At 46.4% G+C, this 144,179-nt stretch overlaps 1 protein-coding gene and 1 long non-coding RNA gene across 3 annotated transcripts; one reads left to right on the forward strand and one right to left on the reverse strand.

Annotated features, from left to right (window-relative positions):
* Positions 1–30,557: 30,557 nt before the first annotated feature.
* HIPK2 (homeodomain interacting protein kinase 2) lies at positions 30,558–119,247 on the reverse strand. Of its 2 annotated transcripts, none has more exons than XM_014937389.1 (14): positions 118,150–119,247; positions 65,848–65,971; positions 63,585–63,704; positions 62,786–62,872; positions 61,352–61,536; positions 57,382–57,544; positions 54,237–54,363; positions 52,551–52,672; positions 47,850–47,992; positions 47,129–47,311; positions 44,435–44,716; positions 34,168–34,415; positions 32,996–33,156; positions 30,558–31,212 (listed from the first exon to the last, which is right to left on the reverse strand). In XM_014937389.1, the coding sequence occupies exons 1-14, from the start codon at positions 119,244–119,246 to the stop codon at positions 30,745–30,747; spliced, it is 3,510 nt and encodes a 1,169-aa protein (XP_014792875.1). In that variant the 5' UTR covers position 119,247; the 3' UTR covers positions 30,558–30,744. The 2 variants fall into 2 exon arrangements, with proteins under 2 accessions (XP_014792875.1, XP_014792874.1); XM_014937388.1 differs by having other exon boundaries at positions 54,237–54,456.
* LOC106885308 lies at positions 84,660–89,201 on the forward strand. The gene is made up of 3 exons (XR_001411420.1): positions 84,660–84,864; positions 84,971–85,113; positions 89,089–89,201. It is a non-coding gene; the product is annotated as an uncharacterized LOC106885308 (long non-coding RNA).
* Positions 119,248–144,179: the final 24,932 nt, after the last annotated feature.

Consider the following 144,179-nt stretch of genomic DNA (forward strand, 5'->3'; position numbering starts at 1 on the left):
TCTCTGAAAGCTGTGTGCTATGGAAAGTCACATCGTATGTGACATAAAACAGACTCAAACCATTTACAGATCAATACAGCCCAGTCTTATTGTGCGCTTCCATTCTGTTTCTGAACTCTCATACTTTACATCCAAACTTGTGCTCTACGTTACTTCTGCCCTGCCCCTTTTGACTAGCTGATCAAGTACAGTAGCAACAGCTGCTGGCACCAGAAGAGAAGAGTCAACTTAGAAGGCCAGATTAACAAAACAGATCAGTTTTGTTCTAGAAAGTACAAGGAAGGTACTAGAAGGTATGCTTTCTAGGTTAAGAAGTGAAAGAGAAAATCCAAACTTCATTAGGGTACAGATTTTTGTACTCATGTAGTAAGATAAGACAGTTCTGTGTGGTCTCATGTTGTAACCGTGTGAAACACAACGTTGGGAACTGGCACCAGGAATGCCCACATGAATACCAGATTGTTCCCATCTAAAAAAGGAAGAAGGCAAGAGATGCATGTATGCTCTATTTTCAAGTCTGAGCTTCCAAGCTGGAAAAATATACAGAGGTAACACAAAGAAATAGTCTTTTATAAAAAGAGTAGAGGTGTCTAATAAATTGCTTTCTTCCACGTTTTCCATTACAGATTTCATTGAGGCATTAGAGAGACTGGCCAAGCACATCTGTATTTTGCTGAAAGGCTTGTCATCTTTTTGCAAATACCTCGGGCTGTTTGTTTAATCCAGTTCCTGGACTTCTGGCATTGGGTCTGCAACAAATTTCTCTGCTATACAGCTTCATACTACTCTTCCTAAGAATGGTTACTGTGATTGCCTCCTCTGACTCCTTCACTTTCACCACCTGCCGAAACCTTTTACCTCAAATTCCCATCTCTTCAATTTTTCTGAGGCAACATAGAATAAATGGGCTTAATGTTGTTCCTCCAATGGAGAGGTATGTAGCTCTCTGAACTGATGGTCTTTTTTCCTTCATATCTGCAACCAATCTTGACCTTAACTATCCCATTTTGTTTATAAAATATCGTTTTATAACACATAGACATACCATATTCAGAAATTATTGCACCAGAGACATATTTTGCTCTATCAAACTATCTTTCATCCTTATACACTGAGCAACTGAAAATAATTCCATCTATACTAAGCTAACTTACCACATTAAAAAATAATGTTTCAAGCTACTATAGCATTGATTATGACAGTAATTAGATTGTTTCTCTGTGTTATAGAATGACACACAAGAAACAAGCAGACCAGATCTTGTCTTGTAGTTTGGGAACTTAAGAGAATTAAATTTTGAGTACAGTGAATTTAGTATAAAATATCCTTGGTAATCCCATCTTAAACAGAGCAGTCACTGAAAAGGTCACTTACACATACATCCATTAAACTCCTCCCACAAAACAAAATTAACAAACCTTCCTGCCACTTTATGCAATGTCAATAAATACTTCCAAAAAATATCCAGACCTTGCAAAATCCTCCCCCACATCTGTTTCCAATCATCACTTCATAATTCAGGGTACATCTCCCATTCCGGAAACCATTTGGACTTCATATAAAAAGATAAGGCTTCCTCCTGTCTGGCCCAGATATAGTTTATACCAAAGATTAATCAAACGCTATCCGAATTTATATAATGAACAAGGCAGATCAGTAGGTTTTGCAGACTCAAGAATCAGCTTTTTTTTGGAAAGTAAGAATAACTAAATCAGGCAATCAGTAGATGCTTTGCCAGATTTTACTAGAAGCAGCTGGAACGAACACTTTCAAAATCCTGCCCATGATATTCACCTCTAGTGAGCTTTTGCTCCTGCTGACAGATGATTGTACCTTGATCTTCCTGAAAGAAATGTTTTAACAGCCCTTTTCCCTTCCCTCAAATCTACTTTGGTTTCCTACTGCTAATGGTTTCTGGTCCCTCTAGAAGTTCCAGCCCCAGGCTCTATCTTATTCAATACCTGTCACAAAATACCTACACTTCTGCTCTCTACTCTTTTTCCTTCGTTCGCATTTGTCTTCCCACAGTCTTCCTGCCTCTGTGTCTCCACAAAGACTTTTTCTCCCCCTGTTGCATCCCCAGCTCTCAGTGAAAGGCTTTACAGAGATCTGGATGGTGACGAAAAGCGCACTTTATGTGACTCTACTTCAGGCCAAAATTGCATGATTCCTAAAACGTGTTTCACATTATTTTCTTCAACCAGCATTGCCCCCACCCAACACCCTTGTTTAGCACTGGACACTGCAGTCTAGTCTAACTTCTTACTGCTTTCCTTACTTTTCTTCTTCTCTGAAAGTAAAGCTTATAAACCCTGCCTGCAAACCAGGACCCTGTTGTACCAAACTCAACAGACACAGGACAAGGCAAGCCAGAAAAGATGGTCCTTGTCTCTCTCCAGTAAATAGCCAAAGTAAAAAATCCCAGTTTTGGAGCCATCTCATTCAGCTTTGCCTCAGGGATGTTTGCACCGTGGTGTGTCACGGTGCAGCTGTGCCCTAAGTAAACTTTAAAAGACCATTGGACAGACTTGTGACAGGGAGACATAAAAAAGACACGTAAAAGCCTTGAAAAGCCTTGATTGTCAAGAAAAAGAAGAGGTTGTTAAGGGCAACATTTGAAAGAGAAATAATTTAATCCAAAAAAGGCAAACCTGAGTCAGAACCTCCGGATAAAATTTCTGGCAGTGGGATACACCGTCAAGGGAATCGCTCTTCAAGGAGGGCAACAAACCCCTCCTCATTCAGAGTTTTAAGGGTCACGTAGACTAAGCAAAGAGCAGAATCCAGGGAACAGCATTAGATGCCATGAAAGGCTTGCTCTGCTGCTAAATTCGGTGACAGAGAAATGAGCTGAAAGCTCTGGTGTTACTAAGGTACCTCTTATTCACAGCTCAACTGTCTTTTACGTTTATATTCCTTACAGGATGCTGACGTGGTGTCATCTTCTGATATGGATTTTAGCTGAAAAACACTAGTAAAGAGATTGAATTACTGACACAGATACATTATTTGGTTATTTGATATTATCATATTATATGTTCATCACAGAAATAATTAAAATTATTTCCCTTCCTTCCAAAATGGGAGAGAAGAGGCAGGCAAATTGGAAATTGCCTCTGAACCCCACAGAGACATGACACAGACATTCACCTCAGCAGTCCAGCTAGTCACACGGCTGGCACATGGTCCTGAGCAGCCAAGTCTTCAATAAAGATAAAAACATGACTAATTGCAATCTTCCTTCTCAGGTGCCACGGCAGTAGGCATTAGCCAGACTGAGCTCAAAGCACTGGAATAATTAGCCTAAGTCACTGGTGGGCCAGCATTTGTCTGCTGTGATGACTTGACTTGGCTGGAGCTGCCTGGTCAAAAGCTGCCTCTAAAACTGTCCTCTAGAGATGCACATTCTGAATTCTGAGGTTGAGCCCCACCGGCAAATGCAGGGTAAAAACTCAAGACCAAGAAGTTAAAGGAGGATTTGGGACATCTCTCCTGATGATAACCTTTTTTGCTGAGAACCCGGGAACCACAGGACAGAATAATCCTATCCCACAGCAGAAGTTAAAAAGGCACAAGCTGCAGCCACTGCTGATCTTCTGTCAGGAGAGCTACTGGAGCGAGCAGCTGCAATTTGAGACGAAACTCTTTCCTTCTCCAGTTCTTTTTGGTGATATTTTATGCAACGTTAAATTAAGGTCAGATAAAGGACACGTTAGTAATGTCCCTGCCAGTGAAAACCACAAGTTAACTATTAAATTATATTTATTTACTTAGTTTTATAAGAAGAGTTTCCCTTTGAAAGCCCATTTGAGGAACCTGTGAGACCGAGAACAATATTTGGACGCAGCTCTGAATAGTTAATGGAAGTTCTCTGTGCTATGTCTGAAACCAGTTGCGGTTCCCTTTTAGCACATTAGTTGAATGTATACACTGGGAATATTTTACTTTGTTTTATGTTATTGCAATTTGCAAAAATTACGCTAATAGCCCAATTTCATGCAATTATCTGAATGCAAAACATTGTTCGGTTGAATTCCCATAGCCTAATCCTACTAGTTCCCTTGGCTGTCTCATTTTCAATTATGAACCAAGGTCTGCACATCAGATGAAATGCTGCTATTGTAAAAATGGATCCTTTATTTAAAAGTTATTTTCAGTGGTCTTCTGCCATACAGGCTGTTTTTATTGTTTGCAACCAAAGGCACTTTAAGGAAATCTGATTTTAACATCACAGGCCTGCAATACATATACTTTAGCTAGAGCGGTTTGTTGTGTTATTGCGGTAATAACCCAGTTATATTTGCACCATAATTGTACCTCTCAATGTCTCTTGAGCTGCACATATGGGGCAAAGCGTGGCTTTACAAATACACAGGGGAAAGGGAAAAAAAGAGGAAGGCCATACAAAGAATTACATCCTTTTTTCCTTCCGCGTGCAGCACAGCTAACACAGTTTTGGAAGGCAGGCAATGGATGATGTTAACACTACATTAATGCCAACTTGGCGGTCAAGTCTCAGTATTCAGAAATCATGAGGCTGGCTAGGGGATCATACATGTCTGGTTTCATATTTGCTTTTCCTTTTTTGGAGCCTTTACAGTTCACATCGTCAAGCTCTATTCCACAATCTAGGAAAAAAAAACCTTGAGCATTTTTTCTTATTAAGTAAAGTCCAAGTTTTTATTCAATCACATGAGTCCAGGATCTAGGACTTGAATTAAAATACCATAGAAGTTGAGACTTCTAAGAGTCAGTGACAATGTGCTAAGTTCCCCAAATCAAGCTAAGGAATTAGCTTAGCCAACTGACCTGCCTCTCTGGAAGGAAGCACATTTTGCACATCTAGAAAAAAGTGGATAAATGTGACACTCGCAAGGCTTGACTCCTGTTCTAATACATCTCCCTCTCTTTCTGTTCCCCTGAAATACCTATCCTGCATTTCCTCATCTGTGCTCAATCTACTGCATCCTTGATTGCTTATAGACCTCTCCTTTTTTGTAGGAGGAAACCATTCTTTCATCCACTTTGGAAAGAACTTGCATTCCTTGACTCAACCAGGACAAATGTAATAGATCCTTTTTAACTGAGGTTACATGCACACATTTCTTTGAAACTCAGTCTCTAAGCTCCATTCCTTCGTAGTGAATGGAAAGAAATAATGTGTATTTCATGATAAGATAGGGCAGACATCAGCCTCTGGCCTTGTCTGGCTCTCTCTTTTGTCTATAGAGGAAGATTTCGATAACTAAGTCTTTTCTTGTAGATGGATAATGTTAGATTAAATGAATCCTAAATTTGATGTCACGTTTTGGGTACCCATGAATCAAAATAATAAAATTAAATTTCTTTTTCATTTTCACTGCCTGAAATATCTTCTATCTTTTTTTTTGCCCTAAAGGAACAGCAGCCTCTCCAGGCAGTGAAACTTCTGTTCCTTATAAAAGTTACACATTTATCTGACATCATTATTCAGGTGTCCAAGTGACCTTCATCAAAGAAAAGGAACTGGAGACATGATATTTTGGATATTAAAGGGTGAAAAATAAGCAGAAAAAGAGGGGGAAAACCCCCTAATATTTTAAACAGGAGAGTGATGAAGAACAAAGTCACCATTTTTAGCTTTGCATTTCACCATTTACATACTAATTATATAGTCACACATATAGATACCCCATTGCTAATTACCTTTAAGGAGTACTTCAGACAATATGGCAGGATTCTCCCATCTCATTTTGGCTGGTATGCTTTCTAGCAGCCCCTTCCCATTGCACCTGCAAACACGGCCATTCTGGCACTTTACTTACATGTTATTTTGTTCGGGAATATTAGTGCTGGCCCAGAAGAAAGTCTTGGGGAACACAAATTTCATTTTGTGCTATATGCCAGCTGTCTCCATCACAGACACCGAAGAGTGAAAAAATACATTTCAGCTCCCCTAAGGTTCCTTTCATTTTCTTCGCCTGCTTTGTCAGAGCCTCCACAGTGGCTCGCTCCTCGCGGAGGATCAGACAGACCCGTGTAACATCTCTACTCACTCGTACAGAGAATCACTCACAAGGCTGGTTTCCTGTCATTAAGCTTCTTGGAGAAACCACCGATAGCGATGCAGGCCTCGGCAATTATTTAACTTCATGAACAGCCAGAAATAAGTGGACCAGCTGCCTTGATGCTGCACTTCTTGTTCCCATGACCGTCTGGAAATTCTGCTGCCCTGAATCTCTGGTTTCTAGGGAATGCATAGGAACGTACCAGCCTCTTCCTATCTTACTTGGGGATGCCCTTCACAGGCATGGCACGGTATATTACGCTCTCCAGCATTTATGCGTTCCATGCACTGCTGACACAAAAGTTTAGATTGGTTATTAATTACAATTCTGATTTAACCTTCCTATGTCTTTTATTTCTTTGCAACACCTGTGGTTATATATATACATACATATATATATGCACGCACATATACATTTATAAATACACAAGCATTTGATGCTCTATTTTTGGAGCAGAAATCAATACTGGCTGCCCACTGCCAAGTGGCTCCCCAGAATACGTGGCCATGAAATTCTGCATTAACGAACACTGGTACAAGGGACATGGAGGAGAAGAAAAATGTTCAAATGAAGGCATATTTCCATTTCACATTTGCAAAGCAATGCATAAATGGAAAATTAGAAGGGATCAAAATCCACATCCTTAGTGCTCTTAAAGTTGTGTATCACATATTGTGTTTCATTATACATTTTTTAAAAGGCTCCACCTACTCTCTGGCACTAGAAATCTTTTAATAGCATGAAGTTAGTCAATCTTTCTTTCATTAATATTCATATATATGCCCCAGTTCTTACATTTAAATCTGCTAATGAAGATTCACTGCTGCTGCAGCCAAAGACTGTGCAGGACCAGGGCCCTTTTGTGCCAGCAGCCCCCATGGAGCACTGAATTGCACAGTGGGAAAAGGGCATTCATTAAATAACAGCTGCTTCACCTGCTTTCTGCTCCTTTAGCCCTTCTGCTAATTCCTTAAACAGCTTCAGCGCACTTTTAATTGAGGGGGGATGTGTTCCCGTTGCAGTGATGAGGGTGACAAGCAGGGACTTGTAACATGCCTGTCCTCTGTGTTGAATAACTTGGCAAAGATTATTAAAAACGTCTTTTACAATCTTTTCCTCTTCTGTATTATAATATGTTCCCCATTTTATGTAATGGAGACAATAGTGCTTCTCTTCTTCCCCAGTATTTCTTACAACTATACAGCTTCTGGTTTCCATTTAGCCCTAACTCGATCTCTTTATGCAGCACCACACTGTGATGTGTAAACTTAGCCTGAAACAGAGTCTGAAGGCAGAAGAGACCATTATGATCATCTAGGCTGGCTTCCTCTAGGATTTTTCTCAGGGATTCCTGCATGAGGCTCCACGGTTTCAGTTGCCAAGGAAACAATTCTCAGTCTTTTTCATCCCTCACCATCCCTATCCCTCCTTCCCATTTTGTCATTTCTTGCTACAATAAAAAAAATAATCTTGTCCAATGTCCTAGTCCTTAGCTCTAGCATCCTCACCTCCACCCCAAAGCAGGAATGGGAAATGACGGTGAGGACCCTTGGCTGGGAGTTCAGCCCGGAGCTTACCTTTTATCCTTGGGTTCTGCGCTGCAGGTGGATGACCCTTCGAAAATGATTCTCTCAGCTGCAGATAGCTTATCAAATGCTGTATTGTTTGGCTAACACAAGACATATTATTTTTTAAATCACCCAGCAGTGTACTGCTTGATATATTTTTGGTGTCTTTCATTTCACCGCAGCTTTAGCTCCACTACAGCCTCATGCAGAAATGCTTTGGAAAAAACACACTTTATTGTAACATGCAGCTGAAGAGCAAAAGCAATAATGAGGAAAAGAAAGGAAGATGCAAAGAGATGGAAAACTGTGTAGGAGGAAGATAGAAGGCAAAACCTCTGCATCGACTAGAGAATAAATTAGATGTAGTCAGAGTCAGAGATAAACTTTTGTAGACTCATGAGGTTAAACTTCGGCACCTTCAGGCAAGTTACAAGAGATTTGCATGGTCCCTAGGGCCTAATGAGTGCCACGTGTATAATTCATAGCTTCTGACAGTTGTACTGATTTTATGCCCTTAAATACAATTCTGATCAGGGTGACTGTTTGAAGGACAGAAGGGTGTCTCACCAATGTGATTTGAAAGGTAATCCCCTCAAATTCAATGGAATTATATCAGCGTAATCGGTTCTTCAGTGTGCACAGGAGGGAGGATGAAGACACCAACTGCCGGGAGGGAAAGAGGAGCCAAGGACTCACAAAAGGCTTATGGGGAAGAGGCTGCCATTCGGCAGGCTTTGATAACTCACCACTTAGGGTAATTGTCCCCCTTTCATAAGGAACCTAACAATAGCTCACATGAAGGCAAGCAGACTTACCTTGCGAACCTCAGGAATATCAGATGATCAAAGAAAAGTCAGAAACTGAAACATTCCTTAGGGGAAGCTCCTGGGGAGAGAGAAACAAGGTAGACGACATTAATAAGTCAATCCCTGTTCACAGTTAGAGAGTGATGCTTCAGCCCTTCCTCTTCTGGACACTCATTTTTGGAGCTTGCTGAGGTTTTTTTTTTTTTTCCTCTGTGTGCAAGATCTAACAGGATGGTTCTGAAGATGGCCAAACCATGCATGTATGCACAGAAGATGTTATGTCACGCATACACCACCATGGAAACAGCACATGTCCAGTAGATCTGGCACCAGAGCCACTGTGTCCCTGCTGGGACCTCCATGGGCTCACGCCTCAGGACAGGCAGGGGGCATTGCTTATGATAAGCCTGGGAAATCTGGATATTTTGGCCATTTGGGTCCATTTGTTTAAGAAAATGCATCTAAATGTAACCCAGCAGGATGGACAGATACTGAAAACCCTGATGCTTTTTCTGCAGAAATCACTTGCTGATGGTTTAGGGTGGTTGTAACAGAAGAAGTGAGATAAATCTATGTGTGAAAAACAATGGAGAAAAGAAGTTATTTTTATGAATGACAACAAAATCTCAGTTTTTCTGTTGGTTACTTTCCTGCCAGGCTCTACAAAAGAATGTTAGAGGGAAGCAAAATGAAGAGAACAGCAACAATGTACCACCACCATTTCAAATATCACAGAGCTGTTAAAGAGGTATATGGGGAATATCTACCCACAGACCTTCAGGCAGGAAAGTGTTAATTTCTCCTAAGTCCAGGGAGAATAAAGAATATACTGAACTGCTGAGAACCACAGCTAGACAAAGAGGAATGGATGAACACAGTGTCGAGATGAGTCACAAAACACCAGCCTTTAAGAGAGAGTTGGGTTTGGCACTTGACCTCAGACAGGTGTGTTTATGCTCAGTGGAAGCTGTTGAAACAACTGTGTTTTCTGGTAAGATTTATGTACAAATGCTCTTTTTTTGTTTCATCTCATGTTTCATCTTCTAATTTTCTTCCTTTGGCTGAAGAAACATCTTTTGTTTCAAAAAAAAAAAAAAAAAAGATATTCTTGAGCCCCCTGGATCAGCTGCAGGCCCAAAATGTTTTGGATCGGTGCGGTGCAGAGCAGGGGCTGCTGGCTTCTCTATTCACATGTTGAGTGCTGGACTCAGCTCCCCTGGAGAAGACTATGTGGAGGAAAAGCCCCCTGGATCAGCTGCAGGCCCAAAATGTTTTGGATCGGTGCGGTGCAGAGCAGGGGCTGCTGGCTTCTCTATTCACATGTTGAGTGCTGGACTCAGCTCCCCTGGAGAAGACTATGTGGAGGAAAAAAACCATCCCTGGGTAGCAGTTACATGAGATGATGATTTATTGCACCTGCTGCCTCACAAGCCTGTGCCTCCTCCCCTCAGCAGGAGCACACAGGTGGGAAAACTCATTATTCCCAGATAAGAAAAGCAGCAACAACTCCATAACATAACAAACCAAACCCAAAACCAAACAAAAAAGAACCCGGCACCAAAACCACACCCAACAAGCAGGTAAACCTGAGAAGGGCACTGTCACTTGACCCTACTGTTTCTCCCACCTGCGTAGTTCCCAGGCAACCGCTTCCCGGCTGCTGCCTGCCCCTGCCAGGCTGATGGTGGGGAAGAAGGTATCAGTTTGCAGAGAAAGAGTGATCCTACTCCACGCAGGAAGGGCAAACTCTTCCCTTATGGCCAACCCAAGCACATTAATCAAGCAAATGGCACCAGGAGGCAGAAGCCGAAAGTTCTCTCCTTTGCTGTCCATGTGGCCTTGAACTACTCAACTCACACTCACACTATAAGGTGGCTGGCAGTGGGGTGCAGCAGTGGTGTCTTCTCCACAGCCTTGGCTGGAGACATACTGGGGAGGAAAAGGCTCTCCATGGCTCAGGAAGCCTGAGGGTAAGTCAGGAAGGGCTCTGGTCGTGGAGTCTTGTGTCCTGGAAAGCCTTTGCTGCTTGCTTCTGGATCCAAGTCAGACCCTTTATGCCCTCAGAATCAAAAATAGCTCATTTTGCCAAATCTCCTCCAAGATCCTGGATGTTTCAGACTTGTCAATGCCATCCGTTAAGCTAAAAATCCCAATCTACTCCTATTCACAGCTTCTACCTTTCCAAGACTAATAGCCCTTTGTTATCAGAGCGTGCTGGAGCACTCTGCATGACTATCTTCATCACTGTCTTCTGTCCTGCTAGTCATCGCCAGCCCCTGCTGTTGTCAATGGTGATTTCATATTCGTTTAGATCACAGATTAAATTGTTACATTAATGGATTAAGCAGCTTCCAGCATTGCCCTAATCTCCGTGAGCCTCTCCTGGACTCCTCGCTGGCTCTTTGAGGTCTGTCAGTTGGCCTCCTCTCGGTGCTGTTCACACAAGCTGTATTGATATTGCACCGTGTTCATTTTTAGACTCAAAATGCAGCCCGCTAATGACTCATATGGCCAACACAGTTTCACATACATTATCACTATGCAATTACCTTTGTCAACCAAATATATAGTCTCAGCAAAGAACAAAAAATCAGGTTTGTTTGACAAGTTTGCTTATAGTTACCATAAAACTATATCGTGGTGTTAATCATATTCTTCCCCTTAATTATTTCTCCACTTATTCCCATACGAGCTTTCCTTTATTTTCCCTGGAACTGAGCTGAGGCTAGCCAGCCTGCAATTACTGGGCTCATTCTTTGGGGCAAAATTAATGCTAGTCTTTTGCTCTGCAGTAGAACTGCATTTCTTGTGTCCTGACCCCACTTTTCTCTGATTGTCTCTGCCCTGACCTCCTTCACAGAAAGACACATCCTCTTTTGCTCCTGTAGAGGCTTAGGGGAAGGGCTTGAGGCTTCATCCCCTCCCTTGCAGAGCACTGTAGAGATACTGCATGTAAGAAACTCTGGGTTCCAGAAGGATAGAGGGCAAGAGAGAGGGCTGTGAGGATCTGCATGCCCAGGGCACCACCTCCATACCTCCACCATGTGCTAGTCTGTCCCCTGGTCACAAGAGAGGCCAGACTACCCAAGAAATGAGGGATAAGTGAGGAGGGCAAAGCTGAAGAGTTGTCCTGCCCCTGCCTTACGCTTCTCCTTGCCTTTGTCCAACAGGTTTAACTGTACTGCCATGATTGGTGATACCATAATATCCTCCTTTTGGTTGTTATCAGCAGCAAGGTTCAAACGATATAATTTCTTCTTACCTGCAGGTCTACTCTAAAGCCTGCTGGAGTCTTTTCATTAGCATCAATTAGCATCAGATCAGCATTTGTGATTGCATTTCCCTGAAGGTATAAAAGATGCGTCATGCTCATTCTCTTTCTTTTTGGGATACTCAGCATGATCAGAGGGTCTCCTCTGCAGGAGAGCAGTAGCAGTAGCATTTGGCTCTCCAGAGGTGTTACTGGGCTTTTCTCCACTCGCCAGGCCCCTTTCATGCAGTGTGCAGTTTCGGGGCCATTGGTGGGACTCCTGCCCACCAAGCCAGATTCTCTGATTGCAGGATTCCCCAGAGAATTAAAATAATTTTTTTTCCCCCATAAGTCCTTAAGGAAACCAGGAAACTCACTAGGAAACAGATTCAAGATTACACAGCTGTTTTGCCAGGGCAATCTGTCGTATAAAGCCTGTATGAAGACCCTATGTCAGGCCACAGAGAGCACAGGAAAAAAACCACATTGCACTGTACGGAGGGTTGATGCAACAGAATCAGTTTCAGATAGAATCATAGAATCATTTAGGTTGGAAAAGACCTTTAAGATCATAAAGTCCAACTGTTAGCCTAACACCGGCAGGTCCACCACTAAACCACGTCCCTCAGCACCACATCTACATGTCTTTTAAACATCTCCAGGGATGGTGATTCAACCACTTCCCTGTGCAGCCTGTTCCAGTGCTTCACAACTCTTTTGGTGAAGAAATTTTTCCTAATATCCAATCTAAAGATGATCATTATTTCTTTCAGCAACGTACTTCAAGTGCCCTTTGCTGAGGAGGCCTATTAGTAAAGGGAGACAGATGCCCTAATAAACTAAAGAACAACTGCTTCCCAGTTCAGACAGCGAATACGGTGCCCTGAGCAAGCAGGTGAGATGGCTCAGTGACAGAGAGCTCAGCACAGACCAGTTAGGACCACTGATAACTCAGCTTATCACAAAGAGGAAAATCAGGATGATGGGAGAAAATAAAGAAAAAAAGTAAGAAGAAAAATGAGAGAGAAGGCAGACATAGAAAGCTGAGCTTTATAGTAAGTGTGTGAATTGCCCTGTGACCATGCCTGCCTATAGTTAGAGGGCAAGGAGCCACATAGCCTATTACAAATATCTTATAAAACCAGATCCTTTCTCTGCAACCTCCATTTGTAGTGAAGTAAGGTCATAAATGACAAAACTGGTTCAGGAAGATTTTCTCAAAGTTTTCATTGAACATAAGGAGCAATAAAACATTATGAAAGGAACTCAAGCACTGTTTCTGTTGTAAACTGCAGGCAGTTTACTTCTCAGAGATTGCTTATCGGTTATTCTTTTTCTGCAAAGCACATCATTGGTTTCTCAACTGTCTGCACATAGCTCAAAACCTGGGAGTATTTCTTGGTGAAAGCCCTGTCTCCTTTGAAAACTCTGAAAGTGGTAATGAGGAAAGACAAAGCAGACACCCCTTTCTGCTTAGTTCTCTTCTAATGGGGCTGAAATCAGGCTACTGCCTTTGCAGCTGAGATGAAATAGCGGGGGGGGGGGGGGGGGGGGGGGGGAAAAAAACCCCAAAAAAACCCAACCAAAAACCTGACAAGCACAGGTGCTGCTAGAAGCAGAGGTAGGAGGGATGTCCATCCTGCAGAGGAGGGATGGTGTGGTGGCAGACTCTGGCTGAGATGCAACTCTTAGGGTGCAGCTTTTTGCAATGGGATGCTGGGCAAAGAAGAACATCCAGATATTTCTCTGGACAAGTGTGTGTCTCCCTGTTTTTTCTGCCACACTTGCTTTCTTTACCTATTGTCTCTTAACCTAGCAGCCCCTCACCTTCCTGAGAAGTGATATTCTTCATCTTCATTGCTGTAGCAAGGGGCCTCTGGAGAGCAATGGATTTAAGAAGCCAGAGGACTCCCATTTTTGTTCAAAGGAAGGGCAACTGAGATGGATGAATGGGCCCCAATGACCTCTCACCATCCAGATTTGGCGTTCAAGTAGTTCCATCAATTTGCTGGGAATCTCAAACCAGTGGTTCCAGCACTGGATGTGTCGGAGCTGTTAACATTTGATATCCAACTGAGGCATTATAAAATCCTCTGCGCAGGCACAGCGCTGTTCCCTGTGATCAAAGGCAAGCCCTGCGATCAAAGGTATGTGTTTGAGGATCTTTGACTCCTAGAGAAAAGCACTGGTGATATCCTTACTTAAGTGCTGAATGAATATTCTGCTTACTTTTGCTTTGCCTCCAGTACCAGTTGTTTTTTTTTAACTGAAATCTTTGAGTACTGTTTTGTAACAGTCTCTATGTTCTCCAAATTCTTCAGCTCCCTCTGTTTCAAAGCATCTGAACTACAATGTCTCTCGCCAGGTTTTCCCAGGTCTACCAGGTCTGGTTGGGATGGAGTTAACTTTCTTCACAGCAGCCCGTACAGTGCTGTGTTTTGGATTTGTATCCAAAACAGTGCTGATAAGGCACCGCTGTTTTAGCTATTGCTGAGCAGTGATTGCACAGGGTCAAGGCTTTCCCTGTTTCCCACTGCCCCCCCCCCGCCTCAGTGAGTAGGCAGGGGGTGGGCAAGAGGCTGGGGTGGGACAACTGACCCAAACTGATCAAAAGGATATTCCAGGTGGTGAGGCACTGGAACAGGTTGCCCAGGGAGGTCGTGGATGCCCCATCACTGGAGGTGTTCAAGGCCAGGCTGGATGGCTATTTAAGCAACCTGGTCTAGTGGGAGGTGTCCCTGCCCATGGCAGGGGGGTTGGAACTAGATGATCTTTAAGGTCCCTTCCAACCCAAACCATTCTATGATTCTATGATTCTATATAACGTCATATTCCTTGATAAAAGCTGAGGGGAAGGAGATTCCAAAGGTGCTGTTGCTCAGGGACTGGCTGAGCATTGGTCTGCTGGTGGGAGGCGGTGAGTGACTACCCTTGCGTCACACGTGGGTTTTCTTCTTCACTTATTAAGCGGTCTTAATCTCAACCCAGCCTTCTTTTACCCCAATATTTTGGATCTCCAAGGTCATTGAACCTGAATATATTGGAATATTCCTACCCAGCTCACCACGGAGAAACAGTGAGGCGGCTCGCCGGGCGGGGATGTCGGGCCCCTCGTACACCGCAGCGGCCAGGGCTAACTTCTCGGTCCCACCGAATTGCCGTTAAACAGCGGGAAGGAGGCAGGGTCTTTACATCCCTTCGCTTCTCGGTGCTCACCGTACCGCCCCCCCCACCCGGGGGAGCCGAGCGGAGGCTGCGGGCGCCCTCTGCCGGCCGGCGGGTGGCGGGGACCCCGCTCACCGCTCGGCGCTTAGGGCCGGGAGGAAACACATTCCCTGGTGGCACCCCAGTCAGTGCGCACCCCGCTTTGGGGATCCCACCGCCCCAGCGGCTGGATGGAGAAATCCGGTTGAGAGAGGACCTGATGTGCTGCAAGGGGGTGAGCACCCCCACCCAGTCTGCTGTATTTTTGTTAAAAGCCATAGAAACTTATTGCTGCTGAAAATCCCTTCTTTTCTCTCTCCCATCTACACAGCTATTTCCTCCTTCTCCTCTTCCACCCACTGTCTCTTTTCCACTCAGCTCTCTCTCATTTCCTTCTGTGTCTGGTCTCAGAGCATTTCATCCCCTTTATCACTTTTCCCAGTAATAACCAGACCCTCTCCCATCTTGTGGTCCCCTCCCCCTGCTTCACATGCTCTTTTTTTACCTCCTTTGTTTTATCTGCCCACGTTGTACACCTCCATTTCCATATTTTCGTGGGCAGCCTAAGGGGTAGGGGGTGGAGAGAATGACAGATTGGGACAAGCGAGGCACCAGGGGGGACTGCAGGGACATGGGGAAAGGATTCTCAGCCCCTTTGCTTCTTCCCTGCCAGCTTTTTAACTCCAACGGGGCACACGAACCTGAAGGGTTCAAACAAAAATGCTGAGAAAGGGGTGCTTATCACAAGGCTGAACGGTGAGCCATCACCATCAAGGTCTCCAGGCCTTGCCTCCATGCAAACACAGCCATTCCTGGTATTATTTTAAAGCCTTAGCTGTCCCCTCCTCCCTCCCCAGCCTAATGTTCCTGTCACCCTCCATGACACACCGTCCCCTCACAGGCTGCCCCAGCCCACCCCACACCCCTCAGCTTTCACCCACCTTGCAAAATTATGCACACACATGCCGGGGTCAAACCAATATGGAGACAAAATACAGGAGGTGAGGGGAGAGGTGAGGAAATGGGATCATGCAGGACAAGAGTCATTATAAAAAAAAAATTAAAAAAAAAAAAGAGTAGGGGGTATTCTGAGCCTGGGGAAGGCAGGGGTTAAGTGATGTGACGAGCAAAGGAGCCCTAACTCACTGTCACAGAGAGAGCAGAGCTCTGACATCTGGGGAACCCCACAGCACGTAACGTTTTTAAGAGCAGGGTAAACAAATACCTGGCGTGTGCAGGTGAAGCGTGGTTGAACCTTCATTGATGCCTCCTGCAGTCTCCTTCCAGACCTGCCTTTATTATTCCTAGCACTCCTGTTCCATAAACTCCTGAGGAGGTCTGTTGCTGACTGAAGGAGAGAGGCAGATCAAGGATACTTGAATGTGGAAGAAACCCTCAGAGATCTGAAGCGAGTTTTTCCTCCAGCAGTGCTGTGATGGAGCTATGTATGACCCAAACCCCCATCTGTGGGGGAGCAATTCAGTAGCAGCCTCACTCTTCATTTGTTTGTGTATTAAACCCTCTGTGGTTTTCAGACTGACCCTGAGTGTATGGAGGGGATGGGAATTTCTGTCTCAGGGTCCAATCACAGCATTGTGAACTCCAGCAAGTCCTTCTGTTTAATCATACTTCTCCCTCCCCCCACCCCTTTTTTTTTTTTCTGTGACATTACTAGAAATTTTAATTTATTTTTTTTTTTACGAGCTTGGAATAAAAAGGGAGCTAAAGTGACTTTTTTACATTTAACGAGCTCACACACCAGAAGCAATATGCTTGTCCAAGTACAAATGGGAAGCGTTCCAGATGCCTGCTGGACTTGTGGCCTCCTGCACCTCAACACCACTTGTCCAGATGTGTCCAGAAAGGACTGTGCCCAAATACAGCCTGGAGTTAAGTGTGCTTAAGCTACCTGGTGTGCACTTTCGTTGGACCTCGTGATGGGGTTAAGACGGGGGTGATGAGCCCCCATGGGGATGGAGTGCTGCTCCCTGGGCTGTGCTGTGTCCCCAGGGCTGGTGTGGTGGTGGCAGCGCTGCCTGTCCCAGCCTGCTGCCTCCACAGATGGGTTACACCATGGATCAAGGTCTACATATCGAAGATGCTTCCCTGGCTGCTTCCCTTGGAGCAAAAGCCCCCAACAGCAGAGCCTTTGATACACAGCACAGGGACCCTTAAATAACAGCCTTTGCTGCTCGTTATTTGCACAGCCGCCTCACAGGAGAAAACGTAAAGGGAAAGCCCGTTGCAGGAAACACTGAGGCAGGCACTGCCCTGGCCTGGAGGATGTAGTAAGAAAGAGAAGAGAGGTCCACAGCTCCAGCTGTGGAGATCTGACACACCTGCACAGGTGACTAAAGGGCAAAGGGTCCACATTTCACAAAGCAGGTCCATTCCCCTCCCTCTCCCAGACCCCCTTTGCCAGTTTCATTTGTGGAGAGTAGCAACTAGGAGGGCAGAAAGGCATTAAAAGTCAGACAAGCTCTCCTCATATGGAGTTTAGGTGCCAAACTTTGGATGCCAAAGAACTAAAACATAGCTACTGCCTTGGAAAGCACAACAAAGATATGCCAGGAACAGCTGCACTGCTCTGTGTGTGCATTCCCCCACCCTCCCAATTTTAAGTAAGAGTTATACCCACCTTGAAATAACAGTTTTGCCAAGACAAAAGCTCTCAGAGGAGCAGCAGAGATTCCTTCTGGCCCAGAAAGAGCTGGCTTAGCCCACACTTTGTGGTGGTAATTTATACCAGCTGCTCAAGCTCATGCTTTCCAGGTGCCAAGGTTACTGCAGCTCCGGTAGGTTTGTGCCACAGGGAGAGAGATGCAGCTGCCTTCAGCTCCACAGTGGCCTGGGCTCTCCAAGCCTTGCTGGGTGGTTTAAACCCCGTCCAAGTTGCGCTTAGTATCTTTTGAGTGAGCTCAGAGTAACATGGGATGAGTTCCTCACGCCAGCCATGCCAGCAGAAGACACACAGACAATCCTGGTCTCCTGCTGGTCAGTCAGAGCTCCCTTGAGTTTTGGTAAAATGCCTACCCAGTTAGACTGAACTGAACTCAGGAGTATGTACAAGTGGATATGCAGACAAATGACCAGTCCCAAGAGAAACCCTGGAAATGGCTGCACTTGCAGACCATTCCTTGGTGATGGGCAGTCTGGAGGTCAGGCTTGGGCCACCGATGGTGTTGGATTCTCTCATCCTTTCTTCTGGTGGCTGAAAAGCCTCCCCGTTTTATCTCACAAGGCATCACAGGTTCCATTAGAAGCAGCCCTGCTTAAATTGAGGAACTATTTTCCCTTCCTGGGAAAAAAAGGTCAGAAGGTACATTCTCCCAACTGCAATCCATTTTTAATCTGTTTTGGTCTTGGACAACAGAATGACAAATATTTTTTACAGTTTTATAGGTAAGTTTTACAAAACAAAGAAACAAAAAAAGACAACACTCTAACACGATACAAACGTGGAGAGACTCTGCGCCAGTTGATCTAGCTCTTCTGGATATACAGCTCTTTCTGAGATCAGATCCTTCACTAATGTCTCTTCCCCACATCATGACCCAGTAAACTCCCCATTTCCAGTACAGCCCCTAACCCTGCCATTAACTATTAGCGTACGTTTAAAAAGCTTGATTTTAAATTAAACACAGACTTAACTGGCTTGCTGAATGGGCACAGGCATTACAGCAGTAATTGCTTTAGCTACGTTGGGGTCTCAGCAGTTTAAGGCAGGTAGGGGAAAGGCCCCATGACCTCGTGCTACCAAAAGTTTTGGTATCTACCTCAAAATTCATAGCACCAGTTTCCCCAACACTTGCTGCTTGTTCCAGGGATTCCTGTGACAGAAAGGTGGAAAATGAGAAAAAACTACTTCACAGTGAGGGTGACAGAGCCCTGGAACAGGCTGCCCAGGGAGGTCGTGGAGTCCCCTTCTTTGGAGATTTTCAAGACCCGCCTGGATGCCGTCCTGAGTACCATGCTCTAGCTCTAGGCAATCCTGCTTCAGCAGGGGAGTTGGACTAGATGATCTCTATGGTCCCTTCCAACTCTAAAAATTCAGTGAAAACCATCCCTGTGGGAAGGGGCCTTTGCCTCACTGCCAGCACTCACTGGCAAAACAAGGTTCCTGCTCTACCTGTTTGTGCCCTGGTGTGAGCCCATCGCCTGGCAGCGCTGGCCAGGGCCATCAGGCAGCTAGCCCACCTTTGCAGATGCCATTTGTCAGACACCTAACACAAAATGTGGCCCCGCACTGCAGGCAGCCTGGTATCATCCACTGAATGTCCCTCTGGCCATCCCCAGGAACGGAGATGGGCTGAACTAATGAGATGGATCCCACAGGTGACGTAAGTCACTATGCTGGGAAAGGTCAGCAACAAAACCAAGTAGGTCTTACTGTCCCTCCGTGAAGAGGAGTTGTTGAGGAGCCATTTGCCTCCTCAGCAACAGGTGGTGGCTGCAGCATTTTAATGTCTACATAAACCTTTCAAGGGTCAGCTGGGACTCGGCAAAGAAATGAAAGGGAGCAAATGAAATGAGGGCTCGGGTATAATGAAAAGAAAACCCCGGCTGCTGGTTGCAGCCGACCCCCACACGTCAATGGGCACGGCGGGACGGAGCAGGGGGATCATGGTGGAGCCAAACACGGCAGCTCTGAGCAGCCTTCTGTGCTCCAGGGAAGCCCAGATCCGAACATCTCAACGCAGATGCTCTTCTGCCCTGGGAAAAAAAAAAATTACATCTCACGAAACTAAACCTGTCACCTCAAAGGGAAAACTATTTATTATTAATGATGCTATTACTGCTGTTTTTGCGATAGACTGAGGAGAAACTGAAAACTAACCAAATGTTCAGAACAAACTTCAACTAGCGAGAAGACATACAGACACACAAACTTTGCAGTGACTTAAAACAGTTTAATGTAATTCCAAGACAAAGTGTGATTACATTTCTACACATATACAATATGCATATGTGAGTTTACAAATTCTGATTAATAACTCGTTTCACCTCAGAGACCGAAAAAATGATCAAAAAGAAACCGTGAATAACAAGCTATAACATAGTTCACCACAACGGGACCTCCTTTCTCACCCTACAGTTAGTAATATTACAATTAAAATAACTATATTCTTCTATAATGTATTTTCTGTTAAAATCATCTCATAAATTTACAATGCTATTATTAGTTTCCAAGACTAATATAAATTCACTCCATTTTTCTACAACGAAAATGATTATTAATTAGAAGCACACAACGTCATGATGAAAAACACAAGCATTTTTTTTTTTAGTAGCAAGAACTTGATTGGTTAAGAATTAGTTTTCTTGTAAAACATTCTAAAGCCAAGTAAAATATCCATTCTTATAACATACCTATAATATGAGACTAAGGAATAGGTTACATATAGGTCTACAACACATCAGTTTGTTTTTGTTTTTTCTCTTAAAAGAAGAAAGACATATTTACCAAAAGAAAAAAAAAAGAAAAAGAAAAAAAGAAAGGGAAAAAAACCCAAAAAAGAAAAAAGAAAGGGACAATTCACATAGGAAAAAAAGCAGTACACAAGAAAATACTGTTGCACACAATAATTTTCACAAAGATTAACATGGATTAACACTCTTATTACAGAAACCGTACAGTGAAGGAACACAACGGCTCAGGGCTTTCGTGGGGTTACTGGGCTGAGATGACACTGTAGAGAAAGAACCACTCGAGATCCAGAGCTGGGGCAGGGGCATCTTTTCCCTTGCGATTGTGACAGCATTTCACAGCTTTTTTCCCCCGCCTCTCTTCCCCTTCATAATTTTGGTGCAGTGTATATTAACTTCCACTTTCCATCCAGAGTATGCTGGGCTTGTGGGCAGTCGAAAGGCATAACACATTCCTTCCATTTCCCCCCTCCTGTCTTTAAAAGGATTTTACAGCTCATTTAAAAAAAAATAAAAAATGTTTCACCCGTTGGTTCGTTTTTAACTACCCGAAGTCTAGACTCTTCACCTTCCGAGATGCCCCTCTTTCTTCTCTCCTTCTCGCTCCCTCTCTTACTCTCTCTCTCTCTCTCACACACTCCTTTAATAAAGCTATTAATGACACTTCCTCTCCTTTCAGAAATTTGATTTGGTATGAAAGATACAGGCTACATTCTGGTTCTGCCCAAGTAGAATATGGTATACCCAAAACGCCTTGATTGCTCTGTTGGTGAAACATGGAATGAGGAGATCCTTTTTTATACCTGAAATGGTTGTGCCCTGGAATATCTGTGGAAGTTTTGTTTTGAGAAGAATTCAGAGCAAAACAATATAGAAGAAAATGAAAAAAAAAAATCAAACACACAAGGGATAAAGGGGAGGGGGGGGAAGAAAAGCCAGAAGTGTTGTACGTAACCATGTGGGGTGGAAGCATTGCAGAAGCACTTTATTTCCTTGCTGAGGGCAGAGGTGCTATATGTAACCATCCAGATCCTACGGGATGTGCGTCACCGGTGTCGGAAACCCCTTCTTGCCTACCAAGCTGCAAGCCAAAGTATTCAACAAGACTCTGTGGCTCCTTCATTTGAGTGTGCTGGTATTCGTGGCTCTGATTCCCCCCAGGAGAACAGAAGACCAGGAAGGCACCAGCAAAGCCTGTTGGTTGGGTGGCCGTGCCCGGTGAGAAAGGGTGGACATTTTCCAGTTGGCCCGAGTGCTGCTGGCAGCCCTGGCTTGCCGTGTGATACGTTATCGCTTCAGTAACGTGGATGCTGGAATGATGCTGAGGGAGGAGGAGGAGGCGAGTTGCACTCCCCCGGCCCCACCACCGCTGATTGTACTGGCAGCAGCACCGGTGCCCAACTGCAAAGCATCTCCCCATCACTCCTTTTCACTCCCTCTGCTCCAAGCTGACTGATACAGCCCCGTCAGGCATGATGGAAACACGTCAGGAGCCCTCCCGGGAGGACCCGAGCTCCAGGACCGAAGCTTGGTTCTTCAGATGAACACATACATATTTTTGAATGCCAGTTCCCATACTTTCATGACCTAGAAGTACCATTCTGCCCAGCAGACATTTATACCATGTTCATTCATTACCCAAGTGAAAGAACACAACAGACCAAACTAGACAGCTAAGCAAGAGCCGGGAGGGGTGGGAATGTGATACATGAAAATGCAAAGCACAGGGTAGCAGCAGGGGGAAACAGCACGGATGGGAACTGGCATGGGCTGAGAAAACAGAGCTGACAAGGAGATGGTCAGTGAACTTTGTATTTTGTTTACTGGTTCAAAACATTTCTGTGGTGGTAAGCATCGTTTGTAAGAAAGGGGTGAACAGATGAACGCCAAATTACAGCATTGCCTCTGAGTGGCTGTCACACACACACACACACAACCCTCCCCAACCCCCCAATTCCCAAAAAATAAAAACAGGCATTCACTAACTCAGGAATTAATCATTTGGCTAATGATTTATCAACAGTACAGTATGATCCTTCCTTTGAATATCCTTCATTCTCCTGATGCGGGTATCTTCATCCAGATGAGGATTCTACATAGAACAGTGAATTTAGTATCGCGCTCCCTGCTTCAACCCAAGGAGCCTCATAAAGCACATTATTAAAACAAGAGAACAAACAAATAGCTTATCTGTTGGAATAAATCTTCAAAGTGGGTGGAGTGTTTTTTTGACCAAACTTTGGAATACATTGGATTACTTGATCTCTGGACTGACTTTCCAACACTATGTTATATCTCAAAACAGAATATACATATTAAAGACACACTTTTCCATTTTTAACGGGCGAAATTAAAAAGAGGCAGCTGTATTGAGTTTTTGAAGGTGTCACTTATAAACACAAGATTTCCCTTAAAAAGTACCAGTTTAAATGTAAACTATAAAACACTGTAATAACTATAAAATGTAGCCAGAAAACTGTTTAAGTAGCCACAGTCTATTATTCAGTTCATATTGGTTTAAAATGTGACTCATTAAATATCTTCTAGAAGGCCAAAGCATTTTACAGTAGCTATAAACATATATACTTACATGTGCATTTTAACATCACAATTGATTAAAATACATAAAAGAGTAATCTATTCCTTGGTTTAATTTTTTTTTCTTTTTAAAGATTCACTGTCTTCAGAATTCACTCAAGCAACAATGACCAGGGTGGGCATTTATCGCTATTCCGCCCCTACGGAGTTCAGAGTCTTTGAATCAAAGTTCAAGCTGGCTACATGTTTTCAAAAAGGCTAAAACCAGGATGAATGCCCACATTTGAGGTAATTATTGCCATTAGGTCACAGTTTGCGTAATATAAGTGTATCTAAATCCTTCTTTAAAAAAAACGAAGGTATCCCGCGGTACTGGGGGATACCCTTTGTAGCAATCAGAATCCAGAATCCTGATCAGTGGGTTTGCTTCCAAAGGAGCCGGCAGTCCTGGAGCACCAAGTGCCCCTGGGACAGTCACCGACCAGCCTAGAGCTCAGGCGAGCAAGCCTGCAACAAGCCATTTTGAAATTTTTTTTTATATTTTTTTTTTAAGAAAAAGAAAGCAAAAGAAAAAAATCAGAGATGCCGTAAAACAGATGGGTAACATTTCTGATCAGAATTCCAGATTGAAGCTTTTCTATCTATCTGTCTTATTCCTTTCCAAACAGTTTGCTGAAAAAAAATATCATAATAAAGTCAAAACACATCGGCATTAAATATTAACTCTATGCCAGCACTGCAGAAACTCCTTGGCTATGTTCTGAAAGTGGGATAAGCTTTGCTTTTGCTCTGAGCATTGTTGCCCCATTGCTTTCTGTTTCAAAGAGGAAACCTTGTTCAAAAGAAAGAAAGAAGGAAAGAGGGAAGGAAGGAGTAAAGAAAGAAAGAAAGAAAGGAAGGAAGGAAGGAAGAAAAAGAGGGAAAGAAGGAAAGAAAGAAGGAAGGAGAGAAAGAAGGAAAGAAGGAAAGAAGGAAAGAAAGAAGGAAAGGAAGAAAAAGCCAGAAAGAAAGAAAAAGACAGAAAGACAGAAAGAAAGAAAGAAAGAAAGAAAGAAAGAAAGAGAAAGAAAGGAAGGAAGAAAGAAAATAAATCCCTGGCTGTCAGAATTACACGCAAGTATTTACAAGGTTTGTGTGAATCTGCACACAGTTCCCCTCACAGCGAAAGAGTTAAGAACAGAGATGTCACAATATTTATCAGTGCAGTAAAAAATATCATTTTTGGAAAAAAATATACCTTTAGTATTGCCTTTCTTAGATTAACTATGATAAGCAAAAGATTAAAAACAAAAACTTTATCTTCAAACACACATGAATAGTCTGTTATAGCAGCACTGCTAAAACTGGAAGGACAAAACTAACCCGTAAATGAGAAACAGGAGTTTCAAACCATAAATGCCGAACGCAAAGCCTCCTAGTACGCTTCCTAAGACTTCTGAAGAACCAAGCCAATCTACCATTCAAATTTCACTCTTGACACATGCAAATACTCTAAAATGTGTCCTCCCACTGAAAGCATTTGACACGCGCAGAGCTCAGCCCGCTTTACCTCCAGTCCAGTTCTCACACCTCCACCTGCACCAGCAGCTCTCCACAGGTAACGACCGCCACGGGGGTCACTCCCAGCAACTACGCTTGTCATGGGAGGGGAAAAAGACACCTTCAGCGTGGAGCCCTGGGTTAGTGGTGCTCCTCTACACGCTGCCCGGCCTCACTGCAAGGGGCCACCCCTCTGGTGGGTTCCGCTGCGTGCCTGGGGTGGGAGGTGAGCACAGCGGCATCATGGCACCACTCACAGGGAGCGAGTTCCCAGGTGGTGGGAAGGATGGACTGTGGAGATGTGGACCAGCCCGGTGAGCCCAGTGCCTCCCATCCACCGCAGTACTCCAGCAAGGAGCCGACACACAGACACTCACAACAGGACTGCCACCGCAGCGTCGAGCACCGTTGTAAAATGCTGTACCTCACTCGGTGGCTGCAGCCCAGGGTGAAGTTCTCACCACCATCAGAGGCAGCTTTGCTGGAGTACGGCAGTGGGGGAACCCCAGCAGCGCAGACCCATCTTCTCCTCTCCGAGTACGGAGGGAGCAAAATGATTTCCAGGCACAGGAGAGGGCCACAAGAAGTAAGTCGGGGACTCCACATACTTTGGACACAGGCTCTCCTCAGAGGAGCACCAGCGAGACTCGGGGACAGAGAGGGGGTGACATAGATGAGTGTCCAGGACCGCAGATCCACTGCTCTGAAGCTCCCATGGGAAATGGGATGACAGCAGCGACCACTCTGTCAAGTAGAAGGGGGAAATCATTCCTTTCCCACACTTCTCCCTTCTGCGTTGCCTACCCTCAACAAACATTATTTCTGCAGACCTTGAGTACACGTATGCAGGATTTGGCCCACAGGTAGCACTGCAGATCTCTGATGGGCTGATTGCCATGCCATGGAAAAACACACGCCTAAGTCCAACACCCTTGCCCAGCTGCGTGGAGATTTGACCACGGCAGCACTGTGTGGGGTCTGACCCACGGAACAAAACCAGCATCCTAAATCCAGAGAAGGAGATGCTACAGAAGCATGCAGAGCATCCAGAAGCTTGCCCCCACTACGCAGCTCAACATTTCCACACTGCAGTGTCACCACTGAAACACTTTAATCGATGTGAACAGCAATGAGAGAAGAATAAAGTTTTCAGGATCCCCTACAGTTTAGGGTAGCAGCAATATTTAGTGTGAATTTCTCTGCTTGTCAAGCTAGCTACTCAAAATGATGACAGAAACTTGAGAGAGAAAAAGAAGAGAAAGGAAAGATGGAGTTCCACAGCTTATCCCCATTGCCTGGCGGTCATAACTCATGGCTTCATTTCATTTCTGGAGTGGGTGAAGGTCTCTTTCTCTCTCTCTTGGAAAAAAAAAAAAGAAAAGTATCTTTGGTTAAAGAAAAAAACCAGGTTTATCGCCCTTCAATTTGCTAATGGTATTGCCTTCAAACAAAATTACAAGACAGAATCCATTGAAAGTATAAAAAAGGAAAAATGTAACAGCAAGAAGTGTCCATTTTTTTGGAATGTTCTATGTATTATGATAAAACTACTAGAGAGAGAGTGAGAGAAAGAGACCTGCCAAAGCCCAATTTGTTGGGTGCAAGCAGGTAAAACTCTGCCAAGGAAGATGTAATTGTATTTGACCTCTCAAACGACTGGATTTGGCCCAGTCTGCAGTGAGAAGTGCTTCCATTTAGGTTTTCCATTCTGCTCATGTTAGCAGTTCTCTCCACTCCCTCCTGCATTCTGATTTCATCACAAGAATTTGAACATCCACCACTGAGGAGAGGCAACATCCATCCTTCCTTCTGCTTCTCACATAAGAAAGCAAGATGAGATGATAGGGAAAGGGAACACTTTTTCACTATACCAGCCATAAGCTACCCATAAAACTTCCAGTATCTAAGCATTCACCTCCTCTCTCAAGTTTCCATGCCGTTCACCCCGTGCACACGAAGGACACCAACCCAACTCAACCACGCCAACCCCATTTCTTCTCCAAAGAACTCTGTGAGCAAACCAAGCTGGCTGTTATTACGTATGTGGCACCGACAGCATGCAAAGCTTTTGCTTGCTCTGCTAATATGACTGGGTTTCCCCCGTGACTAACTGCACCACACTTTTTTCCATACTATGTCTTTATACAGGTGTGAGGGAGGAGGTGTTGCTCAGCTCCCCCATAACCCACCAGAAAACACGCAGTGTTGCACCATCAAGGAAATTTGATGGCTCTGCTGTGCGTCTCTTGCAATCACAGCGTCCCATCACCTCGATCATCTGACTGCCTACAGCTGGCAGGTCAGCGACTCCAGCACGGACAACGTGAAAGGTGGCTCCTCCAGCATGCACCGCACCCCTTCTCACTGCCAGCATCTACCATTCTAATAGCTCTGCGGCCAAACACCCCCAAAACCAGATTCGAGCCTGTGTGGGAGAGCAGGTCAGATGGGTACACAGGGAAAATGCAATTAATGCAAGTAAAACATTACTGTGATTGAGACTGCAACCTTCCACGCTTCGCCAGTCCTAGGCCAGAAGAGCGCATAAACAAGTAATTAACTTGAAGGGTTTAAGTCTGTTCTTTAGCAAAGCACTCAAGTGCATGATTAACTCTAAGTCTCTGCTGAAGTCCTATCATTTTTTTATGGAGTCTGAATTCAGTCATTGCTTCCCCCCATTCCAACAGAGCAGGCAATGCAAATGAAAACATAAATACCTCAACCGTAGCAACCAGTATAGCTTAATAAAATTCCACATCAAATAATTACAAAGGAAAGGAAAATCTACACCAGAGACAAAAAAAAAATATGCAAGCCAAGCATCCTGGCCGTGCGGACATCTGACCAGCCTTCAGTGAGAGCGGAAGACCAGGCAAGGAACCCTGCCCCGTCTGTGGCCATGCTTTACCCAGCTAACACAGTCCATACGTGCCAGTGTCCTTTATCCAGTGACGGGACTGAGAGCCGTGCTCACACCTCCACTGCTGCTCCTCCAATAGCCCTGTTTCTGGAGAGCCATCTATCTGCTTCCTCCTCTAGGAAAACCAAACCTTTAACATGTAGCATGACCTTGAGTTCATTGAAAGGACCCAATGATCACAGCCTGGAGCACAAATTGGTCTTGATCTCATATAAATGTCCTATAAAACAAGGTGATGGTGGGCTGGATCCTCGGGCACCAAGGTCCTTACCTGCCCTTGATCCAGCTCTCTTCACAGATCATTACGTTAGCTGCTGTTCGGTTTTGGCCTCTGAATGAATGTTTCTGGACTGATTCTGAAATGCAGATGTGACCCAGAGGACAACTCCGGTCCCTCAAGGCTGTAACTGCTTCTCAGAGAGCAGCCCCACTCCCCCTAGGCTACAGGCAGAGTTTTCATCCATGGGACAATCTAGTTTCCCCTTCCTCCTGCAGTTTTCACAAACACAGCAACCCTTCTGATGCCACTGATGAAGAGAAATAAAATAAACAACAGTAACAACAATACTACGAGAAAAAAAAACCAACACAAAGATTAAGGAATGCGTGTGCAATTAAAACCCAGAGTAAAATATAATAATAATAAAATAATAATCATAATCATAACAACCATACAATAAAATAACATTATCTTTCCTTTTCGTGACACAAGCAGCACGACGCTCTCGCTCCCGAACTGGTGGGAGAGGAGAGGAATGCAACAGAGAGAGCAGGGCTTTATTTTCCTGCCTCAGATGAAAGGGGACGTGTTGTCTTTCCAAGGGGAGGGGGGGAAAAGGTGCATAGGCTGCTGGGAGATCACATCCTCACCTACAGTGTATTGAGCTGGAATGAAGGACAGGCAGGAGAAGAAAACTGTGCCAGGATAGCCCAGGAACCAGAGCTGGCAACCAGGGAGGTAATTTGGTGGTTTGCCAGAAGACAACAGCCGCGTTGAACCGTCTATGCATAACGGGATCCCATCTTCTTCCAGGCCAGCCAAGCACTTACCGCCAGACAATGCATTTGTCCTTGTCTTTCTGTCAACTTTTCCCACCTGAGAGAGCCTCCTTCCTCACTGCCACCCAGGGAAACCATCCCTCGCCACCCTGCCGACAAACCTGCTATTTTCCAGCATCTCGTGAAACACCTGAATACTTCATGCTTTTAGTTACAGGGAAATGTAGAGTGGAACCGAGCAGCCACGTAGACTTCAGCTTACATGGAAACGTGGAAACGTTCTGTCAAACTCTCTTCTCTCCCTCCTCCCCAGGCCATCCACAGACATGGGTACCCTAGAGACATTTCCAAACATTGATGCATCACTGCAACTGCTGTTACCAGCAAAACTCCCCTCCGACCCAAACCCAACTGTGGAAGAGGCTCTCTTTAGAAACCTGCCAGAAGACAAGAGGACCACGTAGTGTTCCTCAGCATGGAGGACCCACAGGACCACTGTGCCCTCTGGTTTGAGGGTCGCTCTGCTGCTGCAGGCAATCTTTTGGGGTGCAGGTGAGAAGGGAGGAGGGGAGGCGCACACGGTCACAGCTACGTTAGAGTGGGTAAGGCCTGATGTATTACAATACTCTTTTTACTTAAGAAACCTGAGTTTGACTCTCTCAACTGGATTTTCTCATGCTTGCTTTGGGACTCCAGCACTTTCCTGACTCCCTCCGATCAACAGACGTAGTGAGAAATGTTGGCAACACCTGGCGTTTCCCCCTTTCACAGGCTAAAGTCTTGTTCTCATTTCAGACACGCAACCAGAACAACCCGACCACTTGGGAGGATGCTGCCCTCCCGCTCCACCAAGAACATCAGCAAACAGCAGAATGAGAGTTCAGTTTCCGGGGAGGAAACCTGCAATTTCAACGGGATAGAAACGGACCAGTGCACAGACGAATCCCCAGACCCTCTGGCAGTCACCCTGGGTCACACAACTGACCTGGTCACTTCCAGCCCATCCAGTGCTCGACAAAACACCCAGCTATACACACTTCCAACCCCGACGAGCCTCCCCAACACCTCGCCAAGTGAGCTAAGATAGACAACGTGGGAAAAAAAAAACCCAACACCACCAGCAGAAGAAGAAAATCTGCAGTTAACACCCCCCACCCCCCGCAAAAAAAAAAAAAAAGAAAAAAAAGAAAAAAAGAAAAAAAGAAAAAAAAGAGCTGAGAGTAAATTCCGACTAGCCTCAGTCAGTTTCTAGGAGTACCAGTGGAAGTAAACCCTTAAACCGCGTCTGTAGTTCGGTAAGGCACTACGAGGGAATGATGTAAAACTAAGACTGTGACAGTTGTAATGGCTGTGCCGAGGAACACACCACAGAGAGAAGGCAGCATCTGCACGCACACACACGCACGCACACGCACGCACACGCACGCACACACGTACAAACCTGGACAATCACATTTTGTTACATGCCTATGTTATATCACTTTTCTTTGTGCAATCACATTGAGGAATAGTCTATTGGTATCGTCGAAGTTCAACACAAAATAGTAAAAAGGGCATATGACCTGGATAGTGCTACATTCTACCGGGGGCGGGGGGGCAGCTAAAATGTCTCCTCCTATACTAAAACGCCTAGGGATTCAAAAGGAAAATTTCCAAATAAAATAAAATGAAACGCAACTGAAATCCAACATACAGTATTAGAGATCTCATTTAGGAATAGCATTTCTCAGGGATTTATCCAGTGTGTTCAAGGAAAGGGAAAACCATCCCCTTTGCTTCTCTTCTCGACCAGTGCTGCGTGGCCTGTTTTGCCCACGCGTGTTTAAGCATAGCAGAGCTAGAGCCGAATTTAGAGCACTGGGACAATGTTTTCTCCTCCTCCCTCAGCCTCCCTTACCCACTTTCTGTTTCCAGAAAAAATCCCAAAACTTTATGTATGCTTTGGGATACAGAGACCACTGCAAAGATGGGGCATCAACCCTTTGAAATGCTGGATAAATCCCTAATCCATATACCTAATGGATTAAAAACCTAATGGATTTCATTTTAGGTGTTCTGGACAACAAATTTCTAAATGTAGCTCACTATTGGATGAAAATAACCTTTAAAAGTCTATTGGTGAAGTTCTCCAAAAGACAGGACCCGCTGGAGGGTCCTTCTGCTTCTCTCTCTCTCTCTAGTTTGGTGCAGAATGGTTGGGTTTTTTGTGGTTTTATTTTTTTTTTCTGTTCTTTTTTTCCATTTTCTTTTTTTTTTTTTTTAAATAAAAAGTGTAGAATTGGTTCTCCCCTTTCTTTCCTCCTTCTTGTTTCTTCCTTAAAGTCTCCTTCGTTCAAGTTTCACGCGAGCCTCCCATTGCATTGTTAAGTTTGCCATGTTCTTCAGTACAAAAGCGGCCGCCTCGCTCCCCCGGGACGGGTGCGTCTCTCGCTCCTTATTCCAGTGTTTAGATGTAAGGGTACTGGTTGACCTTGGTGGGGCTCAGTGGGTATCCAGTGTAGACTGTGGAGGCTGGAGAAGCACTGATATAGGTCTGGTGGGCAAACTGAGCCTGGTACTGACTCGGGTGGATGGTGGGTGAGGGCAGAACCCGCGGGCCCATGCTGACAGGGACCTGGTGGACGATGCTGGCGGGGTAGGTGGTGTGCTGCACGGCGTGCCGCGCCGACCCTTGGGAGGCCACCAGGTGCGCGACGGTGCCCGTGGAGCCCAGGGCGGCCGGGGCGGTGTATGTGTAGAGGTGGGGTTGGGTGGGCAGGTGAGCAGCGGCAGCCGCGGCCAAGTGAGGATGAACTGTACCGTGGCTGGGGCTATTGTGCGGGAAAGAGTACGGGGCCTGAGCTATCGTTGGAGTGATGTAGGCTTGCTGTCTCCGGTGACTCCCTGTGCGATCGGTCGTGATGTGCTGCTGGGCCTGGATAAAGACAGCAACAGTGATAAGGGGTTACAACACAGGAGATGGCTCTTTACCTCCTCAGTGGTGCCCGGGAGCCTCCCTACGGCACCAGGATGGCCTCAGAAAAGTCCCTTGCGCTCCTCCTGACACCCTCAGCACCACCACAGTCTTCCCTTGGACACGGGTGGTGGCAAAGGGTCCCTCCCAAGCCTAGAAAGACCCTGTAGTTTCATACATTCACCAAAATGGCCCCCAAAAGGACAACGGAATCTCCCACTTTGAGCGATGACCTGCTGGCACAGCTACCATGAAGACCCAACCTTGGACGCCTGGCTCCTAAGAACATCTTCCACAAGTTCAGTCTCTCGCACAACACTCAGCTTTTGTTAGTGCACTCTCTGCTGACAAAACGTGGCGTGCCGATAGCTCAGGGGAATGAAGTTGCTTAACTATGCCTGGAACAGGCAATTTATTTTTGCTCAGTTAGGGTCTTTGCGGTTGTCACTTCCTCGGTTAGTAAAATAACTACTTTATTTTTTAAAGATAAAACCCTCAGCTCGATCAGATCCTGTAGCAGCCCAGTAGCCTCATGTAATCAGCTATAATTACTTGAGTACAGACAATTTTTTGCACCGGGACAGAAGCAATGTACTTTTTCAGGGATTTTTCTGAGTTCTTTTTTTCCATTGCACAATAACATCAAGTTTTCCCAGTCATTTGTAGTCACAGTATTAAATAACCAATAAAGTAGGAATTAATTAGAAGGCAAGAAGGGCAACGCTCCATGTTATTTCCTTCTAGTCTTCCAAGCCTTCTCATCCTCTTTGTATGCACTCCCTGTGCTGTCATTGTGGTCTAAAATGAGGCAGCCACACTCCTCCCCCACTCTTGGAAACAGCATCTCACCCACTTCCTCCATTTTCACTCACTTTTATTTCAAGTTCGTTCAAATTTTTAAATTTCAACTACATTTTGAGGGGGAGAGGACATTCTTTTTATTTTCCTTTTTTTTTTTTAAAAACAAAAACCAAACCCAACAGTTCTGCTTATATCCCAATCTGGATGTAAACCAGCGCTGTCCTCTGAGCTCTCCAAACTTTTTCCTCTTGAAACGCTGGTAACTGCGCTGTAATTTCTCTACTCTCATTACCTCACCTCAGGGTAGAGAGAGGTCCCAGGTGCAGTATGTGAAAAGGGCATTATTTACTGAAGCTCTTGGTGAGCCCTGGGTGTTTTGATCACAGACTATGAAACATCTTGAGAAATGCACGCTGCTAAGCGATGGGATTTGCCCAGATCTCAGCCCAGGTTTATCATGGGATGGATCAAATTCATTACATGAGGTCATATAGATGCACAGAGGCTCTGCTTTGCCTTGTCACCTCTGATGGGACCTTCTCTCCCAATCCCACAGCCACGCTGATGCACTCCTTTCACTTGGAAGATACTCTCCCCTTGGTTACCTATAGCTGAGGAGAATTCAGTCCTTCCAACATGGTCCTGCTCTACTTCTTTGTGCCTAAACCATTGCGCCTTCTCTCTCACATTATTCCCACTTACAGTTAGATCATCTGCCTTCAAAACACACCATAAAAGTACTGCCAGCCCAGTCGGGAGCGGAACCTGCACTACCTCCCCTGCCTGAGCTGGAAGATCAAAGTCTGCAGTGAAGTTGAAACAAGTTGATCATACTCAACACGGGGCCCAACTATCATTAGATCTGAACAGGACAGCCCATGCTGGAGGAGTGGTAGGTTACAGCTGGATGACGCACCACCAAAATTTGTCTCAGTTGACTTACCTGACTTAGATTAAGAGGCTGTTGCTGCTGGAAATGTGCTCCTGGTCGCTGCTGCCTATAGGCAACGGCTCCAGACGAGCTCCCTGAAGAGTGACCGCTGGTGGAGGTCACGGTGCTGGAGGACTTGGACTTGTAGGAGGATGAGTGGTGACTGGTGGTGACTGTGCCAGGAAAGGAAACACATTTGTAGCTTACATCACATTCTTTAATTGCTCACCCTACCTTTTCCTCACTGAATCTCCTCCAGAGTGGCTTTTGGGAGGAGACATACAACAGAAGCAGGATAAGAAAATGGTTTCTCTTAATTAACAGAATACCTCAGCAGTGCTTCATATACACAGCCAGCCTGTTATTCTAGAGGCAGACAAGCAGACCCAATACCTGGACCCAAACCGGGCCTGGAGAAGGCTTTATAGATCCTTCAGAAGTGTGAGAAACTGTTCTGCCAGCAGAACTGTACGATGCAGGTACAAATCCCAAGGAGAGGAAGGAAAGTACAGTGTGCACAGCACAAAAAAGCCCTGGCTTGGCTGACCTCAGGTTGAGTAGGAAGGGAGGAAGAAGGAGCTGGTGGGGAGCTCACCCTCTGAGCCTTTGTGTTCACCAGCAGTGCGTCAAAAGAAAAGACTGCCAAGTAGCTCAAAGCCAATTGCTTCAGGCCAGACTTCCACCATAAGCCCCTTTTCAACACATCGTACTACCTAGCATTGCGGAGGCTCTGGATGAGCAAACCTCATCAGTCCATAATGAAGATCGTGGGGAAATGTTCTTCCCAGAAACGTCAACAAGTTTGGATGAAAATGCACACGTGTTTTCAACCTCTTACCCGTTTTAAAGTAAACCTATGGAAAGGCAAGGCAGCAAAGGTTCACACTTGCGTTTGGGAGCCTTTCATGTCAAATGTTGAGCTAAAGGCTGCATTCTGTTCTTGGGTTTGTACAGAAGTAACTGGGAACGACACTTGCCCCCATGAACTCCTGAGTGTACCAGGGCACATAAATAATGCAATACGGCTCCCAAGAACAGAGGTGTCACTTGAGAGAAGGGCAGGAGCACAGTTTCTTTGGAAAACAAAACAAACAAACAAACAAAATGAAACCGAACAATGAGATTCTTCCAAGATAAATCATTTATTTCTTACTAATTTTCTTGACGGAAGAGGTGCAATTTACCTGGTGCCAGGCTATCGCACTCTACCAACACCTCACTGGCCTGGGTTTTCAGTGGTGGCACGATGATCGTTCGGGGGTTCCCACTGCAGTGAGTCTCTGGAACCCCTTTGGTGTCGTAGGTGTTCCCGTTATTCTGCCCTGTGCGATGCTGCACGGCGTAAGGGCTGTTGTTGCTGGAGGAATCGGAGTAAGGAGAGTCATGCACAGTGACACAGCTGATGACGTTCTTCCTTTGCTTGGACAAGGTGCTGAAACACAAGCACACAAGTGGAAAGAGTGAATGGGCAACGATCGACTTGGAAGCCACCAGAAAACTCTGCCCACGGCAGACAAGCTCCGCAAAGGCAAAGCACACTCTTCAGTCCTCTGTCAGAGAGAGGCTGCTTAAGCCAAATCCCAGGATTCGAAACTCACTCGTTGCTATTCCAGGAAAACCTTCATGGAGGTCAAGGAGTGAGTAAGACATTGTGGATAGATCTTATATTCACACTGCTTAGAATAGCACTGAACCAGACTGCCAGCTTTATTTTCAGACTGCTTTTTATATATATGTGTGCAGTAGAAGCCCAGCAGTTATACTATGCTTTGTTGCAAGTCTCACCGCCCACACAAAAACGCGGCGGTTTCTCCCAGCCTTCCAGCAATGATTTAATAATAGATGCTATGACTTTTCATGATTAAATCCCATGGATCCACAAAATACACTCGGTTCTATTTACTAATATGGTACAATAGGCATATATTCTCAATAAGTATTTGAAACTGAGGAAGGAATGAATCAAAAATGAGCAAAGTATGCAAAGCTTTTGGTTTTCTCTTCTTTCTCTGAATAAGCACTGGGTCTCCTGACTCTGGAGTGGATTATCAAGGTCCTGCTGCAGCTAATCTATCTATGACATCAAAAAAGTGATTAAAAAGGAACATCAACACTTCCAAGATTAGTGCTAGAAGTTCATTAGACTAGACTGCATGAGTACGATTGGGATTTGCTCTGCTATTGTGTCTAATTATTCCTGATGGTTTCTCCTTCCTGTTATGAGCTTGTTTGGGGAGAAAAAGAGAGAGCGAGAAAGAGGAGGGAGGAAGGGGGATGGTGAAGATTTGCTTAAATGGCTCACATCCTTGACAGTGCACAGACCTTGACTACAGAAAATAGCTGCTATGTTTCACTGATTGCATTATGTTGTTATGGCAACTGAAGTTTTTAAAATGATGAAAAGAAATGGATAGCACATAAAAAGCTAAGTAATTAGGCTTAATGGTGGAAACAGCCCCAACAGGAACAGAAACGCCATGGAGAAAAAGGAATCCATCTCTTAACTTCTTGAGCGTGCACTTTAGAAAAAGGGAGAACCCTTTGCCTCCTCTCTGTGCTCTCACTCTGGCCGGCGCAGTCCAGGGAAGAGCTGATTAATCCAGTCTTAGTCTGTGATGGAGCCGTTTGCTCCCTTGTCTCAGCATTGCTTCTTACCCAGGGAAGGGTGGAGTGGATACTGAGAACAGTTTCCTTCCACAGACATTGTTTGCCTTATTTATTTTTCACAGTGCACTGGTCCACAGCAGCACTGGTGGGTTCCCTTCACCTTGTCTGTCCCAAAGCCCCTCTGCCAGCACTCACAAGCTGCAAACTCAGCACCTCGCTACCAAGACTTGTCACTGAAAAGCCATCATCTCTTCCCTAAAGAACGCCTTGGGGTGCTGCATTCACCAACAAGGTACCATCACACAGGCTTTCCCTGGGCTATCATCACAGGATCCTGGCATGCCCCAATGTGGATAGAAGACCACATTGTTCTACACACAGTGAAAAATACATCTTGAGAGGCCCCTGCTAAAGCACTGACACCTGACACAGGGCAGATGACAGAGAAGGAGGGGAAGCAATTGCATCGCAACCTGGAAGCTGAAAACAATCCTTGCAGGGGCAGGGATCTTTTCAACAGGGAAGATGTACGACAGCGAACCCTCGTATCCCAGCTTTCCACAAGGAGCTGGAGAGCACTGGTTTAGAAATAGGAAAGAGCAACAGTGTATCTTAGGTGGACAATACTGTATGTGAAGAAAGATGTAGCAGTTTGAATATGGTGCTAAGAAAGAAGAATATTAACCTAATAAAAAAGATGAATATTGCATCAATATTCCTCTCTCCTTCAGCAGAAAAGCCTGTAATCACACATTTATGAGTATCCAAACTGCTTGCCCTTTGCAGCTACCCTTGGCTGCCAGTTGGGAAGAGTTATATACTTTCTACCCCTGACAGTTATTACATTTTATAAAGAAAAATCAAGTCACTAAAGAGTTTTCTGACAACTGATAAGGTCTAGCTATTCTTTTACAGTCCCTTCCTTACATAAGTGGCTGAGCTGCTGAACTGGAAATACTTGCTCTCGGCTGACACTTGACATGGGAAGGCTGAGCAGCAGAACTGGAAAGGTATTTTTCTCTGTAATCTGTGCTATTTATTGTTTTAGAATGGGCGTATTTTTTAGCAATTTGATTGAGGGCTTGTCAAAGCAGGGACCATGAGAAGTCTCCTTCCAAGTGTTATAGCTCCTTGGTTACAATAAGAAAACCAAGTAGATCTGTTTGGTTAAACAAATCAGTGACCCCAGACCCAAACCCTTCCAGAGAAAGGGACCGTAGCAAGATATTAAACTCATTTCATGGATGAGAAACTGAAAAAGACCAGAGTGATGGTCCTGCCAGGCCTTACGCAAGTGCTCAGCACTACTAATACGTGTCATCCACCAGAGTCAGCTGGACTATTCCAGTAACAGAGCTAAAGCACATGGGTAAATATTTGCGGGATTAGAGCCCAAGTGATTAGGCTCTCGATTCAGCAGGCTGCATCATTTCCAGCGCACGAGGAGTCCCATCGAAAGCAGATGGATTTTTGTCTTTAGGAAAGGTAACGACTGCCTGCAGTTAATGTCCGAGCAGGCAGAGAAGTCATCAGGACTATTCATGCCCCCAGAGCTGGGCACCTGCTGTACCACAGCCCGCCCGACACACTAAGGGTGGGAATTTCAAAAGCATGAAAGGTCCAGCCCATGCTGAAAATCAGTTGATTCACAGTCTTAGAGATACATATTGAGCCAAAATAGGGGCTTTTGAAAATTCAATCCAGAAGAGTGAGTGCTCCCCCTTTTCAAAGCCTTCTCATTAGCCAGCAACTGTCCTCCTTCCAGCTCCCTCCGAGGACTCAGCTGCTCTCCCCAACTTGCAGTAATGCAGGAATCATCTGTGTGAGGTCCAGGCTGATGTATCGCCCTCCCTGCTCACAAATATCAGGGCTGAGAGCTCTTACCTGTTGACACAGCACTTGCCTACTCAGCAAGCTTACTGTATTCCTATAACTCAGCCACAGCTTTTGGGGATGTTTGTGCTTACACAGAAAAATACTATTAAAAGTCTTGCCCCCTTCCTATTAAGCTGACTCCAAGCCTGGTAATTGCTTTCCCTCCCGCAAGCACAGCAGCAGCAGCTTACGTGATTTAGTAGCGTTGAGAGTCTGCATGTGTTCCTGGTCAGGTTGTGTGCCTGCCTGCATTATGTGGGTAGGTGTATTTTAATTCTCCAGAGAAGGAAGGGGGGGAAGATTACCAAAAAAGTGGCATCTACACAGTCTGAAAAGCAATAAGCTAGGAAGGCTTTTTAACCCTTATTGGGTTAAAAGTAAAAAAAAAAAACTAGAGCTGCATCCTCTCTTTTGGAACATCAGTTTGAAAAATATGCATTACTTTCTAAGTTTATTATTAATTTATGAGTGGTAGCCCATTCCCACCTGGTTTTGAAGAGCTTGTTCTCAAACTTGAACACAAAACAATTCAAATCTGTACAACATGCAGACATGAGACAGAGTACAACCGTGCCTTCGAACATGCCGAAGGAGTTCTTGGAGTCAGCTCTCTAACATACACCACACACATGAGTGCACAGCGAGAGACAGAAGTGTGTCTCTCTTCCTCACAGCAAGGAAAGATCTCAAGGAAAAGTCTGATGGGGGAAAGAAGAAGATAGTCTGTGCACAGGCACAGGGCAAGGAACTAAGGTGGGCATCTCAGATACTTTCAATGGAAAGGTGCCAAAGCCAGATGTTGAGAATGAAAAACGAGAAGAAATTAAAGGAAAGAAACTTCTGAATTAGGTGTTAAAATCTACATTGTTTTGAACCATCTAAATAGCCAAGGACAAGGACAGGACAATAGCAAGTAACAGTGCAACTTGAGATGATTTGTACTTGCTGAAGGCCCAGCTGAAAAGCTCATGTGATAGCATTGCGTGATCAGGATCTTTTTTCCCTGAATATCTCAAGTTACACCAGAATCCCAGAAAAATCAAATGGAGTCTAGCAGGGGCAATTCTTCAGAATTCGGCTCACCCACAGAGATAGAAACCTTCCAGTGTGGTTGACACTATAGCAACAGAGGCTTTCAGCTCTCAAGGTCACCAAGATGGCCTTCTAGTTTGGGGGAAGAAGGCACCCACCCCACAACTGTACCTTTGAAGTGGTGTGCATGTATACTGTGGCACATTAGCTTTACGTCACATCACAACAATTCTCTTCCAGGTATCTGAAAACTTCATGACATGCAACCTTTTCAGTTTGCTGCTTTGGAATAATCCACCTATTCTCGGAAAGTATGGAGTCAGCCAACAAAAACTTACACTACAACTGCAATCGCTCTCTTCACATTGAAATCTTACGCCATGCATAGCTCAGTGCTGAGAACATGCCCCTCTCTCTTCAGCTCAGCCTCCATCCCGACCTGTTAATCTGCTCTCACCTTCTTTGTGAATTTGTGATGGTAAGAAATATTTACCAAGTACTACACTGAGGCCATTTTATTAGGCTACACAGCACGTGCTGGAGCTATATAAGTCATATACACTGAATTGCTTAGCAGGTTGTAAAGGTGCTGCTGCTATAGGTTTGATCAGAGAGCTACTGTCTATCTCTGTTATTTTAAGTATTAGTTGCATGTCGGTGTGTCTTCTGGAGATGGAAGGCAGCAATCTTTTTACCAGATGACTGTGGTTAGTCAACGTATTGCTATGCAGAGTCAGTTCATTACTATGCACAGCATAACACAGCCACAATAGGCTAGATGTCCAAAGAGAATTTCAAATGATATTTTGACCCTCACACGCACACATCAGCAAGTTGGCAAAAACACCTGGTTTGTGCCTGCCCAGTGATTTCTGTGCGTAAGAAGAATGAAAGTCCCCTGAAGTAGCCTCCATCACCATTGCACTTCAATGTGAATAAGGTGAAATAACAACTTGAATCAGCTCACGCTCAGTTATAAAGGTGAGACTCACACAGAGACTTCACTGTATAGTTTACTACCTTAAGAAAAAGGGAAAAACACAAACCCTGCAAGAATTTTGTGCCGGTGAAGATGGCCAGTGAGGCAGTTACTCAGTATGCCCACATGACAGCTGTGGTCAGTCTTTTTTGTGCAGGGAGACAGTGATTACTGTGAGGATCCCAGCCAAGCTGGAGAGGTGTTACTTATGACACCAATGCAAACGGAGCAGACAGTGGGGAACTGAGGGCCTCTCCTGCCTCTTTGGGGTGGAAGCACCCTCAAAACCACCCACCTCAAGGCCATGATTGTATTGTTGCAAGAAAACAGTCAGGTCTTCCTTGGCTGCTGCACTCATTGCTTGGATGAGAAGCCATCTAGACACATCACAACGGCCACTTCCACTGCCTTTCCTTCCACCCCTTCCTCCTGCCAAGCTCTCCAGTGCAGCCCTTGGCAGGACGTGGAAACACCCCTCGCTACACCTCCAGCGCAGCCCGGGGTGTCCCTCCTGCACTTGCCCCTCTACCTTCTGCATTTAGGTTGTCGCTTTATTTTTCTCCACTTCTAAGCTTCAGAAATATTCAGTCAAGGGAGGATTTACATTTAAACCACTGCTGTATAAAGTTGCATACTGGGAGCACTTAGCCCCTACCACTTGCTGAGCGTGTGCTCTGATTGCTGCGACTGCAGTTGCACTGTTGGTCTGACTGTCTGTCTGCTTGACTTCCTTGCTGGAGCAAGTAGAGCAACTTAAGAGGAATAAATGTATAAGAAAAATATCAAGTCTGTGCTCTCTTTTCACTCTCTTCAGTGCTTTACAGGTAATAGTTAGACCTAAATTCTTCTTTCCAGAGTAAGTAACAATCAGGGTATTATCTTACATCACAGCGCTAAACATCTCCTTGGCCTATAAAGTCTCTTTGTAAAGGATGCTCAACTGAGAGTCTACAAATTCACTGATGATAAATTGACAGGTTCACAAAATTATTTCCTGTTCATATAATGCTTTTTATATACAAATTCCTTTTCTGCTGTTCTACGGGACGAAACATCACATGCAAAACTTTGTAGTCATGTGTTTTTACTAGGTAAAACCAAATTAATTCAGTAAAAATGTTCCCTTTTTATTTTGAACATTTAAATATTTTTCCTATTATTTGCTTACATTTTGAAAGAAAAAAATCCCCTCCACTCAACCAGAAAAGAGAAGTCTTCCCCTTAATTGGTTAATCCCCTAACCCTTTCTCCCTCTTAAATAGATTTAAGTCAAAGCTTTTTGCAGTTTTGAAGCTTCCCCAGATTTCACTGTGTCAGGGATATTACCAGAAAAATCTCAATATAGCCTGCAAAAAGCCTTAGTTTTGACAAATTGACTTTTAAAATCAGGAATTTGCCCCCTGAAAATCTCTGACCATTTCTCTGAGGACTGTCCCTGCTGAACTGTACCTGAGGTCCCTCCTCTGTGATTTTGCCCCAGGCATGGGGCTGGGGCCCAGTAGATGGCCCCCTTTGACAAGGCTCCTTCGAGCAGATCCTCCAGAGCCTACCTTGCACCACGTCCCCAGCACCTTTACCCAACAGGAGCCCAACATTTTCAGATGACTATTGATTTTAAAAAGATTACACCAAGCTACACTCATCAACAGTGCAAAAAACACGTGAGCAAAGAACGAGGAACGTGCTGGCCTGCCTGCCTGGTCAGCTGGTATTTCATAAACATCCTACTTGAACATCTGTGCTTTTCATTAGGAAAAGGAAAATTCTGCCTGTATCACACCAAATTCTTCAGATTTTTCTTTCACCAATAAAAAATTTGCATCCCCTGTATGAGAAAAGCTCTCTCTGCTGCTCTGGCATTACAGAGAGGCTTTTCCGTTGGAGTAAATCCGAGCTGTAGGGCTCCGTTACTGCATCAGCAGTATCATATTTTATCAGCAGTCCTTCTTAAACTGAGACTTACAAACTCTTACATCGTTGAAGGATCCACTACTTCTCACAACCACAGGTAGCTCTAATCTCTCTTCTCCAAGCAATCAATAAAATAAACATTTTTAGTCTCAGGGGTCAAAGAGAAATTTCTAACCCCACAGGAAATAAGAAAAGGAAGTGCTGTAGCAAATTCAGGAGCTGATCCAAGGCCAGTGAAGTTAATGCAAAATACCACTGCTATCATTAAGATGGGATCAGGCAATTAACTTTGATCTGTCAAGTGCCATACGATTTCTGTATTCTAATCTAGAAGAAGCCAAGCTATTGTTAGGATGTGACCAATAGCATGTTTCAAGTCATTCCTTATTTTTCACCCCCACACCACAGCTATTGCCCAATAGGGTAATATTTGCATAAATAAGGGTGACACAATGAATTCTTTGCATGGCTTCGTTTTTGACTCAGATCTTGAACCTTTGGGCACTGATTATATTAAAGCACATATTTCACAACTCCCATTTTTCTTGGAGCCAAAAAAAATAGTCAAGTAAGAAAATTTGGAGGTACTTTCCCAAGTGTGATGCGATTTCAGTGAAAAACCTCAACCTTGGCAGGGGCAGAGTTCATCAGCATTAAATGCTGATGAAGTTTCCTTGACTGGAAGCTGCATTCTTACTCCAGCTGAGAATCTGGTCTTAGACATGCCCAGGTTGAGAGGCACTGAGCGAGTTGATTTCACTCTCCCGGAAACTTTAACCAAAAATTCTCATTCTGGACATGCTGTTTTCCATCTGTGCCTCTGCCCCTAATTCTCCACTTGCTCTGGTTACATCTGCATCGGCAATTTAACTCACTCTGGAATTCCAAAAGGTGCCCAAGAACAACCCGTGTCCATGCGAAATGTCTCTACATGGCTCAGAAATTAAATCTAGCTCTTAAGCTTTGGCCTTCCAGGAATGCTGTTGCCCTGGCACTCTGTATAGATATGCCATATGGATACAAAAAGTAGCCAGGGATCTGATCCCAGGCAGGAACGTGTCCGGAATATGCTCTAGTCATATCAAAGCCAGTTTGTTTATGTAAGTCTGGCTCCTGGGACTACTTTCCTAACCCTTCGGCAGACCTTGCCTGAATATTTAAATACCCCAAACTCCCAACTCGATTTCCAGACATTTTCCAGAACTTTGTTCTGTCTCCCTGGAGAGGTGCCACGTGAAGAAACTGGTCAGATAGCAGCAAAGTTGAAGCGGAGGAGACAACCTCTACTGAGGCAGGTGAAGTGGCTGCAGGTTCCCAGCTCTTTCCTCCACCTCGCTCTGGACTCAAGATGATGCCCAGGTGGTAAGTATAAGTATTTGCACATAATTTCCCAAAGCCTGGGATCAGCACCATGGGTAAACATGCTTGCAAATAGCTCCTAAGACCCTTGAGATACCTGTCCTCTTCATGCTGCCCAACCTCACAGTCTTAGCGTTTAGCATCTCTTTTGTCTTGCCCTTCCTTTCACATAAGAGCCCTGGAAGTGGGAGCTCCTTATTTATAGTCCACCTGACTTCCACCCTGACCTTCAGCTCTGTCTGGAAACACGCTTTCTTCTCCTGACCAACCTAAGGAATACTGTAGCAATTTTTTTTTGCTTTTTTAAAAAGTGAAATATGTTACTCTGTCCTGTGATCAATTCCCCAACGATAACCACTGGATTCACGACAAGCCCGAATGTGAGCGGCACTGAGCTCCCACCGCCCGGTGGAGTTCAGGGGTGGGGAGAAGGGGAACAGGAATCGGTGGCAACTGGCAGGAGGCAGGCTGAAATTGCAGCCCTAGATGCCTGATTCGTGTGGCTCCTCTTTACAGATTTTTAGCTCCTTGAGGCCAAATGCATCTCATCTGTTCTGTGCACATTTGCAGTGCTCTACTTATCGGCGCAGTGCAGAGATGCAAAGAAAGAGAGAGAGAGATAGACAGATAGATAGATAGATAGATATCTCCAGTGATTAAAGGAAAATCCGCCATGGAGCATGTCCTAAATAAATAAAGAAATTAATTCTCTCTTGACAATACTGGAGGGATAAGGTAAAAAAAATCCTAGCTCAGTTACCAACATAAAGATGGTATAATTATTCAGCTGTTTGCAAGGCTACTTCTCTGCAATTTATAAAGCAGTGTGATGTCTTGTGACTGGCATCAGATGGGAAACCTAGAGTGCTTGCATGTGATGAAAGGTGCTGAAAACACAGTCCTGGAAAATTAAGTCCTCTTTCATTCACGTTAGATGATCAGCCGAGGCAGCAGTCCTGGGCTGCACTGTTCACTCGGGTGAGTTAATTTTTTGAGTATCAAGCTCAGTCACCACGGTCTTTACAGCCTCATCTATGCCTCGCTGCAGACCCAGGCAAAAGCCATCAGTTTCTGCCACTTCAGACAAAAGTTCAGGGATGTGTTGGCAACACAATCAGAACTGAGCAAACCTCTTGCAATATATTTGCCGTTACTGAGAGTTTATGAAACAACCACTAACTGTTTTTCAGGACCTTTTTATGGAAAATTGCACATATGGAAGGTGTCATGTAATGCTCTTTACAGATGCCTGGACCGCTTAGAAAAAGAAAAGGGAATTTTAAGCTACCTTCCTTCCAAGCCCCTCTTTTTGTCTTTGTTATAGAAAACTATCTGACTTAAAGACGCGCATCGCCACAGGATCTCTACAGTTTCCTTTCAACAGTCCTGTGAGACAGACAAAAAATATTATTTCTTCTACCAGATGAAAGACTACGGCACGGAGAGACTACTACACTTTTCCAAGGTCGCACAGAAAACGTACAGCGTGGTAGGGAACATCACCTATGTCTACAGAGTCCTTAGCTAGTATTTTAGCCTCCCCATCACCTTTCCTCTCAAATGAAAGACGACCTGGGTGCTGAGACCCAACTGTTGCCCCTGGGACCCTACAGATACTTCTGGGACGCTCCAGCACTTCTCTGCCTCTGTCTCCTGCAGACAGAGACGAGCAGGGAGCCGCTGCTCACCTGGTGGGTGCATGTTTCTGCTCCTCTTCTTCATCTGTGTCGCTGCTGATAGTGATGACACTCACTGCGGGGCTAGGGGTGTCGGGAATGATTATCGTCTGCCGCTGCCGCTCCCGCGTGGTGCTGGTGGCCACTTCTCCCCAGCCGCAGGTGACGGAGGTGCTGCAGGCAGGGCTGGTGTGCACCATGGCACAGCGGGGAGGCGTGTTTTCCTTCACTCGTTTCGACCGCTGAGGCGAGCTGATGGATTGAGAGGATGAAACTTCGTAGGTGGATGCATTTCTGGAAATGGGAAAGCTCGTTAGTTGCTTAAAACTCAAGTTTGCTTAAGTTGCCTGTCACCCTGGCTTTTGATTCCTGGTCTCTGATTCAGTGGCACTGATTTATGGAGTCTAGGAAAACTGCAAAATTGGCACAGTCGCCTCTTGAAAGGACAGAGTGCCTCACATGACTTATTCATGTAATTGGCTGAAAAGTAGTTTCTCTTAGTAAAAAATTAAATTTTGTTTTCCCTAGAAATTTCCAAATGAGCAATGCTGCTTCCCAGGAGCTAGTGCTGGGAGACAGAGGCTAGTCACACAGCCCAGACATACAAAGCACAAGCAGGCACACAGTATGGCTGTCGCAGAAGGAAGAACAACCCAAATGATAAACCCCTTCTCCTCTATCCTTCATGGATGCATCATGACCAGATATTTTTTTGGCCAGAAAAACCTAGGGGTAAAATTAGAATTTGTTGCGGAAAACAACAATAATTTATCAGGAAAACTGCTTATCTTAGCTGAAAATTTAATTTTCCATTTAAGAATCTTTTCAATGAACATTTCCAGCCCAGTGCTTCATCTTCCAGGACAGTGGAATCCCATGGATGAGAGCACGCAGATGGGAGGACATATACTCAGCTTCATTTCATTCCCACATGAGGCAGCAGATACAGCATATATAAATAAGAAAGAAAAGAACAAGCTTTTTATTATGCATTAGAAAAATGTTCTCAAGTCCTGTTTTTTTCCCAGTCTTTGTACTTTGACTTCCCTGCCTGACAGCTGGAAAGGGCCCACTTGGATCAGGGATGTGAGCAGAGTCTGTCCACCAAACAGGGCAGCACAGGTCTGCAGATATTTACCAAAGCACACCAAAGCTCATTTCACTAATTTCCCACGTTTGCTCATGTTTTCTTTCTTCCCCCCCCCTTTTTTTTTTTTTTTAAACATGTAATTCTTTTGCCTATTGCAGAACATTTGCAGATTCAAAAAGGAAGCAAACAAAGTTCTGGTTTTGTTCTACAGTGGGGCCTAAGCTGCATGTTCGGCTTGGCCCGAAAGCTAACAAAAGGAATAGGTGGCATCCATCAAAAGGAAGTCATTATGGACGTATCGCACTATATCAACTTACACAGGCTCTTTTGCATAACAAATGGCTGCACAGTAGCATTTGCAGTGCTTTTTGAATACCAATGAGCAGCATGGAGTACCCTCCTCTCCAGAGGAGCACGTTCCTCATTTGGCTACAAAAGCATCACAATTAATGAAGCTGTAAAAACCCATTGCTCCGAAAGTGTCCAATTCCTCCTGGACACTGTCACCCTGCTCCTGGAGAGGGAAGGGAGAGGGGAGGCCCTGGGCAGAGCACACTGGTTGCAAAGGGCTCTCTCTGTTGCTGGCTTGCTGGGGACGGAGCTGCCTCTGCTCTACATTACGAATGGACTAAGACAGCTGGAGCCCACCCAAAGTAAATGCAGCATTAGAGAGCAGATAAATGGGAAGGATTTAAATAGTGGCCTCTTAACTAGAGTCAAATCGGTTGTGAACTCAGAGCTCCTCTGGCCTTAGTCCAGTCACCCAGGAAAACCACAAGCTCCTCTGTTTTTGCCACTGCACAAGCAGTGACCCATTTTGGTTCTCTCCCCTGCGCTGTTTTGTTTTGGATTTTTTTTTTTTTTAAAGAAATGTGCTAGTTTTACAGCCTAGAGGACTTTCCCCAAAACAGCTGCACATACATCTTAAACAGGCTTGTCCTCTAGGCAAGATCACAGGGGCTGTGACAGGCACTGTTTGAGTTGTGGCACATAGCATGGTATGAACCAAACCTCACATAGCCAAACGGTCCTACTGAGAGCTGACAGATTCAGATGTCTAGGGACACCCTGTATGAGATATCCTTACAAAGAGCTCCCTGTTTCAAGCTGCCATTATTATAGAAAGGCCAGTGTGGCTATCTGTTGCTGGTGTGTACTGTTGAAGACAGGGGGCCAATCACCTATGTTATGGTGAGCTTGAGGATGGCCTAAAGCCACCTAGAGAGCTTGAGGGTGGCCTGAAGCCACCCCAGTCCTCCGCTCTGTATGGCATTAAAGCTCAGAAGGTGGTAGGTCATCACCCCATTGCTTTTGAAAGGGCAGATGTTGAGTACACACATCAGGCACATGCACCTGACGATGCGGTCCCCTGGAGGTGCAGACACAGACACCTCAAGAGTGCTTCTTCCAGATGATGTGGGAAGAAACGGTGTGGCAACTGGGCACCGTGCCACGCTGAGCTGGGAATACAGTTACATTTTTAATTATGGTGACTACGGGGCCTCAGGTAATAACAAGGGCATAACGAGCTGAACAGGGTCCAAGTCTCCCATCCTGCATCCACCCTGGTCAGGGCTGCATCCCGAAGACCCTGCCTGACTGGTGGCCACACTCACCGGGGCGCCGACTGGTGCTGCTTACTCTTCCTGGCGGAGGTGGTGGTGGCGGCGGGCGGCTGGCGCATGACGTGGGCAACCCCCACGTTGACGGGCTGTGCTGCGGGGAGAGTCACGTGGCTCGCTAACAGCGCGGGCTGCTGCATGATGGGGTTATAATGGCTGCCGTGGGCGTGGGTGTTTCTGCAAAACGGGGAGACAGGCACACGTTGAAAATGCGACCGGCGGCTCCCCAGGGGGCAGGTGCTGTCAACGGGGTCCCACCGCCTCCAACGAGGCACCCTCCTCTGGGGTTCACATTGGGCTCCCAGTCCCCCCCCCCACCCAGGAAGGAGTGTTTCCCCCAGGGAATGGGCCAACATTGGGCCACAATGGGCACGGCACCCTGCTTCAAGGACCGGGAACGGAGAAGCCGCCCATAGCTCTCATGGAATTGTCAGAGTTGGAAGGGACCTCTAGAGATCATCTAGTCCAACTCCCCTGCTAAAGCAGGGTTGCCCAGAGCACATTGCTCAGGACTGCATCAAGTTGGGTCTTGAAGGTCTCCAGAGAAGGGGACAGGGCAGACAGGCTCAGACAGGGCAGTCACAGGCTGCAGCCTCCTGCCCTTATAGTCCCGATCTGCAGCCTTGCCAGACCCCAACCCTCCCACCCTGCTCTCCTCATGCCTCCTCCAGCACCAGTGGGTACTTCGGGGAGCATCCCGGCATCTCCAGTTTACCTCCAGTCAGCCAGGGGTTGGGTGCCCGCCATGGACTCCGGGATGACGGTCGCGTGCTGGACAGAAGTGTGGGTGGCCACCCCAGTCAGCTGCTGCCAGGCAGGAGGGAGCAGGATCTGCTGAGTGCCACTGGGCCATGCTTGCTGTCAGACAGAGGGAAAACGACTTCTTAACAAGAGGCATCCTACCCCCGGTGTGGTGGTGGTGGCAGTCCATGCTCAGCTGGGGCTCCCAATAACGATCATGGCCATACTACCTAGCTCTTACTACTTATCAGTCATACATGACAAATACTTTTAGGAAACCACACTAAAAGCAGTAAAAATTATGAATATAGAGAGTGCAAAGGAGGGGGAATAAAAATCCCCACCATCCAAAGCAGCAGCTGTATTTCAGGTTAAACTGGGAATGCGGGGGGGGATCAAAACTGATCAGCATTTCAACCCATCAAAACATCAAACTCTTCAGCATCTTTTAATTTTGACTCTCTAGATCAGTTGGGCGCTATGGTCCCATTGCTATTTTCCCCCTCCTACAAACAGCTTTCCTTCCCACCCCAAGAGGATCTAAAGGACTTCAGGAACTTAAAGGAACTTAAAAGGAGAACTGACTTTTCAATGATCAGGAAAGAGAACAGGGGGCCGTGAGACTTTTGTGAGGAGTTAAAAAAAGGGGAATTTGGGGATACCAAAAGGGAGTGAGTGTTGGTCGCTGAGTGCTTCTCAGGAAGAATATCTTGCTGCACGGGCCAAGGAGCCCAGTTGCCTGCTTCCAGCTGACCAGGAGCCCCCCGGCCAAAGCAGAGCAGCCATGCATAGCTACACATCGCGTGCCTCTCCCCTCCATGTGCTCTCTGGCTTTTTCTGAGCCAGTCCCCCCCATGCAGGGGTGGAAATCTCTGCCCTGCGAGTTGAGCCATTGCTCTGCTATGCAACCATCCCTCCAGCTGCGCTGCCACAGGCATGACTCAGGTCGTCCTGCTCCAGTGACTCCACACTACGGGTCAGATGATTGGTTTTTTGACTTGTGAAACTTTCTTTGCTACGTGCTGCCTGAAGGCAACTGTGGCAGCTTCTCACAGCCTGGGCTAGGGAATTACAGGGTACTGACTACAGCCTGTCTTAGTCCCAAACAGCACCCCTATATTGGACCCATGTTGTGTTACCTTGCGGCTCTAAGGAGGCTAAATTTCAAAGAGGAGAGGCTTCTTTCAGGCATGCATTTGTCCCCATCCTCACAAGAATCCTGTTAATTATCCCATAATACCCTCCTATCCCCCAGTAAAAAACCAGCATCACCACACCACCCCTCAAAAAATCAGCTCTGATCCAAAGTTTGACTGTCTTGTAATTTTCCGTGTTGCGGAGTTAGATGAAAAGGCTGCTATGGTGAGGTCTCTCAGCACCATCTGCAAAGGATGGACAGTCACAGGGCTCCTGAGAGCTCTTCATCTAATGAGCCACAACCACGGACTGGTGCTGTTGGGAGCAGGTAGGAGGAGGAGGCAAAGACGCAAAAAGATCAGGGAAGAAAATAGCTTTTTCTTTTTGGTTTTTTTTTTTCTTCCCCTTTTTTTCCCAGCTTTGATTTAAAAGACGAGACTAAACTACTGTTGCAGTCAGTCCCAGGGGACTACCTGGATTTACTTGCAGAGACAACTGCTTCCTCCCTTTTCAGGAAGAGAACTGAACAAATTCTAAGCTCCTTTCCCAACTGCAGTGCATAAATTTAGATGCAGTGTCAGGGTCCAGGCACAAATTCCTCACTTATTAGGTAAGGACCAGTGAATCATTTAATCTGCAGATAAGACTTGTCTAGGCTGATCCACTAGCAGAGTGTGCCGTGCTCGCACACGGGAGCTGCAGCCTGTTCTTGGTTATTGCTTTACTGGGAGGTTGTGTCCCTGTGCTCAGGAGGTGGTGGGGTGTCCCCCCCGTGGGACAGAGCTCCTGCATCGTCGGACGTAGAGCAAGAATGACTAACAGCACAAGCCTCTTTGTTCTGAAAGCCGGTGGCAGGACCTCCGTGGGAAGAAGTGGTGTTGGGAAGGAGTTAAAAGGAGAGGAACATCAAGAATTCAGGGCGTTACTCAAGGACAGGGGACAGTCCTGGGTCGTGTCATGGAAGCCTGCCAGAAAACCATACAGCTTTGTCTCTTCCGAGATCTGAAGCTGCAGAGAGCTATTCGTAAAGACAGGGTCAGTCTCCTTTCACTGGTCTCTCTGCACAGGGTATGTGAACCACACTTGCTGAAAAGGGTGAAAATAGACCCAGAGAAGATACAAATAAGTTACTTTCACCAGTGGCTCTGCATCTTGCAGGCTGCTTGCTCTGTCTAGCTCCACGCCACAGGCTGCGGACATGCAGAGATGATGCTACAAAACTGTCACTGCCTCTGCCCTGGGTTCCTCCAGCTCCTGGAACTCCTTCCCCGGTCCCTCCTCTGGGACTGCTGGCCTCATACAAAATGCACAGGGAGAGCTGGATGCTGGCAGCCCTGGCATGGATGCAGTAAGGCTTTGCCAGCCACAGCCATCCTGATGCGGGTGAGCACAGCGACCTGCGCCCTGTGCTGGACAGGGGAGAAAGCCCGTTGGTACCACACAGCGCTGGGAGCACAAGGAGCAGCATCGTGCCTGATCAGGGGGACAAATAAGGCAGGTGGAAAGATAGAAATGGGCTCCGGAGGCGCTACGCTCTCTGCTGGGGACAGTCCCTCTAGGAGCTGGAGCAATCGCAGAGTCTGGTCTGAAGAGCATTAGATAAGCAGCTGTGCATGAGAGGAATATCTCTCTGCTGAGAGAGAGACACGCAGCCGCCCGGAGATCAGATGTGACTACAATGCATTACAAAGAAGCTGTGTTTTTCCATTCAGGAAACTGGAATTGGGTACAGATTTGTTTATCAGACCAGCTGCTCAGCCCGAACCGAGCGAGGCCCGCGGACACCAGATGCCACCGGCATCAATCAGAGCGCCTTGCCATCAGAGAGGCAGCTAGCATTTCTCGTTGCGTGAGACAGACAGATAGATCAACAGGCAGACTGCCTCTCTTTTATTAAATCAAAAATTAAAAATCTATGCAAGCGAGGAGTGTTTCTCAGAAACAGCTTCACTTCCCTTGTGGAAGTGATGGTGAATAAAATGTTCGGTAGAAAGTACGAGAGGGGCAGCCCCTGAAATAGGAGTTCACGTAGCAGGGGCAGCACAGAAATTGGTAACAAAGCTCCTCCTGAACACTCCTTCCCTCCCACACAGTGTGGTGATCCCAACAAGGCCACCATGAGAAGAAATGAGGAGATGGAGCTCCCAAAATGTCTCAGGATCCTGCTTCCTTTGGGATGCTTCAGACCCAACCCTCACCCCTTCAAGCCCCATATGACAGCACACCTCAGGATGGTGCAGAATGGTGGGGATTTGCAAAGCTCGGTCACCTCCTTCACCCCTTGCCTTGGCTGACTGCACCTGGTGCCTGCAAGGGTGCCTGCACAGACTGCTTCTTGCATTGCCACTATTTTTGTTTCCACTGCCTCTCAGGCCCTCCTTTCCAACCAAACAAGAGAGGTGGCCACATAGGTTGTTATGACAGGCTACAACAGAGGTGGGTTGATGTTTCAGACAGCCCTCTCACAAAGACTCTGCTACTAGGAAGGGTCAGGGGACATTAGCTAATGGAAATCACACAGGCTGCAAGTTGTGTTTCCATCTGTCTTCACCAGGTAAGTGTGGCCAGCAGCTGGCAAAGGAAGGCAATTTGCACCAATGTCTTATCCCAGCAATGCGACACACAGGCATAAACCTTGAGGCCTGCTGGTACCTGTGTATGAAGGCACTGGCACTAATGAAGGTATGGTAGATCAACCAATCCTAAGTCAGAGGCATGCATTTTTGACTTGCAGCTCATGTTTTCCAGTCTTCAGAACTTCATACTAAGTATACTAGGTGCCTTTTTTTTTTTTTGTCTGCCAGAAACATGCCTGACACTGGTGGAGGTACCATGGCACCAGCTGAAAACTGGTAGGGGCAGATTCACTGAAGCCAGCACAAGGAGGAATGAACTACTCCTCCTTTTTGAGGAGCTGGAGTTCCCCTTGAGGATGTGCATGTGATTGGTGGTACCCACTCCCGTTCGGGGTTTTTCTGGGAGGAACCATGCTTTTCCTGTGAGGGTATTTTGGACAATTGTGCCAATAAGTGCTGCTGACAAGAGAGCTCCTTTGCTGCGGGGCCCTTGCCTCTGCCCCTTACACCTCTCTCATAACCTAAGACCAGCTCATAAAACAGAAGGGTGCAAACTTAAAGCGTGAAAGATATTTATCAGCAGCATGCAACTCACCAGTGCAACTCCTGGCCACAAACTACCACTGAAACCCCAAGTTCAGGAGGTTGCAAGAAGGTTATTACTGGTTCCTCCTCAGCAGAGGCTTGACACAGCTTCCCCTGAAGGTTCCCACTGATTCCAGTGGAGAAGCAAAAGGAAGTTCTTTCCAGAGGTTTTTGCAACTCTGACATAGTCTTTGAGCTGAACAATGAACTGGGGGAGCTTTAGGCGTTTTGGAGAAAGCTGGAGACCATTACGTGGCTGCCCAAGTCTCCGAACTGCACCATAGAAGGATCTCTGAGAAAGCTACTCTCATGAGCTTCCAAGAGCTAAACAATACAAAAAAATACCTGCCGAGCTGAGTGTGTTCAGAGCTCCTTACCTGTGCGAGGAGTCCAGGCTGGATCTGAAGAGGCTGGGCCCCAGGAGCCTGAGTGACAATGGGAACGGCGTTCTCCATCCGAACGGAATACCCAGCATGCTTCGAAGGGGAAGCTTGTAACCCTGTTCCACCAGCACAGAAGGTACAGCATTAGCCATCAACAGCACTGCTAAGAACAGAGGTCTGTTTTTCAGAGGTGCCTAAGAGCACTTGCTGATGTCCGCTTCAATTGCAGTCTTCAATCCCTCCAAAAAAATCAGGCTTTTCAAGTCTCACATATTCCACCCCAGCCCAAAGATGGTCATCAAATGTTGATAAACACGATACATCCAAAAGGGTGCAGCAAAGATATTTACAAAGACTTTGAGGGATTAACTGAGTTCATATTTTTAGGGTACCTCAAATCCGTGGGAAACATCTCAATACAATGTGTACAGAGAAAAAAGGAAGAAAGAGAATGGTTTCTCTTCCCCCATGTTCTCTGGTTTGACAACAGAAAATGGTCCTTGCCAGCCAAAAAACACTGCTATGTGAGAATGCTCTCTTGTGACCCAAGTGGGACCGTGGGATGGGAATCCAGAACTGTGCACTCAGCCTTGACGGCAATAGGTGATTTTCTCTTGCACAGCTTCTCAGGACTCATGTTTAAAAGGCTCTTATTTGACTGTGTAATCTAGCACACCCCAAACTCCAACCATTGCTGGCTCAGCCACACATTAGCCTAACTGAGCTGGAGGAAACTTCCCTCTTGACCACTTCAGTGTGTGGCACAGCCTATGCTACCTCCTCTGCTTTAGAGCTTTCTCAAGACAGCAAGCAGAAGAGGTTAGCTTACATATTCTAGCAATCCATTTCTGAAGTTAAACCCTTGAGATGCATTTTAACTATGTAGAAGAGGTCTAGCAAAACTCCCCTAGTTCAAAAGAGCTTTGATAATCTTGCAGAACATGTAACAAGTGCCTAGAGACTGGTCCACAGACAGGCTTGTAGAAATGAAGAGCAGAAGTTGCACCAGCTGAACCAAGGTCTATTTAGACCACTTCCTGCAGACACCTGGCTAATTTTTCCAAATTGCTACAGTATGTAAAGTCAGGAGAAGGACAAGTGGTTGAATCCAGACATCACCCAAGTTGTCTGATACACAGGCAGAGCTGTTTGCAGAAGGGCTGGAGCTGAAGGAATGGTACTGATAAATGCTCACGAGTATCTGTCACAGAGGCAAACTCTCATCTTTACCAGCACCACAGACGCTGCTGCATTAACTTCCTGAGCCCCTCTTTCAACCACTGAATCCCTGAGAAGTGATGAACCCGTTGTTTATGTACTGATTTATCATTGTGTGTGGGGGGGAAGTTTTCAAGTTTACCAAAGGGAGGGAGAAGAGCCTCAAACTCTGTTCAGGGCAAAGGATGGAAAATATGACATATTCTCCCCCAACCTCTGCTCATGCCTGCCCCACTGTTTTAGACCATTCACCTCCAACTCATGATTTTGGAGGTGCCTGCGAGATCCTCCATTGTTGCAAACATTTCCATCTGCAAAAACCTCACTGCTCTGATTTCCTAGGCCAACAATTTTTCTACCATGTGATCTGCACTAAGGAAGCTTGTTTCCAACCAGAGCTAGACGCAGCAGCAATGGGGAGGGAGCAGCGACCCCCAAGACCTGGTGGGGGCTGTTACTTACCTTGGAAGCCTGGTGGGCAGACGATGAGAGCTTGCTGGAAGGGGTCGGGCCGGGCACAGATCTGCGCTGTTCCTGTCTGCAGGGGCATGCTCCGCTGGGCCACCGCAGCCATGGACGCCGCTGAGGGCTGGTAGAGTGCAGATTGGTAATTTAGTATGGAGACCTCGGGGTTGGCTAAGGAAATAGTGGCACTGGAGGAGGTGGGAGCCAGGTTGGTGGTCTAAAGGAATGACGGGAATTAAACAAAAACAAACAAAAAAATGAGGGAGATGGGTACGTTGGAAGGAGCAAAATCAAAAAAAACCAAAATAAAAAAGTAAAATAGAATAAGATAAGGTAAAAAAAAAAAAATAAAAACCAGGAAACCAAAACCAAAGAAGGGGTAGAACAGGACACGGAGGAGCACAGAGGCAAGGGCAGTGATGGGAAAAGGAGCATGATCTGCCTGAGGAACTGCAGCTGTACCATGCCACGGGACCTCCGGCCACGCAGCACTGCTGTACACTGCTTGGAGACACAGTGCCTTCTCCAAAGCAGAACTTAGTCCCATTTATTGCCTGACTGGCTCTGATTTGCAGCATATAGAAGATGGGTTCACAAAATGCTACTATCCCCAAATCATGTTGTTGTCTCATCACGCACATAACTCCAGAAGAAACTCACATTTCTTAGGTAAAAGAAACTCAGTACCTCCATGCCCTGTGGAGCCTCATCCTGAGAGGGCAGACTCATTCCAGCCTTTCCTCTACTAGCTAAGACAGCACATGCCCCTTGAAATATGCTTTGAATTTGAAGGAATCAGAAGGCATAAGAGTAGGTCATGCTTTCAAAGTCCAAACTTCCTTTGGCTTAACTTTAAAACCTCTCAGACAGAAACTCCAGCAGGGGATGTTGCAAAGCCACACAAATCAACCCAGTGTTCTGCAAAACATCTAGAAATCTTAAGGTGATTTGCTTTTCCTTTGAACTGAGTCTGTAACAGTTGCAGCAGACAAACAACCCCCAAACACCTCTGCCACTGCTCTATAAAAATATGCCCTTAGTGTTCCTGTCTAGGCAACTAGGCTCTACCACACCAGAGCACACCTTTCCCCTCCATCCAAATGTACCAGCACCACTGATGGAGACAGGTGAGACAGCACTTTCTCATGGTGAACATAGGGACCCAGGATGAGGCTTTGATCAAGGCTGCAGGAGGCAGCAGGCAGGCTCAGCATTTCGCCCTGCCCTGGTTGCCAGTGGGCCTAAAAATGGTACCCCATGCTACACTGCCACAGCCACAGCCACGAGGGATGCGACGGTGAAACATTTCATCCTCCTCCTCTCTCTGTGCAGAGGCAGAGAAGGGCAATCTGTTCCCCTGTGCAACACACCAAGCAGCCACCACGACAGCTCCCACACTCCTAACCTCAGGAGCCGTAACTTGAAGGAGGCAATCCCCAGATATTTTGCCAAGAAAGGGAGCACCAGCGAGCCAAGATGAGTGCTATGTTGAAGAGAACGGTGAAGGGTTTAGAGCTTGTTCAAATTAAAACACCTTCCTGGAAACGTTTCTGCCACTTCTAGAAACACTGGAGATACCGGTTCTGCTCATAACACACACCCCTTATGAGAACTCAGAGATTACCACGGACCTTCCCCAGCCAGCAACCAATATTAACATCAAGTGAGTTGTGAGGAAACGAAAGCAAACCTGCATTTCCTACCAACAGTTGTGGTACAAATGGTATCTCGCAGCTGGGGCCTAGGGGAGTGTGTAGCACACACTTCTTTAATCAGCATCTCAGAAACAGCCAAGAAAGGGAACTGGTGTTTGTAACTAATACCCTATCACACCAAGCCATGACCTATCTCTGTCTGCATCTGCTTAATGAATTGTTCCAGAAGACCTTCTGTGATCACATGTATCGAGAACTGAGTCATGAAGTCTGGTTTTCTGAGTGACACAGGAACACCCAGTACATTTACACAGAATCCTTTAGCTTCCTTGCTTTTCCAAGCACCATTTCCGCAACGCCACCTGCAATCTCTAGAGTGAATCTTGAGCAGCCTGTTCCCAAAAGGCTTAAAAGACAGTAGCTATTTCTTGAGCTTCAGTACCTTAGAGTGCTGTCCCTGGAGAGTTTCCTTTCACTGTTGTAATACAGTACTGCAGTAAACAACTTAGCCTGCTAGTCACATAAAATTTGTCAGCCCAGCACCCCCCAATGCTGGGGCACGTAAAACTAATGCAAGACTCCAAAGCAGGATTACAAAGCCAGAGTGCAATTTAGCTGGAGTGGGGGTACGAGCACAGGGTTTCCACGTCAACTGTGGCACCTGGAGTAAAACCAATGAGAGATAAGAATAAACATTGCCACTAAACTTTTCTTTCCTGTTGATCAGTTACAGTGCCGTGTCTGTTACAGAAAGCTTTAAATTCTTTTGACTTCAATGCCAATTTGAATCACAGAATCGTCTAGGTTGGAAGGAACCTTTCAGATCATTGAGTCCAACCATCAACCTAACACTGCCAAACCCACTGCTAAACCACATCCCTAAGGACCACGTTTGCCTGATGTTTAAATACCTCCAGGGATGGTGACTCAACCACTTCACTGGGCAGCCTGTTCCAATGTTTGATAAGAAAATTTTCCTAATATCCATCCTAAGCCTCCTGGGGCACAACTTGAGGCCATTTCTTCTTGTCCTATTGCTTATTACTTGGGAGAAGAGACCAACACCCACCTCACTACAATCTCTTTTCAGGTAGTGGTAGAGAGGAATAAGGTCTCCCCTCAGCCCCTAAGTCTGAATAAAAAGGTGCTGAAGAAGTGCTGTAAGATCACAAGTACTTCTGCCTGACCCAGGCTTGCTGCATTAAAGGACTAATGAGCTTTTCCCCATAGCAACTTCCCAAGTAAGCAGGATTTATCACTCCCAACAACAACATAAACAATGAGGGCAGCATTTCACCATCGCACAAAATGTCAGAAGATTACTGCTTGCCTGAAGAAAAAAGAATGAGGAAGAGTGGAGGAAGGACAGTAAAAAAGTACCGTCTTTTTGCAGGCATGTTAAATGGGATGCTACTTTGCTTTTCATCTTCTAGACCCTCCTGACATCAATGTTTCAAGCACTGGCTGCTTCTGATCGATGCCCTTACCTGGTTGTGGACTGTGTTCAGCTGGTTGTTAAAAGTCATGGTCAAGTTGGTCGATGTGCTTGGGGCTACATGGGTGATGAATGGTGTCTTGCTCTGGTTCACTGTGTCATACATATTCACCCGTCGCTTGCAAATCTCCATGTTCTGGAAGCAGGACTTGACACTGGGTAAAGGGGGGACAGGGAACAGACAGAAAATCAACCAACTGACCAACACAGGCAACAGTTCATCACAGTGGCCCTGCATTAGGTCTCCATGGCACGCTTGGCACTTTCTAGGCTCTTAAAGCCCTTTGCAATTTTATGCAGGTGTCTCTTAACCACTGAGTCAGATTAACCCTGTACTGAAGAGGGTCAAATGGGTGTCAAGATGAGTGTGCCTGCCCTAGGACACCTGGGTGCCCCCATGGGTCTGAGCTCTGCAATGTAAGTAACAGGTAACAAGAAAATCTGTTGGTCTTCGGGTGGCAGGGCAAGAAATACATAGTGGCTATTTTAAGAGAGTGAAAGAGACTGAAAGCAAGAAAGAAAAATACTGTTTTTTCTGAGGATTGAGCCTAAGAGGAAGAGACAACTCATGCTTTCTGCCTCAGTGTAAGCCTAAAGGTAGTTTTACAAGTCTTTTGCAAGGACGAATTTTACTATTCTTGGTCACTGACATCCCTGAAAAATCTTACTCATTCCTTTTAAAAAGTAGTTCACTGCGAGCTGAGTCCACTCAGGCAGTTAAAGCATTGCCTCGTCTGCCTAAACACTTCCGTAGATGCTTATCTTAAAGCACATGAGCTGTCCTCTTGCAGTCAACGGGACGATTCATATCGCAAAAGGTTATGCCAAATCAGATTCATCAACATCCTGAGGGAATCAGGTTCTGAGGTTATCTCAGACTGAGAACTGGATCTCTGGGGAGGGATATACTACAGCTTCTTTCTCTACATAGACTTTCCTTTAAATGTTATTGATATAGCAATGGAAATTTTGAGAAGTATCATATTCTGTATCTCCAGTAAAGGAGATTAAATTCTCTCTGCATTGCTAGAGCACTCTAGGTGTCTGGTACATGAAACTGCCGATATTTCATTTTTATAATTGGGATACCAAAGCATACAGAGTTTTAAGGGAGAACAGCATAGCAATCTTGAGCAAAATGGTATTTTTCATAAAATCTCATTTTTCCAAGGACTAAAAACCAACACGGGTTTTCCACAATTCTTCCATAATAATTATTTTTACAAATGTGGCTTCAGAGTCTGAAACTCAACCCAAACAAGTATGAAGGCATTTATTTTATTTCCATTATCCCAACCCAGAAAAATAGAAAATCCAAGCAGTGAAAATCAGCTGTAGCTGTAAAAAATCAGCTGTATGCATAATTTCTTTTGTAACAATCTAAGCTGTTAGAGGTAAGAGAGGTAAACACATCCTCACATAATTTTTAAGAAATAAAATGTCCCTTCCAAAGGAACACATTCATATGATCCCTAAGGTTGGTCAGGAAGAGGACCTAATCTTTTTATCCCTATCTTGCCTCTTACTCACATGGTCCTCTTTCTTCTCTTACAGCCAAAATCTTGGTAACCGGATCTGTGCCATAAAGACCTGCAGACAAGACAGGCTCAGGACACTGTGCATAGCTGTGCATTATGTGCATTCATTTAAAGAACTATAAAATACCTGTAGGTCACAGAAGATTCAGAAAAATCAAGCACTTATCAAATAAATATAGAAGACTACTGAATTGCATTTTTCCAGATTATTATGAATATATTTCTCCCTCCAAAAAGGAGAAAACACTGGAAAGAGTATATATTCTGTACATGGTAAACTGTGTGTGTAAACAAATAGTTTTATCTAACAAGGTATAATCTCTACTAATGTAACTCTGTGTTCTCTGTCTTTTAAAAAAGGGAGAAAAAAGAAGGCAGGGACAGAAAGACTGAGGAGTACCCAACAATTTAAGAGCCAGGCAGTTAAATATGTGAAACGGGGAGCTTAACTCGCTTTGCTATTTGCTTGGGAGGAAGCAGAACAGCCCCTCTCGTGCTGCTCAAACTTGCAGCCCCTCTGAAGCATGCCACAGCAGAGATTCCTTCCAGAAGCCACATCTTCCATATATTCTCACTTTCTCTGCTGCCTGATTTACTTTCAAGAGAGATTACAACTCCCTGCATCTCTCGAGGCTTTGAAGTTTCTATTCACAAAACCACAGGCAATCACAGACAAAATTTCCATCAACTCGCCGTGCTGGTTACAGCTCATTGCTCTCCTTCCCAATCACCGCTCCCAACGTGGAGGGGCTGTGCCGGGTTACACACCCAGGCTGGCACAGCATTGAGTATTCAGAGATCTGATGCTGAGTTTTTTTATTCGGGTAAAATTCTCACTGCTATTGGCCCCAATGATATTTTCAACCTTTCCGGGGCTTTGTCTGAGCAGCCACAAGTGAGCACTTCAAAAATGAAGATGCGATTACGGTCTGCTGCGTTAGCGGAAAGATTTCTGAAGGCAATGCATTATGCCACAAGCCTCTCCTATCTCCCACAATCAGTTGTTGCACTGTAAGGAGGACTGTCGCAAATTAAAAGACTTCTGTATATGATGCTAACACTGTTAGAAAATACTGTCATTTTTTTGTTTATGAATGTTTTTATATGAAACTTACTTTCTCCCTGTTTAGCACAACAATCTCCCATCTTGTTTTCATTACATTTATCACTTACTATCTACTTATAGATAACAACGCTCAGAGATGTCTGCGCAGGGTAAGCCTGGGTGTATACAGACCGTGCACCCACTACCTTCTGGTAAGCAGCTGCTCTTATCTCGAGACAAATATAACAGAAAGGCTCTTCAGAGAGATTCTTCACAGAGGGAAGACTACCTTAGATGAACTTGAAATGGCGCAGGTAAAAGCACACGTATGGGTGGGAGAGGTGACTGACACCCAGTAACCTGTTGCTCTGCAGCACCCACGCATACTCTACGGCTTTTTAAGCAGTCCCCTTTAATTTCATACCTGAGCAACTCACATCCTTTAAACACCCATGCACATGGCACCCAATGAACTATGGTGCTGTGCCAGTAACTGTTCTCCTGACGAAGTGAGGAGAACAGGGACAGCCTGCAAAAGCCCCTTGAACTGCAGAGCTGGATGTAGAGCAGGGTATTCCAAGCTAGGTGTCCCGAAGGCTTTGGAAAACTCCCACTACCATGTCTGCCTTCACTTGCACCTGAGAAGCCTGGCCCTATGTGAACTGCCCAGGGGACAAGAGCAATGTCCTGCACACGGGTTTCCTGCATTTCAGGCTGCTGTGCTCTGTGACACACCCTTAGGAGAAAGTGGAGTCAGGTTTGAAGGCAGGACACTTCTTCACATCTCCATTGGGCAGTGGAGTCCATCTCCATTCCACAAATGTGTCAGCTGAGGTCAGAGCATGGCATTTAAGGTCCCATAGACAGGCAATAGCAAAGCTGAAAACTGAACTCCTTGTCCTGTTGCCTGTGCCTGTAAACCAGCCTGCTGCAGAAAAACCTCTTCCCTTAAAAAGCAAACAGCCCCAAATTGAGCCCTGCAAGATGGGAAGGTTCTGGGAAAAAGGGTCGGCTCCCCACTGCAGATAAGGTTGATTACTGCAGTAACAATCAGGACTATATTACTTGGAGATATACTGATACTTTCAGCACTAATTGCATAATTTCTTCTGCATTTTAATGCAAACATATGTAATTATTGAATATTTACATAATGAATGTAGCACACTCTGCAGTGTTTTAAATGCCAAGCACCTACAACACAATTCTTGCAACCTTAAGAACTGGTAATCCTCTTTTTTTTTTTTTAACCAGAAAAAGATTAAAACTTAGGACTTAAGCATCTCAATAATGCCCCTCAGATACATTTGGTCTCCAGCACAACCAGTTCTCCTCTTCATCCCTCAATTCAAAACCCAAGGGAAATGAAAGCCACGTACTGTGTGCTGTGAGGGAAATCGAGCAAGTGCGTCATGGTGACAAAAGGGTGGTTCAGAGTTTCAATGGGTGTTATCCTCTTGTCTGCGTCTATCGTCAGCATCTTCTTTAACAGATCTATAAACTCCCGCCGGTCCGCCTTTTCCACCAACATATCACTTCCTTCCAAATCTGTTGCCATGTTCACCTAAAGGAGAAAGGACAAGGGTGAGCGCTAAAGGTAAGGAGCAAATGGTCAGGTCTCCAGCAAACTGTGTTTACTCCTCATTGGAGCACATGCCCTGCAAGCCTCCCTGTCTAAAGGGGTAGTTGCCGAAGTCACACGGCAGACTCCGTGGTGGCTAGTCATCTGGCTTGTGCATGTCACATCTCCAGACAGACTGTTAAGTGTTCAGCTCGCTTGGGTCAATGGCTAATGAAACACTTAGTCACCCTCCACTGAAGATGAACAGCTTCCATGTGGTAGCAGGCAAGCTCTGATAATCAGTATATTTATCATATAAAGGACTGTGGTATCAGACACTTAACTATGTGTTCCGTGAGCAAAAAAGACATATAAAATAAATAAAAATTGTCAGTAGCTTTGTTGCAAACATCCCATTCATGTATCAGGTACCAGGAAAAAAAAACCAACCACTTTTTGTTATTTCATCCACTTGTACAGTCATAGAATCATACAATAGTTAGAGTTGGAAAACCCAACCACTTTTTGTTATTTCATCCATTTGTACAGTCATAGAATCATAGAATGGTTAGAATTGGAAGAGACCTTAAAGACCATCAAGTTCCAACCCCCCTGCCATGGGCAGGGACATCTCCCAGTCCTCCTTTTCTGCATGATTGCTTGTGAATGCTACAACACCTAGACTTTGCTAGCACAAATTCCAGTTCTGTGCTAGTGCTGTGCCAGTTTTGCACGCTAGTTTGTTTGTTAGCACAAGCTCCAGTCGCAGGAGTGGTTATGCTGGAACTAACTTTCACAACCACACGGAATTGACACAACCAATTAGTACTCCCTGTTCCCCCAGATAGCCACATCTTAAAGAGAGCATGCTCTTCTGTGGCCACAGTAATTATTTCCAATGTCACTTTTTTATGAATGGAAATATTAAAGCATGCAAAATCAAGTGACTTGCCAGTGGTTGCACAGAGGAGCACTGGAGAGACAAGAGAAAACACAGGACTTTAACAGTCAGAGATGTGACTTGGCTGTTTTCACAGGCTGCTTTACTACAGCACATTGAGCCCACACGCCCCTATGTGGAGTCTTCCATATAAAGCAGCGGATAAGGAGTTGATTTGGTAGGTATAATTTTAGTATTTCTCAGGAGCTGGCACAGGAATAGGATCCACAGAGAATCCATGTAGTTCCCCTTTGTTAGCGTTCCCCAAAGGCAAGCAAAGCAGTCTTGCTGGTTACTCACCAATGCTCTTACCTGTGCCATATCATCCAAACAGTTGAAAATATACTTTCTTGCTTCCTTCGACTTAATCCCCGTCTCTGCCTCATGATCTTCCGGTGTCTGCTCAAAACAGGAGACAGGCATTGACCAGAACTGCCCTGCAATCAGCTGTGGGCTATGTGCCACTTCCAGCTTCTGCCCTTCTGCCTTATCCTGCCCTAATCAGAGACCCTCTGTGTCTCTTTTGCCTGACCAGGTAACACTTACACTATCTCCCCTACAGTTATATGACAGCTTCAGTGTCACAAGGTGATTCATCTCTTCTTTTTCACTTCAGAGGATCCTCCCCCCAACTACGGCATGAGTCCCAAAGGTCTCTTACACCCAACCCCAGCATGATGAACAGCATTCCATCCTTACAGCCCACTGGCCTCCTCTTTGGGGACTGACTGCAGTCAAACACGCTGGCACAAGTGACTTGGGGCTCACCTGAATTACTAGTCTCTGTTTTTTTGTTTTCTTCTTTTAATTTTTAAATTTTTTTCCAAAGTCTGCCCAGGGCTTTTTTCATTTAAACCACACATTAATTCATTGACTACTTAGAGGGAGATTTCCAGGTCAAATCCGGACTCAAATTTCCCACAAAGCAGTGCCAAGCAGTGGGCTAAGGGCTGTGGACTTTGGGGATGGCAGTATTACCTTGAGCTATACCCACCCCGACGTCTGTGCTGCACTGCAAAAACCAGAGACATAGGCTCTGAGCTGACCTGAATGTCCCCTCGCTTCCAACCAACAACTGCAAGGGAAAAGAAACAAGGGAACGTCTTCCTACCTTCAGCCTCCACAAAGGATATGGTGAGTCTGTATCCCTGTTGAAAAACCTCGTAGTCTTTGTCCCTGCACTTAACAAATACTCTGCTGGTAAGCCCTGCGTCTGTGAAATATAGCGAATCTGGAAGAGAAGGATGAGAGGTCAGTGTTCATCCTGTGAAGATCTCTGGAGGTCTTCCTTGAAGGAAGGCAGGAGGCATTTAAAACAATAGAACAAAGAAAGAGGAATTGTAGCACATACTTAGACTTCACCAAAAAAACCCCTGCAAGGGGTGCAAGGAATGAGAGGAAAGAGAATTCCCATACGGCATCCCTCCATTTATCATGTACATCATTGGAAACTCACCCTTACCGTACACTACCACAAAGCCTTTGGATAAAGGGAGGGAAGTCCCTAGGTTTTAGAGGTCAAAGTGGAAGACCCACATGGAGATTTCAATGGGGTGTTTCACCGCTTTGCACCTTTTTATGTCACGCTGTCCTCTCCAGGAGCTAATTTCAACAATTTGATATTTGCACTCTAACTTTTGCTGTTTTTTCCCCCCCCGCTGAGTGCACAGCCATAACTAGGAGCAGTTTGAAGTGAAAAAGGGAGGACTATGAAGTGACTATCTTTGAACTTAGATGAAATATACACTCAAACCAACTGACACCCTCATAGTATGTAAAGTACTTCATCTCTACTGCCTACATGACTTCATTTGTTATTTGGGTTACTTCCACGAGCATGACCTCGCTGTCACTCACACAGCTAAAAGATGCTACACATGTGTTTCTAGGATCTCAGACTTTTATTTATTTATTCAAAGGAGAAAAGGTCTGTGATTACACAATTAGAAACTGATCTCACACATGCCTGGGGTGCCACACGAAACCTTAACTTTGGCATCTCCTGACTCCTGAATGTTTTACTCTGCAAAATTGCTGCAAACTCAGCAAAACGACTGAAAATAGTCATCGACTCTAGAAAATTCTAGGTAAGAATGGGAAGGGTTTTTGAGAGAAGAGGCAGAGAGAGGTAAAACAAACAAATAAATAAATAAAGGCAGGTATAGAAAGCAGCCACGGTTTCAAAGACTTCCAAGCACTCGGGACCTGGTTCACTGAGCATGGCTTGCTTGGCTCTGCAGCTCCTTAGGTCCATCGGAGCTCTTGCACCTGAGACACACCAGGATCCTGCCTGCAGCCCAGTGCCAATGCTGCAGGGCAACTTGGATGGCAGCGAAGAGCTAGGATCAGCCCTTACCCCTTTCCCAGCTCCCCAGGAGCCCTCACTGTACTTCACTGGAGGAAGCTTTGTGCTGGGCAGTTAAGCTGGGCAGGTAGGTATGGTGATTTCTTTTTCAGCTGTGTGTTTTATGGCTTTTGGTGTGGAGCAGGGAGGAGACAGAAATCTACTCTTCATGCTTGGTCTGTGATTTTCAAATGCTTTTAAGTTTTTCAGCTACTTGTGATTTCCTTTGGAGTCACTAATGGCCCTGCTCTTCACTGGGGGTTATCTACCCTACCAAGTTTCAGCTTTACAGCTCTGACTAAAAAAATACTAGTTACAAAAGAAAAGTTAAAGAAATATTTTCATATATGAAAGATGTATTTATTACCCTGCTCTCTTTTAAAATTTTCTAAAAGAAAAAAGACCCTTTCCAGGCTGCATTTACAGACAGCTGCTATCACCCTGAAGAAGACTACGGGAATGAACGTGTTCTGCAGCCCTGGCTCTAGCAGCCGCTGCGCTATCACTTTTAGAACTACAAAAGAAGCACAAAAGCCTATAGGGAGAGAAGTACGACAGCTTATATTAACTGGTAACCTACACCACTGTGAACGTTCTCCTTCTTGTCATTGCTTTTAATATGCACCCTCATAAAAGGGGTTATGAAACGCAGCAGAGTTTTGCGCAGTTTCTTCTAACAAATAAACCTTTATTCAACACTTGCTGTTACAGCAGAGAAAGGGTGCCTGCTCTGCTCAGTGAGGAGAGACAAGTACAGAGCTCTCCAGTCAACAGCAGTGTTGGCTCTTGATTGAGATTTCACTTAGGCAGTCAGCTCTTAAAAGCCAGCAATGGGTCACCTAAAGTAAATACCCCAGGTGGAGAATGAAAAAGTTGACTTGGGGGGTGAGTGGGTGTAAGAATCACATATCCCCTATTAGCAAAGCAGAAAAACTAGGGATCTGTTCCCGCTGACAAAATATGGGAAAAAAATCTCCAACCCATGAACATCTGTGCTCTTACCAGCACCCAGGGCAATGCCCATACCCACCTGATCATACTCCGAAGCTCCCGGGTACAACGGCCAGCCCAAGAACAGCTCTGCAATGACACATCCCAACGACCACATATCGATTGCTTCGCAAAACGGTAAACCGAGGATGATTTCAGGGGCCCTGCGAAGGAAGAGGTTAGAGAACATCAGCAATGGGAGCAGACCCCCTCGGCTGGCGGAGGGGACACAGAGCGCGATGCTCACGGAGCTGCCTGCTGCCAGCAAGCATCACTGCTCCTACAGAGGTGAGGGTCCCACTGGCCACCAGCAAAGTGTCTGCTAACCAAGCACTAGCCAGTGAATATTTATCCTTGCAGAAGAGTCCTCTGCTAGCATTTCGCCCAGACACAGTCCTACGTTTCACAGCAGTTTGCAAAGGAGAGAACTACCATTTTTTTCATTTGGCGGGTGGGAAAATGAAGCACAAAGGAAACGTTTTGCGTTCAAAGCCACCCAATTAAGGCCCCCACTCTTGCCGGCCTGTGGAGGAACCGTGTGGACTCACTGTGGTGAAGCATCCTCCCTTCGTGCAGCTCGGTGGGCTTCACAAACAGCCAGACATTAAATAATCATTACAGGACTGGTATAAAAGGATTACTGACTTTTTAAACAAATGGATGTAACCATGAAACGGAGGAATAAGATAATTAGATCTATTAGACCTAAGCCTTTTCCTCAGGAAGAAGTAGCCAAGAAGCCTTCACTTCCCAGTCTGTCCCAGGCTCCTGATTAGATTTCCTCTTCTCTTCCAGCCCAAACAGACAAAATGCAGCAGCACTCCTGCTATGTGTTTACTGCTGGCTTCAGGAGACGGCCACTGAGGCAACTCTGCTCATTAAGTTTTGGTGTTAGCCCTGCTGAGCAAGGAGAGGACAAGGTAAAAAAAGCTTTGCTTCAGCTCTCCAGGAGGATCCCCAGTCAGGGCGTGGAGGAGATGCCCAAATAATTATGAAAGACCAGTCTCAGCTCAGATTTCCACAGGACCTTAAGGTGAGGGCCATTTCACCTTTCAGCTGGGTAGAAGCTGGTGCTAAATCTTAGCCAGGTACTGTGCAGTCCATGGAGAGAGACATACCACCCTCCTCGAGGGGGATTTGTCCCACTGCTATGGGATAGTTTGAGTCTTTCTTCACTGAGGCTACACAAGCTCCCTAAACTCCAGTGACCAAGGTGAGTCAAGACGAATCCCACCCTTAGAGCCACAAATGCTTTGCGTTTCAAAAGTGACTTCTGTGTGGAGAATCAAAAGTATCTTACAAATACTGAAAACCTTGTACAAAACCCACCTCCACATACAAACACCTTCCTCTCTTTCCCCACCTCAGCCCAGACTTCCACATGCAGTTAAGTGCCATAGTTCCTATGTTTTACACAGGGATCACCTTAGGCTTCTCTCCTGCTCTTCTTGCAGATCTTGCTACGCTTTCTTTTAAAGCCCCAGCTTTTAGTGTCAGGTGATGTACAACAGAAAGAAAAACTTACTTTCCCATACTCCTTTACCTATTACATAAAAAAAAGGCAAAAAAAAAAAAAAAGGCAGAAGACAGATAAAAGAGACAAACATGCATTGCTTTAAAACTTTCATCATTTTAAAAACAGCCTTGGGATTTCTTGGGCCATAATGCATATTTTGGGAATGCCTGGGGTTGACTATTGAGCAAATCAAGTGCCACCATCCAGAGTGGGAAATAGAGCGCATGGTTCCCAGTTTCCCATCTGTCATCAGGATAAGATCTGACACCAGTGAGATCATACTAAGGATTACCAACTGCAGTGGAAAATATTATGTTTTAATCACGCCATTACATAGTCATGTGAAGACAAGTCTTTAGCCAAGAAACCAAGCAAAATGGGTAATTTTTTCCAAGGAAATCTTCAGTCAACAAACTTCCCCAATTTTGGGTTGACCAGTAATGACAAAAGCCCCAACCTATCTGTTCTCAAACCAGCAATGCAGACATAAAAATTAAGGGAATTTCTGGGATTTTAAGGCTAGGATGCTTTCTGCCATTCACAGAGAAAACACGCCAGAAACTTATAAAGCAGCTATCCTTAGCCCTTTTAGTTTCATCTGTGCTTGTTGTTCCCGTACCTCACTATTCTTTAGCCTATCGTGACAAACTTTTTATACTAACACCAATCTCTCCTTAGGAACAAGGGGTTAATTTTCCTCCTTTCTTCCCCATTCCGTCATCCCTGCACGCTACTCAACACCTAGACAAAATGCAGAGAGAAAAAGACAGCTATGGTGACCTGAATCTCATTACTATGTAAATCCTGCATTCAAAGCCATCTGCCTCTCCCTGTCTGCCTTCCACACTGTGAACGAAATGTCCCTGGTCACTAATGAGAGCTCAGCCACGCATCGCCTCAACTTCAAATCCCTCCCACTAACTTAAGCAGAGGGGTGGACTATCGGTGGGATATTCCCAACGTGACTTTGTGGTGAAACCTCCCTGTTCATAAAAATCACTTACTCTGCTGTCATATGCAGCACACACCTCCTCCCCTCCCTCTCCACACTTATGCTGCCAACACCTCCAGACCCCTGCAAAAAGGGATGACCTAGAATTTGAGGTTCCAAAATTTCTGATTTTTTTTCTTCTCAGGAGTCTTCGGCTGTCCAGTGGGTTTTCCTTAACAACTCCAGCTTCTGGAGTGCAGCAATTAAAGACAGAATTTCTTTTTCACATACAAAAGAAGTTTTGCAGCTCCACTGTTGGGAATAAAACACAAAGCCAGTGTCTGTACCACTTAAAACATAAAAGGCAACTAAACATAATGCCCTGCATTATATTAAAATCCTTGTAGGGAGGGGAGGTGGTAAGATAGTTTTATTTTATTTTAACTTTTTGAAAGCTGGTATTTGCATTACTCAGTCAAGCCTGAACATTAGTTGCAATCTTTGCCTGTTCAGCCCCAAAGAGATGGTAATTGTGGAACAGCACTGAGAATCCCTGATAGAGTGGGGCCAGCCCGAAGTGATACGGTGCCCTATGTACACCACAGCCAGCGGTCGCTGTGGCTTTCTCCCAGCCCTGCCTTTTCAGCGTGACTGCAATTTTTTCATGGGGAGGGAGTGGCCCTAAGACAAAAAGATATTGTTAACTTAATTAAGCAATCATTTGGACATCAAAAGAACGACAGGTATCGGACACCACACAGGCTTCCAGATTTTCAGCTAGCAGACACGTCCCGTTCACCATGTGAAAGAGAGAACTGGAGTCACCCCTGAAGTGGTCTGCCTGCTGCTAATGGCCAACGCCAAGCATTCTGGTGGAGGATGTAAAGGAACAACTTGCCCACTGATAAATTGCCTTCTGAACCTCATCGGGTGGAAATTGCTCTATATGCTCAGTTATGGATGCATAGATCCTTCTGCACATAGACCTTTATCTAACTCGTGGAACTCTTTCTTAACATAAACATGTCAATTTTTTGTGACAGGGTGAGATCTTGACTTCAATCACACACTGTGGCACGGAATTCCACAGGCAACCTTCTGCTTTCAATAGCATCTTAACTCAGTTGTTTAAAGCCTGATTTTCCTTCATCAGGTTTAAATTTGTCACCTCTCACTTCATGTTCACATGGATTGGCCTAGAGGTGAAGACAGAAGCGCATGAACCACCTTTCTTTTAGCACAAGCTATTTTTGTATCTCTGCCCTGTTCTCCCTTGTTTGCAGCAGCTTCTGGCTTCTCAGTGGTCCATCCCATGGATGTTTCAATCAGCTTCCACCGCCTGGCCCTACAACTCCTCTCCCTGACATGACTGCTTGGAGATAGGTTGAGCAGACGTATAAACGGTTAAACCCAAGGATATTCCCCAGACTTATTTTACACTATTTGCAGAATGCTTTCACTTTCCAGTCTTCCCTGAGCTTAATATTTTGTTTGCTTTTGGAGTGACACGAGGCATTTCAGCAGATGTTTTATCTGGGAGATCCTCTGAGACACACAGTCCTTTCTCCAGAGGAGCTGCAGTTAATTTAGGACATAGAATTATGTATAGTTCAGTTTTCCTCTTCCAATGTTTACTGTCTTTCAGTACTGCACTGATCTGGCATAATGTTGTTTGTAATCCAGATCGAGACCCTTAAATGTTCTTCTTTTCTGCAGCCTAACCTAAGCAAGTCTGTGTGCTATCTGCACACTTAAGCACTTCATTGCTGGTCCACCACTTTTTACAGATAATTAATATATTAAATAACTCTGATCCTAAAATGTGCACGCAGGCCACTCCATAATTGACCCTTTTGTTCCTAAAAGCACTCAGATTTAGCTCAGCTGCTCTAAGAATGGTGTAATTCTCTTTTCCAAAGAGAAAGAAAACATTTCCATGTCTTAGCCAGTTCTTATGTGGAATTTCTGCATTCTGCAGCTGGTAACACTATGTAACAGGGGAAAATACCCCATTAAAGTCTGCACATCAGAGTATTGTAATTATAAATCAGAAGAACTATTCACAAGGCGGCAGGTCCTCCCAGAACAGCACTGAGATCTTCAGCAGATCTCTCCATGGCTGCACAGGGAACTGTTTTCCGTCCCCATAACCCTGCTTGTTTTAACACAGACTCACCAAAGCTTTCCATGGTGGTTTGGTGACCACAATCGTAGTGTCGACTGAGAGAGTCTCTCCAGGAGAGAAGCAGTCAGCCCATGCTGGCTCCACACATCTCCTACTCCTTTCCCAGACTAAATTACTCCCCTGGCCAGCCAAGAGTGACCTGCTGCTCCTCAGCTCAGCACTGGGTCCGGCAAGTCCCCCATCACAGAATCATCTAGGCTAGAAGAGACCCTTGGGATCATCGAGTCCAACCATCTACCCTACTCTAAAGTTCTCCCCTACACCATATCCCCCAACACCACATCTACATGGTTCTTAAACACAGCCAGGGATGGTGACTCAACCACCTCCCTGGGCAGCCTATTCCAATGCCCGACCACTCTCTCTGTGAAGAATTGTTTCCTAAAACACCTAAATCACCTTGGAGCACAGCTTCGATGTGCCTGTGTGTACCAGAGAGCTGCCAGCGCTGGACGGCAGGGACACAGGACACGGGGATCTCCATGCTGCCAGCACCCAGAGAGGTCCCCAGAGGCAGAAGTGCCATCTCACCATTTGCTTGCACCTCACATCTGGCCCCTTCCTGCTCTCAGGCCTGCCGCTGGCAGAGTATTTACTTTAGCAACCCTGCTTTGTGGCAGGGTAATTTCATTGTCTGGTGTTTCTGTCAGGAAAATTAATTACCAGTCTAGCTCACTGGCTTTTTCACCCACACATCACAGGACATTAAAAACAAACGCCAAAAAAAAATATTCATTTCCACAGAGCTGGGCTCTTTCTGAATTTTAAAACCACCCTGCAAACTGCCCTCCTTGGGGATAATTTACCACCTCTGGTAGAGTCCCGTGGAAGAGCATGATTGTCTCAGCAGAGTCCTTCATGGACAAGTATACATATCAGACAAAAATATAACTCAAAACTTGATACTTGCTGGCACCTTGGGCCGAGAGCGTGCCTGCTCCTCGCCTTCGGGGTGACCCTTCCAGAAGAAGGTTGTGGGCAGCTGCAGGCAGGGCAGGCAGGCCTACAGTGATGTTGTCTGATGAGTCGATACGCACAGCTCCCGTCTTCTCCTACCTGTTAGTCTCGCCCACCAAAGCCTGAACTCCAGGGAGCTGCAGTTTTCACATCTCCACGCAGAAAGCCCTGGGCAGAGGCAGAGAGGCAGGAGCTGGACCCCCTGGCCCAAGCAGGCACATGCTGACCAGCTGTACGCCCAGGGCTTGACCCCTCTCAGTGCCTGCGCCTTCCCACTGCGTCCTTCACACGTCTTACAAAGGGGCTTTTATTCAAGCGATGTGGCTCCATCTTCCTCCCAGCTGAACCCGTTCTTTAGCATCTTTATGGACTCTTTCTCATACGTGCTCACTTGACCCTTCTGTATTTTTGTGGAGGTATTCACTTTTTATTGCCTATACTGTAGCATGCAGAGTACCTTTAGCTCTTAGTTAATGGATACGGAGAGCATATAGCACTCTTTTTTGGTCCCTCTGTACCTCCCAGACCCCAAATCACTTCTTAAGTGCAAGGCTGTAAAAGGAGACAGGCTCATATTCTGGGACTAAAAGGTTATAGTTGCTATTTCGCTCGCCCCTCCACCTCACCACTAGCACAGACACCTGGCAGGGATGCAGACATCTAAGATGGATGACCCCCAGACTAAAGGCCTTCCTCTGCTCCGGGGATGGGCAGTTGCAAACTTCCCACCTATGAAAAAGCCAGCTATCAGGGCCAGAGCTTAACACCTGCATGCACCAACAGCTTCTGCTCGCTTGCTCATGCAGTGGGCAGGACAGAAGCTCCAGACCCCACCTGTGCTGCTCCCAGCCAGGGACAGCCAAGCTTACCCTCATTGCTGGCCTTGCTGCAGGACCTCTGAATTCCTTCTGCATCCCCAAGTGCTGGAGTTTGCTCAGATGTTCAGCTGAAGCCCATACAGAAGTGGTCCAGCCCTGCAGACCGCTTGCGAGGGCCTCAAGGACTGCCGTGATCTCTGGACCGTGTTGGGAAGGACCAATCCCACAGAAACGCACCAAGGGACAGTCCTGGAGGTTAGGACTCATCCCACAACATGCAGGCACACCATGCCTTTCAGATTCCAGCATAAACTTTAAACCCTGGAAAGTTTAGTCAACACAGGGATATTCATGAGGGAGGGAAAGGGCCATGGAGGAAATGTCACCCAATCTATCAGAGCACACCGTTTACCCACAAAGATGTTTTGGTTTGAGTTGTAAGGAGGGACGGTGCCTCTAAAGGACCTACTAAAATGCTCCCGATTTCACAGGTCAAACACAGCTACACTCAGCTTCTGGAAAGGACTGCGGGTGTAGCCAGAGCTGTTTCCAAGGCCGTCAGACCACCAGGACAACCACCACTAGAGGGTAGCTCCAACACTGCGTTGCTCACGTTGCCCTCACCCATCCCTGAAGATTAGTTTGCAACGCATCAAAAAATATCTGTATCAGCTCAGAGGACTGGAAGCTGGATTCACTCAGCCTTCGGTGATGGTTTATGTTACAGGACATAAATATAAACTGGAGGTTGGTAACAAGTGAGGTACCACAGGGGTTTATCCCAGCACTGGTTTTGTTTAACATATATATCACTGACCCAGGGAAGAGGCAGAGTGCACTCTTACCCAGTTTACTGGAGACACCAAACTGGAGAGACCCGGCGATGAGTTTGAAGGCAGGGCTGCCACCCAGAGGGACCTGCACAGGCAGGAGGCACGGGCCAATAGGGACCTTTTGAAATGCAGCCAGGACAAATGCTAAGTCCTGCCCTTGGGACGGATGAGCCCTGGTGACAATACCTGGGGAACCACTAGGCAGGAAAGGCCACGAGCACCTTAACTTGGGGGGCAGTGGGGTGAAATGAGGACCCTGGTAGCAGTTGGACCAATTGCCTCCCTGGAACCAGACCAGCAGACCAAGGAAGATGATGACCCACCTCCAGCCACACTTGTGAGACCATATCCAGATACCACGTTCAGCCCAGGTCCCCTAGTGCATGGGCAAACTGGAGAAACCTTGGCAGGGAAAGAGACAGCCATGGGAGACCTGACAGCAGCCTGCCCCCTTCTCCTCTGCCACATTGAGAAGACATTGCCAGGCTCTTTGCCTAGGTGGGCAGCAGGAGGTGGAGACGGGAGACACAAACTGAAACAGGGAAGGTTCCAACTGGGGACAGAGAAAACACCTCCACTGTGCAGATAATGAACCACTGGCACAGGATGCCCTGAGAGGCTGCTCAGTTGCCAGTCTTGGAGGCTTTCAAGACCTGACAAGACAAAGTGCCAATCTTGATCTCATGTCTGGCCCTACCTTGAGCAACAGACTGGGCTAAATGACCTCCTGAGGCCCCCTCCCACCCAAACTACTCTGACTTTTTATGGTGTGGTAACTGTATGGTTGTCAATAGGAAGGTCACTATGATTCTTCTACATCCAGGCAAAACACCACATAGCTGGGAGTGTTTCAGGGGGTACAGATGCAGGTCTCAGGGTGGTTTTAGCAAGTATACACACGTAGTTATATATGTCTTTTAAAAACAGAGAGCAAGTTGCACAAGAATCACTTCTGGACTTGACTGGCATAATTATTGAACAAGCCTCAGAAGCCTATCATTACTAAGGGTATTTAATAGCAAATAAATCATAGAAGCAGACTAAACTACCTGCCCCTTGACACCGCTCATGTTCCACCAGGGTGCTGACTGGGAAGGGTGAAAATACTCCAGAGGATGGTGTCAGAGGCTGACAGAGCTAGCCCAGACCCTGGGAAGTCACCCACCCCCTGATGCCGGGCCATCCCAGGCCCGTGTCACTCCTGGCAAGCGTTTAGCCAGCTTGTCTTACAGACCTCCTGTGGCGGAGCGTCCATAAACTCTGCTGTGCCCCAGAGCACCTCACCCCTTGTTAATTTTAAGGAATAATACAGCTGCACATAGCTGAGTTTATGTCATGCTTAATTACAACTTGTTGTCAATCTGGCGTCTGTGTAATACATATGGAAAAACATAACTTAATACATTTCACTCCACTTTGCCTATACCCAGCTTTCTGCCAGGCTGCACCTCCTCCCCATCTTCACCCTGCCTTGGCCTCAACACGCATTCAGTACCTATAACCCTGTCTCTTTTTCTCTCCTGCTTCCCTCTGTCTCCTTTTTCCTCTCTCATCTTTTCTGCTCTCTTCCTGCACATGCTGGGGGTGAGCAGAGAGGTGGACATCACGCACCGGGGCGCCGAAAACTCCGGATGCCCATGGAAGTGGTGCACACCACGTGCCTGCACACACACACAGCCCTGTGCTGCTACGGGGCGGGGGGGGGGGGCAAGCTGGGCAAGCACAGATTCTGTGTCCCCACCTTTAAAAACGGGGTTTCACACAGACACTTGCACACCGGGCACCCTGATGGGATTCTGACCCTCGCCAGCAGCAGGCTCTTGGGAAAAGCAATTTCCATGGGTTAATCCTGGCAGAGTTTCAAGGCCAAGCGCGCTAGCGTACTCCCAGCACTTGCCGTCGCTACACACCTTTCTTGGGATGAAGAAAGCCGGATTCAGCCATGAACAAAGCCTGCGTTTCACTGGGGAGGGAGGGGTCCCTGCCGGGAGGCTCTGCGCCACTCTGTCCTCCTATATGCATTGCATACATCCATCCCATTTAGGCTGGGGCCTGAAAGAAAACCTCCTGCTCCCTTCAGCAAGAGCGTGCGAGCAAATGACTGAAGCCCTGAACTAGAGAAAGCGGCGCAGCTGTTTGTGGAAACAAGACAAAAGATTTAGAAACAGTTGCTTTTTTTTTTTCCCCCCCCTCTCCCATGTCAGGCTGTTTACAGAAACCAAGGGATGAAATTTTGCAGACAAAAACACTGAGAGCAGCCTGTCAGTCTCAGAGGGAGGGCGGGAGAGGGAGAGGGAGGGGAGCGTAGGCTTCTTTCGGGATTATGGATCATTGCTAAATTGCTCTATCAATTATTAAACCCATCACTCAAAGCGCAGTAACCAAAATACAGCAGATAAAGCCTTTCTCATCCACTCTCTACCAGCTGCTCTCCTCCTCCTAAAGCCAGAGGGGAATGAAAATTCCCGTAGTTTATGTTTTATAAACATAATTTTCCCTGTGCCTTGAAAATAAAAGCTGGTTTTGGACAAGGTACAGTAGAACCGAGCCTGTGGCAGGAAGATACTAAAGGGGGGGACTCGCCCTTTCGATTAGCAGACCCAAGGAATAAAACAACGTCTCTCTAATCAATATGATTTCTTAGAGCTGACAGGTTAAACATTTATCTGTGGATAAATGAAGAGGCAGGCCCCAGCCATCAATAGCCATTATTTGCCATTTGCCTTTGCCTCCGGGCGGATCGGAGACCAGCATCAGGGTGGGTATGGTCCCAGGAAAAGATGGGGCATGGCCAAGTGGCACGTGGCATTCGGTCCGGCCGGTGACTCCACAGAGGGAGAAACTGCAAACACGCATCCAGGATGAGAGAGGAAGCCCTGGAGCAGGCAGTGCCGACAGAGAACCACATGGGGAGGAGGACCACGACCTGACATTCAGCAGGAAAGGCTTCCACGTGGCTGGCCGATGGCTGAACGGACATGAGATTTTAGCAGCACTATACTCATTTGATGGAGGCTACGGCTCCAGGTCAGCTGAACCCTTCACCATAGGCATCACCTGAAGCAAACGCCTGCCTGAGCCCCGGTGAGGGCACTGGATGCAGCTGAAGTTAAGCCTACATTTAAGTGCTTTGCTGAATCTGAATCCTGCTAGCAAGTCCTTGTTGCACTTGAGCTGGAAATCTTAAGAGGCAAGAAAAGCTATTAAGCCCAATAATGGAAAAGAAAGCCAGGTCCTGGGTCAGCCAAGAGACATACTAAGCTTGTCCCAGCCAGAAGTGCCTCTTTGTACATCCCCGGAGGGAGCCCTACTGGACAGATCGCAATCACGCTCCCCTCGTCCGACTCAGAAAAGCAGAAGTCGGTAAACTTCCGAGAAGGTGCACCAGGCTGAGCACCACGACCATCGCCCCCAAGGGTCATGAGCCCCACGCTGACCCAGAAGTGCAGAAACATGCTCGGGAGAGGGGGCTGTGTGATGCAACAACAGCCACATTCAGCACGGCGTGACCTGTGCTTCTTCTCCGAAACAAAGGGTAATGCACGGGGCCGGGGGGAGGGCTGGGGCTTTCCCAGGTTATGGAAGAAATCAGAGAATAGAAAAATCATAACTTGGAAACAAAAGCCCTATCCATGCCAAGCAGTGAATGGATGAGCTGCAACGTATTGGGTGCAGAGATCCCCTGAAGGAGGCATCTGATCAAGAAGGGAAGAATGCCAATTATGTGCTCCCATTCATGCCACTGCAATGAAAGCATAATTCTGACTCCGCTTTCTGACCTGCAGTATGCAATTTATGCAAATCCAAGCTGTTCTCGCTTCCCTCCGAGCCAAATGTCCACCAATGCCAGAGCTGGCTCTAACTTTTTTGTTTTCCTTTTCAAATCTATTGTTTTCACTGTTGAATATTTAAGACCTTTTGTTGTTGCTGTCGGGTTTCTTTGGAAATGAAATAATAATTAAAAAAAATCCCGAGGCACACAGAGACAGTCAGGAGTTTACTTCTTGTCTCCGACAGCCTCCCGCTCTGCCACGCTCAGCGCCATCCCAAACCCTTATCGTTTCAGCCCAGGGCCCTGCCGTGTATCGGCCAAGTGAAGCTCCTCGTGTCAGATCTGTAAGGTTCCCTGAGACTTTTGTTCACAGCAAATACTGGAAGTTGCACCAAGTTGCACGGTGGTTTTATGGGATTAGCCCCAACACCGAGCCAACTGCCAACAGAAGGCTCTGAAAGGATTTCTACCCCTGGCAAAAACGGATAGGAACCAGACTCAGGCCATGATCCTAAGATTGGCTTCACAGAGCAAGCAGCAGGTCTGAGGCTAAAAATATCAAATTACTGCAGCCTCCTTTTTTTTTTTTTTTCTTTCCTTTTAATCATGTCTACTGGCCGCTTGGTTTTTTTAATTAGAAAAAGACAAAGACAAAAATAAAGTACTTATCCTGCCTGCTCCTCGGAGGAAGGAGCGTTGCCCTTTACTTATCTCTGAAAAGCCATGCAGATTTAATATTATTATTAGCAGCAACTATTTGTATTTCTGTCGCACGCAGAAGTCCCGGTGGAGACCGGGGCCCCATAACGCTAGACGCTCAAAGACGACGTGCTAAGGGACTGCGTCTGCTCCAGAGAAATGATGATCTAAGGCGATGTGTGGTGACAGGGGAACAGATTGGTGGAGCAGTTCGCCCAAGATCATACGGAGAGAGTGTAGCAAAGCCAAGAAAAGAAGCGGGGTCCTTGCGAACGGCGTGCCGTATCTGTTAGACCACAACGTCTTCTACTTATGGTATTTGGGAACAGCAACAATAACGCTAGGGATTAGGAAGCTCTTTCAAAAGAGACGGGTATTACTGAGGGCAAGGCAGATTTTGAGGCGAAATGGCCTGTAGATGTCACCCAGCAAGACAGTGTGTGGGGAACAGCTCACAAAATCCAAGGCCCACTTGAATGTCCCGCTTGGTGAGTCGCAGCATCCCACCTAGGCTGGAAGGACCTGCCTGGTTTACAAACAGGTTTTAGGAAAAGCCCGGGAACGCCTCCCCAGGAAGGCTGGGACACACATGGAGGTCTGGGTGGCTGGAAACAACCAGGGCACCCCAGAGCTGTCCCAGCTGGCTATTCCTGCTGCAAATTTCTACTTTTAACTCAAGCCCTACTAGAATCAAAACAGCTCACAGAGCGACCGGCGGAGTGGGTGACAACAGCCCCCTGTACAAGCACTGCAGAAAAACATTCCTCTTCCGTGGAATTGTGGAAACATAAGTCCGCTTGGAATTTAACTTATTGTTATTATATTTATGCTGGGGTAAAATCTGGAAGGTTTAAGCAGGGCGCTGCTATACCAGGTGCTGTAAAAAAGCGTAAGGTAACAGTGTGTGCCTTAAAAGACTTGCAACGTAATTTGGGATCCCTCATCACCCTGGAAATATCAACTATAGGACTTTCTGGGGATCTGCAACCAAGCCTGCAGAAAACACGGTCCCTGACTCACCGAGGTAACCACTGACAGCCTGGATGCTGCAGCCCACGGATCCGAGCAGCCCCAGCAGCCTGGGCTACTGGTGTCCCGCTGCCAGTTACGTAAAGGGCACAATAAAGTAAGGCTTAAGCAAATCTGCAGGAAGGACAAAAGATCAGCGCTGAAATCTCAGGCTGCTGACAACACACGGCTGCCCTCAACAAGCCAGCACACAAACACCCTTCCAGCACGTACCCGTGTCAGTGTGGACTCCTGAGAGGTGGCAGGGAGTTGGACTCGATGATCCTTATAGGTACCTTCCAACACCTGATGTTCTGAGATTCTGTGATAAGTGCTCAAGGTTCTTGAGCACAAACCTGAGCACTGATGGGGTAACGGGTACCCCCCTGCTCCTCAGGGGGCCCTGGGTACAGTGACAGTGGCTCAGAGGGACCAGTGCCTTGTTTGCAGCAAGTGGGGTCCTGCTCCCCCTGTACCACATCTCTCACGATAGCTCCCCTGCTCCCTGACTTAACTTCCCACTCCTCCTGCTGTCCCCACCTGCCCTTGCTCCACTTCGAAACTCCACTGAGCTCAGCTGCTCACTCCAAACACCAGTTTACCTCCTCCTGAGATCCCTCTCCTTCCCCACTCCTCCTCCTCGTTTTCACCCATCCTGTGCTAAATGCCTGCTCGTCCAGCACCTAGGGAGCAACGGGATGGACAGGACAAGCCTGAAACACCATCTCTGAAAGGGTGTTTTCAGTGAAATGTCCTCTGCTCCGACTTGCATCTTATCTCACACGCAGATGGGGGCTACCACATTTTAGAGCCAAAGACTGCAATCCCCAACTGTCCAGACGTGGAAGAGAGCCCTTGCAGCTGACAGCAGGGGAACTACTCTGACTTTAACCTTTAATGCCATGTGCTTTACAGGAGCTGGGCAGAAAACCGGAATACAAGCAAGAATGCACGTGTGGCGTGCAAATAGTCCCAAGGAACCATGATGCTTGCAGGAAGAAAGGCAATGCTTCAGAAGGCAGACTTTTGAAATAAAGCCTTCTGCAAAGTTATGTTCATTCTTTATTTAAAACCATCACATGGAAAATTCAATTGTTCTCCAACGCATCTCTGTACCAAATCAGGAGACTAAATTCAATCATTAAAGTGTGAAGCTGATGAATTTAAATCCATAGTAAGTGCAAATTTCAACACAATTTTAAGTAAGGAGTCGCTCCCAACACCTTCATAACATGTCAACACATAGTCATATATTTGTTTCTGGGACTCTTCAAATGTCTCCTTTTACAGTTTCATTTTTTTCTTGCCAAAACAAATTCTTAAAGCTATCCCAATGTTCTGAAAAAAATATAAACATTTCCCACATGTTAAAATTTTAGGTGGCCATGACAGAGATTTTGGAGAGACAAAACTTGCGGAATAAAACATCATACAAAAGAAACTTTTCCTCCTCTTTGCCATACACAAGGGGAATTTGGAATGATTCCCATCTGATTAATTTTAACTTCTAATTCGTCCTTGGATCACACTGCGGTACGGATGTCATTTCTTAATTTGACTGTTTCGCAAGTAGCCAGTATCGTCCTTGAAAAGGGTGAAGAAATCCCTATATATCAGGAATGCTTTTGGCTGAGGGGAAGTTCAGTAATTACTCTAGAGAAATAAATACAACAATCAAAAGTACTTCCCAGGACATGAAGGCAAAGATCCACCCTTTCTTGAAAGAAGGGGCTCTGTTATGTATACAATCATATCTTCAATTACTGTGACTGCCTGTAACCATTTAGTCCTCTGCTAAGTCAACTTCAGGGTTCAAGAACATTTCCTGGCATTCTTTACATTTTTTTACATGCTGCAATTTTATCTGGTGTATATCATATGATTCCCTGTGAAATGCCTGAAGCAAACCATCTTCCTCCTGACGGAGGAGTTCGGGGTTCATAAAGTTGGCTGCAGCTCTCAGAAACCTCATCACTTGAGGGCTGTGTTTGAAATTACCGAAAACAGAGTAAGCTTGGCTTTGATAGGTAAAACCAGAGTACATTCATGCAGCAGGGGATGCAAATGGACCAATACTTCCCCTTAAAGACACTGTCACCCAGGCCTGTGCCACCAGTCGTAAGCCCATAATTTTATCACCCCAACGTCTTGGAGCTTGCCCGCCCCTCCACCAAAAATCTTTGGACATATCTTTGGTTTTGTCACCTCCTTCACTGCACCCTTCCCTACCTCTGTCCTTGCAGCTCCCTCAACACGTGTTTTAGTCATGGAAACTGGTCTTTTTGGTTTAATCGAGACGGCGACAGAGTCGGTGCCATTGCCCACACCGCGATGGGCAGGCAGCCTCCAGCTGGACAGGAGGAGGACGGGAAGGACCTGGCACGAGGTGCAGGTCATTACACATCATATGATTTACTACCAATACACTGCAATATTTAGGGTGCAATAATAAGGCAGTACATGAGTGCTTTACCAACAAACACGATGGAGAAGGGAATAACTGTATTTCCCCTGTTATTCTAAGGGGAGGTTCACCAAAAGGTTAGCGAGAAAACAATGTAGGCCATCGATCACAGGGACAGCTAACCTAGAGAGGTTACTGCATGTTCCTGCCTCATTTTTCATATCTATAATTACCTCGCCGCTTCCCTTCACGTCCCACCCATCGCCAAGCACCGAACGCAAACCACCACTGCTTTATTAATTACGTGTTTTGTTTATGCTCATTGTCACCGCCCTGCAACACGCCACGGTGGCTGAAGGATTAAGTGGCACAACTTATGGGATCCCTGCAGGGCAGCGTGGCTGGGGAAAGGCAGCTTGAGATTTCCTGCCATTCCTTCACCCTGGCGTGAGAAGCTGACACCTCCCAGCAGAGGGTGAGGTGGGATGGAGGTAGGAGGGATGTGGGTCTTTACATCCCCCATGTGAGACGGAGAAACACAGTAGGGACACAGGAGGGAAAAGTGTTTCCATTCATGAAGGGCTCAGATTGGCTTTCGGATCTTCATCCAACTGAAACAAAATGCCAATATTGCTGAACATACTTAGCACCTCCTAAAGCACAATCCTACTCTGAGCAGCGCCTGTCTAAAAACAGCAACACCAGGCTCCTTGTTTACTGCGTCTCCCTGATGACTGATCTGAATTTCCCACTTTAAAAGAAGAATTACTTTTTTTTTTCTTTTCTTTTTCCTATCTACTAGTCCGGCAAACCCTACCAAAGCTTCAAGAGCCACTCGGGACTCATTTCTTGCACATTTATGCATGCAGACATGGGCAGGCAAATTAGAGTTATGCAGAGATGGGCAGGGGAAGCACAAGGCAATGATTGGAAGACAATGAATTTGTAGGTAACTCAGGATGTTTCTATGCAAAGTACAGCATCATGTTTCTGATGCAGGGAAGCCTGAGGGTCTTTTTTTTTTTTTTTTTTTGCTTTGGGGAAACCTAAAATAGCTTCCTTTGAGAACCTGTGCTCCCTAATCACCATTTCCTCTTTTTGCAGTATTTCTGGGTCCAGGCTTTTGAGTTGTAGAATAATAGTAAATATGTATAAAATAAGGAAAGCTGCTGCTGCAGCATCAACAGTGATAAATACTTCAAGTGTTAGATCTGAGAACTATTTTCTGTTCTTGCTTTTTTCTGTCCTACCAGAAATTATAATTAATTCATTCTCTAACAATACTAAAATAATTATTTTCTAATTGTAACCATATCTGCAATAGAAATCCATATTGATGCAAAGTGGAATAGAAAAAAAAAAAGACCAGACAATGACAAGAGTGAAAAGCTTGCAGGATGGAAGTCATACAATGATACAGAGTTGTATGCATGCCCAGTTTTGGACCCCAGAAAAGTTCACACCCATTGAATGCTAATGAAGAGAGAATCGCCCCGGAAAAGACAATATGAGTGGTCTCAAGAGGAAATTAAAAACGTAATTTCTCTTGAGAAAGAAACCTAGGAAGGTGAGAGCTTCTGTGGGGCTTTTGAGGCTGCTGAGCTTCAAGATGCTCACCCGAGGATCCTGATAGAAAACTAAGCACAGGTGGGATACAGAAAAACCAAGGAGGTATAGGCCTCTTACACTGGAAGAGAAAACCAGAAGCACAGCACCTGCTGCCCTCCCAGGCTAACTCACTGTATCGAATGCAACCATGCTCAACCCCACCAAAATGCTCAAATGCGTTTCCAAATGTTTGTGAAGCGGCCAAAAAATTAAAAAAAAAAATAATCACAGAGCATCAGCCCATCCCTAAAGCTTTATTTCTGAGTTGGATCCACAATAGACAGTGAGAGGATGCTGGAAAAAACCCACAATGGACCGCAATGGACACTGGTTCCCATGTCCCGGAGGTACCATGCAAAACCTCTCCTCCACAAAAGCTTTCTCATCCAGACTCCCTGCTCCCAATGCCTGCGAGCACATACTGCATTTGGATGAAGCTTCTCTCAGCCAAGCCCTCAGGAAAGCTGTAACAGCAACCTGCCATCTTTGGTGTTGACCGTGACACAGATGTTCCAGCTATAGGCACCTCCAATTCAGCTTTCACCCCCTCTTTATAGTTTCTCCCTCCACTCACAGAATCACAGAATGATATGGGGTTGGAAGGGACCTCTGGAGATCATCTAGTCCAACCCCCCTGCCAAAGCAGGTCCTCCTAGAGCAGGTTGCACAGGAACGTGTTTTGAATGTCACCAGAGAAGGGGACTCCACCACCTCTCTGGGCAGCCCATTCCAGTGCTCTGCCACCCTCAAAGTAAAGAAGTTCCTCCTCATGTTTAGGTGGAACTTCTTACATTCAAGTCCGTGCCCCGTTTCCTCTTGTCCTATCCCCCGGCATCACTGAAAAAAGAAAAAAACACTCAAAAAGAAATACCACTCAATGGGCTATCTCATTATTGAACCTTTGTGGTGCTCCACATCACACCCCTGTGACTAGAGGTGACCCTGGCACCTTTACCAGACCTGGCTGATGGCTGAGATCAAGGGAAAACCTAGCAGAACCACTGGCTTTTTGCATTGATGCCCATCCTGCACGCAACCAAGGTGATGGGTGACTCGTGACCAGAAGTCAGAGCTGTCATCCGTAGAAAACCTGGATCTGGCTGTGGCAAAGCAGCCAGAGCTCATTTGAAGCCAACAGAGTAAAATCCACCTACTCCTACCATGCCCTTCTCCCACCCATACCCACTGCTGACTTCTCCAGAGTCAGGCCTGGCTTATCATTCTCGTTTTTCACCCAACAGAGAGAGCCAGTGTCAGCGCAGTTGCTCATCCTCCTCTTAACCCACCAGGCAGTGTCTACTCATCACATCAGTAGCAGGACTGACATTGTACCCAAATACAGTTTGCTGGATCAAAGGGGAAGAGAACCAGACACGTCTAAAGCTTCTGGTTGTGACAATGGCCACAAGATCCTCAGGAACATGAGGAGAAGAACAGGAAGTTCTTCTCACAATAGGAAGTGTCCTATTGTGTTTTCAAGGTAATTCCTGAGAAAATATAAAGTTCTCATGTATGATGAATTTTAAAGACCTAAAATTTAATGATGGGAATTTTCTTCCCCTCCTGATTAAGCCAATCTACATTTTTTTTCAGGCTGATGGTTTACCCATAAGCTGGGGCATACGTGTTAAGGAACATCTCTTGGTTGTTTCTTTGAATTCCATTGTTTATTTATTAGCTAAAGAAACAAAGAACAAACAACAACATAGTACAGAGCTGCACGCTCTGGAGTGGAGCAACAGCCGCGGACCCTCCAGGATTGAGATGGGCCCTCTGAGGATCTATCTCACTCACTTTTAGAAAAATCCCTGCTTTTCCACTCTTGCTTGAAGCAGCAAACTAGATGAGGGAAGGATTAATTAGCTGATGTTTGTAAAGCCCTTTGAAGATGAAAAGTGTTATTTTTATTTTCAAGTCTCACCAAAGGACAAAAAAAAAAAAAAAAAGAAAATTAAAAAAAGGCCAGAGAAAGACTTTGCTGTTTCCTACAGACCAGGGTCTCAGGACTGACCTCCCGCACAGAGACACTCCTCCAACAGTATATATTAACTGGCAAGCTGACACTGCAGCCCTTCCCCCGGGGCAGGCATTAACAGGGTCTCTGCCCAGCTGCCTATTTTCATGAAGCACGTAGCACTCAATACCACTGAGACCTCCCCCCTCCCCGCGTCAAATTTGCTTGAATTTGTCCACCGGATTCAAAAGTTAAGGGGAACACAGCAGCAGTGTGATCACACACATCTCATTTCCTTAGAAAAGCAGACTAAAAGCAAATGAGGAAGGTCCTTGAATACAGATGCGGAGCGCCCGGCTACCCAGAACCCAGGTGGGCTATTTCTTCCTGAAGTGTAAATTACAGAAGCGATTTATCCTTTTAACAACACTTTGCACTTACTGGTGGAATTTCTCTATGTCCCTTTTCTTTTTTGCAGGTTTTTTTGCTGCTGTTGATGTTTGTTTCTTTTTTTTCCACTCCCTATGTCCTTGGTACCATGAGGATAGATTCAAAGCAGAGGCACTCTGCGGTGCAGGACAAGGATCCCTGGGCAGCTGGAGAGCAACAAGCAGCTTACAGGTGGGTGCCCTGCTCTAGGAAGCCAAATATAGCAAGAAGACAGAAAGGATTGCATCGTATTAGCAGAGCTGTGCTAAACACCTAAGACAAGGATGACGACGAGCTGTTACAGGTCAGCCTGAAGTCAGCTGGCAACCCAGAAGGGGAAGACTTTGCGGTGTGCATCCTTCAGCTCTGTGCTCTCACCAAAACCTCACGTCCACCAGAAATAAATAGAATGCTGGCTTTGAGTTACCCTGTTAGCATCTAAATATTCATTTTAATGGTGATGCCTAATGTCCAGCTCCAGCTATGTTTGTTACCCCATGATCAGGGCTAGCAGCATCCGTCCTGAGCCTGCTTTCCCCCGAGTTCCTTTCCCCGCTCTCAGCTCAGCAAGGCACGATGCGCAAGAGCTGTGAGGTCCTGCATAAAAACAGCCATCTGGTGAAGGGGCAGGAAGAACCAGTTAAAAACAGAGTAGCTCCACCATATGGAGAAAATAATTCAGTTGGGCAGTGTAGGAAGAAGCAAACCCTATTATAATAATTGTGTTGCCAAGTGATGTTGCAGACTTGTTTTTCCCCTCACGGCTTCTGCACTGATTAAGAACAGAGCTTCCCCCATAATGTGGCACCATCCCCACAGCAAGATCAAACTGTTCCCCCAAGCGACTTGTGGGATTACCAGGTTAGCTCCAAGATGTCTACAGCGTGAACTGAGCACAGAGACAGGAACATTGCGCGCACACACACACACCCACCCCACCACCACCCTGCTTATTCTTCCATTGTGAGCTGAAACACCAAGACTTTGGGTAAAGGTGATCCAGCTCAGCTGGACGGCACCCCAAGGAAAGCTGAGGCCTCAAAACTAGCACTGGAGGCAATTACGCTAGTGGCAAGCCCAGGTTTGAAGGATTCTGGTCCACCATTCCCAACAAGAAGCAATGCAAACCTGCTTGGGGCTAAGGCCCATCTCCTCCCCAACAGAGGAATTTGGGCTGTCCTGTACTCCCCCATATATCTGGGACAGAGCAACCTGATAAAACTCTGATTATAAACAGGTCCTTCTAGAATAGCTCCCCTTCTTCTTCAGCCATTTCTGGGCTGTTGATAAACGGCACTGGGTGTGCAAGCTCCAGAAGCACTCTGTACCCTGCACAGTGAAGGCAACCCCTCCCTGGAGATCACGCTAATCAGCTCCCCCCACAGGACCCCTTACTACTTGGGCTCCGAGGGTCTCGCAATCAGATTATCATCACTAGGAGCTAACAATGTGCAAACCAGCAGCGAGTCTCCCAAGTCCCACCCTGGCTCTCCTGATCCCAGTGGCGTGCCCTTCTTGGGAATCCAGCAGAAGAGGGATCCATCTCTCCTGCTGCTCCCTGTCCATTCACCACGCAGGCTCACAGCTAGCCCCCCAAGACAGCAGCGTAAAATAAGGTGCTAGCACCATTGCTTGGGTTAGCACGTGCTGAGCCCTCCACGTGAGGCAGAACAGATACCCAGGCTGGGCAAACCCTGGGACAAGTATGGATCTGGATGTTAGGCGCAGCCACCACGCTGAATGATGGCAGGTAACCCCAAGTCTCCACCCCTGAGGGACATACCCTCCTACAGAACCATTAGTTACAGGTGTGCTCTTTCAGGTTAAGAGCAGCTCAGGTCCAAGTTCAAGGCTGTAGCTTTCTCTTGGTAAAGAACTTGCTCTTTCCCCCTTTTTCCTTTGTTTCCTCCTTTCTCCCTCTCGTCCATTCCCCATGCTGTGGCTTTCCACCGGGCTGCATTTGTTTCCAGACATGCATGGTTGTAACCAGAGAGACTTCCTTGCACGAGCAGCCTTGCAGCTCCCAGTCAAAGGTGGACAAACCCACTAATGTCTCGGGAGGCATGGAAGACGGAGCGGGAAGCACAGCCTCTTGCTGCAGACATCATTCCCAGGCAGGCAAAATCCCAGACCGAGGCCAGTTAACGTATTAGTCATTAATTCCGGATAAAAGGAAATTTATTTGCATGGCCCTGCTTAGACAAGACTGAAATCTTAACTTGCCCCTCCCCCTCCCCCTGCTCTCCTCTAATACCTTATTAATATTGTACGCCAGCACAAGCCAACATGCAAATAGAGCTCTATGCAAATACAGCTCAGCGCAAAGACAGCTGCACTTAGTTCAGTGCCTTCGTGCAACTCCAGAGGAATAGCCAGGGGAAAAATAAATCATATAGATGATAGAGAAAGCATGTCTTAACTTCCAGATTTCCAGGGAGAAAGCCGTGTGTGCGCGTCTGTCAGAGTACAGTTTACCAAGTTTCATCAAGGAGATAAGGTAGTTAATACTCTGCTTAATTAGAGGCTGCAATGTTCTTTTTGGGACTCTGAAGGGATCGCCCTCCTAAGTGTCTAAGGCTCTGGTCTTGCAAAACCTACTTCTTAAGTGGACTTAAAAGTGCAATTCTGCTCAGTAAAAGCAGTACTGTCGACTTTCCTGTTCATTGTTTCTCTGTAATTCCACATCAGATATGCTTAGTTTCTAGACAGAAACCTTTTTATGGGTTTTCCCCCAAGCACAGTCCTGCAAACAGCAGCCCTGAATTTGAAAGTCAATCACTTCCATTCCTTCCCAAGCACTGCTACCAGCATTGCATTAATTGCTGCTGGCAATCAACAGGTCCCCAGGTATAACACTGATGAGGGGCAGAAGTATTTCTGCCAAGGGTTTTGAAGAGATACCTAACAGAAGGAAAATTTTACCTTGACTCATACGGTGTCTGGCCCCTTGGAGCAGGGTCCAGGTCAAGGATGCTCACAAGAGCTGCTGCTAACTACCACACTTGTCTGCAAGCAGAATAAACTTGCATTCGACTCCAGCTGTGAGAAGCAAGCCAGCGGGTCAGCTCTTAGGGTGTGGGGTGGTATCAGAAAGATCCGAGCACTTCTCATGTCTATGGAGACAGCTGTTGGACTTTCAGAAACTTTAATACACCCAGGTAAGGCAAGCACAGTTTATGAATCCCACTTTATAGCTGGGAAGACTAAGAGACACAGCAGAAAAATAATTTCGAGAATTTCACACAAGCAAACAAGAAAATAACTTCCTTTGCCCCGACCTTGTATGTTAGCCACAAGACCATCTCTAGATACAAGTGCCAAGTTTATTAGCAATACGTATCACTGCAATTGGTGACCTTGCATTTGGAAATATTTCTCGGCTCTAAAGGACAGCTGGGAACACATTAAGGTCACTTGGAGCACTTTCTGAGAACAGGCAGTCCAAGGAATGTCATTTTTGTTGAAAAACTATTTGGAAATGAGGTTCCCATCTGGAAAGCTCATCTGCTAGAAGTGACAAAGGAACGAGGGCATCTGCCTTGCCCAATAAATACAGAAACAACATGTCCCTGCTCTCAGCATAGAAATCATAGGTCTCCAAGGAGCTAGAGTTCAGGAAAGAATTAAAGCCCAAGACTGAGAGCACCTTGCAGCCCTCACCAGAGCCTCATCCAGCTGACACTTCTTCAGCAGCAGGCCCGGAGGAAGGAAGAAGGTTTCTTTCTGGATTCAGCAAGGCAAAAGGTGACATCCAGAATGAATGCAGGCAACCTCCCTTTTTCCTCAAAGATACTGGGCCACAGTTGTAGAAGTTGTCTCTGCCTGCTTCCTCCATGCATTGGGGCTTAGCTGTTATGCAAATAGGAACTTTGAAATGAGGGAGAGAGGAAGGCTACAAAACAATATAACAAATGAAATCTTTATGAAGCAATGTCCTGTCATCAGTGATCTTTGATTCAGGCCCAACATGCATTACTTTGCTCTTAACTGTACTCTGTACTATTACCACATATACTGCTCTTTATTACAGATAACTTCTATAGATCCACACCTGCTGCCTGGCAGTGCTTTTATTTGGAAATAACCATAGGCAGACATCTGGCATGTAGCAACACATTAGAAAGGACCTCAACGATTTTTTTTTTTCTTTTTTTTTTTTAATTTCAGCACGGCCACTCTTTCAAGCACTCTTCCTTCTTTATGTAACTGGGAAAGGGCTGAGGTGAGAAGGATCCCACACAGAAAAAGAGCTGGCTTGCAATGCAGAAGAATGAAAGCACTGCTAGGAAAATGAGAAGACAGCTGGCTTCCACAAAGGGTGCCAGACCTCATGTCTAAAATTAAAGAATCTCATGTTCTGAGGAAAGCACCTAGTCTCACCCTTAAGTAGAAAAATTAAAAAGCAAGAACTGGAGCACAGCATGTGATTATTAATGCCCTATAAAAACCTTACACAGGTTGGGAGCCAGATTAAGTCCTATGCATGTTGGTAGTAGCTGCTGGACTTTATTTTTCAGTGGTTTGTTTCAAGGCCTGCATGGAGTTGAAAAATGGTTGGTCAGCAGCCAGCAGCTGGACCCACCTTACAAAAATAGTCACTTTGGTAGCACGGTTGCGCGTCCCTGGAGAGGCCAAAGACCAAAAGTCTTTCAAGCACTCTTCCTTCTTTATGTAACTGGGAAAGGGCTGAGGTGAGAAGGATCCCACACAGAAAAAGAGCTGGCTTGCAATGCAGAAGAATGAAAGCACTGCTAGGAAAATGAGAAGACAGCTGGCTTCCACAAAGGGTGCCAGACCTCATGTCTAAAATTAAAGAATCTCATGTTCTGAGGAAAGCACCTAGTCTCACCCTTAAGTAGAAAAATTAAAAAGCAAGAACTGGAGCACAGCATGTGATTATTAATGCCCTATAAAAACCTTACACAGGTTGGGAGCCAGATTAAGTCCTATGCATGTTGGTAGTAGCTGCTGGACTTTATTTTTCAGTGGTTTGTTTCAAGGCCTGCATGGAGTTGAAAAATGGTTGGTCAGCAGCCAGCAGCTGGACCCACCTTACAAAAATAGTCACTTTGGTAGCACGGTTGCGCGTCCCTGGAGAGGCCAAAGACCAAAAGAGTCATGAGGCTGGCTTAGCCCTTTACCTAGATACCATCTCTCCAGGCCATGTGAGAGGAAAGAGGAAAAGGAGAATGGGCATTTCAACCCTGCTTCAACACCAGTCACGTTGCCATGCTGCTCACCTTCCCAGCATGAGCCAGATCGGAGGGAGACACCCTGATCAACAGAGACGAGTAAAAAAGCAGATAACAATATGGGCAACTCCTTCACAGCTCTAGGCCAACGTCAACAGCATGGCCCATCTGCAGACCTGGAGTCCCACCTCCACGGGAGGCACAGGGAAGGATGCTCCTGGCTGTTGTGGAGGCTGTGGTCTCCAGGTACATCTCCTCCTGAATGCAGGAGATGTTTTAACCAGTCTCTGCCCCCAACCCCAGGTCCTGGCCCTGTGCTTTCCCTCAGGACAAGCTGGAACAAATGCTCGCCAGGTCACACCAGGGTGAACCAGCTGGGATGCAGCAGGGAGGTAAGATGGGGAGAAGGAGGCAGCACTGCTGAGGCAGCCGCCGTCACCAAGGGGCACGTATGTGAGCATGCCCCGAGAAGACAACCGCCGCCTTGGTGAGCTCAGGCCCAAGCTATCACACACAGGTATGTAAAAACCAAGCCAGAGAAACGAGCAGGGTGACGGAGATCAAAGCTGGGGAATACACTGCCGGCCCACGACTCATTTCTCCTACGCTGCCGGCAGCGCCGTCTTTCAGGTGGTGCTCGGTGGTTTGGACATTAATCACAGATGAAGGGTATTTTCTCTCCCCCTCCCAGAAGGCAGCCTGCCGGGGCGGTCGCTGTGACTCACTGGGCGGCTGAAGGAGGGGCTGGCAGAGGCACGCACCTCCTAAAAGATCACGGACTTTACACCGTCCCCCGTCCTCGCCTGCCGAGCCGCTGGGGAAACAAGCTTTGCTTTTCATATGAGCGCAGAGTAAATTAACCGCTTTCTCTTAAGAAGGCAAGGGGGGAAATTGCATCACCTCCCCTGTTTCCCAGCACTCAAATCCTGAATGTGTTTCCCACCAACACCACAAGCAAAGCGCCTCACGTCCAGAAGGTAGAGAGAGAACAGCACAAAAAGAGAAATGCAGAATTTATCACTCCCCATCAGATAGCAAATACGGGGAGAAATCATCCCTGGCAAACAGTCAGAAGGGCTCAGGAGAAAATCTCACATGCTTTACCAACCTCTTCCCAGATCGCTTCTGTTAAGGAAAAAAAGTGTCTGCTATCATTGAAGTAATTCTGAAAAATTAGTTTTGCACCAGCCCTTCTTGCATTGCTTTTGCGGTGGCTGAAGAGACCACATACTACTTCAGTCTTCGTAGATTTTCTTTAAGACATATTTTCTCCCTGGCTTTGGGCCAAGCCCTGGTATTCTTTTTACTTGGGGAAAGTCCTCAGGAAAGTCTGTCACAGATTTGTCTTGAATTATGGGTCTTTGCCTGGAAAGATTCATCTCTTCCCATCACTGACTAACGCATGAAAACAATCCAGATCTGGTTGTCGGGAACTTGGTAGGATCATAGAAATTTCCTAGCTGTGGCAAGCTTGGAAGCAACAGGCTGTGGAAATAACCTTCACACACCCCATGGGTCGAAACTACAAGAAGCCACCTGAGAATTAATGCACGCTGTTATCGATATTAATATGAGAATGAACACTTATTTCCCCTGCTCCTACTTTCCTGGAAGCGAGCTACAGAGAGGAGGCCCCAGGCGGCTTCACCCGCTCGCTTGGAGGGCACCCAGCAGAAGGTAGGTGCAGACGCTCTCCCTCGCTCCCCATCCCACTGTGCCCCTGCCCAGCCACCCCCCAGTTCAAAGTCACTGGAGGCCTTGGTTCTTATCATGAAATGTTCTGCCAAATCAAATGTAAACAAATGACATGCACAGTTGACATGGCAACAAAGCAGCCCTGCACGCAAGGCGGCAGCGGCAGCATTTAACTCTGCCGGGCTGGGCACAAAATTTGCAGGAAGGACCAGAACCACGAGGAGACAGCAAAGGTGGAAGATAGTATCTCCTCTCCTTTCCCCAGGTGCCTGGAGAAACACACTGCTCAGCACCCAGGGTTTTGCTGAGAGAATGGCTGGGTCACCTCCTGTGAGATGCCTCCAAATTTCCAGGCAGTTCTGGGTGGCATGGAAGACCTCTCGAGCAGCACACCCACTTACACATCCAAAAGCCTCTCACAGAGGAGTTCAGCATCTCAGACTAATCCTTCCTACTGGAGACTAACAGTACATCCCTCTTCTCACGTGGCCCACCCTTGGGTAAGGGTTATTTACAGGAGCAGAGCCTGGGCATCCACCACACATGCAGGAATGATAAAAAGCAACAAAGAGAACGGAAGGGCTCAGGGAAGGGATGCAGCAGCACACTGGTATGATCACTTGGTATCCAATAATGCGCTTTCGCCCCCTTCACAAATCTCCCGCCAGAAGACAGCCCTAGGCATTTAATAAAAGGAGTCAGAAGTCACCACTGCACTTAGGGTCCCCTTGGACCTAGCAGTTTTGTCAGCTCCCTTATAGAAAGTCAGATTCAACGAAAGCTTGGAGCCAAGGTGGGCGTCTCACTGCAACCACTTTGGGGCAGGGACTGCGACTGTGTGATTTGACACTGCTTTTCCCTACAGACCTCATCATCTTCTAATTTTAGATGCCCAGGACAGTTTTCATGCTCTGACCTAATAAAAAATACCGTACGCTGCCAAAGAGCATCTCATTTTTATTGTGGTGGCAGCACTGTTCCAGCGACGGGGGCAGGAATCCCTGCAAAGCCTGCACTGGGCGTAAGTGATTTGGGAGCATCAAGCAGAGGGAAGCATCCTTTGGGGAGCAAACTATTTTAGCTTCACCTCTCGGAGGAAGGCGTGCAATCTCTGAGCGCCCTTCCAGAAGAGCCCAGCCAGGAACGTCAAGTCTGCGAGGCAAAGTCCCTTTAAATAAAAGCGGCTGCTGATGTTAAGATAAGCATCCAAGCAGTAAAAATAATGAAGCTGGCTCTTAAATAATGAGTGCTGATGGCCCCCTCTGCTTGCATTCCTAGCCTAATTACTTACATGGTTAGCTCAGCCCTATATGCCTTTCAAATGCTGCCATTTAAAAATGAAAGTTAAATCCACTTGGAGCGGACAGGAACTAATGGGAACCACCGCGTGTGCTCGTTGCTGCCGCAGGCGAGGGTCCTGCCACGGGGGCCCTTCCCCTCGGTCCCCACTTTCAACAGGAAAACCTGATGTAAAAAAATCAAACAAGTTGCCAGCTTACAGATGGAAGAATAGCTCTTTAAGATGGAGGAACCTGCAGCTCGAGTGCTTGGGAATTCAAAACGCTGCCTCGCACGAGACATGGAGAAGTTTGGGTTATGGTGCTGATGCCAGGCAAGTCAGGGGGAACAGGTCCTGTGGAAGGAGCCCCAGGTTCAGGTCACAGCCCCATTGCTGCCCCTTTGCTGGGACCTCCTTCAGCTCCATCCAGTTCCAGGGGAGGTCCTGCAGATGTCCTCCCACCACGTGGCACGTGTCTCAACCGCATCCCCACCATGCAGACAGGCTGTCCGCTGCATACATACAGGTATATGAAGTCCCACCAGCAAATCTACAGAGTTCCCCACACAACCTCTAAGGCTGAATTAGAGGGTTAAGGGTTGCTCCAAAAAAGAAAAAAAACCACAACAAAACAAACAAAACCCCAAGAAGGAGATGGAACTGCACATACTGAACTGGGTCTGGAAACAGCACAAAGGATGAGAAACAGATGATGGTTTTGAAGAGGTCAGGGCCCAGAGCATCACACCACCCCTTGCCCCATCACTGCAAGAGAGGGGCACACCAGAAGAAAGGCTGCAAACCCAGACTGTAGCACCCCAAAGGGTCTCTTGCATGTGCTCTTCCCATTTAGTTTGGCACCAACATTTTGGCTCCAGAAGCTATCCTGGCAACAAACTCTTTCCTGAAAATTTATCACATGCCTTCATACAAAGCTGCCAGAATCATTTATAGCCACTTATCTAACAATATCTGCTTTCGCTTCAGTCATTAAGGAAATAAACAGAGGCTGGAAAAGAGTCAGTATGGAAAAGGGGCCTCCACTTTGGAGAATCAACAGCCTTGGACTACTGGAGATGAGCGGATGCTGCCCTGCCTCAGAAACAGGCTAGCGTGACAACAGTGATGGATTACAGAGAGAGATTGCTTCTCAAAATGACGTCCAATTACTCTTCATGCCCAATCAAATTGGTTTTAAGTTATCCCTCAAGTGAAAGAAGCATTCCTGACCTGGAAGAGAAGGCAAGGGCTTTATGTGTAAATAAATAATTAGAAATAACCATAGGCTGATGGTTCAGTTGCTGGGGTCTATCAGAGAAGAAATGAGAAAAAGCAGCAGTAACGCATTGCTTTCCGTCTCACATCTGTGAGGATTTTTTTCTGAGATCTGTAATTTATGACAGATTGTTTTTATGAGCCAGCAAACAATGATTTATAGCATTAATAAGCCACGATAGGTAAGTTCCCCAAATACGATACCCTTGTGTACTTCTCCATGACACGGATGGAAAAGATTTTCCTTTCGAATACAGAGATCGAACCTCACAAAAAAAGCATTAGCGACGTCCAATAACCACAAAAGCAAGTCCTGTGCCTGTCAGGGACACGAGCCCCGCTCGCAGCCTGCCTTTGTCCCCGTCCCCGAGCGCTCGCCCCGGAGCGAGGAGGAGGGACGCGATGGCTGGGCTCGCTCACGCGTACCCAGTCGGCACAACTAGGGCTCCTGGATTGCAAGGTGCTTGGGGATGTGCTATGCCTTTTGTAAATAAAGCACCGGTTATACATCTATGTCCCTGGATAAATAATGTATCCATTGCAAGCACTGCATATCTCCGGCGCCACTTTTCCTGCTTTTAACAACTCCAGAATGCCCCTGACCATTTCAAGGAGGGATACTGAGGCGGACCTGACAATTATTTTTTCTTTTACAGCCTAGATTTGGAATAAATGGCTTGGAGGAATCCAGAATAACTCCCTTAGCCCTTTTCTCACAAGTCCTCACAAATTTCATACCTGATAAAAGCCCCTGTGACCAGCTGAGAGCTCAGACATAAAACGTGGCTGTTAATGAAGATGTGCCTCTACTTCCAGAATGCAATTCGTTAGGAGAGGAGTGAAGGGGAGGGCAAAAAGGGGGAAATCAAACGCAGCTCCCATAATGTTCACAATTACTCTGTGAACCAGGAGTCCGGTTCTGGGGAATATGAGCAGTAAATTGCTGAGTGGCTTTCTAATCTAATTATTTCACTTGCAATTCAAATTATTTTCCAATTAAAACCAAGCTAATACATTCTGAAATGTAAATCAGACTCTATTACCTTTTTTAATTGCAATGCCTACACTATTCCCCCTTTTCCCTTTAATTGATAAAAATCAGGGGGAGATTTCCGTGCGTTCCCCTGCAGTCCTGTAGGGTTATTTCATGCCGGCTTTGCCGGTCTCACCATCCTTGACCCCCGCCCTTGTCTCTACCACAGCGGAGGCCGGCGGTCTCTGCTTAATGAAAGCAAAAAGCTTAGAGAAGGAGGCAGAGGAACAGCTCTTTTCTCTTCATGCGACAGCAAAGCCTTCCTGTTGCAGCAGCACAAAGGTAGGGACAAAAGATGCCCGCCGGGTGCCAGCTCTTGCCCTAGAAACAGGGTGTTTGTCCCCAGTCGGTGTGGACCAGCCAGCCCCGGTGCAGTTCTCCAGCACTCGATGGCTGCCTTCTTCCAAAAAAAAAAAAAAAAAAAGAGAAGAGGAAATAAGCACAGAACATTCTGTCCATCCAGCCAGCCCAGGTCAGATATAAATACATGAAGAACAAGCAAGGAAGCCTCTTCCGCAAAGGGAGGCTATTTTAGATTTAGGCAGGGCCCTTTCCAGACTTGACAACTTCTGAATAAACTTGCAGTGTCTATATTACTTCCCTTCTCTATCTGATTGACATGACTCAAGGGCAGAGGTAGTGTGTAGGACTAGTTTCCCTCATATCCTATGCTCCCCTCCTTTTTCCCCCCCAAGTTTACTGCATTACATTAATTTTGAGCCCAGCGGTCACTCGCGACCCCGTCCTGCTCCAGGGTGGGCATCCTGCTCTCCTCCAGGGCCACCAGTGACCTCTGCAGGAGCTTGGCCACCAGACCCCCACACGAGTGCTGCCCAGCAAGCAGCCGATCATAGGGCGCCCACCTTCCTGTAACACTGGCAGGGGAGCACAAGGCATTCGTTGTGACCCATAATTTCATCCACACAGGATGGGAGCAGATAAAATGGTGGGTAATTGCCTGTTGGCTCCACAGTCCAGGTCTGCCCCAGACTTTGCTCCTGATCCCACCAATCATAACGTGGTGGATGAAGCTGAACAAGCCCCAGTGCCAGGCAGGGTGGGTGCCCATTCCAACAGTGAGAGGCAGCTCCCACTGAGCCAGAAATGAAAATTAAAGGGAAAAAAAGACAAAAAGCCACAAGAATAAAGAGTGGGAGACATTCAGCCCAGCAGAGGGTAACTGTACTGACAAGAGAGGCATGAACGCTCCCCTTGATTCCACTGTTAATGGAATGAATTAATAGAGATTGCAGATGTGGGAAGGCTTGCCCCAAAACCAGGTGGTGCCTAATCCAAAATCAGGGTATATTTCGGCTTCAAGCTCCAACAGGGTAGGTTTAGACTGAACATTAGGAAGGAATTTTTCCCAGAGAGAGTGGTCGGGCATTGGAATAGGCTGCCCAGGGAGGTGGTTGAGTCACCATCCCTGGATGTGTTTAAGAACCGTTTAGATGGGGTACTGAGGGATATGGTGTAGGGGAGGACTTTGTAGAGTAGGGTAGATGGTTGGACTCGATGATCCCAAGGGTCTCTTCCAACCTGAATGATTCTATGATTTTTACTTCCCACAGCCACGCTGCCTTCAACAGGACTAATGGAGACATAAGTCAAAGGGAACTACCCTCCTCCTCTGGTGCAAATATGCTTTTTTCTGTTGTTTAACTTTTCAGCATTACTTCTAAGATGCTCTGGGAATTTTAAAAATTCAGCTCCATTCGGCAAACATCCACACTCTACCTGTGCTTCTCCTACAGTCTGATATTAATGTTTGGATTGCTTCGTAGTTTACATCACTGCAACATACTAGAAACCATTCGGAGAATACAAATTATTAATTGCCCTGACACGTAGACAGAAAAATCAATGGCATATGATTATTTTTTTGAGGTTGGTTCTCAAATGAAGAGTTTCGTCTGAAAAAAAATCAAAATTCTCTAAATATTTTAAGTCTTTAATATATATATAAAAAATAAAATATTTAAACTATATATTATGCATTTAGATTCCTAAGACAGAGAACTAGCCAGGCAGTTAGAAGGTGAGACGCCTTTTGAGTCTGAACTACCAGCACCCTTTAAAAATTGTACGTGGAGATACTTAAAAAGACCTGTCTGAAAGATACAGCTTTCTAGAAATCATCTCAGCAGGCGTGTGTTGATCTTTTATTCCTATAGAGAGCTTCTCAGACTTCTGTTTTGTTTTTTTGTTTAAGGAAGGTACAAAACAGACCCAAATCTTAGATGTGGAAATCCCTATTTTCAAAGTACTGGGGGAAAAGGAGAAGGAGGGAAGCAAAAAGACAAGCATCGAACTGGAGGAAATTTTCTTCAGGTGTCAAACCTAACATTTTCTTTACATCCAGGTTCATCTTATTTGGTGCGAACTCATCTCCAGCAGAGCACTGACAATTCTAGTAACCTGTCATACTTCAGGGACTAGCGGGACTTTTATATGTTTATTAACTCACTGGTAATCTCTTCATCATCCGGGTGACGGGATTCCAGCCTCTCCCCCTCTATGATTTCCAGGGGCTAGCCGCAGTTCCCTGCGCAGCAAAGACACTCCTCAAAGCTGCTACACCCTCTTATGTTTTTCTCTTCCCATTTTTAAGCCATGTGTTGCCTGGCATGGCCAGCCCGCGGATGAAATAACACTGCATCCATCCAAATCCTTCCTTCCCAACCGGTTTGCCGACCGCGGGGTGGTTTTGCACTTGCCAGCCCTCGTGGGTACCCGAGCGTTCTGCATTTTATTTGCTCTGATCTCTTCAGCATCCTCTTACTACAAACACATTTCTGAGAGAAGCAGCAAGCACGGGGGCGAGCGTGTGGGGAGGCGGTGGAGGGGTTGGTACACGGCGTTTGAAAACAAGGAGGTTTGAGGGAAAGATCAGAACAGGAACGACCCCACGCTTCCCTCCTGCTCCAGGGTTTTGTCTTGCACCCAGCTGCCCATCATGAGGGGTTCCTGGCACAGGGGGCATCACCGATTGGTTCATCCCAATTTCTTCCCCCATGGGGTGCTGAGGGTTTCAAGGGGCTGAAAGGCTCTGGGTGGCTGTGCATGGAGATAAGATGTCCACTTAAGCAGCTCTCCACTCCCCAGGGATGGGGCTCGTGCCTAACACCAACCAACCCTTTGAGTGGGGGATGCCCCAAAGCCTGCTCAAGGCAAGAGGTGTAGAAAGAGCGCTGGCCCCAGAGAGGAAAGTGCAGGCTGAGCCTGTAAAAATTAGAAAACTGTGGAAAAAAAATAAATAATATAGCCTAGACTTCCTCGGCAGCTCCTTGTCAGAATTCGGGGAAATTTTGGAAGCAGATTTTCCAAAAGCTGTCACTGCAGTGAACCTGAGCCACAAATAACTCCACAGCTGTTGCACTGGAGATGCAAGGATTTAAATCAAGAGAGAAGCAGTTCCTCTGACTTCTCTATCATGGACAATCACAGAGGTAACCTTCTCCTACCGAGGCTGTTCCTGCAGGTTTTCTCCTGGGAAAGGATAACCTAAAAAGTCACCTGCCAACCGCCAAAATCACAGTAGATTTTTAAATTTGTTTTAAAAAAGAATGTATTTTTTACATTACATTTACATGAGCCTATGTTAAATTTAGCTTGCCTTGAAATTCTTTCTTGCAGTAACACTGAAGTCTAGAAATGCCTCTCCCCTTTTTAAAGTTAAAAAGTAGATTCTCCCAGGTAGGTAGGACGTCAAAAAAAAAAACCAACAACACACAAACCCATAAAAAGAGCATTTTAAGACTTCGTGAAAACATACAGAACTAACAATACTGGATGCATCTATACCAGTTAGGTCCTTCCAGTTGGGTCCTTTCGAGGCAAACCTCCCAGTCACTCCCACTTGTTCTGTGCTCACATTAGAGAGCGGTCTCAGAGTGCACAAACAGGTGCTCACCCACTGAACAAGACCTAGTCCAAAACAGCCACCCCTCAAAACACCCCCAAACGTGGCCATCGGGTCCTTGGCACCAACTGATTTACTCTAGAGACCTGTTCCCACCAGGCCACGCTGTTTGTGAGGACACACAGAGCCACCATCCCCTGGACTCCTCCATGGGAAGCTTGTTCTCTGCCCTCACCCATCCAGAGTCATTTTATGGTTCACATCTCTGTGCTCACGCCTGGAACAGCCCCAGTTTCACCGTGCATCCCTCCACATGGGAGGACAAAAGCACGGGCCTGATTTATCACATGACCCTTCGTTAAACCCGTTAAAGCGGTAAGAAAATTAACTGGAAGGGTTAACACACATCTGTAAGAGGCTATCCTGGTTATGACATTTACCTTCCCCGCCACAAGCGAGTTATCCGGTCTCTTCTCTAGAGTAAAGATAAATGTCAGCAGAGATCAACAATCATGTATTATAAATATACAACGCATATTTTTTTTTTTCCCCTCCTGCTGTTTTGAAGCACCAAAACTGCTTTAGACGACAGACATGAAATATTTAGAAACCCTTGGAATAGGATGTTCTGAATCCTCCTAAACTTTTAATAACTTGCAAATCGCGCTGTCACCCACAGGACAGCACCAGGGAGGCGCCTGTGCCAAGATGCAACAGCCGAAAACCAGCTCCACTTTTCACTGCACTGAGCAGGTACCGCTTCCCACAACGTAGGCGTTGTAGCTGTCGGGTGTCACTTTGTTATACCCAGACAGCGGGGTATTAAAACCCAAAAGAAAATTTGCGGAATAATTATCTGAGTTCAGTAAAATCTTACAGGGGGCTCTTGGTTCATGAACTTCTCCCCGTCCGGAGAAGCACACGCAGCCAGCACAGGCAGGATCTGCTTTACAGTAGGCACACATGTGCTAGATAGCTGTTGTTTACTGGGTCATGTTGATTTTGCTTTCAGCTATGTTTTCTTAGGCACCCACGTCTCTCCATGTAGGAGTGCCTTCGAAATTACAAAATATTACTCCCACTCAACATGCACTGGTGTATGTATACATTGGGTCTGTGTGTACATAGCTATAGAGATGCCCACCGTAAACAAACATTTGCATCCACCAGCTTTCAGAAAAACAAAGGTATTTTCCCCCGTCAGGGGAAAGCACCGCACCCGAAGCGAGGAAGAGTGACAGCCCCACCGCTGGCATCCATCCCCCTCATCCCAGAGGCGCTTTGGGATCCCACCTCCTCCGTGCCTCGCTGCTGAAGGGACCACGCTCCGCACAGCCCTGTCGGCCACTCCTCCTTGGGGCAGATGGAGCAGCAAAAGGGGACCCTGCCCCGCTCCATGCCTTTCCCTGCAATGCTACTCGCTTGCAACTCAGCCTTTCCCCACAGAGGGGCCTCCAAATGCACGGATAATTTCACTCTCCTCCTTCCCTGCCTCTGAAGCATCCCTTCTGCTAGCTGCTGTGGAAAAGCCCAGTTTCTTGGAAAGCAGCGGATTCTTGCTTAAGATAGGAATTCCTGTGAAGGAAGCTGATCCGGATCAAGCCCTTCCCTTTTGCCCCGACCTCCACCCCAGTTTAGGAAACTCACCTTCCTGGAAATGCCTTGGCTATAAATACAGCCCTAAGAACAGCTTGTGATGTTTTTTTTCCCCCCGTTTTACTACAGAAACTTTCCGCTTGCCGAAATCATCCCAACGAAAGGCTCCGCGGAGGATACACCAGGGAAAGCGGCGCTTCGCCGGAGGAGCGGGGCGGGTGGCCATCCCCATGGGGCACACGTGCCAGACCCTAATAGAAGCCATCCGAAGGATTCATCCCCCTTGTGCTGGGGTACCCTTCCCCCTTCCCCCTCCCTCCCTCGCCGTCACCCCAGGTTTGTTTCATTTTGCGAGCAATGCCTTACAGAAGCCACTCGGCGGAAGTTATTAACGCCGCTTTGGTATGGGGAAAATCTCATTAACGTCAGCAAAAGGAGGAAGAGTTCTGAAAAGCTCCCAGCTAATTTGCTTTCTTTTAATTTTCTTGCAATTACAGTAAGCAGCATAGCGCTCTCCCAATAAATGAGTCTTTAGCATTGTGGCAGCAGCCTTCTCCCCGAATCAATTCTCGCTCAAACTTTTAACCCTTCCCTAGATTGCCAGAGAGGGGAAATGACTGTGCCGTGCACCTTCCCAGAACAAATGGATCTCAGATACTTCCAGTAATTTATCCACACGGTGGAAAATCCCTGTTTTGGTTGTGCTTTTTTTTTTTTTTTTTTTTTTTTTTTATAATTTTTGCTTTGCAGTCATCGCAGCAGTACTGAGCTGGTGCTTCCCACATCCTTTACTTGGTATAAATTCAGTTTCTCTTACAGTAAACACAGTTCCTAAAGGCTGCAATCCAGTTCTTTTCTGCAAAGAGGTTCAGTGTAGCATATCCCACACACTGGCTGATTTTTAAAACTCGCTGTGTGATCTATTTTCCCTGACTGCTTTGGAAAGTTGAAGAGCAACAATTCTATTTCAGACTGCAGCTTATTATTTTTACTCCACTGCAAAAAAAAAAAATTAAAAACAAGAAAAAAAAAAAAGGAAGAATGTTGAAGAACATTTAAGCATACAGTCTGAAGGGTAATAGTAAGGGGACAGGATTTTGATTTGCTTTCTTTAAAAAGAAAAAAGAAATAAAGGAAGCAAAAATCATCTTCTATATAAACTAAAATTGAATTGATTTTTTGACGACCAAAAACGTTACAATAAACCCAACACCAAAATTTCATAGTGGCAGGTTTCAACTAGAATGGAAAAAAGGCTGGCTTTTTTTTTTTGCTAAAAAATTTGGAGAAATTGAATCGTGGAGGGAAATCATGTTCTGATTAGCCCTAAATGAGATCACTTATCCACATCAAAACAAGTCAGCAAAGTCCAAATACCATTATTATTTGATGGCTCTTTCAGTCAATACTTTTTTTTTTTTAAAAAAAAAGAATTCTCAGCTGTGGATTCATCTAAGAACGTTAGCTTTCTGTTTTAATTAAGCTTCTAAGCATCAAGGCTCCAGCCCAAAACTTTACTATATCAACCCTAAAATCTAAAAAAATCCCAAACAAAAAAAAAAAAAAGGAGAATCTTTTTTTACCCTGTAGTTTGACCAATGTTTTTCACCCGTTCCTATGGCAGCATCCAGGGGACTTAGGGACAGCAGGAGCCCCTGGGAGGGAGCAGAACTCCTGCCTGGACGTTTGGAAGCCTCTGCCCAGGTTCCACCAAACACCTCAAAGGTCCAGCTGTCTTTCAGCACACTGCTGACACAGGGGTGGAGAGAAGGGCTGGATCAAAGCAGCATGAAAAGTTTCTCGCCTTCACAGCTACCAGAAGTCTCTCCACAGAAAAATGACCTACCTGTCCTGGGGACTTCATAAAGCAAGAGGAAAAAGCCTATCCTGGCACCTGCTACAGTACACCTTTTTTTTTTTTTGCAGAGCTCTTATGCGAACATATGAAAAAAACATTGTATTGATTAAAAATTATATTACATGTGGAAATCAGGTGGTTAAAGAACTGGTGTTTGACTGGACCCTTTGCTGAACACATTTCAGCCAAGGGAAGCTTCTTGCACTGATTTGCAAGTTGCAGAAAACCCGACTGCTGCCAACATTTGAAAATAATTAAGTTGGACCTTTGTTGTCTGTGGAAAGAAAAGAAGCCAATAAAGACACATTTTTAGCTTCTTTTAAAGGATATTTGATGATCACAAGCTTCTTGCATGGATAAGACTGTGTCTGCACAATAAAAAAGGCTGTCCCCCAGTACGTACATACATGTACCGAGCCCTGCGCTGAGAAATGATTCCTGCATCATTTATAGCTACTCTGCATATTCCATAATGCATGCATGGATAAGCCATACCGAATGCAGGACACTGAAACTCTCATTTGTCCAGGCCGGTCACAATCATGTAATTAAATGATGGCCATAAAGAAACCCTTACTCAAACCAGGGACAGCAGGAGAAGGTTAATCTTCTTCTTTGTTAGAAATGTGTCCACCCCATTTACAGGAAACGTGTCCACCCCATTTACAGGCCAAACCCAGGGGCAACGGGGATTTTCAGCCCTGCGAAATCAAGAAATCTGAAGAGGGTCAGGAAGAGCAAACTCAGAGGATTTCACTGGAAAGTCACGCACCAAACCCCAGGGTTGGCACCCCAGCAGAAGTCGCTGTCAGGACCCAAATGCCAGCTCATGTTTTCCTCTTGGCTACGGAGATATGAAACCACCGCAAACACAACGCTTCCTTTCCACGCATCAGTACTCCATCCTCAGAGCTGACAGCATTTCAAAATGAACTCCATTTAGACACGAAAACATAGGGCACTGAACAAACACATCTTCCAGTGGTGCAGTCATGGGAGGAAAGGTCCCTTCTTGCCACCCCTTCCCTCTCAGGACCTAGAGCTCCTCAGCCAACAGGAGCATTAAAAAGCCCTTTTTGTCGCACAGCCAGAAATTTCTGCTCTCCCTCAAATCAGCGGGCTTGCTGTGCTCCTGACAAAGCAGTGTTCAAAACAAGCGTTGGCATGTGCATTTACGTGAAATCACTGAATGGCCCTGCAGGTTGATAAAAGGTTCTGGACTCTTTCACCTACGACTAAAGTCATCGGATTGAACCCGACCCGTACCAATGGTGTCTGAAACTGGCTGCAGCTGGAAGACTGCTGGTGACCTATCTAATAGGGTTGGTAGTATCACTCTAACTCCTGGAAGACAAGTATACAAACTGTTTGGGGTACTTTGCACAGAGAGGTCACCACTCAGAAAGAAACTATTTTGATCTCCTTTCTGTGTGTGCTGTTTGTCCCACCAATCCAGCCTGTGGTGGTAGCTGATAGGCTCTTCAAACACATACAAGGCTTTTCATGGATCATGATCCACCCGCCATAGCTAAATTTTAATTGAAAATATCCTCTGTGTTGCCATTTCATAGAGTCCTGCAAACCATCTACCACAGCCTTGTGAACTGGGGCTTACGGAAGACGGTGACATCTCCAAAAGAATATACTGGAAGATTCCATTCCTCCCACACCACGCAACAAAATCTTGCTAATGTTAAAACTGAAGATCTTCCCCGAAGATGTAATAAAAAAAAACCCAAACAAGCTAAAAACCCAACACCACCCATCTGTAGCCCGCCCTTCCCTTCCTCTCCCAAGGCCATGACCAATTCTGCCAGTCAAGTTTCCCACGACAGCTCAACGTTAGTAAACTCATTCCCCCATGAAAGATAAACACGGATACATAAATTCCCCATCCCATATGTTTGCATACAAACGCTTAGCCTGAACAAAGCAAAACCACATCCCTGCTGCCATAGCTCCCCCTGAAACACACTGCTGAGAGCAAAGGTCTCCAATCAGGCCACAGTGGGACTGCCCCACAAGAAGGGGCAAACCCAGTGGTAAAGTCATATCACACTAAAACACGGTTCGGATTAAACCTCATTTTACTGTGATCTTCAAACCTCCTACTGGCACTCAAACCAGTCTGGTTTTAGCCCATTTTTACAGCCTCACGCTGACCACTTTAAAAATCTTATTAACCTGATGAAAAGTGCTCCCTAGGCCCTACTTTCTAAACAGTACCAAGCTGCTCGTCAGCCCATACCAAAGTGACAGAGGAATAAAGAGTGATCCTCCCTGTGTGAGTTACAGGCTTTGCCCCTGCCTCGCTGAGGCGGCAAACCCTGCTGGCTCGCTCCTGTTCACACAGCCCTGCACATGCTCAATAACACCATTGATTTTGTTTGTGCAGGCAGAGAGAATCCAATTTTAAAAAGCCACATTGATTCCCACCCATTAAAAACAGAGGAAGCTGCAGTATTTGCTAAATGGATAGAAAAAGACTGAGGTCAGGGTGGAGGGGTGGGAATAATGTCATTACGCTGAGCTCGTTCTGAAGGACGGGGAATTGCAAAAAAAAACAAAAACCAACCAGACAATAAAGTAGTAGCCGTTTGACTTTACGTTATTTGTCGTAGTTTCTACATGACAAAAATAGCAATTCAACAACAAGGGAGTGCCCGGGCGCAGAGACAAGGGATGCGCAACGGAAGGCATCCAAGAGCATGCTGCTGTGATTAGTTGCATTTGGAGCATGAAGATATGCACGCAGCGAGCGAGGGCACAGACACGGGAACCGAGAGAAAAGCCCTGCGAGTATCTGCGAGGGCCCTGCCTGCTTTTCAGCTCTTTGTTTTAGCACATTAAACAAACAGAGCCATCGCACAGGTCACCGAGGACCTTCCTTCTGCAACTGTGGCCCCAGCTGCACTGCACACAAAAACTATTATTATTCTCTAATGGCTGCACCTTTTGGACAATGATTCAGTGTTTTTTTTGGTTTTGTGTTTTTTTTTTTCTTCTTCTTTCTCTTTTTGTGCAGCGCGCTTAGTCTTCTGCTTCATTTTAGGTTTTATTCGCACACTCTTGAAATCTTCATGTAGTGACTAAAAATTCATGAGGAAGCCGTAAGTAGGAGCCCCCACTCCCCCCCTCTCTTCTACCCGTGGCGAGCAGCTAAGTGGGTACTGGGCTGTATATATCAGTGCTGTTGCAGCAGCGAGGGGGTGGGAGAAGCTGCGGGGTGGGAAGGGAGATGGTGCTGCAGCCTTGAGGATGCTTCCTCATCCCACATCTGGGAGCACCAAGCTACAGATGGTGCTGCCATAGGGCACTGTGGCTCTTCGGTGCCTGGCAAACATATCCCAGAGCACAGACACCCCATGCTCAAGTGCTTCAGCTCCACACCATGGCACCACCCCACCAGGAGCCTGCCCGTGCTCTTCCACTTCAGTCTGATGAGGGGAACAGGCAAGTGCTTGCTAGCATTAGCCAGGCTTTCATAATTGGTCCCAGCTGGTTAGTTGTAACATGCCTTGCTGTTGAGCAACTACCTACTAACACTGTCAGACATCCCCTGGTTGCACAAGGAGGGTTAGTATCGTTATTAATTACGGGTCGCCACCAGCCTGTGCCACACTCTGCAGATAAGAAAGCCTTTAAGCTCCTGGTCAGTCAAGGCCTCGTTGGAAGATCTTGTGCCAGCTTCAGGGAAAGCAAGCTCCTACTGAAGCCACGGCAGCCTCCTGCCCTTTCTACCACACTGTGGTTCCTGCAGCGCCTCGGTCCTCTCTCCCCTTCCACTGCCACCAGCTACCTGCCAGCTCTCCTGCCACCACCAGAAACCCTGGCTCACCAGAGAGGTGCACGTCTGCGCACATGGGTACGTGCAATGTGAGCATGGCAGACGTTTCAAAGCATTGTGAAGAAGTGATCAGCGGGCTGGAGCACCTCTCCTATGAAGACAGGCTGAGAGAGTTGAGGTTGTTCAGCCTGGAGAAGAGAAGGCTCCAGGGAGACCTTATAACAGCCTTCCAGCACCTGAAGAGGGCCTATGGGAGAGATGGGGAGGGGCTCTATCTCAGGGAGTGTAGTGATAGGATGAGAGGTAATGGTTTTAAATTGAAAGGGGGGAGATTTACATTAGATACTAGAAACTCTTTACTGTGAGGGTGGTGAGACACTGGAACAGGTTGCCCAGAGAAGCTGTGGGTGCCCCATCCCTGGAGGTGTTTAAGGCCAGGCTGGATGGGGCTTTGGGCAACCTGATCTAGTGGGAGGTGTCCATGACCATGGCAGGGGGTTGGAACTAGATGATCTTTAAGATCCCTTCCAACTCTAACCATTCTATAATTCTAAAGGTACCCCAGTGCCTGGCTGTGCCACTGATGAAAAGCACGACGGCAGCAAATAAAATAGTGCGGCACGTGTCGAAGCATAACCTAAAAGCTAAGCAAGACAACGCAGTATCAAGCAAATGTGCTGCTCCTGGCATGGAAGGGAAACATGCAACAATCTGGATCTTTCTCAGGAGTCAAAAGCATGAGGGAAATACAAAGGAAGTGGCTATTTCACATGCTGCTTGAGCATACCAATGCCTCTGATGACTTAAGTCAAAGTTTGCAACCATCCCCACTCCCCAGCCCTCACTCCCCATCCAATGTAATCTCCACAATACAGAGCCAGGGGCATTGTCTACAGAAAAACAAGCAGCATCCCCTTCTTTCTGTCCTGTCACTGGGCTGCCGTGACATCCCCCTTACAAAACTAAGGGCTATAGTCATACTCTGCACATAGGATTCTAACAGGACTTAAAATGCCATTTTGAAGCCAGTAATCAGATCCTGCAGCCCCAGGCTAAGATAAAAGCTGTTAGTACGTCTAGGAGCTGGAGCTCCAGGGTTGCTCAAAAGCACAGACCTTGAACTGTAAAAGAATCTCTTCAAATCCCGCGCAAGATCCCACTGCAGGATGGCCCACGTGGCTGTGCTGGCTGTCTAGAGCAACTCTGGCCTTTGCCATTCATGGCTTTTATCTGAACTAACTTCCCATGCTCTGGGTTTGCTCCTGATGCTTCTCTCTCCAACTTCTATTTTGGCCACCTTTAGGGCCTGAGAAGGGCATCAAGGCTGCTAGGAAACATCACAAGGCTGTGACCTGACAAGTCACAGGTGGGACAGGATGTGCTCCACTTCTTTAGCTGCCTAGGAAAAGCAGCTGGCAATTTTCCACCTCTCTCTGATGAGAAGCTTGAAGACTTGGGCTCGATCAAGGTCCATGTGACAGGACACCCCCCCCACCAAAGTGGGGATTGATCCTTTTTCTAAGATGTGAGCTATCACCCCATGCATGCCCAATGTCTCGGACAACCACACAGGAACAGCAAATACACTGCAATGCTTCAGACCTGTTACCACCATTCCTCATTTTAGTGTAGAGATTCAACATGTGCTTTAATTTTACCCATGTCTCTGGAAGCTAAGATAGTCATTTGCATAAACTTAAACTTAGTGTCTTTTACTAGATCATAGGTACTGACGCTGGAAGGTACTTCTCTAAATCCAAAGTAAATGTTTAAAGTTTATTCCCAAAAGATTTACGTAGACATAAATATACAGATTAAAAACAAGCAAGACTTCGGGGGCTTTTTATTACCTTCTAAACTAACCAGGCATGTGGATATTTTATCTCTCTTTTCTATCTGCTTTTTTCCAACTGCACAGCTCAGAGACTTCATACAGATCAGAGGCAAAGTTCACACTAGCACTGACAATTTCATTAAAAAAAAAAAAAAAAAAAAAAAAAAAAAAAAAAAAAAAAAAAAAAAAAAAAAAAAAAAAAAAAAAAAAAAAAAAAAAAAAAAAAAAAAAAAAGAGAGAGAATTGTGTTTTCTTATGTTCTCTGCTCTTTTATTGCTATTTTCAAAATGAAGAAGAGTCCCTATCAAAGTGCTAAGGGCTGAAAACATAACTCTAAACGATACAGGAAACCCAACTTTGTGCCAATCCATTTTTATCATCTCTTTGTGGCCATAACAAAGCTGAGAACAAGAGCTAAACAATAGAGAAAAAAGAATAATTTCAACATATATTTTTTTTTTTTTTCTGAAAGAAACATCGGTGACAATAACAAGAATCCATTCAAAAGACAGAATGTTATCTTCCAACCCAGTTAACATGCCTTTCTTTCTCTCGCTTATTATATATCTTACACATCAAGCTGTATTTCGACCTCACTTACAAAGGAATATGTTTGGAGCCGCCACATCTCTATACGCATATTGGCATCCTAAATAAAATCCAGCCCGGGCTACCTTTCCCTTCCCTGGTCCCTCATGCACCTGCCACCAGGAGATAGGTTATCACATGAGCCTCCAGAAAAGCATTTCCAGAGACAACACCACAGCTATCTTCTGCTTTTGCTTGTGGTCATGCAACCCTCCAGAATCCAGTCCACTAATTTAAGTGGCTAATAATGGTGGGAGCTGTATTTTTGACAGCTGTGGGGACAAGATCGCTGAGGTAAGCTTTTATTTTTGATACAGGCCTTCACCATTACTTCCTTTTACCTGCTAAAATCAACTGGCAGTATTTCATCATTAACTTTTTAGCATAGTAACCAGGAATTTCAGCTAGCCTCAGCTGAACATGTTTACCTTTTAGATTTCATCTGTCCCTCTTAATATTGTTGTGAGCATCAAAGAAATACTCCATTTTCCCCTTGGATGATTACTCTCTGTTTGCAGTCTCCCACTGGCAAGTAAAACACTCAGACAAAATAAATGGAAACTTTTTTTTTAAGCCATCAGATACTCCTTCCACCCCACCGCCCTTTCTTCCGAGCGCACAGCTCTGCATGGAAGCAACTAGTTGAAACACGAATTCTTACCACGGTGGAGCCGAAAAAGGCCATCAGCTTTCCTTCTGCACACCAGCTGTCACATTAACGTGCCTGCTAGCCCTCCTGGTCACGTGTACCATTATACTCTCTATTACCCTTTTGTTTAAGGGCCTCAGCCACAAAAATCTTTGTGCTTTAGGTGCTGTAAACACACAGAAACCAGGGCATCTGAGGAGCTCAGCGTAAGGTAAATGGTGACAGCCACCTACAGCTGGACTGGAGAAGATGGGGAGAAAACATGGTGTGGCTCAGCAGTATTACCACAAATGATCTAATGATCATACAATGTGCAGTTAAAACAGAACTCATTACAGTACTGCTCCTCCTGTTGTCAAGTTAACCGAAACATCGCTAACTTTTCCTTGTCTGCCTCCACGTGAGCACGAGCATCAGCTGCTGGAAAAGACAATTCTCCTCCTTCTCTAAAAGGCTCCAGCTGTTGAGCTTCCTGGGCTCAGGAGCTGTACAAGTCACCAGCATTATCTGAAAACTGTCCCAAGCCTCCCACAAAGATAGATGTTCAGTGGTGACACTGTGAAACTTTCGTCACTTCTCATGGCTCACCAGGCCCAGGACACTACTCTCGTGCTTGAGAACTGCTTCAAACCAGCTAGGAATGGCAGTGGTTGGCAAAACAAAAAATAATGGCAAAGAGTTAACCCAACTCTTCGTGCCATAAAATTTCTGATTCAGATTCACTTCAGTCAGATTCAGCCCAAATCCCACACATCTACCCTGCCTTTGCCCCTGAGCAGGAGCCTTTGGAGACAGACAGTAGTTTGGGTAGTGGGTTGAATTCTCTGCTCCCTGGCTAACGCAAACTAGCAGAGGTGGGGAGAGAGGGGACAGAACCTGAAGGTGCACCCAAGCACTGACTGATCCCATGCAGTCACAGCAAAATAAAAGCAAAACCTCTCTGCACAAAATAACTTGTTGTCTGTGCAAGTGAAACACAGCTGCAATTACTTCTGTCCTTCAAGAAGGAGAAGACAGAGGTCAAGCTGCCACGCAGGGACTCACAGTTTACTTTCCAGCCCAGCACAGGAGAAGCACGCTGTCCTGTTTGGAAATCAGCTGTCTCTGGTTCTGAAGCCTCTAGATAGCAAGAAGGGTGAAATCTCATCTTCTTTCCACCCACGTCTTTCCTTATATGGGGAAGAGTGATTTCCAGGTACCCATCACCTGTAAGAGGATTTCTCATCTGCCCTTCCCCTCTCCAAATTCCTACAGCTGCTTCCCTTTAATTTATTCCTCTTAAAAGCAAAAATTTCTCACAGTATATGCACACGTGCCTTTTTTCTGCCTTTTTTTTTCCCTTGCAAGGCACCACAGAATAAGCATTGCATGACCTGGCCTAAAAGGCAAAGGAGATTTCCTTGACCTTCCTCTTTAAACAGGTAACAGCTGTGGCTCTAACTCAGCTTAAGTCAGGCCACAAGGATTAGTGCTTTTCAAGCAAGATAACCACTCTCAACTGCTTGAGAGTTGCTCCTTTTCCCCAGCGTGACCTAGAGAAGGAAGCAGCTGCTGAGCCTTCACCTGAGAATTAGGTGCCTCTACGTTAGCTTAGGCTAATTTGAAGCATCGGTGCAACAAACGGCTTGAGAAGTTAAGATAGAAGCTTTGGGGACTGAAATCACAGCCTTCAAGGGTCTGAAGCTGGGGAACGTATAAGCCCATTACTAATCGTAGCATCTTTAGGTAATTTCTCTCTTCTGGTAATGACTCATTAGTTTATAAACCAACGTCAGTCACTTTTCTAACCTCACTGCCAATAAGCAGCAGAGCAGAAACACTTTCCAGTCAGAAAATGCTCTTCAGTGTAATACAGATTTTCAGTCCCACTGTGCTGGGGCCTAAAACTTGTGAACTTAATGAATGCACAGACATAACACAGTAAGCTTTCTCCATGTTACACTTAGATCTCTTGCCTGCAGTGAGGAAACATACAGGGGGAGGCAAAAACCTGATAGGATTTAAATACGCGGTACTTGAGCAAAGCATCCCTGCGCAAACTGCATTGTTAATGCTGCTTTTTCATATTCAGAAGTGTGGATGATGAATCTGGCTACTTGTAGTTCTTATTTTCATGCTTGGAGCACCGCTCCCATGCCAACAGCCCCTCACCTCACTCTGCTTCTCAGCAGCCACCGTGGCCATTAGCCAGCTACTGCCCTGACCCAAACAAGTGTGGAAATCAGCGGAGAGGGACGTGGAAAATCAGAATCCAGTGTGTGACTGCAGTGCCTTCTCCTTCACTGACCTGGTGTAACGTCGGTGGGTCACCACACGCTGTTCCATGGGCAGCAGTTGCTGCTCTGCCATCGGAGCCGAAAAAAGAGAGCACCTTTTCCCCTCTCTGTTTCCTTGCGCTTGGCAAGGAAGCGACTTGAGTGGGAGGAGAGAAATGAGAGCAAACACAAAACCACAGAAGCAAGCAACTAGGAGCAGAGGCCAAACTTCACGTCTCTCCTCTACGTGCAAACAGGGGTCTCTGCTGGGCGCTGGCTCTTGTTCTAGGCCCACTAATTGCACCGTCACTCACAAGTACCGCTGCAGAAGCAACTCCTTGTCACTGAGCTGGAGCTAGGGTATTTCCCAGACCGTGCTCTGAGCACAGGTATCTTTAACCAAAAGACAGTATGTCTTTTATGTACTACAGAGATGGAGTCTCAAGCGCTACAGCCAATAGCTGCCATAGGAGGGTTTTGATTTCTCTTAGGTAAATAGCTCCTTCTAAGTAAAACAAGCTAGCCATTTGTAGCTGTTTCAGACCTGCCCTGGTACAGTAAATACACGAGCGACCTTGATTTTTCACATCATTTCACCAGGCTGCAACCTTAAAGGGACTTACTGTGCTTATAAAGCTTGAGACAAGAAAAACAGACAGCAGGAAATCCTGTGACAAGCTTGTTTTGGTGATCATGTATGAGAGATAGCAGCAAGAGAAACAAAAAAAAAAAAAAAAACACCAAAAAAACCCTAAACACAAGAACACCTGTGGGCAACCTGCAAGTGGGGAGACTGGGGCTTCCGAGCCTCTCTGATCCTCCTGGCATTACCAAAATGACTCTGGCAGCACGTGTAGACAAGGTAGGAATTAGTTCAGGATTTGGAGCCAGGGTTTAAAAAAATATAGAGGTTCACGGATGTTTATGTCAGGATTACCCAGAGGACTTCAGGTAGCAGGACGTGAACAGGTTATGGAGTGTATTTGCAAGCTACCTCCTCTCTGCAAGCCCTCTTGAAAGCATGTGGGAACCCCAGCTCAGTCACATTTCATGATTATTTGTTTCCAAACCAGAAAGTGTTGCTTTCAGGGAGGTCAGCCCCAGGCCTGGGGCTGTGTGGCACCAGGTGGTGTGAATGCCCACAGAGGGAAGGTGTGCTTAAACATAAGAGTTATGGTCACCTGCCCCCAGTGCTCATCCCCTCGCCCGAGGCCACCGCCGCTTGCACTGGTTCCACTGCCAATCCTACCCCCTTTCCACATCTCCTGCTAACAGGAGATTTTAACTTCAGGCAGGGAAGAGTAACAGCTGGAAATTCGGAACTCCTAAGAAACAAACACTCTTTTTCATGCAAGGATCTCTAGCAGCGGTGAACAAGGGAAAAGCAATGTGGGAAGACAGGGTATGGTTAACAACCGGTGGCCCAAAGCCCAGATTTCAGGGTGCTTTCAGGGTCTCTGGTTGCTCCAACAATTAACAGTGAGTGTGGCAGCCAAAAATATTTTTATTTAATTTTTTGTTGTTGTTGTTAATCTGTGCTTAGTGGGACTTTTCCAACCAGTACCCTGTGGTGGGTTACCTCATTGGACCATGGCAGAGGTTTTGCAACTCCAGCTGACTGGGGAGGACCAGAGCCCTTTGCACGTGGAGTGGCACCAGCTGAGGGTGCCAACCAGTGCTCCCAGCCCTGGTACCTGCCTCTGGCTGCCTTTCTCATACTTGTCTCTGATCTACAACACCCTTAATGGATTGAGCCTTGCTTGTGGACACATAGGTTCCTTTCTTTCCAACCACCAAGACAAAACTGAGATCTGCAGGAGGAATAATTAGTGTCAGTCCCCCTTCTTTGCTGTATAGAAGCTGTTTTGGGAGAGGGACAGAAGGGCCTGGCTCAGCGCTCAGTTGAGATATTTGATTTTCCACCAGTCAGACATGGATGAGCCAAAAGGGAGCAGCACAAGGCTTCTCCCCCTCCTCAGGCCAACAGGGGAAAGCCTGCCTGTTGGATTCCTTGCAACCAACCCTTTGTTACAAATATTCTTGGGCATGTAACTGAGCATATTTTATACACTTGGTTAATAAATAAACAAAGCCCTCCTGTGACGGCCTTTCCAATTCCCCACAGGGGCGCAGGGCTCCTCTCGGAGCAAGGCCAGCATCATGGGCTGGAGCCAGGCAGGGAGATGCTGTGGCATCACAAGGAAAGGGGCAGATATTGCTAACTTTGATAAGATAAAGGAGGAGCTGGCATCTCTGCTCAGAGCAAAATAAAAAAAACACCTAAGAAGACTCTGTTCTGATGAGATCATTTAGGCTGAAGTAAAAGCTTTTCTGTTTTAAATTAGACCTCAGAAAGGGAGTTATTTTGGAATATACAGTGTATATCTTCTGTTGGATGCACCATGGGCATAACACTGGTTTACCATCCCTGCTCTGGGGTGATTTATACACAAAGGAACTTGGTGAAGAACTCTCTTTGCTTGAGTTTTGTAAAACCAAAAAGTAACCTGGCCTCACTATCACACAGATGGGAAAAAGCCAGAAGCTTTCAGCTGAATGTCTGTTCCTTTCCAAGACTTGGTGGTCTGGATACAATGAAACTGAGATTCAATTAATCCTGGTGTTGGTTTTGCAAAAAAGAATTCTGCTGAATTTTGGTTCTGAAAAAAACAACCCCAAACTCCAAACGTCCTCGGGAAAGAAACAAGGAACTGCTTAAAATAGTACAGCTTGAAGTCTGCTTTCCCCCACAAAGTCTCCTACAATGTATTGCCTGTTCTGCGAGCCTGAAATCCTACCAGGCGTGATCATCAGTAAGTGAAACTGAGCTTAGACTTCAGCAATGAACTTGGTGGATTCGCTCCAGTACCCAGAAGAAACATTTCTCCTCAAACCATCTAACCATCCTGGTCTTTACCTTGGAGAGGCAGAGTCAGTAAAGCAGTGAATGTTGCAGGTAGGATTGAAACAGACTGGCAGAGCACTGAGGCTCCCACAGCTGCAGAAGCAGTCAAGTCTGAGATAGAGATGTCTTTGCGTGTCCGGAATGGCAGAAGATTTTGAAATCTAAGTGCACTAACGCTGTTAAACAAGGACATTAACAGATGCCAACTCGCTGAGTAAACTAGTAAGCACAGCCTACCCCTGCTGCCATCACTACTGCCTCACTTAAAGGGCAGTTTTGGCCAGAATGACACGTGCTCCATGTCACACGATGGGCAAGAGGTTGTCACACAACTCCCACGAGCAAGTGGTTGGGAATCTACCTTGCTTTGGCTGCCTGTCAGCGTGGCTAGAGGATCGATACCTGTCATGGCACCATGTCCACATGTGTCAAGACAGATCCAGTTTAGTCCCCTGCATCCCTCGGGACCCACACTCATCCAGCTAAGCATGTACAGCCAGTTAAAAACCACACTCGCACACAGCCCCACATACACTCCGTACGGGTGGCTGACAACGTGCACGTAGGCCTTTATGCCTGCACATTTTCTTGCAATGTCTGAAATTAGACTGATAAACACCTCTTCAAACTGATACTCAGCTTCAGCCTCTGTTATCCAAACAGTTCATCAAAGGCCACTTACCTACAAAGCAGACATCTCAACCCACAGCCAGACACGCCACATACCAAAGCCTTTTGAAAGCATGGCCCCAAAACTACATTTATCCCTTAACAGAGCCATTATTTTGTACCTGCAATATTTTGAAAATTCTGAAAGACTTAAATCTCCTAATGTGATTATAGGAAGAGGAAAGGCCTTACATTGCTCTGAGAATCAGCGGGATCTCATGCAACTTTCCTCACTTGAAAGGATTTGGCCATCACATTCGTGATATTAGTAAACAAAAAAAAAGAAAAAAAAAAAAGAGGGAAAAGAAAAAGCAAGTTGTTAATAAAATATGGGGACGACCTGGGAATTTGCTCCCAAACGCTCATGATAAAAAACCTCCAGCTGAGAGCTGACCTCTACATTATATTCCCCAGCACTTTGCCTCGTCGTTCCTTAAATGCATGGGCATAGGGCTCCTGTCACTTCTCTGGCATGCCTGCTTACAGTCTGAGAGGTTTTACTCTGAGGAAGCTTTTCCTTCACATTCAGCTTAAATGTGCCATTTCTTGAAGTCATCCCCTTGTCTTTTATACTCTAGCAAGCAAAACAAGTGTAAATTAAATGGAAGACACATGAAATCTTTATAAAGCCCTGTGTTTCCTCTAGCATGAAAGTTCCTTCTCTTTGGAGTGGAATGGGTCTTCACTTTGTGCTGTATTTTTCCCCATCAGAAAATGAAGAGGAATATAAATTTTCCTCATGACTTGAATTTAGCTTCATCAGCAGCCCCCTGCTGATGTAATTCAACCCAACGAGATTTTTCTTTTTCTTATTTTTTTTCCCGGTGAGCTGCTGCCCCTTTTCCCCTCCTCCCATCAATTCAGACATGGAAAACAAGGGAGGAATTAGACAGACAGAACTTATTATCTAACAAGCTGCAACTTCAGACTGGGCAGGAATAACATTTAAAATATAAAAAGCAAATTTTATCAAGCCTTTTCCTCCCTAGAGACGGCCACAAAAATATTCCTTGTTTGTTGCTGAGAATGAACCATTTTTCTCTTTCATTTCTGCTTTCTGTCACATATTTCATTTTGGCTGCCCCTTCTGTCTTTCAGCGAGGGACCTAGGCTGCTAATGCAGAATCACAGATAACTCAACAACAAAATGCCTGTATTATCTTTTTTTTTTTTTTTTTTTCCTCCTTCTAGTCTGCCAGGTAATTGCAACCCTAAAAGCTTTTGCATATTTACCACAGAAACATGTCTCTCCTGGAGGATGGGACTGTCATCAGGTAGAATATTTCATTTAATAAGCCTCTTCTGAGGTATAAACTAGAGTTGGGGATTTTTCTCTGGCCTCCTTCAGAGCAAAGGGCAAGCAGATAAAAATCAGCTGCTGCAGTCCTACACTGTCAAAGTTCCTGTTCCTGTGAAAATTAACTCTTCCCAAGCTCAGAGCTCAGGTGGGCTTGCCACTGTGATGTTTATGGAGTAGGAAAAGGATCTGTTATCAACTCATGTTGTTTTTCTGTCCCCAGTCCTCCCCATGTATAAACCAGATTTCTTTCCTATTTACAAACAGAGCAATTACCCTGCTTTTCTGTAACCCATCTGATGAGTTGTGGATGCTGCCAGGACTGATTTTCATTAAATCAGTCATCAAGAAGGATCACATTTTCCCTCTTTGCCCCTGTTTCGCAGTATTACAACAACAAAAACATGGCTTGAACGTTCCTAAATTCAGCTGTCATCTAAAGACAAATTTCCCCCCGCCCCTGAGGCAGCAGAAGAATTGCTTTCTTGGTCCTTGGGATGTTGAATCTAGCTCACTGGTACCAAAGCGAGGGAGGGTCTGAGGAGAGCATCTACAGAGAGACTTTGCGTCAAGACAGAGGGAGAGGATGACCTTCCAGGGCTTGTGAAAAGGGGCTGCTTTGCTGAAACTTCAACAGACTGAAGAGGGTTACAGCTGGTTCACACGTGTCGCTTTGGGCCCTCCTACACAGAGGTCAGAACATCTCACACACGTTATGTGCATCCTAGCACATAACATACCTGTAGTTAAAGGCACTGTGAGTGGGAATCGACTGCCCACAACAGGTCCTCAGTCCAACACCAAATTACTGACAATGCTCATTCATCCCTACCGACAGCTTCCCACATGGAGAAAGGTGTTTCCAGCCTGGCCAGGCTGCCTGCTCACCTGGAGCAGAGCTGATGAGAGCCAGTCAGAATACTCTCATTGACTCTAGCAAGCTCCACAGCCTGTGTGAAAACTACTCCTTGACAGAGCATCTTCTGCATCCATACAGTTTTCCCGTGGGCCAACCTTATTCCTGTAAAGACCCTGGTTTTATATATGAACAAAGACTGATACATGGATTGATTGTTCAGGTTAAGGTCTTTCTGAAATCAAGAATCTACTTGCATTGACTTGGAAAGGAAATATGGACTCTCCAGATCCATCCCCTCTTCTGGAAACAGTCCCAGAGAGAACGAAGTACTGACAGAGGTGAAAGGCTTTCCAAATTCTTACTGGCAAACTCTGTTTTTACAACATTTTACGGTTATTTACAAATTTACAATGGTTTTCAACGCAAGTAAACTCCAAAAGGTTACAATACCATTTTGTCTAACACCAACGAGCCATTGGAAGAGCCATCCCAGTTTAGGATTAAGGGATGACTCTTGTTCATTTACAGGAATGTAGGAAAATTCCCATAGGTAAAATATTTCTCCTAATAACGTTATATAAGCCCAGTCTCTTACCTGTAATATCTGGATTGAAGGTAGGTAGAACACACAGCTTTAGACACGTGGCTAGCTGAACCAAAGTCTATGACCTTTACCCTGTATGGCTGTCGGGATGGGTCTACCAACATGATGTTCTCTGGTTTGAGATCAGCATGAATCAGTCCCAGGCTTTTCAGCTTCATTAGGGCAGTTGCTACCTGCTGGAGAATTGGTCGAATGTACTTAAGGGGCAAAGGACTGAATTTGTTTTGTTTTAGGAAATCGTAGAGGTTCTGCTCCAACATTTCAAAGACCAAGCACGTGTGATTCTTGTGCTGGAAGCACTCGTAGGCGCGAACAAAGTTGTAGTCATCCGCGCTTTCTGTGCTCAGCCGAGCAAGGATGCTCACTTCAATCTGGCCTTGCCGGGCATAGGAAGGATGGTTCTTTAGGATCTTGATAGCCACAATCTCATTAGTGCCACGTTTCCAGCATTTGACTACTTGTCCGAAGGTTCCACGGCCAAGAAACTCTAACACTTCGTACGTGTTGGTCATGGAACAGAGCACCTCATGTTGAACCAGCTGATAATCCCCTTCACTGTTGGAGCCACTGTTTTTGGAGGTGGCCGTGGAGGTGGTGGCAGTGGCTACAGTGGCCCCACTGGCATTGTTCTGAATCATTGGTGGATGCTCTTCGATGATTTGCACGCTGCTTGTGTTCTCGATCTCCTCACTCTTGCGCTTAAGTCCACATTTTTGGTAGGTGTCCAGAAGGCTCACAGTGCTGCGACGCATCAGGTTGTGTGGCCCGCCCAGTGTTTGCCCAGACACTGCAACCACACCAGAGGTGCTGTTGGCGGATGTCACCACGATGTGCCCCGTGCTTGCTGGGAAGATGATGGTCTGCTCGTAAGGGATGCTTGGATTGGGGATCTGGAGGGAGGCGTTGACGGCTGCGGCGGCGGCTGCTTGGGAGGACTGCACGTTCTTGCTCTGGCTGTAGACTTTGCTGTGTGTGCCGTACCCAGTCATATCCCAGTTCGAACTCGGCTCCACTTTCAGTTTCTTCACGCTACAGAAGGCACTTGACTGAAGGGTGTGAGGAGAGAAAACTTGCACATGCGAGGCCATACCTGCAACACAACAGCAGAGTGAAACCACAGTGTCAAGATGCCTTCCCCAGATTTTGCGTGTGTTCAGTGGCAGGAAGGGAAAATGGGATACAGGCTTCAGAGATAACACACACGCACACACAAAAATCAAGTTCTCCCCAAAATAGGTATTCCACACAAATAAATCACAGAATCACAGAATCACAGAATTATCTAGGATGGAAGAGACCCTCGGGATCATCGAGTCCAGCCATCCACCCTACTTTTATTATTTTATAATAAAATATTATTATAAAATAAATCATTACCCCTGATTGAACTATGCTAACAACAACCAAGATTCCTGCTCTCTTCCCCTCCCCACTCTCATTTTTAATAACAGGAATGTAAATGTTATTTTTACCTCCTCTGCCTAAAGAGACTCCTATTCCCATTGTCCCCAGGAATATATCTAGCTCTCAGGAAGAACGGATGTCAAATACTGCAAAGTATTCTGCCTGTGGAGGCCAAATCTCAAATCCTCAGGCTCATCCTATATTAAACAGTTTGGTGGAGCTGACTTAAGCCCCTCTGCTTATTCCCATAAAACCTCTGTGTAGCTTATGGCCTGCAGAGGGGCAGGACGGGAGATGATACACCACGACAAAAGGGAGGTGGGTGAATAAAAGTGGAGGATCCGGGGCAGAAGCGGCAGATGATGTGTCAGGTTGCTTGCCAAGCCTGCGTGTGGGAACCCTGCACAATGCTGGTCTGTGCTCAGGGACACTGGAGATGGGAGTTACGCAACGTGAGCTCCGCTGTGTGCTCTCACTTCTCCCAGATTTATAAAATTGTGTCCATCTATTCCTGCGCACGGTGACAATGCCCTCACTGGAAAGCAGATCCCCTGGAAACGAGCGGCATTGTTAATGAAGCAACGTACACGCTAGCACGGGGCAGAACTAGGTCTTGATATAACTTGACTTTTTAAGAATAGATTAAAACCTACTTTACTGCAAGCTTCTTTGGTTCTAGAAGAGTTAATGATCTACACCTTTATTAAAAAGAAAACCCACCAAACACACAAAAAAAGTAACTCACAACCTCATAACCAAAGTGAAAATGAAGTATCACTGAGACAGACTTACTGAAGGACTCTGAGTAATATTCCACTGAAACAGAAAACGTTCCTATTCAGAAGAAAAAGACGTGTTCCACAGAGAGGAGAACATCTAAGTCCTGACTCACTGCCAATTTCCCTGCCCAGGGTAGGGATGGCACTGCTGGGGCAACAGTATTGTGAACGTGACAAATCTATGGGGATTCCTGGGGAAGGAGTCAGTGCCTGGCAGGAGGCAAAGCAGAAAGGCACAGCCTCCTTCACCCTTCTATCTGTCGTCAGTGTTTCTTTTTAATAAAGCAGAATGACTAGGGAAGACAATGTGCTGAGCTGGCACTGTTGCTGAATTATTAAGCACAAACATAACCTTGACTTGTTTTCAACTTTAAAAAGTTAAAAGCTGAATGAATGCTTCAGTGACAAAACCACAACAAACTCCGCAGCGCACAGGGATGATTTCTTCATGTGGAGACCTGCAAGTATCTAACACCCAGCTCCCTTTCCTAAAAGAAATCCCTTCTCCACTTGTCCGTGTTGCTCCTTGGAAGATTTTCCGGAGCTCATGTGTACACATACAAACTCTCACACATATATGCGTAAACATATATACCCAGAGAGAAAAATAACAAACGTTACTCCACACTTCCAATGCTGAGTAGCGTGGTCAAGCAAACACTCCTAAACACACCCAACACCCATTTTCCAGTTAATTCCCAGCAGCCCAAAGCCCGGGAACTGCTCACGAGAGGGGCACGCCGGCCAGCCAAAAACCACGGTAGGAAGCTACACAGAAGTAAGCAGCAAAGCAACCACTCTGGTTTGCTTCAACACCCCCACCTTCACCCCTGCTGCTGTGATGAGTCTGCAAAGACAGGGCAGACGCAGAAGAAAACCCCTATCAGGGCTCGTGGGGAAACCCTCACCCCTGATGGAACACGCAACGCAAACCCCCACTAACCCCACTCTAGCAATGAAGCCCTGCAAAAAAAAAAGAGCCCTGCATGTGCAGACGTGAGCCCTGGCTTTAATATGATTTCTGATGCTGTTCATGTTAACACGCCCCCACCAACCGCCTCGGCAGCAATTTCCAAGGTCCCCACAACCAGGTCCTTGGAACCCTCGCCCAGCTCCCTGCCCCTCTAAGTGCTTTCTCTCCTCTCTCCTTTCCACGGGGCGATGATGTTGCCATAGCGTGTGGCGAGCTGGGAGAACTGCACCGATATTGCTCAACTTGTCATCCCAGGCACAAATATCGTATGTGACTGAGCTGAAACTCTGTTTGTTTTTCCACTGATTAAGAAGAGTCACGGTGTTCCTTCCAGTACAGCACCGACCTGCCTGCAGAGTGGGGTTGGTTTGATGTATGTTTTCCCCCTGGACGCGAATAATAAAGCAGATGTAATTGGTAACATATTGTGGACCTAGCAGAGGTGTAATTTATAGCTTTATGGCTTTCGTTCCATGGTGTGCTTGAGCAATATCTCTTCATACAAAAGAAAAAGGGAAAGAAAGGATTTGACGCAGAACAAGGAGAGAGGTTCTTCTCACGCGCTCCTCTAAAGGTAACAACAGAAGACCCAAGCATCCCAAGATAGTCAGGGCAGCTGCAACATCCTCAGCGCCGTTGTAAAAAATCAGGATAATCGCCACCATTAAGAGACAGACTTTCAACTGGTGCAAACTGGCAGGGCTCCAGTCGATATCAGCTGACGCTAAAAACAAGGTCAGCAGTCACTCAATGCTGTCAACGTCAGATGGCCGCCTGTGCCCCTTGGTGAAACGAGTTCTTGTTAGGGACTGGTTTCCACATCAACAACCAGCCCCTTGCTGTCCCTGCAACGCTGCTGGCAGCCTCAGCAGGGGGACAGGAAAAGGGGACACACACTGACCCACCCCAAAAACAGAAGGGGTGGAGGAAACAGGATGTTTTGCGGCTAAAGGGAGGACTTGGGACTCCTCGGCTACCACTTCCACCCTCCTCAGAGGTTATATGTCATCACAGGAGAAATATTTCTTTTTCCCCTAAAAAAAAGAAGTATGAAATCTTCTTCCTTCCATCCAAAATAATTTTCTCACGTTTAAGGTTTAGGGGCACATGCCGTAAGGAGAATAACTTGACTAGCTCTTCAGCGTAGTCCGATACCAAGAAATTACAGGCTGATTGACAGCTTGGTGATGGGAAAAGAAGGCTTCTGCAGCAAAGTCATTTTTGTTGCAAATTTGCCTGTGCAGCTAATGTGAGAAAAACACAACCCTAAATTTCCTGAGGACACTATCAAATTGTGCTGGTGGCATGTTCTTTTTTTTTTTTTTTTTAAAAAAAAAAGGGATCTTTACTCCATTGCAATAGCAGAAATAGTAATAAATGTGAATAAAAGTTGGGTGAGTTGTCACAGGGATCAAATTCCTCATTACAGCCTGTAATATGATTTACAATTTCAGCCTTTTGATTACATAGGCCGACAATAGCTTGCCACAACGTCAATGAAGAAACGAGCCAGCAGTAATGAGGGGACCCATGCCAGCCAAGCCCTGTGGCAGTGATGCCCCCCTCAGCATCCCCCAGAGACAGTGGGGATGCTCCCGGGGAGCATCCTCACTCCTGGGGTCCCAGAGGGACAGAGGGGCCATAAGTCATGGAGGGATGGAAAATGGATTGTTTTACTTGTGAAAAGTCCTTTTAAACCCCCGCTCACAGGTCTGCCAAGAAACCTCCTGTGGGAGGCTAGGCCTCTTCTCCTGCCTCCCTTCACTGTAGGAAGATCCCAGCAGGCACCTTGCCACATCTCGCATGGGATGGCCCGAGGCTGTCCCCTAGCTCCTTGCCTTTTTGCTCTCTGCCAGGAACCTCTGGAGAGGGTGAGGATGCTCAGCACCAGCAGCCGTGCCCACTGAGTGCTCCCACTTGCCCAAATCCTGGTTCAGCAGCCCCACCTGCGCTAGCAAAAGCTTTGTCTGGGCTAAGCCAAGTGGTGACACGGACTGAACTCTCCTGGGCTCAGGCTGGGTCCCTGCCCTGGCAGGTGTGCAGGGCAGCCTCCTGCAGCCCCAGTTAGCCAGTCAGGCTGCAGCCAGGGCTCTGCAACAGCTACACACAAGCCCTGAGGAGTGCAGGTCTAATTTTTATATCACCCTTGTGCACGGAGAGTCTCTGGGCTGGGAGCAGAATCAAGGTTGGGCACCATGCATTAAATAATATTGATAGTTCCTTTCTTTAATAATGACTTTTTGTGTGGCCATTTAAAGCTGTCGCACAATTGACAGTAACTGGATTTAATGGGGCCTCCCTGTCCTTGATACGACTCATGGAACTCCCCGTAGCATGCACATGAGCTGAACTATGTAGCGTGCAGCCAGGGAAAAGTGTTAAAACAGCCTGAGTGGCTTTTATTAAAAGACTCGATTTTTTTTTTCTTTTCCCTGAGAACTCCTCCCACGTCAGCTTTCACTTAATAATAATTTAGCAGGTGCTATTTACAATTCAGATGGCCCTCTTCTGCATGCATACACAAATCACGCAGCTGCCTCACTCGTACTTCCAACAGGTTTCAAGGGAAGCAAATGAGGTAAAGTTCCCTATCCACCCACCTCACCCCAAAGGGCAAAAAATACACTTGGGGGACTCAAGAAAGAACAGTTGGAAAGTCATGGATGTTTTCTCCTGCTTTACTCCTAGCACTTACTGCTGATTTATAAGCGTGGCCTTTGCGGTGGCGAGAGACCAAGCCCCTGCCCTGTATTAAGTAGGCAGCAAGACCTTTTGCAGTACCTGCAGAGCTGCCAGGGCGCTGTAACCAGAGGCTGCTCGCTGACTGCCGCCAGAACCACAGTGCCTTGCTTGAAAAATACTGTCGAAAGCACATGGCGTGTGTTCAGCATATAAATGATGCACACAAGACACTCCTGAAATAAATATCTTCCACTTCTCCCCAGAGAGGCACAAGCCGGCAAACTCGTACGCACGCCCAGGTGAAGAAGGCAATGAAAAAGGGGATCTGCCAGGTATGGCTAATCTACTGCACCTTCAAAATAGCCACGTCTCAAGCCCGGCGTTCTTCTTCACGGTGGCCTCTGTGTGGCCCCTTTTGAGGCATTGTCCCCTGTACCACTGCGTTCTTGGAACCTCCTCAAAATTTATGTCCCTGGAGGCTACACAAATTCCTTCCCTTGTGCTACTGAATGTCTGGAGACAACCTCAAAGTGGAGTTCAGACCTCAACAGCCTCAGCTCCTTCCTGTTCCTGGTGAGCAGAAGATGTCAAGGGAGCATTCGTTCCAGGTGAAAATTTCCATGCCTTCCTGCTCTGCCTTTCCTGTCCTGCTAGTAAAACTGTCTCATCCTAATTAGTAGTTTCCTAAACGCTTCCATAGCATGCGGCAGTTCTCAGAGATGTGACAGAGCCCACCCCCTGCACTACTCCAGACCTGGCTTCACGTGGCTCCAAGCTGCCACGTTTGACCCGTGCCCCACAGGCCACACGAAAAAGCAAGACTTTCCAATGCACCGAGTAGCCACAGACAAAACCAACCAAAGCAAGCCAAGCATCCTTCTACCTCCTCCCACCTCTGAAAAGCACATCTCCTGCTGCAGCGCAATGGTCAGGGAACTCTCATCACCATCACCTTCACACCCCGAATCCCCTCAACCGCCCTCCTGCACATCCCTCTCCCACACTTACAGCACCAGCAACCCTGCCTACTGTTGTGTTCTCCACACCATGACTTTCCTTTATCAGTAGAATAAAAGTTAACAACCAGGACCTCAGTTAGTACTCCTGGGCATGGAGGGGGTGTAGGCAGTTGCTCCCTATTGTGGCCTAAGCAGGTTATTTTGGCATGTGTCTCAGGACACTGCTATCTCCCCTCCCAAACCACCTTTATTCCCACCTTCACTCTCCCTTCTAACTCCTTAAATCCAGGGCAACTTGCCTGCCTGGCTACTGAAAGCTTTCTCAGCTGATCAAAGAGGGCACAGCTAGGACAACACCGGGGAGACCTTCCTTTGAGCCAGCCCTGTCCATCCTGCATCCTCCCCTGAGCCTCCAGCTCCACTGCACCCACCGGTGGGCACAGGAGGTGCTGGGAGAGGTGGTAAGTGCTGGCAGGGGCTGCCAGGAGAGCAGGGCAGCTGGCAAGTCCAGGCTCAATGCCTACACACCAATGCAGGCTGAAAGCTGGGGAGATAGCACACATCCACGGCACGCACCCACTTTTCCCTCCAGGGCATCTCTGGTGTTGGGGTGGGAGGGAGGTGGGTGCTCTCCAGGGCACAGACCCCATGGGGCAGCACCTCTTTTCCCAGAGCTATGGCAAGAGCTGTCCACGCTGGGTCCATACGCTCCTGGAAGCATCTCTGCCATCTCAAGTGAGAGCCCTCAAGAGCAGCTCAGGGGCAAATGGGCTGCCCAAAGTCCTGGCACATCCCACAAGGATCAAATGAGGCAACACCACCCTGAGCCTGACCCTGCGCTGGAGCCTGGAAACATCTAGGCTGCTCCAGCTTCATCCGCCCACACTCCCCACATCTGGCGTGTCACTGGACAATGCCATGTGAGCTGGATTTGGACTGTGGGCAACCACTTGAATAAGCCTGCTATATATCTGAAACACCAGACTCTTAGGAATTAGCAAATACAAGCCACCACCAGCCACAGATCGCCCTTTGAACCATGTATGCTGTCTTTATTTTGTCTCTGTAGACCAAAGCCTGTTACAGAGTCCCTGCAACATCAAGCCTTTCCTTCAGTGCTCAGTGACCACAATTTCACATCTCACCACTACAAAACTCCACTCTTCCCTATCCACTGCAAGCCACAAGGATCTAACATTTTCTCTAATCTAGAAACATCACAATTTTTACTCATCCTTTTGATGTGGCTTCAGGTGCCCACGAGCCCAAGTAACAAGCTGTGGGTTCTTCTGACAGATTCCTGGCTTTAGGGACATGAAGCAAAATCTCAGGGACAAATATACAGACTTACATTTAAATCCTTGATTACATCTCAGTGAAGGATTCTTTCGGGGTCACCTCCATCTCCCACTTTAATGAATTGCAGTAATGATGAGATATTACAGATTTCCTCAGTTAATCATGTGACTAGTTTATGTTTCACATCATAGTTAATTAACAGTGCAACACCTGAGAACGCAGGTTAAAATATTCCTCACCAGAGGTTTGGCTGCCTCAATACTTCCCTGCAGATGCTGCAGCTACTGGACCTGACACCAATTTCTAGATGTCGGTGTAAGAAGGTCCAGCAGCCTAGTCCGTGCTCCCCTGAACTGGAAGGTAACCCCTAGATACCTTCCTAAGGGAAAATCCAACACAGCTGGAATAGTGCAAAACTTCCTCTCTCCAGGAGACCTCAACATCACTCAGTGGGAAGCAAATGAAGGCAGCAAGTGAATACATTTGATAGGCTACAACCTTGACAAAGCATAGCCAGACCCCAGTAAGTAAACCCCTTTGAACATACTTGTCAAAGCTGACAGGAGGACTGTCACCTCTACAGACACCATGAAATGATGTTGCGAATGCCAAGACGTCAAAGTGCCCTCCAGACATAATGTAAGAAACCTGGGAGTCGTCTCTGCCCATGGCGGGTCTCAGCAGCTTGAGAAGGCAGATACATAGCCCTGCTGGCCATACCCCACTGAGAAAAAGTCTTACCAAGCCAGGGAGCAAAGCCTCCAGCTCCTGTAACAGCTTTTGGAGTCCCAGGAGCAAAATGAGGCAATGAACAATAAAAACAGAAGCAGCAGCAGCACCTAAAAGCCTCCCAAGTCTGTGCAAGAGTGCAAAGGAACTTATGCACATCCTCAGTGTAAAGATGTTGTAGGAAAGTGGGTGTCAATGAAGTTGGGAACAAGTTTTCTATCAAACACTCAATACTCTCAAGGCCCTCGGAGGAGAAGGAAGTCTTCTCTGGTGTCAGAGACAGCATGAGAAAAAAAGAACAAGATGAAGTCAGACAGGCAGGATCGACAGAAGCCCTGCTTTGAAGCTTTATCTTTGGAGGACACTGAAGGATTTCTAATAAACTGCTTTGCTGAAGAAATCCCTCTTTCACTTTGCTCAGAGAGGGGCCTGGCAGAGCTGAGGCACGTGCCAGGTGATGGGGAAGCCGTGGGGCGCACTGCATCTCCTTGGAGAGCAGTAGACCACGGTAACACCTGCAGCACCACTCAAAATGAGGCACGACACACTGAGGCTTGTGTAATACTATGCTTAATGAGCTCCTAAAATACTGGGAATGGCCAGAGGAGATGGGAAAAGCAAGCTTGGAAAGAGGAGATTGGGAAAATCAAGCTTGGAAAGAGGAGATTGGAAAACCAAGGAATGTTTTGTGGCTTCCCCATCCTGATGCTGAAATGGAGCCAGATGAGCCTAAAAGCAGTTACTCAGGTCAATGTGCCAGGTAGGACTGTTTGGCAATGGCATATGTTTTCTGGCCACCTTCCTCGCTCCCATCATGTCCTCCATGGAGAGAAAGTGGAACAAACTTTAACCATGGCATTTCTACAGCACCCAGAGTTCCCTTCGGAGAGCCATACAAGATAGCCTGAGCAATAAATATGAAACTGGCCAGGGCTTGCCTTGTAGTCCAGTTTAGCATATATGTGGGTCCATACATTTAACCTCCAAACAGAACTAGAGCCTCTAACTTCTTACAAGCTCCATATCTGTTTGCTACTTGCTGACAGAACTGAAAAAGAAAAGGAGTATTTTGGCATGGCTCTTCTTTCCAGGCAGTGTGGGTCAAGTCATTCAGGTGGGTCACTTCAGCTTCCATCTTCCAAACAGTATCCCCACCTTACAGGGGAAACAGAAGACTTCCTCAATTCCTGACCCCCGGTCCTACAGCCTTCACTGGCCATCCCACCTGGCCCTTGTGATCTTAGTTCCCTCTGGCAAAGGGACCAAGATGAATCAGTGCTTCCTTTCGCTGCCCTGGCTGTGCCCCCCTCACCCACGCAGCACCGGCACGCTCGTGGCTTCCCACAACTGCCCAGTGGAAAGGATATTTTGGCTTTTTCCATCTACCACAGCTGCCTCCCCACCTGGATGACTTCCCACCTGTAAATATTAGCTTTGTAATGTCAATGACTCCAACTCGCCCGCAAGTGTGGTGAAACCACAGGGAATGGCTGGTACCTCGCACACCTCACTCCTTGGAAGCAGCCCTACTTGTGAAGGCAGGACATGGGCACGGCTTGCTGGAGTCTCAGGCCGAGCCTCTCACTCCCACAGGATTTTTTCATAAGTGTTTCATTTGCAAAGAGGCCATTGCATGACATTCAGCCCCTGCTTTGTTTATGAAATCTGAAACGGAGATCAAGCACCAGCTGGGCTGAAAAGGTCAGTTTGCCTGTTCGCAAAGTCCCTCCATTTCATTTCCATCAGGGTACAGACCTGTTGGAAAGAAACAAGTCTCTGGTGAAGCTTGGATGAAATACACAGCATCTGGGCTGCAAAGGAAGGCAAAGATGGAAGGAGAAAGGTGGGGAAGCTGGCCACTGGGCTCTGCCAAAGCAGAAAATTGAGATAGACTGATTTGAGAACCTCCCAACTATCCCAAAGCCAGGGTTAACTACACCTCCTCACTTCTGCAGCAACATCTCCCTTTCAAATTAAAATGACCAAACACAGGATTTACAGCCCTCTCATACATGGAGGGTTTACGGGGTACTTCAGGAAATTAAGACAAAGAATACTGAAGGTTAATCACGTGACCTGCAGTCTAAGTAGTTAAAACAATTCTGTAAATAACCTGCCCTCCCATCGGCACACAAACACACACCCACACAGAGAAAAGCCCTTCAGTTCCTCAAGGAAACACATCTTGAGCATGAATTTTTGACCCTGTCTTCCAGACTTTATCTTCCTTGTCACTTAGGGCCAGGAAAACATGCCCAACGTGATGGCCAAACGGTCAGAAACCTTTTTTGCTGTCACTCATGGCTTTTGGATTTGCATTCCAAAGACTATAAACCCAGAAATGTATGACATGAAACGGTCTGGGGCTGTGCCCACAACGGGCACAGCAAGACCCTGGCCCAAACTGACGACCGTTGGGGAGACACAGTGCTCAGGGTTTGGGCGGACTCATTTCTCCCCAAAATAACTTTTTCTAATTAACCTGAGAAAAGTAACCCTGTAGGAAAGTTTCACTTAACTACCTCTTTTACGACGCCGTTTCCTCGGAGAGCCATAAGTAGCTCGTAGGAGAGCACGGCGAGGAGCTGCAGGAGTCTCCATGAGTCTCCCCGAAGACGGAATGTTAGGGTGCGTAACCTTGGGAACACCGGTCACTGCAAGCACATGCACAGCCAGAGGGTGACCCATAGGATGGCAACGAATCTCTTCAAATCTCCAACAGAAATGAGTGATGCTTGCCCCAACCCACCCCACAGAAGCCCCTCTGCTCACCTCCCTGCCCCGCTGCTGCCCAGCTGCTGGGGCTGGCGGTACGCGCCTCAGCTCCCACTGTCTTCACTGCAACTTTTCTTTTTAAGCAAAGTCTAACAGGACAGAGGCCAGTTCAGCAGGCAGAGAAGCAGCTTGTCTGGCCAAGGAAGGATACCCTAGGTGATGCAGGAAGCTCTTGCTAACACAGAAAGAAAACCCGACTTAGGCACGAGGCTAAACTACACGAAGGATTTCAGAGACTTGAAGAGTAAATAGGAGCTCAGGAAAGGATATCTACTTGAGAAAGGAGGATATAAGGCCCTTGTGTGTGATGAAGAAGCTCAGGGACGCCAGTAACTGCCTACTCCCCCTCAAAGCTCTAAAAGAAAAGAAATCAGAGAAAGGGAAGTCATTAAGAGAAAGAAAGCAATAAAAACCTCCACCTGTATCAGCATAACTCCCTGGCTACCACCAGTCTCTCCCCCAGGTTTCTCTTATGTGCAGGATATGATTATTTATTGACACACTTATTTTCTCAGCTCTACAGTGCTTAACACCATGGCTGCTGGGCTTCTTAAGAGTGCTGGCAAGACTAGACCATCATAAAAGAGGACCAAAGCTGAACCTGGGGATAATCGTATGATACATGCCAAATGCCTTCTGCAGTGCAGCCTGAGGCATCCTACTGTTGTGATGGGCTAGAAAATGGGACTGAGCTTCAAAACCAGGCTCTAGGTAGAGATGGCCCCACAGCCAGACTGGGTCTACACCCTCCTCTTTGACCAAGAAACAGTAAGCAGGTGGTAGCTTTGGCGGGGTGTACAGTGAAAGAGAACTTTTGGTGTCACTTTTCCGCAGACCACTCGGTGCTTTCGAGGACCTGAATGGCACCCTGCAGAGACACGGGCACCTGAGCACACCTCGGGCTGTGCACAACTGTGCCCCCTCTTTGCCACCATTAACTACTGTGCGGCACTCCTAGGTATGGCACCATTGCTGAAGCCAAACCTACAGAATCAAAAACCCACCTTTAGAAAGGACAGCTAGCTACAGATGACAGACTAACTAAAAAGGCTGTCAGGCCTCCTTCTCATCCATGATCCTACATTTGTGAACTGACATGTCACTATGTGCTTACCCCGTCTCTTCCACAAGCATCTTTTTGGCACTATTACAGCCATTTTGCAGCCATGTCCTTTCAGTCCAGAACACTCAGCTATTTCCTTTTCCTACGGCAATGAAATTAGAGGATTCATCCTAGATGCAGTGGGACAATTGAGTTCAGAATCATCAACGTGCTGGTGATATCTCAGCCAAGCTGTCCAGTCACACCTACGGGTTTCGACTGATGATGAAAAGGAAGTCTGGCCAAACTGAGTCACGGGGAAAGCAGAGTTTCTGGGAAAGTAAGCTCTGTATGGTTTTCTCCCAAGGAGCAAAGACACCACTGTTTCTGCAGTATCCAGAAAAAACAAATTTGTAACATCTTGTGGTAAATCACAAGAGCTTTCAACTGGTCTACAAGACCTTGGGCATCTTAGCTTCGTCTAACATAGGAAAGACTGGGGAAAAAAATGGCCTGGGGTGGGCCTATGGTTGTTGGTAGATTGATTGTGAAAATTCCAGTAAATGTTGAGAGGGGAAAACTGCCAAAAAAACAAAACCAGCCAGGGGAATTTAGTACCAAAAGTCCTGTGAACTTTCATCAGACCTTATGCTCTCACTGACAGACAGCTTTCCAGTATCCATATGGATGAAGAGTAAGAAGAGACTGGAAATTAGATTCCACAGAAATACTGTAACTGGGGAAAGAATTTCAGTGGGAAGGGGTGAGTTTACACTCTGTATAAATACCCAATTCATTCGATGTTTGCAGTAATCTTTTGTGGACGTACTCCTTGGGTTTGGTCGTTTTTCGTATCTGAAAATAGCCACGCTTCCCTCTTTAGTCCTTCCTGGGCTCACGGGAGACTGAAATGAGTCACCAGGGGACCAGCTGAGTCATCCAGCCAAAGCTTGGAAAGTGATGCAAAATTGGTCATCACATCCACGACTAAAACGTGGATGACAGCAGCCCTCCTAGCAACCAACCATGCATCAGGCAGCAGGGGTTGGAGACCACTGCCACTATGAGCCACTATTTTAAGCCAGACAGAAGATGGTCTTAAATGAAACTAGTACAATGCAAAACACGCGCTGACCGCTAGTTCTGCATCTGACACAAAGCCCTTCTCCATTCAGTATCCCCATCCTAGTCACATTAAGAAAAAAGGGAGTTGCTTATCTCAGAAATGGCCATCTCCACCTTCCGAATCACGGGAAATTTCTAGGCAATTTTCCAACTTCTACAAACCAAAGTCCTAATTCATTCCATTTCTTTAGAGTATCATCAAATCTTAACCAAACCTGTTTCGATATGCAGTTTCCCTCAGGATCAAATAACTGTGACCTTTTAAGAACACAGGTCTGTATTTCATTTTTATGCCTATTATCTTCAGAACAAAAAGAAGTGGGGCAATTGCTTCTGGGTACAGAAAATGTATTTACCTAACAGCTTTTTATGGCAATTACAAAAGTTTAGTGAGCGAATTCAGGAGAGTGGGGGGCTGTTAGACCTGTCCTGAGGAGCTGGGCACACCGTGAGCAGACACAGTGCAAGCTGCCTTGCCCCACACATCACCTGGGCAATGCACCGTAACCTTGCATTTGGACACTGAACAAATGATGCTCATCCCGACCGGCTGCCCAGCCGTCCTGAACCTGCTGTCAGTCAGCACACCCCGTCGGGCACATCTCAGACACACCTCAACGGGCTAGAAGTGCCACGTGGGACCTCAGCCCCACAAAAGTTACTCAGAGGCCTGAAGTTTAAAACTGACATATTTATACCAGCGCATGCAACATCAGCATCCCGCCACACAGAGCTCACCTTTATCTCTGCCCCCCTTCACGGAAATCTGGTAAAAATAGAAAACAGGATGTAGCTGAGTGACAAAACCACCGAGAGCCACAGAAAGCACTAATATTAACTATTATGGAAATATTCACAAAGGAGACAAGTAGAAGGGAGAAGGAGTAACTCTAGAGCAAAACGAAGAGCTGGTAGATCTTGAGGGGAAATGCCTCTTCTCCCCGTGCTGCTGTGGAAGAGCAACACTGACCTGCAAGGGCTGGGACAGATGGCACAGCTGCTCAGAGAAACCCATCTCTGCACAGCTCACCATTGCCCTGTGAATCTCACACCACAAGTTACCACCAAGCCAAGGGCAGGGGGTTCCAAAGCATCGGGCAGCCATGGGGACAGCACGTGTGGCGGGTCGACAGTGCAGGTCCCTCTGTGGCTCACCCAGAAAACCTGCTGGCTTGAGGGTCCTCTCACTTCTCACCTGCCCCTGGCAGCAGCAAAGGGCACAGAGGGGCTGCACGGGAGGTGGCACCAAACAGGTTTTCATGAAACTGCTCTAAATTTCCCAACTAGTGATGTCACTCCTGTTTTGTCTTGGTCTTTCCCTCCGGCTCATCCCTGGGTTTCAGCGAGGCTATGATGCATCTCCCTTGCTGTGCCTCTGCTCCCAGCCCTCTGCACCTCCTCTCCTTTCTCCTTTGCCACTCTCCCCTCCCCACCATCAAAAAAAAAAAAAAAAAAAAAATAAAGCATTGCCCTGTGAATCTCACACCACAAGTTACCACCAAGCCAAGGGCAGGGGGTTCCAAAGCATCGGGCAGCCATGGGGACAGCACGTGTGGCGGGTCGACAGTGCAGGTCCCTCTGTGGCTCACCCAGAAAACCTGCTGGCTTGAGGGTCCTCTCACTTCTCACCTGCCCCTGGCAGCAGCAAAGGGCACAGAGGGGCTGCACGGGAGGTGGCACCAAACAGGTTTTCATGAAACTGCTCTAAATTTCCCAACTAGTGATGTCACTCCTGTTTTGTCTTGGTCTTTCCCTCCGGCTCATCCCTGGGTTTCAGCGAGGCTATGATGCATCTCCCTTGCTGTGCCTCTGCTCCCAGCCCTCTGCACCTCCTCTCCTTTCTCCTTTGCCACTCTCCCCTCCCCACCATCAAAAAAAAAAAAAAAGAAAAGTTGAAAGGTTCACAGAATCACAGAATCTTCATGGTTGGAAGGGTTTAGATGGGCATCAGTGATTGAAGGACCCAACAAGCCAGTGAGCTTTAAAGAAGACGGATGACCAACAGAAGCAAGTGTAACTGAACATCTAGTCTTTTAAAGGCTTGGTGGTAGCGAGTCCGAGCTGTTCAAATGAAATGATAACTTACTCCATGCTCTGCAGGGGCAGAAAATAAATATGAAACTGGATCCTGGCAGGATCCCAAATTGACCCTCCTGCTTTCTGCTCCGGCTGCTCCAAGGAACACGCTATTTCTGGAGGAGTTTTAAAAAATAAAGCCCAAGCAAGTGTTCTCATATCCTCTCCACTTCCCAAAGCCAACGCAAGCAGCTCTCTTGAGTGGCCCTCCCACGCACGGCACCCTCTGGGTCCTGGCACTTGCTAACATCCCAGCACCAGCACCACGGGCTGCCCTGGTACCAACCAGGGGCAGTGTGGTGACCGCAGCGTGCATCTCAGCACACGTGACCTCCAATAAACTCATCAGGCTGTGCAAGACATGAATCACATGGATTGCCACAACAGCAACCCAGGGTGTGCAGCCCTGCTCAAACAAACAAACAAAATTCTTAAGACATCCCAAAACACAGCTGTAGGTAAATAGCCACTCTCCTAAAACTGCCAGTACAGTTATCCTACAGGGCTCCGCTGAAAAACATAGACCCTCCTGACGTGTGACACTTCAGAAATGCTTCGGCATGGCTGCACTGGGGAGCCAGGGGACAGCAAGAGTAACACTCAGCATCTTCTCACCAGGAACCTGGACCCTGACCAAGCAAATGGCTGGGTTGCCCGGGATGCTGGAGGTGTGAGAAAACACTTGTAGCAAAGGCTGCTCATCAGTCACCATGGGCTGTGGCTGCAGAGGCTGCTCAGGGTCTTTTGGAAAACACAACTCCAAGTGCACTTGGCCGGCTGGAGATGCTGCCTGTGTTACACTGGCAGGGAAGTTATGTTGGAGAAACAGCAATGCCTTTTCCTGCTCAAGGTCCTCCTGGAGTCCTTGGTACGGCCATGAGACCAAAGCGTGGAAATAGTGCTCCAAGTGCATCTGAGGAGTTTCCATGCTCCAGAGGGGACAAGATGAATATGCCATCCATGCTTGCTGGCCACCAGGACATACCGTTTCAACAATGAACCTGTCATTAATAACTAGACTTTGGACGTAGATACATTTTTCACTTGTACCACTGTGATACGGTCAATTGACCGTTTCACCATTCCGTTTTCCCCCCTGCTCTTTAATGATCTCACTACGTCACCTCTTTAGCCACAGTCCTTCAAATCCTCGCAGATGTGCCTCACCTTCTAGCCAGCAACTGCAAGCCTGTGACCCAAGAGATGAATCAGGCAGACAAAAGCAAAGGGGAAAGGTGTAAGGCCAGTTTGTTTGCTTTTCCTGGAGGATTCAGGCCCAAGACTTCAGCTTCTCCAGGTCAAGACAGTGTCTGCATTAGAAAATATCCTACAAATTCTTTATTTAACCGTTCCCCTGGGGCAGCCAGGCTAGACCCTCACGCTACAGGCATGTGGGCCCACGTCTGAGTTTAAGCACATGAATTGTCTTCACTGACTGCAGCAGGACAACTCACGCATTGAAAGCTAACCACATGTGTAGGCATTAGCGGGATCAGGGCATTAGTCATCTTCCCTTGTTTTCTGCAAGGGGGTTTGTGCATTAAAAAAAAAAGGCAAAAAAAAAAAACCACAAAAAACTTGTGGATTCGGTTCAGGTATCCGAGTCATACTTGAATCTAAATTAAACCCCTCTCTCCCACTCTCACTTTTTAAAAAGTCATTTTCTAACAGCTTTTTGTTATTATTTGGCTATTTTGGTTATTATTAGCATTTGGTCCGCTCTCAACTGATTTCAAAAGAAATCCTGCGAAAGGTAGAGTCTCCAGCACCCATGCCCTCCCCAGAAGCTGCACGCTCTCAGAAGACCTACACAGGCATTCCACGAGTTTTCTTTTCCTGGGTTTTCCTGCAGGTTTCTCCTTCCCTTTTTTCTCCATGACTAGCAATATGTATAGTCATACACGCTCTCTGCTCTCGGTGGAGCTTGTCTGCTGCTGCTGCTGCTGCACACTCTCCACCTGGAGTTTGTGACACCACGTTGTCACTGCGGCCAGCGGTGATGTCACAGACCGAGTATTGTGACTTCAGCTGGAAAAGGAGCAGTGGAAGCAGATGAACTCCGAAAACAAAGATATTGTTTTGGTGTAAACAGCCTCCACAGAAAAGAGGGGAAAAAAATTAAAAAGAAGTATATATAAATACATAATAAATAAAGCTTTCTCAAAGAAGTATAAATAAATATATGATAAATAGAGTTTTCTCTAGGCAGATCTCTCAACGTCCCAACTAGGTACTGAAAAGTTTGTCATTTTTTTTTCTGTTCTGTTAAGAAACGGGGCCCTTGTTAGCTTTTGAAATAAACATTTTCTATCCTTTTTTGAACGTTGTTATTAATACCTTCATGTCTCGTCATTGTCCCAGAATAAGCAAACACCACTGCTGCATAAAGAAACAGGTCTCAGGAAATAATGTACAGTGTGTTTCCAAACGCTTCATAAATCCACAGGCAGCTGGCAAATACCGCCTGCATTCCTCCGTGAGGGTGGATGATTGTCATATAAGTCACGTATTAATGCAATTCGGAAAAAAAACACCTTAACCCCATTCAATCACATCCCCTTCCACCTTTCCACTAAAACCCAGAGGTTATTATTACACCTAGGAGCAGGAATAAATTAAAACAAGTGCTGCTGTACTCTTTTTTTTTTCGGAAAGAAAGGTGATCCCATCTACCCTGCCATATGTGCTCTGTGTAACTCAGAACGGGGCTGGCTGGCAGTCAGTGAGGCAAAGAGCTGGTTTTCACGAGGTCAGACATGAAAATGAGGTCATTTTCAGAGGTCAGAAATGGAGTAACGCATCCCGTGCCCTAACACGTACCAGATCTTCAGAGGGGGACGTTACCTCCACTACCTCCCCTTCTGCCGCCCAGGACATCTTCAAGCTGTGGCATCCCAGCAGCTCTGCAGAGGGGAGTGGGAGTGAGGGCACAGGCACCTCATGGGTTAGACACTTTCCACCCCTTAGTAAGGGTTATTTAAAAAGTAGCACCCTGCGACAAAGTCAATACCCAGCAGTTTGGGTGTGAAACATGGGAGGTTGGGGCAACAGACTGATGCATTGCAGTGAACTCCCAGGAGGGGCATGTCTGAACCTTCACTTGCGCAGCTTGACGCTGTCCTTAAAGGAGATGAGCCTCTCCCATGGTAACAGCCCCCCTTTTTCCCAAATCCCTGCTCCAGAGCAACTCTGTGTTTCCCTTGCTAGGGTTACAGGAGATGGGACACTGGTGGCGATCCACACTGAGCATAGGTACAACCTGGAGGTGACCAAAGATGCCCACAACAGTGGTTGGCCTCAACCTGCAGGCACATGGTGCATGAAGCAAGACCAAGGGACTACAGCCCCCTCATTCCTCCCTCACAGGGCCCTTGGCTGGAGCAGGACCACCTACTCTACCCCAACTTCTTCTCAAGGGTTTCAGCCAGGCTGAGAGACCTCAGCTCTGAGTTACACACTCAAAGCTGCCAGTTAAAAGGAGGAATCAATAGCAGGGAATGTGAAAGGCACTTGCTATTAAAAGAAACAAAAAAAAAAAAAAAAAAAAAAAAAAAAAAAAAAAGGAGAAAGAAAGAGAAAGAGAAACTATCGTCTTGCTAAAACACAATTGCCTCAAACAACTGTAATAACCAACCAGTGCTGGCAGAGCAGCGCCTGACTGTCTTGACAAACCTTTCTGTAAATTCACATGCAGAAGAAGGGGAAATATTGGTAGGACTTCAGTTATCAGCTTCTCAGGGGACACCACAAATAATAAGCAGTTCCCTCCCCAAAGTACTGTAACAGCATCCCAGCTTTACAAAAAATGATGCTTGAATATTTTTTCTGAAATATAAACTTGCCATGCACAGTCAAAATTAAAAAGAAATATAGGGCATTTTTAAGAGAAACTCCATGGGGAAAAGCAACTGTGAAATAGCCAAACATCAATTATGAAAACCACATCAAGAAGAGGCTCTTGTGCACGGGCTTTAGAGTTTAGGGATTTGAAGAAAATGTGCATCCTGGTTTGATTCATAATGTAGGCAGAGAATGAGCAAGTTTCCTCAACTTGTACAGCTCAGCAAGTACGCTCCCATGCTGAACTGTAACCCTTTCAAGTCAGCGTATCTATACAACTCTTCTTGCACCTCCCAGCTCCTGGTTCATGGCAATCTCTCCTCTCCACTCCCACCTCCTCTGCAGCGTCGGAGCGACCAGCTCACTCCCATCCTACGTTAGTGCAGAAGCAACAACCCATAGTACTGTGACATGGGCAAACTTCTGCTGAAGTGTGCATCCCAGCCATCCAGTGGCTTGCTCACGGGTAGCATGATCACGATTTTTCACTTCAAACCCTCAACCAGAGCCGCCTCCTCCCTCCCCTGCTGCTGCCCACATACAACTCTGAAGTAGGAACGGGCTGCGGGCAGCCCTGCTTCCTTCTACCTGCTGAAACACATACGGCTAGAAAAGCAAACCCTAAGAAAGTGAACAAAAGCAGAGGGATTTGGGGGTGATTCTGCCTGTGAGTCAGGACTGGATCATTTTCCCAAGCTTACAGATGACCGTCTCAGGTGTTTACCACCAACTTAGGATTTCCACAAGGCAGGAGCCAGGAGAGGGGGCGACCAGAGCACCCTGTGAGCACCCAGGGTAAAACCAGGAAACACCTTCCCACAAGACCCACAGCAAAAAGCAATGGGATGATCTTGTCCTTCTTTAAAATAACTTGCAAGTCTGTTGGTTTGTGACATTGCTGTTTAATGGTACGCAGCGTTATCATAGAAAAACAGCATCAACCAAACAGTTGTCATAAGGGCAAAGAAGACATCTCTCTCTGTTTGCTTTTTTCCTCCATCACCTCTCTATCTGGAGGGTCACACAGCTCCTACCCGCAATGCCTGGGTGCAAGGCTTCACCAAGAATTTTCCTCTCTGATGATGGATGGCACCAGGCGTTCCCTGTCCCTTCTTCCAGGAGCAACGGCTGTTTATTATTCCTCATGCCCACTCCGCATGAGAGAAAACCACACAGAAAACAGCCAACAGTGAAAGCAGGACTATTTAAAGCTGCAAATCAAGAACGCAAGGCTTAAGAAACCTCAGCTTTATGAATGCCTGTGCAACCTGCCTTTGGCCCCCTTTCTTGCCTACGTTCGGTGGCAGAGCTGTTAATCACATAATCACAGGCTATTTTTCTACAGGACCTTGGCCTCACCCAGTACAGCAGGATACAGGCTGCTCACTTAGTGAGCAACTAAGTCACTATTTTGTCTTCTCCAGGCTGCTCAAGGTGTGGCCCCAAGCCTTGTTTACTAGGTACCAGCCACACGCTGCTCAGCAGACAGAATTAGTAATTTACTCATGGGCTTTCCCTACAGTACGCATCGTTAGAGTAACTGAATGCTTCACAAACATAAAGGAATGTATTTTCACCATGCCCTCATAAAGCAACACACTGCAGTATCTGTATGTCATGGGCAGGGAACTGAGGCACAGAGAGATTAACAATGAAAAGCTTCCACTAATATTAACTGCCTAATTGAAACTCTTAGGTCCAAATTCTTCAGAGGCTTGTTTTGTCTGCTGAGGATGTGATGACAACCATATTTTAAGGCTTAAACCTTGGCCAGATTTGGGCTGATGTTTTTGGAAGACCGCAGAAGTGGTGCCTCTGACATATATGCCACACAAATTTTATTGGGTCGTTAAGGTGTGGGGGGGCTATTTTCCCTCTTACTTGTACATTTATTATCTTTAACAGTCATCAAAAAATTCAGAAGAGGTATAAAAGAGCTGTTTTCTAAATATACATTCTGAGGCCGGTAGCTGGGATGGAAAATTTTAGTCAAGAGAGTTTAACTTTGGTAAAGTTGTGAACAACCAACAAGAGGGTCTTGTAACAGGGAAGCCGTTGGACGGCCTCAACAGCAGGTCATTGCCATGACATACACTCTCCTTTGTCTTGGATTATAGTATCCAGCTGTTGAAGAAACCACACATGCCAGATGTTCCACTAACAGAATCATGTCAAACTTAAACGCCAACTGTAACTAAAGCTTTATTTCATATCCTGGTTCTATTCAGATAAAGAAGATTCATTTATTTTTAATCGTAGCGCACAACGGAGTCTTGTTACTCGGTTCCAAACAGCAACTTTTTGCATGAGCCCCACCTTTCCTCCTGTTGTCTCAGAAAGAGAAAGCAAGTCAAGTACCAGGTATTGTTGGCAGCAGTGGTCATCAGCTGGATATAGGACAGATGGACAGCACTCAGAGGTGGTGACTCTTAACGTTGTTATAAACATATCCTTTCCCTATTTATATACAAGGACATTCACAAAATCCTAAAAAAAGACCCATCTAAGAATTCCAGACAGTGACTTTTCTGTGTTAACACCAGGAAAGAAAGACTGACAGACAAAAAAACAGATGGGGTCGGGGGAAAGAAAAAAAAACAACACCATCAACGAATCCATGGTGCCAGCCTTCTTCAGAGCAATAAATTACCTTCAGAGACACTTTTGTAGAAGTGTAAAATCCAACCTTGCAACTGCGCTCAGGACTCGGGTGAAACAGAGTGAGACAATATGGGGGTTGCCAGGAGACCTGGTTCCTCCATCACCTTGTGAACACGCAAGGACAATCCTGGGATAACTCCTGATGATTCTTCTTTCCCACCCAAGCTGTATTCCTGGCAAATGGTGTTTTAAGCTGTCCCTCCCCTAGACACATACCGCACGCACACAGAGATGAGCACAGACCCAGTTTCTCTGTCCTGCACTGAAAACTCTTGCCGTATATCCCTGCTTTTCAGCTAGCAATGTCTCCTGACTGCACTAACATTGACTAATTTAGTATTTTTAATCACAGAGGGATTTACAGCACTGCACTACAGTGCTCTCTTTTATTATACCCACTGTTTCTGCTGGATCTGGGTACACTCTACATACAAAGTTGCACATTAGACAAATTACACTGCACATTAAGTAAATCTCTCTCTAGAAACAGGATTAGATGAAGAGGCAAATCTTCCTCATTCCTAGTGTATAAATTAATATCTCCAAAATCAATATGAAGTAAGAGCTCCACATCAATTTATGAAAAAAACAAAACCCCAGTTTAAACGTTTTCCACAATGAATCAAATTTATGTAGGAGCCGCATTCTTTTTCTCCTATTTTGCTTAATAAATAAAACAGCTGGTCCGAAGAATCAGGTCAATCAGTGTCTGGAAAAAGCCCCATTAAAGCTGCTATATAACCTAGTTTCTCAAGCTGCGTGCGGCATCCTAATATTGGAGAGGCAGAAGTCCATGCAGGACAGCCCGGATGGCTCAGCTTCTGGCCCTTCAGGGTTACTGAGGATATTTATCACAAAGGATACCAGTGAGTGAGGCACCTTGCAAACATCCAAGGAGCAAGGCTTTGAAGGAGTACAGCAGACAACGTGATGAATCCAGACCTACACATTAAATATGGCTAGTGATCCTGGGGATCTAAGTTGAGGTCATCCAGCATGAAGAGATGGGAAGGGACCAGATTTTCACACATGCTCAGACCCCCTCAAAGCTAACCTAGCCCTGCTGCCACACTGGGTGACAGCACCTCTTCTCATGACACTCGATGGCTACGTGGTCCCATCCCTCCCGTGCCACGTGGGAGGGTGAATCCAGCAGTGCCCAAAGCCGTGGGTGTGCTGTGCGGGCGCAGAACCTGTTCCAGTGCAGGCAGAACAGAATTCCCCCCCCATCAGCCATCCTCCTCCTGTACCACACACAGCTGTCATCGTGATGCCCCAGCCCTTGGTACCTTGGAAAACGCAGCCCTTCCTTGTTTCAACAGGTTTGTAACTGCATTGCAAAAGGTATCACAAAGCACGTCCTATGGAGACAAAGATGGAGTCAGAAGAAAGTAAAGTGACTTGCTCAAGCTGATAGAGCCAGGCAGCATCAGAACTGATAAATGAAACCTCCTGACCCACAACCCTAGGTTTTCACTTCTTAAATAAGGATTCTCTTTCCTCATTAAAAAACTAAAAATGGGAAGAGGGGGAGGAGTAGACACAATGAACTTGGTCCTCAGAGGGCTTATGACCTGATATACTTCTTTTTTTTTCCTTTCACCTCCATTTCCCCTGATAAAGTTACTGTAACTTCAAGGACTATCCTTCACTGGTCTACTTTAACCTAGCATGTCGACTCAACATACTTTTCCCAACTGTCTGAAGCCAGAGACCATCCTTCCCAGAAAGGAGATTACCTTTTCGCTTTCAGTCTCTCTGGATGTCCTCACAATGCCCTGGACTGAGACTACTTCACTTTCTAGATCGTGCTGAGGGGCACCAAAGTCCTATCTGCTGGTCCCAGCCTGCAGTACATGGCAGCCTAAAAGGGTACCCTGGAGGTAAAATCTGGTTGTTCTCTATTAATTTTTCATTTCAAGAATGGCTCCAGGGAAAGGAGGGAGATATAGGTCAGAGACTTTGGGGGCTGATTAGTAACTCCGTACATCTTTCTTTCTTTTTTTTTTTTTCTCTTTTTTTTTCCCTTCCAAATTCAGAAGCAGAGGGTTTTCCCTCTGTATTTCTCATCTACTCCTCGAGCATCATCAGCATTAGTCAGCAAACTCCTGCTATTTCCTCCGTGAGCCCCTGACACTTGCAGAGTGACTAACCCTTCTCTCTGCACGCTTCAGCACCAACAGTTGCATCTGGTTTTTCCCCCCCCCAAGAAAAATGGGTCTCCACGTTGCACGCATGGAGGACTGCCCTGTGGTCACTGCCATGTATGCTCCTGCTGCTGCATGGCTGCAAACACCACGATTTTTTTATCCGGAGAGCCGGAGAGCCAGGAGGGGATGGCAGGGCCTGCATTCAGGTCACTTCTTCAATCCCCATCACAGCAGCAGTGTCCCTCAAGGTGGGAAGTGGTCAGCTACTGCCCCAAGCATGGGCATGTGGGGAACCCAATGGAGGAAGACTCGACCGACCTAGCTGCTCTTCGTGGCCCAGCCAGTAACCCGGTCCATTGGGTCACGTTGCCTCCAGGTGCCTGTATTGGCCTTTCCTTCCTGGGACCAAGACCCTCGGCCTCCATCGAGGTGCCGGGTGCCTGGCACAGGGCGCAGAAGGTCTCAGCTGGGCTTCTGAGGCACGAATGCAGGGTGAGAGAAAACACAGCTCCCGGTGACTGAAGGCCGGCTCATCAGAGCATGGCAGAAGGCTCCTCCTGTCCAGGTGGGCTTGCACAAGATGTCCACCCACAGCCACGCTCACGGAGGACCTGGCACGCAGCTCAGGCTCGTGCAGCTGTACCCACAGACCTGCCCACACTTGGCTCTCGGCGCCACGGCGCCAGCAGACAGCAAAGTTGTTGCGTTCATCTTTCCAAGGCGATGCCAAGAGCACGCAGACCATCCTCCCCTATGCCCAACATGCAAAGAAGACACCTTGCCACCAGGACAAGGCCATGCCCTCAGGTGGAGGTAGGTGCTACCTCCCGCCACCCTTACAGGGAATGACCCACATCCAGAGCGGAGCACGTCAGCAAGGATCAGTGGGAAGGCTTGCCAACTTGGTGCCAAAGAATAAGTCTGTTTCCCATTTAACCTTGACACCCTCACCCCGGCACCGACCCTGCTCCCCCTGACTGTTACCTCCGTCCCCATGGCAGGAGAGCCTTCTGCATCGCCGTGGAGGGAGGCATGAAAATAAACCACCGGCTCCGGTGCCACACTCCCTCCTGGCAGATCTGTTTCTCTCTTCTTAACTGTTTCCAAGTGCCTGGCTGTTTTATAATCCCCACTGAGCATTCCCTTAACTCCTTCCTCACTGAGCCCTTCCACCCTCCCTCGCCCGCTCCCTCTTGAAAGGCAGCAGAAGCCAAGGCGAGGTAGGGGGTACAGAAAGCGAAGGAGGGGGCCTGAATCAAAGAAGGAACAACTGAATCAAACTGCACATATAACAGAACCAGCAAATTAGTCATTTCCCCAGCCTCCTCTTACGCAGACAACTGACTCTTCTATTAAGATATTTCTTTTTTTTTCCCCCCCGTGGACGTTTGTGTACCTTAGAAGCTTACTTCTTTGCTAATCTCCTCCTGCTTTTTCATACCGTGAGGTCACATCCTTCTGCTGGTAGCACAACCTTAAACCACACAGCAGCTCGCCCTTTGAGGTCCGAACCGAAATCGCTGTCTC

The sequence above is a fragment of the Calidris pugnax genome, unplaced genomic scaffold (assembly GCF_001431845.1).
Source record: "Calidris pugnax isolate Ruff unplaced genomic scaffold, ASM143184v1 scaffold1, whole genome shotgun sequence".
NCBI lineage: Eukaryota > Metazoa > Chordata > Aves > Charadriiformes > Scolopacidae > Calidris > Calidris pugnax.

What these genes read in the sequence shown, in the direction of transcription:
- HIPK2 (XM_014937388.1), bottom strand. Translation starts at nt 119,246, where the DNA reads ATGGCCTCGCATGTGCAAGTTTTCTCTCCTCACACCCTTCAGTCAAGT. An exon ending in ATCCTTTGTGGAGGCTGAAG is followed by an intron (nt 62,873 to 63,584) that starts GTAGGAAGACGT and finishes TGTTTTGAGCAG; the next exon opens with ACACCGGAAGATCATGAGGC. An exon ending in AGCCTGGACTCCTCGCACAG is followed by an intron (nt 47,993 to 52,550) that starts GTAAGGAGCTCT and finishes TCTGTCTGACAG; the next exon opens with CAAGCATGGCCCAGTGGCAC.